Source organism: Cryptomeria japonica, chromosome 7, assembly GCF_030272615.1.
Source record: "Cryptomeria japonica chromosome 7, Sugi_1.0, whole genome shotgun sequence".
NCBI lineage: Eukaryota > Viridiplantae > Streptophyta > Pinopsida > Cupressales > Cupressaceae > Cryptomeria > Cryptomeria japonica.
The window spans coordinates 499,659,376-499,803,554 of NC_081411.1; the positions used below are offsets into that span (position 1 = coordinate 499,659,376).

General features: G+C 35.4%; 1 protein-coding gene across 1 annotated transcript; it reads left to right on the forward strand.

Annotated features, from left to right (window-relative positions):
- Positions 1 to 62,449: 62,449 nt before the first annotated feature.
- Positions 62,450 to 65,698, forward strand: LOC131060179 (cytochrome P450 87A3). Its single transcript, XM_057993320.2, has 9 exons — positions 62,450 to 62,819; positions 63,234 to 63,555; positions 63,658 to 63,804; positions 63,883 to 64,134; positions 64,285 to 64,374; positions 64,675 to 64,753; positions 64,841 to 64,947; positions 65,044 to 65,177; positions 65,265 to 65,698. Exons 1-9 carry the CDS (start codon positions 62,605 to 62,607, stop codon positions 65,371 to 65,373), a joined length of 1,455 nt encoding a protein of 484 aa, XP_057849303.1. The 5' UTR covers positions 62,450 to 62,604; the 3' UTR covers positions 65,374 to 65,698.
- The last annotated feature ends 78,481 nt before the right edge of the window (positions 65,699 to 144,179 follow it).

A 144,179-nucleotide genomic window follows, 5' to 3' on the forward strand; every position in this document is an offset into this window, starting at 1 on the left:
ATTGATCGGTTTCAGTCTATGGTGGGTCATCTGACTTCCCCTCACTATTTGACCTTCTCTGAGGAAGATGACAATTCATTAAATCATCCACATAACTAGTCATTGCATATTGAATCCATGATCCACAAACACAGAGTTAAACATGTGTTGATAGATGGAGGCATAGGGTTGAATATCTATACTTATCATCTGCTCACACAACTAGGATTCTCTAAAAATGTCATTGATCCAGGTAAGAAAATAACAATTAAAGCCTATGATGAAGAAGAGAGGACCTCCAAAGGTTTGGTATCATTACCAATCAGAGTGGGACCGGTAGAGAGAGATGTCCTTTTCCAGGTTCTCAATATTCCATTGTCATACAATATATTACTGGGCAGGCCATGGATTCATGAAATGAAGGTGGTACCTTCAACATATCACCAATGCTTAAAGTCTCCTTATAATGGAGCTGAAGTCAATATTCCTGCTGATACAAATGTCATTTGTAATGCATTGACAAAAGGTGCAGATACTTTTGTGCCTCATAATAGGGCAGCCTCTCCAAATGAAGATCTAGAAACATTGATGAAAGACTTAGAAAAGAGATTGAAGATTACAGATACCGGCATGGATGGCTACAAGATAGAACCGGTACTATCATTAGTTTCTCTCCCTCCATTGCCAAAATAGCTGGGCAAGCCATCAGAGGCTATGAGAACAAAACTTCAGCTCTGAATACTATATATGATGGTCTCTTCATACAATCTTCTACCTCCTTGGCGGATGAAATAGAAGAGGATGTTGTGCTTAACTAGCTCTTTAAGGAAGATAGTCCAAATGAGGAGGTACGACATTGTGAGATTTCCTCAAACCAATATGGTCGTGGTTACAAAATGATTCAGCGCATGGGGTACTCAGGTACTGGTCCTTTGGGCAAACAAAAAGAAGGTATTACTGAACCAATTCAGCTACAAACCAAATCCACACATGATAAGGCTAGATTGGGATACAATCCTAAAAGGACATCAGAACAAAAACATGTTTCTAAGTCTAAAGGCTTGAAAAAGATATCGCCTTTAACATTACATGAAGAAAACACTAAACAAACAAAAGAAGAGTGTAGAAAAGAGAAAGAGGAATCAACAGTCAAGAAAGAAGAAATAGTCAGTGCTCAAGCTTTGACAGTATCAACTATGATAATACAAGAAGTTGAGGTTTATGAGGATATAAGAGATGAAATGGTAAGAATCAGAGAATTGTTTGCACCATTAAAAGTTCCAGTCACATATACTGGCAGGCAACAAGTAGATGATTCAGAGACTGATTCAAACGAGTATGAATGGGGTCCTAACTATCTTTCAGACACATCCGCTATAGAAACTCCAGAAGAATATAGTGGTGTCATAGAGGATACTCAAGAGCTGATGCGCATAAAACTAGAGAAGGAAATGCAAGAAATTAGACAAAAGAGGCAAGCAAATTATGAACAAGCATTGAACGAAGGAACAATACCATAAAGCTTCTCATCTATGTGTCCTTATCCTAAAATAGAACAAATCAGTTATAGCACTACACAGGAAGAGTTAGAAGCTGCAGAACAAGAACCAGTTATCAGTCCACAAGAAGCTGAATGGAGTAGATGACAAAAAATCACAGAAACAATGAGATCATGTCAACAGGTGTGTCAGGTACAAATGAAAAATGGACCACAATATGAAGGAACTTGTAGCATTAAAGATGTTAGTATTTATGCCATACATATGCTTACTAAATCACCTGAAAGAGACTTGGAAACTTCATCCGATAACTCTGATGATTCTGATGACTCTAATGACAGTCTTGTTCATGATGATACCCACTCAGCCTCAAATTCTGAATCATCTGATACAAACAATGAAAAGTTGCCTACTAGTCTTATTGCTGTTAAACCACCATATGACGTCCAGTCTGGCATAGTAAATGACGTTACAAGTATGTCTATTGGATTAGATCGATTAAATATTAACGTGAACTTTAATAATCATGATTTGACTCTTCTTGGTCTTGAGACACTTACACAAGGTATCATTCTGGAACTTGACTTTTCAATCGGCAGTTGTGATAACAATACCGTGAACACTCTTGAACCTATCCAAAATTTGTCCTTAATACATCCCGAATTGATTGACTGTACTTTATAGAATCAACCCATGGATATACCTAATTTTGCCAATGACTATACATTATCCTATTATCTCAATGCAGTTGAACCTATGAACTCTTCCACTAGTGAATGAAGTGAAAATATGACTGAAGAGGATATCAAGTATCTTAGTCGCAAAAACAAGAAAAAAATAAAAAAAAGATCTGATGGCGAAAACCATATTGTGGTGGTGTCAGAATCTAAAAAAGAGAAAATAAAGGACGTACCTAAAGGTGAAAACCTCTCTGAGGTGCCTGAAGGTGAGATACTTGGTATACCGCCTAGTCATTTTTAGGAACGGTCTTCCATATTGATCGAGCCAACTCAACCAGTGAATATCGGGAATCAAGAGACACCACAAATTATTCACGTAGCTCAATCACTATTGGCAAAGGAATTGAAGGATTTCACTCAGCTATTCTTAGAGAAGAAAATAAATTTTGCATGGACGAACTCTGATATGCCAGGCTTGGATCTCGATCTCATTATGCACCATCTCTCAATCACACCAGGAGTAAAACCAGTTAAACAAAAACTCCGTAAGATGCACCCACATGTCGCACTATTGGTCAAAGTTGAACTAGAGAAACTACTCAAAGCTGGATTTATCAGAGCAATAGATTATGCTGAATGGATTTACAACATAGTACCTATGTTGAAGGCAGATAAATCTATCAGAGTTTGTACAGATTTTAGAGATCTCAATAAAGCATGTCCAAAAGATGACTTTCCATTGTCAAATATTGATATGATAGTCGACATGACAGCTGGGTATGAGATGTACTCACTAATGGACAGATTTTTTGGCTACAATCAGATTAAAATCGCTCCTGGAGATCAAGAAAAGATAGCTTTCACTTGTGCATGGGGAACCTTTTGCTGGAATGTTATGCCATTTGGGTTAAAGAACGCATGAGCAACCTATCAGAGAGTAGTTACAACTATCTTTCATGACATGATGCATAAGAATATGGAAGATTATGTTGATGACACCTTAGTGAAGACTATGAAAAGATCAACGCATATTCAAGAGTTTGGTCCTATACTTGACAGAATGGAAAAATTCAAGCTCTGATTAAATCCAAAGAAGTGTGCATTCGGAGTGACATATGGTAATCTACTTGGCTACATCATTTCAAAGAAGGGCATCGAGGTTGATCCTGAGAAGGTCCAAGCTATAATGGAAATGCCACCTCCAAAGAACATCATTCAAATGAGAAGTCTACAGGGACATCTCCAATCCATTAGAAGATTCATTTCTCAACTAGCAGACAAGGCTCAACCTTTTACAAAAGTATTGAGAAAAGGAATAATATACAACTGGGATCAGCAGTGTGAACAACATCTTCAACAGATAAAAGAGTACCTGTCTAATCCACTGATATTGATGCCACCTATTCAGGGTGAGCCACTAATCTTATATATATCAGCAACTGATTCATCACTGGGGGCACTTCTGGTGCAACAGGATGACAACAAAAAGGAAAGAGCTATTTATTACATCACTAGGACATTGGTGTCTTATGAAATGAGTTACAGTATAATAGAAAAAGCATGCTTGGCATTAGTCTTTGCATCACAGAAACTGAGGCACTATATGCTTGCGCATTTAGTCAAGTTGGTGGCCAAAATTGATCCACTTAAGTATCTTCTTAATAAAGAAACACTCACCGGACAATTGGAAAAGTGGGTAATGATCCTTACAGAGTTTGACATTGAATATGTGGAATGCAAAGCCATAAAAGGACAGGTAATTGCTGATCAACTTGCTGAAGCTCCACTTGAGGATACTCAACAACTACATATTGAGTTCCCAGATGAATCAATAATGCATCTTACTCAACAACCCTGGAAGATGTTCTTTGATGGTTCCTTTACTCAAAATGGTTCAGGTGCTGGCATACTATTCATTACTCATCAGAAGTATTCAATTCCAAAGTCTTATAAGATTCTATTCCCTTGCACAAACAACATTGCAGAATATGAAGCTTTGGTGAATGGAATAAAACTAGCCATTGAATGGAAGGTTGTTGAATTATATATTTATGGAGATTCTCAATTGGTCTCAAGAAGTACTTTGCTTTTGTATCATTCCAACAAATTCCTAGATTAGCGAATAGAGAAGCAGATGCTATGGCTACCTTGGCATCTATACCTGAGCTACAGGAGTCCAATTTTCGCTTTGATTTCCTAGTGGAAGAGTTATATTACCCTGCTTATGATTCTCCTGAGACCCAAATAGTCTATTCTATTATTGGACATGATTCATCCTGATACACCCACATCTATTCCTATCTATGTGATCAAATTATCCCTGAAAACCTTACTTGTAACGAGAAAAGAAACCTAACTCGAAACACTTTGTGATATGTTATCATAGCTAACGATTTATTTAGACGAGGTTTGGACGGTACTTTGCTTAGATGTCTAGAAACTGAAGAATCTAAACGTGCATTATCGGAAGTCCATGAAGGTATTTGTGGATCTCATTCGAATGGTTTTACTTTAGCTCAGAAACTATTACGGGCTGGCTACTACTGGCCAGATATGGAAAAAGATGCCATAAAATTTGCTAAGACTTGTGAGAAATGTCAGCTTCATGGAAATCTCATACATGCCCCAGTAAGGGACCTCATACCATTTATAACACACTGGCCTTTTCAGCAATGGGCCTTTGATTTCATTGGTCAGATATATCCGACTTCATCCAATGGACATAAATTCATCATAACTGCCACTGAGTATTTCACCAAGTGGGTAGAGGCAGTTCCGCTCACCAAGGCAACTGGTAAACAAGTCGCCTTATTCATCCTAAACTATATAATTTGCAAGTATGGGATACCTTTGTCCATCGTGACTGATAATGGAGGACAATTCAAAAATAAAGATCTGGACGAGCTTTGTGAGAAATTCAAAATAAAGCAACAGTGGTCATCAGTATATTACCCTCAAGGTAATGGACAAGCTGAGGTGTCTAACAAAAACCTACTAACTATCTTGCACATAACAGTGAACAAGTCCAGGAAGGATTGGCATCTGCAGCTCAATCCTGCACTATGGGCCTATAGAACCAGTATTAGAACACCTACTGGGGCTACATCTTTTTCTTTGGTGTACGGGTCTGAAGCAGTATTACCTATTGCAGTAGAAATACCATCTCTAAGAGTTTCGTTGCAAGGTCTTGTTATTGATGAAGATCGTAGAATATCTAGATTACAAGAACTCGAATTGCTGGATGAGCGTCGGCAATTGGCGTTTGATCATCTCAGAGTGTATCAGGAGAGAATGTCTAGAGGGTATAACAAGAAAGTTCAACAAAGAGAATTTCAAATTGGTGACCTAGTTCTGAGAGAAAATCCAAAAAATCAACAGTTTCGCGACAACAAAGGGAAGTTTGAACCCAACTGGCTGGGTCCCTACATTGTTACTGCAGTATTCGGCTCTGGTGCCTATCAACTCTCAAACTCAAAAGGAGAATAGCTCAGTGAACCAATTAACACCATCCACTTGAAGAAATTCTTCGCTTAGCACTCTCTTCTCCAGCAAACTTGTACAGTTGGAAAAAGTCCTAAAAAAATCCTAAAAATCAGAAAAAGTCTTGAAGAAACCACCAAAAAAAAAAAAAAAAAAAAATTGCCCTAATGAAAACCTAGTAAACAGGCACCTTGGTAAAAAAAAAAAAGAATATCTGCCAAGCAGGTGAAAACCTAGCAAATAGGTGCCTCTTGTACTCAAGTGCTCCATCTATCAACACAACGTTGGCATTTCCCACTTTCAAGTATCTTTTGCTTTCGCTTGTACATATTTTCAGTCACTTTTGTGACATCCTGGTTCATTGGAACCCTCATGACTTGAAACTGATCAATGTCCTAGTCTTAGGTTACTCGACAGAGCACATTACATATCCTAAGCAGTCTCAACCAAGTCATTATTCTGTTAGTGAAACCTGGTCATCCACTCCAAGTCAGTTACCTATCTCCTGACTACTACAGAGTTTTTATCACTGAGTTCACAAGCAAAACAACATAAGGGAAAACAATTACTAAACAGTTTGGGATATGAATGAAAATTTTCTTTGTATGTTGTCCTTTATATTGATTTTCGATTAATGTCCCTCTGAGTAACTTGAGGAAGTCTATTGTGACTAAGAGAAGCAAGGATTGGGGGCATAATATTTTATTTGTTTTCTGCTTGTAGGAATGATCTCGATGATCTAGAAACATATAAATTAGCTAGGTGTCTGTGATAAGAGCCTTCACATTAAGGTGAAATCGCCTCACATACCTCGACTCCGCTTATTTGTATGCTACAGGGAGGTCCATGTCATTTCTTTGTCTGTTTTGAGGGAATTTCTTTATGATGCAATTCGGGTCCCTGTGAAATCTGTCCAAGGATATGAACCAAAAAAAAGGGTCATTGCGGACAAGATAACTAATATTGCACATTGAAAAAGAAAGGAACTCCAACCTGCCTGTTGTGTTCGTTATGCTTAGTGATGAATCTTAAGTATTTTAAATCCAGTGACTAGGTTTAGGTTGCATTTTGCATATCATTTTGCATTTCATTTTGCACTTTTGTGAATCTAGAGTGATTTCGGTATGGTAATAATCTCTTTATCTTCTGAAGGAGAGCTGAAAGCATCATCATTTCTTACGCTAAGTGGTTTATTTATCATTATTTCTCTGATCGAGTACTTGTTTTTTGAGATGTTTAGCTGCATACATAACATTTCATATAGATTCATTCATTTCATTATTATTCATTTACATTGATCTTATTGCATGGAAAAACGAAAAAATTGCATTACTCATTACTCATTACTCATTTTCATTCATTTATTTGCATATAAAAAGAAACCAAAACATAGACATCTATATTCATTTGCATTACATACATTCATGCTGAAATAAATGCATACATATAGAATAAAGCATATACAAACATCTCATAGTCGATTGACACAAGTATAATGAAGTCAAAACGGATCTCGTATATATATAATGTCAAGTATAAGGGTACAAAATGATGTCCAATGACATATACAAACTCCCATTGGAGCAAGTATCATATCAGCTACAAAAAATGGGTGAGTCTACAAAAAATATCCTAGCTACAAAAAGAATCATCTAGCTGGCACCCTCTCCCTCATCGCCTGGTGGAGGAGGAGGAGCCTGATGCCCGGGATCCTAGTGCGGTGCTCATGCTCCCTCTGATCTAGCCATATACTGTGAATAGGGTTGCACCTACTGTGCAACAGGAACTGCGACACTATTTGCCACCACATAATATGCAGCTCTACTACTCTCGAGCAGCACCTCCTATCGGAGAGACTCTATCTCTACTCTTGACTTGGCTCTCAATGCTGTGATCTAGCGATCACGCTCTGCCCTAACCTCGACTAGCTATTGGTCTTGCTCCACCAGCTGAGTCTGAGCCACTGTCAACTGTGACTACAGCTCTTCAAGGCGTGCTCTCATCGACCGACCCGTGTCAACCCCCTGCTCTCTCGCAGGCTCTCCGCTGCCATCTCCACCACCATCTCCACCTGTGGCTCCACCTTGCTCATCCCGCCACTGCCGGACCTACCTCAGAGCTACTCGCTTCTCCTCTTTGCCACCCAACCTCATGCCTACTCTCCCAAGGGATCCACCCTCACCCCTCTGTTGTCCAACATCAGCTCGTACTCTACTACTGCTAGCACCAGGATCACCCCCGGTCCGTCGTGGAGCATCTGGTCTCTGGCCCTATCCCTGCCTATGGCCCTGTCTCTATGCCTGTCCCTGTGCCGGTGCAGGGGCATCATCCTCCACATCCTCAATATGAGGAGCACGCTCTCCAGGATCCGTAAACTGAGGGAATGGATGCTGCTGGAAGTAATCCCTGTACTGGGGCAATACCCCTACATCTGCTATATCCTCCAGGTAATCCCACCTCAACCAGTGTAAACCTATCAGCTCCTGCATCGCTAAAGCATAAGATAGCCTAGGTGACCAACCCTGTCTCTCCTCATCAGCATATCAAGCATACGCCGTATACTCCTAAGAGATCCCCTGTGGCCGACCGTACTGCCTCATCACTTGTGAATTGATGAATCGCTCCACAATAGTCTGTGATCTCCCAATCAGTGGGCATGTAACAAAAAGATCTATCCTCACCGCCCGCCAGTCATCCCATGACTCCACCCCCTGTACGGTCTCCATATAATAGCTATCAGATCATCGAGCTGTCATCACCAGAAGTCTGTCTTGCCCAGATGGGGTTGTGTAATATATCTGACATACCTATAGATAATAGGCTGTTCGGGCTCTCTGCTATCATCGACTATTGGCTGACAAATGAGAAGGTGCTCCCAAGCCCACACCTATAAAATGTAAACCCCTGCAGCCATACTCTGCCCATCTCTGTAGACAATCTCATGCATCTCCCGATACATGTGGGCCAATAAGAAAGAGCCCCAGCCAAGTCTCTGAGTGTCTCTATCAACCTCTCTAGCATATGGCCCCATTCGCTCTAAAAACCCTATTGCCCTCTATCTGGCATCAAGAAGCAACCAATGAAACCTTCTAGGACACATGCCAGTGGATACTCCTCACTATACCTGCCCATCAATATATCCCAACTCATAGAATGAGTCAAGATATCAGGATCCCTGAATACGTTCCTAAGAGCCTGTAGTCCAGGTAACAATGCAGTATCATAATCCACCTTATCCCCAGCAAAAGGGATATGAAGGATCCTGTACACATCCTCGGGAGTGATAGTCAACTCCCCAACTGGCAAATGAAAGGTATTATGCTCTGAATGAAATTGCTCTACCAATGCTGTCAGCATCCCGTGGTTCACACAGATATCAAGTAACCTCATCAGGTGAGTCAAGCCACATAAATCAATATGAGCCTGCTCGACCTTAGACAAATCACGAACCAAAGCCATAGTGGGAGGATATACACATCTGAAGAGCACAGGAGGTAAGCACACTTGTACAAAAACCCAATAATGATCATCAGAAAACATTCCACATGAGCCTACAAGTGAAGTTAAACATCACGCAAATCCAAATAAGTCAAATGCAAAAGCAAAATTTCATGTTTACACTTTCAAAAATGGTCACTATTTTTCAAACGACAAAACACAGTTAAACAGAATCTCGTACGAGTCAAGAATGGCTCTCGTACAAGAAAACAGCCTCAAATGACACTTTATTGGACTCCACACGACAAAATGGTCTCCTAACCGACCTATCGTATGACACAAGGGTTACTTTTGTACGAAAAATCTAATGGTCTTAAATGATAAAAGAAAAATTGCCAGTTTCTCGTATGAGACACGATCCTGTCTCGCACGATAAACCGTGACACCTGACCCAAAACCTGTCAAAAATGTGAAAAATAAATTAAAAAATTCAAAATTGGAAACATAAAGAGGCTAAAGATCGATCACTTACCGCTGGCTCGTAGTTTCGAGGTCGATTGTGATGTCTCTAGTGCTCAAATCGATGCTGATGAGTAGGGACCACCATTTTTCTTCGCAGAAGGCTTTTTGAATTTTCAAACTTGGAGGGTTAAAATGAATTGAAAATGACACTTTCGTCCTATATATAGCCTAAAACCTAAATTTTCAACTTGCTCCGATGGTCACAAAAATTGTACCCTTAGCTAATATGCCTGCTCTGATTCCATTTTCGGGATCAAAATCAAAATTCGAGATCGTTTTACTAGTCAATTTCAAAATTTTGACCACTTAGCACTTTTTTCATCAAATGCTCATTCTTTCTTCAAATTGTGCTCAATTTCAAACACTGAATCTTAATTCAATTTCATTCTACACATTAACATTACAATCAACTCTACACTCAATTTCTTATCAATCATCGCCGAAATTTTCAAAAAAATCCTCATGATAAAATTGTGCTCCAATAAGTTATTTTTTGTCACACAATTGCCTATAATCAATCCCTCGCTATCTTTCGATTTCGCTCCTGAGGGGGCATACTCACGACCTTATGACTTCACATCTCACAAGTCGAGAATTTTTTTCAAAAGTCGAGCAAAATCTTTTCAATTAAAGAAAATCAATCCTTATCGCTAAGGGGCATCTCAGCTTCATCGCTTCACATCAAGTTGAGATCTCTCGATCATCTGAATCAATCAATCGCTAGGGGCATATCAGTTTCATTGCTTCAAATCAAGCTGATATTTGTCTTTCATCTGAATTAATCTCTTAACATTAATCAATTTCATCGCTTCAAATCAAACTGATTATTCGTTTAAACTCAATCAAAAGTTTAAAGAGTTTCTTTGATCACTCTAAATCTAAGTAGGTGTTCAGTATTCATTTCTTGATCAAGTTGGACAGTTTATTCTTTGCTCATCATGTCTTGATCAATCAAGTTCAAGATCGATTCTTATCATCACTCACTGCATCTAAGATCAATCAAGTTCTAGATTAGTAAGATCCGCTTCTTGATCAATCAAGTTCAAGTTTGGTATCTTTGTTTTCTATCATTCCTCAATTCAATCAAGTTCGGGATCGATATCACTTTAATCAGACCTCATTTAACTTTGTCGCTTTGAATCAAGCTAAACACCTTGCTTTTTTTTATCTAGTTCGTGATCAATCAAGTTCAGAACTGGCATCTCCTAGACATCACACATTCTTTGAATCAAAGCGCTGCTCGGACATTAATTCAAAGAGGGGCAAATGTAATACCCTAAAATTGGTCATCTAAACCATGAGCCCCTAATCTCGACAACATCACCAAGGTCCTAACCAAAGGCAATTAAATCAATCTTGAGCACATTATTAATTCTTTAATTACCAAAAATCACATGGCAAATCAACCACTTAACATTAATTAAATATTGATTTAATTAATTGAATCATTTCCCAGAATATCATTTTGATCAATTATCCCATTTTAATTTATTAAATATGCTTGCATATTTAATTAATTAATAAATTTGCCATTCAATCATGCAAAAAGGATTAATTTATTACAAAAGATGAATTAATTTATTACAAAGAGTTGAATTGAAACAAAACAAAAAATCAAAAAAAGAATTGATTTAAGAGAGAAATCGAACTTGAGATATTATTTCTTTTTCTAAATTTAGAACTTGAAATCAGAAAAGCAATTTAATTGAATTATGGAATTATTCTCTAAAATTGGAACTCAAAGCTTTTGAGAAAAAGAAGTTCAGTTGCATTGAAAAGACCTTTTTCTTGAATGAATCAAATATGTGCACGGAATTATCTATTTTTATCAGATGTGCATGGAATTAATTTATTATTATTTTCCAATGCAACTTGGACTTCTAATTTGAATGCATTTCAATTAAACTATAATTGGAATCTATCTCAAGGTTAACTCAACACGATTTCTCAATTATTTTCAATTAATCCTAAATTGAGCTTTTTGTGAATCTCTATAAATTCAGTCTTCAACTCTCATTCCAATTCACCCCAGAGATTTTTGAGAACACGCTTGGAGATTATTATCACACTAATTTTGCTCTGGAGTCAATGAAATCATTATGCTTTTTTTAGATTACTTGCATCCATTTTACATTCATTATTGCTTGCATCCATTGTTGCTTGAATTGATTATTATTGCTTGAAATTATTCATCCATCTTGCATCCATATAGTTTAATATCATATAGATTAAATCCTTTGTCTTGGTGTAGTCTAGTAACTGGTATTGCTTATAAAAAATCTGAGAGCAATCTTATACTCGCATCTTTTAGAAGGCAATTAGTTGCTTTGCTATGGTTTAGTTTTTATTGATTATTGATTACTAACCATGCATATAATGACTTAATTGAAGTGTTGTGCTTGCAGCTACAGGCTCACTTTTTCACACACACAACCATTTTTTTGGATTTTTGCAATGTAACTAAGGGATGGAAATGCAACCCTATTTTTTGGATTTTGAGAATTTTGAAAATGGACAAATGCAACTAAGGATGACTAATACAACCTAAATTGTTTTGAAATTTTTAAACAATTGGATTAAGGAATGACAAGATGCAATCGTAAAGAATGACAATGCAACCTCTGTTTTTGTTGTTTTTGAAGATTATGAAAAACCTTAGGAGTGAAAGTCTAAAGAGATACCCTAGGGGATTGAAATAGACACAAGGACAAATTGATAAAAGGATAAATTGACAAAGTCTCACCTATGGCTTGGATACTAAGCTAGGTTTGACGAGGTATTACTATTGATAAAAGGACAAGGTTTGATCAAGGTCAAGACTCCCTAACAATGACTTTGGATATGATCTAAAGATTTGATTCTTCAAGTTTGACAAATCTAATTTTGGAGACTAAATGGAAATGTGAAGATTGATACTAAGGAAATGATATGATTTAAAATAAGAATAGCAATGATATGTGCTAAGGCAAAATGCAAATGGACTAGTATGACAACTTTGGACTTGAACTAGGGAATACCCTAATTTTGAAGATAATGCAAAATGAAGATAATGATTTGACCCTATGAATTATGAGGATAAAGACTATGTAAAATATTGTCCTAAAATGATGTAGGATTGATATAAACAATGATTTCTGAACAATGCTAGGATAAACCTAGAGACTAGGGAGGATAAAGATCACTAAAAGATTATACTAAAATGATATGGATTAATGAAAAGGTGACTCTAAGACTTAAGATAATGGATAATGACAATGATATGCGAATGAATCCAACAAAGGATAATGACAATGATGTGGAAATGAATCTGACTAAGGATAATGACAATGATATGGAAATGAATCCTAGGCTAAAGGATAATGATAATGATATGCAAAAATCTAAGATGAAACCTATGTTTGGTTGAATATTTTTTTATTCCCCACGTGATGTTTGACACAGTTTGAATTTGTTGGACAATTTTTTTCATTTGATTGTTTCAAATGTTTGAAGTGTCTTGGACAAGTGTTTAGATTTTGATTACTTGGAATATTTGAAGTTTTTGAAAAAGTGTTTGGTTTTTGGAAAATATTTGTCTTTGTTTCGAAGTAGTCAACAAACATAGCATACATAATGGCTTCTTGATTTTGACTATGAAATGAACACATTCAAGTACAAAACTAGGTTAGGCAAAGACAATACTTGTTGAATCCCCTTGCTCAGAATACCACATTTAGTTGGATAGATAGAAGCTTCGTAGCACTGGCTCCCCTCCATGGCACACACTTCTTGGGCATTACCAAGTTTTGAATTTCTAAAGGCCCAAAGATCTCGAGAAATTTTATATCTCAAGTTGAAGTATATATGAGGGGTTTATCTAGCATACACGTATCACGACGCTTGAGTCAACAAGTAGAAGGTTTTTGGTAGTCTAAAACATTTGGTTCGTAGTAATTTTTTGACAGGTCCAGTCCAACAATGGATTCTCAAAGCAAGCCACTTAAGGCTTTAATTGAGCTTATTAGTGCAGAGAAGGCCACCACATACGCGAAATTAACTCAATGCTTTAGCCGCCTAACTAGGTTTTTTATATAGAATCTTGAAAAATACCACTCGAGTTTCCGCTAGGAGAGACGATATCCCCAACATATCTCAATTTGAAATACCCTTGTGAGGTGATGAAATCCCTAATCAAAGATATCCCTCTACTACAAAAAAAACATGGGCATCGTCATCACCTTTCCCTCTCTCCCAAGACCCCGAAGGCACGTGGAAAGGTACTCAACGCAATAATGGGCCCACCCTATAGAATGAGAAAACACTCAAGAGACAACAAAGAAGAGTTTATTTCCTTTAAAGATAGCAATTGCGAGCTAGTCTAATCAAAAGGCATGTCCATGTCCATTTTAAACCAAAGTGAAAATATAGCAATGGTGAGTTATGCTACTAAAACATCATTCACGTAAGTTTGTTTGATTTTCAATCTTTGACAATCGTCCTGCATTAAACAGATTAGTAGTTTTGTGAATCTCAATCTTCATCTCACAAATGCCACAATGCTGCAAAGAACTTATTAGTAACCCAAAAAACTAAAATGAAACCCTAATTTAGTGAATTGCCAAAAAAAAAAAAATCCAAATGTTTTTGCCAACTACCCAAAAAATGACCAACTACTCAACAAACTCAACCAACTGTGCAACAAATTGAGCCAACTGCACAACAAATTGAACCAACTACACAACAAATTGAACCAACTGCAAACAACAAATTAGATTAATTGTGCAATAAATTAGACCACTTTCATAATAGATTAGACTACCTGTGCAACAAATTGATAAAGATTCAGTTTTAGGAATTTTGCAAAATAAAACCCTAATTCAAGCATAAAGAGACAAAAGGAGAGTGAAAGAAGGTTTAATCTCACCATCAGGATGCAAGATTGGTCTAATTTTGACATTGTTTGTGTTGTTGATCAAGTCTCCTATACTCTTGTTCGTGTTCTCTTTGTCGATCTTGTTTTTTTCTTGAAGCTTGAAGAGATAGTAACTTGAAATTGAATGTTTAATTAACCTCCTAATTAGAACTATATGAAGATTGTAGCTAGAAATTTATAATAGATTAAGCCCCTAATTAAGATCTAGATGAGATTTGTTGCAAGTAATTAAAACATGTTAAGCCCCTAATTAGGATCTAGATGAGATTTGTAACATGAATTGAAAAAAATCAAGCCCCTAATTAGGATCTAGATGAGATTTGTAACATGAATTGAAAGATTCATCAAATGCCTAATTAGAATCTATGTGAGATCTGTTGCAGGAAATTGAAACAAAATAAGCTCCTAATTAGGATCCAAGTGCCATTTGTTGTTCAATTTAAAACTTTTTGATTCATTAAAACCCTGCAATATGCATGTTAGATCCTCTGAAACTTGCAAATCAAACCATTGGAGAAATGTAAACCCTACACAACACATTTAGTTTGCAAAACCCTGCATGCAACAAGAAACTAACTGATGACCAACACTCATTACCAACTGCACAGAAAAGCTAGCTAATTGCGCAGAACAGACAACCAAATGCGCATAAAAGAAGCCAAATGCGTTGAAAACTAAGCCAACTGTGTAGAAAACTGAGCCAATTGTGCAGAAATAGAAAATGAAATATATATATATATATATATATATAACCAACTGCATAGGTCTGGGTGCCAACTATGCAATTCTGAGGCCCAATTGCGCATAAACAACAACCAAGTGTACAGGACTAGGAACCAAGCACGGGGGAACAATGGTAGGTACAAAAATCAATAAATTTTGTCTTCTAGCACCTATATTTGATCAAAAAAATCATAGAAAGTGAAAAAATGAAGCATGATTCATGTCGAGTTGACCAGATGTACACAAGGAAAAAGGGCATTAGTCTGAAAACCAAAACATGTATACAATCTATTCAAGCTAATCACATAAACTCAGATTGCAAGCTAACTTTCCTAATCCTACCAACAAAGTAATTGAAATAAAACACAACATTAATGCAAACCATCCATTGCACTTCTTCAATTAGACCTTGCTACTCTTCCTTTCAGCTCTAATGGAGATATGCCGCTCTTGAGAGGCCAGGTGCTCAAAATAATGAAAGCAAAGGAGATGGTGTGCGAGACTTATTAGGAATATGTGATTAAAAGTGATTGCTTTGTAGTAGCTACTAAGGATTATCTAGGTAGAATAACATTATTTGGTCTAAATGATTACTTGAAAATACAATAGAATAAGGATACATAAAAATTAGATGACTTGATTGAAGGAGAGGTCCCAATTTATAGAAAACCAGAGACTCGATGGACAGACAAGATCAAAAGGATTTTTGATCTAGTGGATGGACGAGATCAAATGCACAATAGAGCTGCCACTCAATGAAGGATGAAGGAGATGAAGGAAAAAGTGATGAAAAAGAAAAAAAAACATATTTTTAGTGATGCATACCTCATTTTCGAATTAAAAATTGAAATATAATGAGATATTAAGATTTTTGAAAACCAAAGAAGAATCTTGAGATAAAGTTGCCATTTTTGAAAACAAGGAGGATATTTTCAATTAAAAATTGAAAACACAGACATTATCCTCATGCAAGAAGATAATTAGGAAAATTAAATAAATAAAGATATTTATTTAATTTGGATGACACAATTTAATAATTGAATAATTTAATGAACTATTCAACTATAGGTTAAAATGAATGAACCTTTAATTAATCAATTAATATTGTTTAATTAAAGGGGATAAATCAAAATTAATCAAATAATGCAATCTTATTTAATTAATTTTAACAGGGGAAAAGGTTTGATGAAACGATGAAAAATTAGGGTGGTATAATTAGTAAAAAGGGCTTAATTAATTAATAAATTAATTAAACCTAAATGGGCAAATTAGTCAAACTAACTTCTGAGGAACTTAAATGTGTTAAATTAAGTCAATTTGGGTCGAAATAGATGAAATTGTAAAGAATGGGAAGGCAGGGGAATGATCTGGTTAGGAAATGGATGGGTCAAGATCGTGCAAATAATGAAGATCATACGCATGATTCGGTTAAAAATGGAGAACGTGAGTTATGCATAAGTGTCTACAATATTGTAAATGCAACATCTCTATTTGAATACAATTCAATAATTCAAGATCCATCTCAAATATGAGGTTAACATAGTAACTTCATTATGATTTCCAACACACTTCAAAGAAGATTCCAAAATACTAATACACATACAAGATCACATTAAAGCACGAAGGAGCACATAAGAGTACTTAGTGCATATATCCATCTTTATCCTTACATGTATATGAACTCTATTATGAATCTAATGCATGAATCTCCTACTATAATAACATTATCAATGATATTATGCAAGATGATAAACACACTATCATACATGTGACAAAGTGTAAATTAACTTCTAGTACGTATATTCATAAATCATTTTTTTCTAAAGCATTGATGACCAATTCATGTCTCAATAAACATACACACTCGATGAATGAAGGTTTGAATGGTTGAACTTATAATAGAAATAATGGCGATTTCATCTTATAAAGAATGTGCAATAATTTATTAAAAGAAGGTATATCACATGTATGCATAAATATACATATATACACATTCTATTATTTAATGATAACTTAAACATGAAAACTTAAACATAATTGATAGGATCATATTACACACACAACCTAACTCATTTCATAGATACTAAGAAGCTATACAATATTAAATATTTTAAATCTAGGGGAAAATATTCCAATTTCATGATCCTAATTGCATTAACTTTTCTTTAATGATAAGCATGATATCTATGTCCAAGAAGTTATGTTATGTGACTCTCCTTAGTTTTCAACTTCAACTACTAAAATATCCTTGCTTTGATATCTTAGTAGTAGTAGCTCGATCCTTTATGATACCAAAGTATGTATTACTCATTACTTTAACTAGTAATGATCAACTGCTCAAATAAAGAAATCATGTTATAGATCATGATAAGTGACTAGCATAGATAACTAGATCCCTAGATAATATGTGTAGTGTCGTAAATTGTACACCCTTGCTAGGGTGGTACAATTTCACACTTAGGTTAGCACCCGCCTTAGTGTGCCTTGCTTCTTGCATTTCTTATTTCCCTTTAAACATTTAATTAATTAAATTAATTAAATCTAAAGTTATATTTCATCACTCCCCACATCATAAAATTGGGCCCTTTACCCTAAGCGCGCCCCTTTTTATTTTATTCCTCCAATAAATCATTTAATCATAAACCCTAATTATGTCCTATTTCAACCTTTAAGACCCAATTTTGCATATCAAAACACCTCGTAATCAGCTGTAAATTTGGGATTCGCTCTAATATCATCATATCTAATTGCCTTGAAAATTTTGTGAAAATTTGGTTCGACCATATGCGTTCCCGCCACGGTCCTCGACTTTTTTCTTGAAATTTTGGGAGCACAATTCTATGATATTATAATGTTTAACCCCAAGATATTGGCCATAAATTCAATTCCTAGGTTGGCGTAAAGGTGGAATTAAGTCAAAATTAAGATCTAGGGTTTCATACATAAGAGCTCTCTTTCTTCATTTGAAGGGAACTAAGAACTATCTATGGGATCTTTCTAAGAATATAAGAGCAGGTTTTTGGAGGATAAGAAGCCTTCTATGTAGTGAAAGAGAAGCCTATGTGGAGTCTTAAAAAACATTCAACAAAATTTCATCAAGAATTTGTCAAGCATTCATCATCAATTAGGATCCTTGAAGACATTGAAGAGTAATAGGAGATCTTGTGGCAATATCTCTCCCTTGGGGATTGGTATGATTTCATGTTATTTTCATGTCTTTGTATGAGATTATTTACATCAATTTACATATTTAAATTCATGCTTTAGATAAATTTAAATCATTTATTTACAGAATTTTACTTTGTCAATTACAAACAATTAGGGTTTACTCTTTAGGGTTGCTCTAGATTGTTTACTTTCATTTTAGGATCTTGCATACAAACAAGGTTCTAGTACACACATTTTCAGTACATTAACGGCTATTTGTGTAGGTGGAAATCACCAACACAGGGGTTTGACTAAGGTAAAACCCCTATAGCCACCCAAACCTTCCCTTTTCAGTTGTAGGTGTAGAAACAGGTTCTCGGAGGCACTTTCAGCTCAGTAAAAGGCACAAGAACCACCTAGAATCATCAGATCTGCCCTAATTTGCCTGGGACAAGGGCATGGTAACCTAGTCCTTCCCAGGATAGTAAAATAGTTCCATGGTCCCTCTTCTTTTTTAGTGATTTTTAGTAGGTTGCAGCTTCAGGACCTCTAGTTTGCAGTGTCTCAATTGCAGCCTCCTGTCTGCAGAAATAGGACAGTGGCATGGCACCCTGGTCCAGGTCATTTTGGCTCAATTTGTAGCATTGGGTACACATCTAGAATCCTCCCCCTTTCATTCTTTCATTATCTTAGTTTCAGATCTGCAAGTTTGTTCAATTCTGAGTTCATTTATGCTTCATTCTTCATCTACTAGTCTAGTTGATCAATCAAACCCTAGTTTTTCTCATCATTTGCAACAAGAGGAATAGAAACCCTAAGAGGTAATCCTTGGCTCTCTCTTTCTCACAATAAGTATCCAAAGTGATCTATCTCCCTAGGCTCTTTTGTATTCCCAATGTGCTGGCAAAAGTGGGATTAGGTCCTAGTCACCCAATCACGCTTTTCCCGCCACCACAATATTGTAGAGACCTAAAATTGTTCTGTGATTAAATAAATATTCATTAATTTTTTAATTATTTTATCCCAATGTCTTCTATTAATTAAATACATATTTTATTTAGTTAAATAATTCATCGGCTTTTTTTACTATTAATTAAAAAAAAAATTATTTATTTAATTAATTCATTAAGCCTCTTATTTCTATTTTAAATAAATATTTATTATTTATCTAATGGCATTCCTTTTTTCCCAAATTAAATAAATATTCTATTTATTTAATTTATGTGGCCCCTTTGTTTTATTGATTCAATAAATAGTTTTATTTATTTAATTAATTCATTTACCTTTTTCTTCTTATCCACATGACAACACGTTTTTCTAAATACCTACTCCTCAAACTTAGCCCTCCATTTTAATTTAACCTCTTAATCCTATTCAACCTTATCTTTTACCTTTCCACCTCTTAATCTCCTCCCTTCATCTTTACCTACCCTTCAATTCCATTGAGTCTCTTTCACCTATGTGTTCTTGGCCATTCCTTTCACCTCTTAATCTCAACCTTTCACTTTGAGGATGTTCTCTATAAAAGAGACTTCCTCCTCTCATTTTCTATAATACAGTGTACTTGGATCATAGGTACAATCTATTGAAATCATTTTAGAATGCATCATCACATAATCTTTGCATCATAGATTTACATCATCACAATCACACCCATTCTTCCTTGAGCTCTTGTGCAAGTTCAACACAAATTTGAGAGAAACAACATCAAATACAAGATCATGGAGGATAGGAGAAAAATGGAAAAAAGCCTACTTTGTGTGTGAATGGTATGATATTTGTTATTTCATGGTTATTTGCATGCATGGTAGATCTCTATTGATGTTTTATTGAATTTTATTGTAGATATAGGGTTTTGTGGATGAAACTAGGGTTTGCAATAAGGGTTCAAATTTAGCATATACAATTATATTCTTCAAGAGGATTTATATGCTTTGGAAGAGGAAATAAGATTATTTTATTTACATATTAAGAAATTTTAGATAATTGTTCTTCATATTTATGACTTTAGGGTCTATTATTATGTAATCTATATATTTTCATTGTAACCTGATAATAAACTTATTATTTTAGTCATCAATGGATATTCCTATTGTTTCAATATTATTAGATTCATTCAAAAAATTACTTAAATTACTTATCATAAGTAATTCCTAAATACATATATAAAGTAATATTCTTAAATTAGTCATAACTTATTATCTCTTAAGAAAGAGTAATTGCTTATTTAATATATAATATTTCTTATTCTTCATTATTGTCATATCTAACTCCACTATGAAGACTAAATAAATAAAACAAAATAGAACTCCAAATTCTTAATAATATTAGACTATATTAATACAGTCGACTACCTCAACAACTAAGAGAGATATTTAAACTTGAAAAGAAGGAAGTATTTTACTCGGTCGTAGGTTTTAAGCTTAACCCTACTGTATTGACAAGAAAAACTGAAATGATAATATTTTACCTAATTTTGATCTCAATATAAGTTGTAAGGCTTAGTCGGCTCTTTGTTACTCTATTCATAGAATATTCTTTCAAACAAAGAATTCCTAGATTCTTATAAGAACATAGACTGCTATCTACATCTAAGTGGGTGACTTAAGGATGAACTTTACATACTTTGACACCCAAATGAGAATTTGAACAAGGAAATTAAACCCACATAATACAAATGTCTACCAAATAAGACCAAATGGATCTATGAGAAAGTTATCATTAGATAGACACATCATATTTCTATAGAGATAGAACCATCACATTGGTTCTAAAACTCAATATTTAATTGTGAATCACATGAATGGTTTGATAGGGTGCTACAAGTGATATTGAATCGCCATGATATTATCCCTATCAAAGTGTTCATTTACAAATAATCAAAGAACACAAAATCTACAACAAAGAAATGGAAACAAAACAAAATAAAGAAATAACAAGAGACAAGACACTATTTACTGTGGTTCAACAATCGCCTAGGTCCACTCTCAAGCAGGGAAATATAATCTATTAAACGATATCTTCAGACACAATACATAGACTACACCCAGTCATTTATACACTTATACATTTATATAGGCATGAAACGAAGACTCTGGGGAAGGCAAACAATCATGTGACCATTAGGCTTCATACCCAACAACATTGGTTCTAAAACTCAATATTTAATTGCAAATCACATGAATGGTTTGATAGGGTGGTACAAGTGATATTGAATCACCATGATATTATCCATATCAAAGTGTTCATTTATACATAATCAAAGAACACCAAATCTACATGTATGCAAAATAATGGGAACCCTCTTAGTTATACAAACCATACGATTGAACAGAGGCTCCCCATTCCTAATCTTCATTGTATGTGATAGAATAATAATAATTTTTTAAAAGGTAACTTTGGCATTTATTCGATTGAATAAAAACCCATTTTAAATATTCTAAAGAAAAAGGAAGGAAAGAGTTAGTCATACCAATTTTCATTGTCATAGACCAATTTCATTTCATTTAATTAATTAATTTATTTTAGTGTTCATGTATTTAGAATTTGTTATTTCATCTTTCATTAATGTTTAGTTGGTTAATGATAATTGACAAGTTTTTGTGATTGAAGAAGTTTCAGGATTTGGTTAAGATTAATTCAACACCCCCACCCCACCCCCCCCCCCCCCCGGCTTCCCCTCTCAGTCTTGTGGTGTGTTCAAAACTATAGAGAGGAATAATCCAAACCATATCACATTATTTTGACAATACCACCAAGTTTTCTAGTTGTGGTAGATAGATCTCCTTCCAAATCCAATACACAAATATAGTATAACATCTAATCATTCAACTTTAAGGTCAAATACAAAAACAAGGTTGAAATGATGCAAGCCTTTTGAATAAAGGAACACGAAACTAATACCCATATCATAAATAGGGAATATTCCCAAAACCACTAATCATCCCTTGTATTCCTTAAAAAATGCATTAAATCTCTCATTTAGATAAGGAGATAAAGGAAAATGACACCATGCATGTTCTTCTCAAACTAGTACTTATAAATAAAATGCATAGCTCAATACTTGTTCACATCATACAACATAAAAATACAATGCAATTAAAAATATAGGTAGACAATACATATCATATCATTATCTATTAATTGGATATTTTAGAGTGGGGTTAAGTGTTATGCCCCTAACACTATAATGTGTATTGTGTTTTGAGTAGTTAGCTTGTGGATACCTTAACTCTTAAATAAGGTACATAATATTTATTTTAATCATTAATATTAATTTAGGTCATCCTAGAAGTTATATTTAAGTATATAAGTTTGCATGGGTTGTATAAAAGGTATGAGTATGGTATATATAGGAGGTATTGGTTAGTTATTATGATCATGTGGAGTATTGAGTTATTATTGAAGACTATTGGAGGTATCCCCCTCAAAGTGGATTAGGAGGTTGCAATTATTATCAATTATTTGTAGCATATTTCCTATTATATTCATCTTGTGCAAGCTATTTCATTACAAGTGGTATGAGAGAATTGATCTTGGCACCATGAAGGCAAGGCTTTTTCATCAATTTTGGAGGTTATTTGGAAACTTCATATCTTCAAATTGGAGCTATTTTTTTTATGATTTTTAAAGGGCTTTTGAAGACCATATTGGAGCACCTTAAGTCCTACTTTTAGAGTAGTTGGAGTAGAATTCAGCAAGTTATTTTAGAATTATGGTTTCTTCTCTAAATTTTTGTAAAACATATATCATACATATCTATGCAAATTTATACACAATTTTTAAAGGATTTTTGAGGAGGCTATTTGAGAGCCTACAATAAAAATTTATGAAACATTAGAGCAGAAATGAATGACATTGCAAAATTATTTTGTAGGAAATTTTCACAACAAGAAGTAGAAGAGAAAGAAAAAAAGGAAGTAGAAGAACAAGAGTAAGAGCAAGAGAAGGAGAAGAAGTAAGAGAAAGAAAAAAAGAGAACATAAGAGAAATAGAAAGAGTAAGACTAAGAGAAAAATGAAGAGCGAGAGAAAGCATACAAGAAAGAGAAAGAGCAAGAGAAAGAGAAAGAACAATAATAACAAGAAACAAAAAAGTAGGAGAAGGAGTAGAAGAAAAAATGAGATGAAGAATAAAAAAAAAAGTTAGCATTGAGGACAATTCTTTTGTAAAGAGGGGGGCAATGTTATGCCCCTAACCCTATAGTGTGTATTGAATTATGATTACTCATCTTGCGGCTTCCTTAACTTTTAAATAAGCTATAGAATAATTATTATTGTCATCAATATGTATTTAGATCATCCTAGGATATATATTTAAGTATCTAAGTCAGCCTAGGTGGTATCCAATGCATAAGTATGGTATAAATAGGAGGTATAGGTTAGTTATTATGATCATGTGGAATATTGAGTTATTATTGAAGACTATTGGAGGTATCCCCCTCGAAGTGTATTAGGAGGTTTCCCCCACAAAGTGGCATATTATTATCAATTATTTGCAACATGTTTCCTATTATATTCATCATGTGCAAGTTATTTCATTACATTAAGAGATTGGTCCACCTATAGAGGTCCAAGTCACCAATTTTGTATATGAAAAATATCCTCATTAGGTATATATTGAAATCATTTCTAAATCCAAGTGAAGCCTCCTTAGTATTTCTATTAAAGCCTCATAAAGTTTCACTATTCAAATACATGATCTCTAAAAACTATAGATCTCTAGCCTCACCCAAGTTTGTCTAACACCAACTAGACTCTAACTACAACATTAAAATATCTAAAATATTACCAAGGTGTATGGTCATATATAACTAATTATATAAATCAAAATGATCATGCACTTTTATTTAAATAATTTTTTTTATCTCATATTAAGAAACCATCAACTATAGCAGGATACATTAGATTGTCAACTAGGGATGTACAATTGAGATGAGCCTATAATGTATGTACACTAGAAGGTTTCTGGGTTTTCAAATATGCTTTAGAGAAAACACCAAATATAAATAAAATCATTACCAAACTAACAAATAACTAAAAGGATAATTAATACTACTAATATTCATCTTATAAATCATATCTACAAGTAAATGATAAATTCAACTGAAAGTCCTATATAGAATGCTAATTAGCAATTTTTATAGGAACTTTTAGCTATATTTAACAAATAATTATATTTAAAAATATTATAGAATTAAAGTATAGAGTAGCATGTGTGTCGACTTGAATTTCATCATCAGAATACTACCTACAACATGTTAGTTTCACAAAATACAAAGGAAATGCTACAACAAATCCAAACTCAACCAATGAAACTACATGAAATACATATAAAATAAAAACACTATTATTACCTTCATGATTTATGTCTCATTGTGTCCTAACTCCACTGTTCCTGGTTGCAGATGGTGTGCTCTCAAACAAGCACTAATAGCTTCCAAGATGGCATATGAAGAATGGACTAATAACTAATAGTTAACAGATACTATGATATGCAATGCTAAATGATTATGCTATTTGCTTCAAGATTAGAACTCACAGATGCATAAGTTTTCACAAATGATTAGCTTGAAAACTCACTTGAAGACTAACTCTTTCTCAACTCAAACTCCTAATTTTATAGACTTTGAGAGGACAAGATGATGTGGTCTGGATCAACAGTCATGATCAGATCTACATATTTGGATGGCTGTGAGCAAAGGTGAAGGTTGGGAGAAAGGGGGAAGAAAAAGACAAGTGTCACTAATCTCACCTTGACTAAGTTGCTGACTGAGGGAATCTAGGGATGGTTGGAGAAGATTTAGGCATGAGAGGACAAGTGGACTCAAGTCCTTCCTAAGATGTAGGGATGTTGGAGGGAATATAGAAGAAGGTTAGGAAATATGTGTACGTACACAATATTTCATTAAATTTGGAGGTTGAAGATAAATCATGAATTAATATTTAAGAAATATTAATATCTTTAGCAGCATGATTGATGAGTTGGGAAAGGAAAGATGAAGTGGAGATGGAAGGTGAGCTGGATAAGGGATTAAATAATTTAGAAATTATTTAATATTTGAGACTATAGGATAGAAGAATAATCATTAGATATTAGATATTTAAATGATTGAAGGAAATAATTAAATACTTACATATTCAATTAATTGATCAGAAGAATAATTAAATATTAGATATTTAATTAATTAGAGGAATAGGATAGATGAATTAATTAATAAAATATTTCAATTAAATTAATTAATAGAAAGACACGTAATGAATTAAATAAATTAATCTTTTCAAATTAACTATTTAATATAAGAATAAATATTAAATAAATATAAAATATTTATTTAATCGCTCATGGCCATTTTTATGTGTATACATTTTGCCTCTCTTTGAAATGATGTCAAGACAACATTGTTTCAAAGATTAAATCAAGTCTTGATAATGTGCCTGATAGAGATAAAAATCCTGATTGTGTGCCCCCTCGGGAGATTGATCGTGAATTTGTTGAAAAATTTGGATAAGCGATTGATCTCACGATAATTGAAAAGGTCTGTCAATTAAATTTATTTATGAAAAAATAAATATAATTGCCCCATTGAAAAAACATTAATTACCCTTCCAAATAGTAAATATAAAATTAAGCAAAGTTAATTTTAATTTCATTTGCATCCTTGTCAGCTTTGTGAAGAAATTGTCATGGTGAGGTGGCAAAATGGTGATCTCATTGGAGAACCATCGATTTGAGTGCGTTTGACGATATCAGTGACCTCCTGAGTATGGGTATCCGGTATGTATCTTATCCCGAGCTTTTCGCAACTTGTCATACGATTTTTCATATTTGTTTAGTGCGTTTTTGGTTTTTTTAATTTTTTTTATTTTCGGCAATTATGTTTAGCATTTTTGTTTTCTTTGTTAGCACTTTTGCATGTAAAGTTAGCACATTTGATTAGTTTAGCACATGTGCTCATTCTATTAGCACTTTTGCTTATTTTGTTAGCGCTTTTGCTTGGTCAGGGCTTTCGTGTTTGATGTTTAAGACAACACTTTTGATTGTTTCACGCATATGCTCAAAGGTTTAGTGCTTTTATTAAAATGGTTCACGCATATGTGTGGTTTAGCACCTACGTTCAATAAAATAGCATTTTTGTTAAAAAGATTAGCGCGTTTGTTTCTGATGAATGCGTTTTATGTTTTTCATAGTAAAAATTCACTTTGATGATTAGATTTAGGCATTTTGATGCGCAATTGTGATGAATAGGTACTTGATTATTTGATTTGATAATGTTGATTGATAGGATAAACGATTGATCGATTTGATTTGATTGGATAGATTAGCTCTAAGAAACCGATTTAGTTTCTAAAGAAGAGCATAGCAAAGTTTGATTGAACTTAGTGATTGATAGAAAACCATGATTGATAGGTTTAGATTGATTTGATAGCCTGATTTGCTTCATTTGAAAAGATTTACCAATTGTTGATGTGAGAGATTAGCGATCTCTTTGATTTGATAGATGGATGAGTGATGATTGATCGAATTCTCTTGGTAAACAGGAGAAACTTGATGTTCTCCAGTGTCGGGAGAAATTCTCAGTGATGCGACACTTAGTGTCAGAGCTTACACAAGCAGAGGTGACACATATGAATGCATGCAGATTATGCCACTTGTTATACATGCCTGATATTACCCATAATAGAGGATTGTTGACAACGTTAGCTGAGAGATGGCATAGTGAGCATAACACTTTCCACTTTCCCATGGGTGAGATTAGTGTGACACTTGAGGATGTCTACAGGATTCTCCATATCCTAATGACCGGTGAGTTAGTTCAGTATGATTTTCAGGACCGTGGAGGAACAAAGGAATGCAGAGCCGTATTTGGTGATGAGAGCATTTAGAGAGGAGAGATCCGATGGGAGGATATGATTATGTATTATGAGACTCTCCCTATGATTCTTGTAGGTTTGATTGGGGGATTCATCTATCTAGACATGAGATCTCAAGGTTTTTCTATTGGGTGGGTTGAGATTCTTCAGAGCATGATACAGTGTCGGACTCGATATGCGTGGGGTGCTTGCATGCTTTCTCATTTGTATCATGATCTTCATTAGGTTTTTTTCGATGAGAGTGCTAGTCTGTCAACAGGATGCACACTTTTGCAGATCTAGTGCTGGGAGCACATTGCTATTACTCAGCCTATTCATCATAGAGTTTGTGGTGAGAGGTAGCCATATGTTTATCTATATGCAAGTATCCTTACTCAGCATAACCTAGGTAAGATGGAGTATTGGCATTGGGTTCTTGATTCACTGGATAGTGTTATTTGGAGACCTTATGTCGATTATGAGCCATGGATGGATGATGCATAGACATTACCATTTATTATGAAGAGTAGATATCTCATTGGTTAGACTCCATACATTATTGAGAGACAGTTGATTAGTTGCATTCTGAGACAGTTTGGTATTATTCAGCCGATGCTTATTAGTGTCATGAAATATGCACAATGGTATAGAGATGGATGAGATTGGGGACCTTCTTGGTCATTTGAGATAGCACGTGCAGAGTTTTTGGCTACTCCTAGGGTGGCTTATTATATGAGATTGCACATTCTAGATCCTAGGGTTACTGTATATTATGCTTAGTACATATTGGCACACCCATTTCCTCGTATTACCGATCTAGCAGATCCTTCTCCCAACTCAGGAGATGAGGATGACGATTCAAATGATCCGGTTATTAGGAGATGAAGACAAAGATGAGATCTTAGAGCTACTCAAGAGGTTGAAGGGGATGGAGATGAGGGTGGAGATGGAGGTGGTGGCAATAGGAGACCCATTCGGAGAGGAGGTCGATTGAGAGTCTATGGAGGACCATTTGGACCCATTGGCAGGATTGGGAGACCATTTCCTATGGGTGGGAGAGAGGTTGGACAGATTGGGAGGGATTCTAGCAGGGCAAGGATGAGATCACCAAGAGGGTTTCCCTCTATAGGAGGAGGCAGGATGACTGGACTAGATGGGGGTTGTGAGAGAGGCTTTGATTTTGGTTAGATTCAGCTAGATACTAGGGTTATTGTAGCTCATGGTGGAGAGGATGAGGATTCAGAGGATCATGTTCCACTCATTAGATGATGGGTTCTGAGAGCTACTCAGACTGAGATTCTAGTAGGTGAACAGGGAGGTGTAGATGAGGGGATTGGGGTCCATGTGCTAGAGCAGGAGACCATGGATAGTTTGAGAGCATAGGTAGATTAGCTTAGAGCCCAGGTACAAACACTCATGATAGAGGGAGACAACTATTAGGAGACAACAAGATACTCAGAGCCTCCTTGATCACATTCAGTAGGTTGGATCGAGCACTCTCTCAGCTGATACTATTAGAGTACTAGTTAGGGTGAGAAGGAGACTTCCCATTGGCAATGAATATATGAGGATTTAGTCACAGAGAGCCAGAGAGAAGGTAGTTATCATACCACTACGAGGATGGATACTAGCAGTGGTGGAGTCATGGGATCTCCTTAGAGGAGTGGTGATCATGGGAGACAGGCATTTGGAGGATCTTATCACCCACAACCACAGAGATAGATAGAGTCGGGTGGTAGTGGTACAGGACAGTCATGACTTGACTTTGTATTGATGAGGCACTTGTACTTTTGATCTGATATCATTGTATACTTGGAATTTTATTGTTTTTATGATGATCTATATGCAGACATGGACTCTATATGATGATATTTATTATGCATGTTACTCTATATGATGATGATCTTTATGCATTGATTATATGGATGATGTTATGATCTTTTCTCTTCATTATGATGATGCTTTATATGATGATGCAATGATAAATGTTTTTTTATTTTTGATTTTGATGACCTTGGATGCAAATGAAAATGATTACTAACTTAAATGATGCAAATGCAATGATCTATATGGGAATGCAAATGAATGATTATGTAATATGTTATTCAATTTTTTTTGATTTTTTATATGTAATGCTTATAATGATTAGGAATCTAAGTGCAAATATGTAACTCAATGATCTTTAATGAAATGATAATGAAAATAATAATAATGATGATACACTACATGATTAATGAAATGCACTTAATTGAATGCAAACTAATGCAATGATTAAAATGCAACTAAATGAAATGGATGATGATTAAAATGATTCTAAAAATTAATGCACCTAAAATGATCAAATGCAAATTGTTTTTGTTTGTCGAAGTATACTCAATCTATATTCATGACTGTTGATCTGTGAATGAAATGAGATTCTTATAATGAAATAGACAATGATTTCTTATAATACAGATGAATAATGAGCTAATATAAAAATGATCTAACCAAAAATGATACTACCATTCTTCATATGCTTGTCTTGTAACAGTGCTTGATTTCATCGTTGAGCTTTTAAATGTTGTAAGAAAATACAAGCAACTTGACATAATGATCCAAGATGACCTAAGTATTTATTACATGGATTTTGATATAGAAAGTTAATACAAGCAAATTGATATAATGAATCAAGTTGACCTGAGTATTGCTTGCAGAATAGACAAGGATTATCTCCTTTCATGCATGACTCGGAACATCCTCCTTGCTCTTTTGCCAATTATATCCTTAAACAAGTGCATACTTTAGTAAGAGATAAACCACAGACAACAATAAAAGAAAATAATCATGCCTCATCATAGCTTCTCTAGTCATGGACATCCTTGAGTCGCATAGAGTACATGATTAGAAATAAAATCAAGAAATAAATACTGAATCTTGCATGTCATTCACATGTACTCATGGTCATTAACTGATATAATTATCTTGATGAATAATCTTTGATAATCCTTTATTACTTGCTAGTCGATTCTTCATTTTCTGAGTTTCACGATTCAGTTGTCATAAGATTATCTTTGTTGCTTTGTTGCTCATTATCTGTTTCAAAACCCTAGGTGTTTTTGATTTTATAAGTTTTCTGAATGTTTTGGATTTTCAAAGATTCAAAAGATCACCTTAGCAAAAGGAAATAGGATTTTGCCCCCAAAAGAAAACAAAAATTTATTATGGATGTACAAATTGATCAAGATCCAAACCATGGCAGGATACGAATGTAGATTGCTTGATTCTGGGAAAATCTAAGACAATGACTATGGCAAGTATATCAAAGATGGATAACTGTTGGTGAGCTACATATTTTCTACTAATGGTTCAGAGAAATGGATGTGAAAGATGGAATGGATAAGCTAGGAAGCGATAAATTGGATATGATGGAGTGGATAGGTGTGCAAAGCGATCTCATAGATGGAAGGACTCACTTTTTAGATAGCGCATGTTTACCAGGTTTTCACCATCTAAATTTATTGCATTTTTTTCTTTTCATATTTTGATTTTTTTTTCTTTTTGTTTTCACTGTTTTATGCTTTTTAGGGATTTTTTGCTTTTCTGATTTTTACTGATTTCTTCAAGATTTTATATCTCAACCATAGAACTTCTTGAGATGAATAGAATTGATAGGTTCATCAAACCAATCACCTTTAGGGGTAGATAACTTGTATGCTCCTAAGCCATATGTTGCTACTATGACAAAAGGTCCTAGCCAGTTTGGTTCAAATTTACCCTTCTTTTCTCAGTCTTGCTGATTTATTGGATTTTACCTTAGAACTATATCTCCAATCCGAAAAATGTGTGGCTTGACTCTATGATTATAAATTCTTGCCATTATCTGTTGATATACTTTCAAATGATCTATTGCATTTTGGCGACGTTCCTGGATCAGTTCAATTTCTTGGAGTTTAGAGACTCGTTGTTCTTCCTCTGGTATAAGACCTTTCAAGGAAACCCGTAGAGAAGGTATCTCTACTTCTATGGGTAATATGGCTTCTGATCCATATACTAAGCAATATGGAGTTGCCCCCGTTGGTGTATGAATGCTGGTTTGGTATGCCCAAAGAGCAGGATTTAGTTGAATGTGCCAGTCTTTTCCAATTTCATTGACTGTTTTCTTCAAGATTTTCAAGATAGTCTTGTTTGATGCCTCAACTTGACCATTTCCTTGTGGATAATATGGAGTATAAAAACTATGTTGGATATGAAATTTCTCACATAGTTCCTTCAAGTCTTGATTCTTAAATGGTCGTCCATTGTCAGTGATAATGGTCATAGGAACTCCATAGCGATAGATTATATAATTCAAGATGAATGATGATATTTGTTTTCCTGTCACTTTTGTCAAAGGTACTGCTTCAATCCATTTAGTGAAATATTTAGTAGTAGTCAGAGTGAACTTATGTCCATTAGAGGATGAAGGATTTATCTTTCCTACCAAATCAAGGCCCCATTGAGAAAATGGCCATGATCCGGCCATAGGATACAATTCTTGTGTTGGTGCATGAATGAGATTCCCATGGATCTGACATTGTTTGCATTTCCTGGCATATGTGAATGAATCTCTCTCCATAGTAGGCCAATAGTAACCCATACAAAGAAGTTTCTTAGCCAGTGTTAATCCACTTGAGTGTGTGCCACAAATACCTGTGTGAACTTCGTTAAGAACTTTCTCAGATTCTTCTTGTTCAAGACATCTCAATAAAGTACTATCTAGAACTTGCCTATATAAGGTATCAAAAATAATAGTAGAGTGGGATGACTGATGGATAAAATTTCTTCTTTGATTGCAGGATAGGAGATGAGGATAATAGGCCCTTGCAAAATCTTGGCTAAGTATGGGTCTAATGCTTACAAAGTTGATTTGCCTACTGATATTTCTTTGTCTCCCATTTTTAATGTTGTAGATTTGATTGCTTTCAAGGGGCAGCCACCTAAGGAGATTCAAAGAGTTTCAAATGTTACACAGTCCCTTTCTGATCTTTCTTTACCTCCTCTCTCTATTCCTCAAGCAGAATAGGTTCTAGACTCCAAAGTTCTCAAGAAGACAAGGAATCACACCTATATGGAGCACCTAGTCAAATGGAAGGATAAGCCTATCTCAGAGACCACATGGATACCTGAATCTAACTTTCAGAAGGTTTCCCTTCTTCTTTTCTTCCTCAAGGAGTCACATGACTTCTTTGTCTTTGGGGGAGTATGGTGCAGGAGCACCTAGTTGAGTAAAAACTCTCCTTTTTGAGTATTTCATGATTTCATGTTTGTAATGTCTTTGTGTTAGGTTTATGATGTTGTTTTATGTTTTTGTGTTTCTTTTCAAGTGGTTTTGATCTCATTTTATGCTCAAGAGGTCAAGTTTTGCCTTTCAGGATGTGAGTTGACAATTTTGGGTTTTTTAGGCCAAAAAAGGCAAAAATGTGTAAAATTGCGTAAAAGGTATAGAAATGATTTCCAAAGAATTGAAAAATGTTTTCTAAGTGTTTTTAAGCATGTCTTAGGTGTTTGGATAAGTTGACAAGGTTGAGTTGTCAAAAATGCCTCTTGGAGCAACAAATGTTGTCATTTGGGCTTGAAAAGTTGTCATTTTTGGACATTTCTAGTGTAATGAAGTTGTGGAAGCCTCATGTCCATACTGGGCTTGATAAATAACTTGAAGGACTATAAAAAGTCCTCCCTTCTCCTTTAAAAAGGTTGGTGATTGTATTGACTAAGTTTTCAATAAATGAAAAAGATGAAATTTTGGCTTTTAATGTGTTTTTCTCTCTTTTAGAGTAGTAGTCCGTGCTCTAGCACATCTGATCCATACTGTACCTTTTGGGAAGTTTTCATATTTTTTTCCCAATTCTATTCAAGTGATCATTGTATTGGTTTTCCATTTGCAAGTTGGTTAAGCAAAATTCTTTCAGTTTTGTGTGATCACTGCCCTGTCAAGGGTTTGGGGTTTCAGAATGCAACAACTTGATTAATCCAGGCCTGGGCTCCCAAAAAATGGATTTGGTTAGGTTTGTATGCATTTATATAATGTATATAAGTTCCTTTTATGCCAGGGTTGTGATGGAAAAGGTGAATTTGAGCACTTATTAGGCAAGTTGTCTAACATGGCTAATATTCTTCCTTAACGCTCAAAAATTGGGTTCTGAGCATCAAATGTTGACACAAAGCAGGGATAGAGGTCTGCACCTGTCCTAGAAGCAATTTGAAGGAATTTGGAACTCCAAACTTTACTCTTTTTGCATTTTAAGAAGTCATTATTTGTGAAGGGCAACAAACTCCTTGTTTTGGGAAATATAATGGTTTTTGACATCAAGATCGTCTTTGAAACTTTTCATGCATGGAGACTTAGCCTTATTTTTTAAATGCAAGGTTAACTTGTTGTTTGAAGGTTTTTTCATGCTATGGTGTAGGCATTTGGGAAGTCTTAACCCTCTGTTGTGTAGCAAAAACAGTGAAAATGACTATTTTTTGTCACTTCTACAGCTAGTATGCTAAGTGTTTGGCAAAATGACAAGTGGTAAGTGTTTGGACAATGCTCTCCAAGGTGTGGTAGGGTCTATCAGTCAGTATAGAGCCTTGGTTTGTGAAGGAGTTGTGTTTTTAACATTGCAAGCTTGAAAACCCTCTTGAAACCCTACAAAAGTGCCATAAATGGTGGACAATCCTCATTTTGCATTGACAGTGGCCTAAACCATGAAAATCTATTAGTTTGGAGGTCATTTGAATGTATCAAGTCAAATTCCGTGGTGGGGTAAAGCATCATTGCCTTCTACAAGCAAATTTCATCCAATTAGCCCTCCACGGGCTAGTAGCCTTTTTAGGCCTCACACACACAAAACAAGGAACCCGATTACCTTGAGCTCGTTGGGTTTGGAGAGATCTTTGAAGGACAACTCAAAACATTGGAGAAACTATATGAAACCTCTATGACATCCTTGTGAAGCAATCTTGGGTCTTGAGACCTAGTAAGTTGGGTTTGAGTAGGTGAAACAAGGAAGCCAAAATGACAATATAAAGCAAGTTCTTAAACAAACCTTTCCTAGCTTCCTAAACCTTTTTGGAGGAGTTTATATGTCAGAGAAAATTTAGAGTAATGCTCAAAGGTCAAAGGAAAGTGTGTGAGAGAGTGTAGTGGTTGAACATAATGAATGGTGTTTAGAGTAAGGGTATGAGCTCACTCAAAAAGGGAGCTTGTTTGGAAAGTTATGCAAGAGAAGCTGAAAATTATAACCTCAATTTGATTTTGCAAACACATATAACAATCACAAACAAGTCTTTTGGTAACCCATTGAACCATTAAACCTAATTAACCTTGTTGAGCACTTTTCTAGCAATCTCCCCATCAATAGGTCAGGAGGAAGGATATACTCTTTTAAGTACTGATAGGTTTGGCCGTATAGGGATTGGCTGATCCCCGATATATGGAAAATCATGTAGTTATGTTGGGATTTAATGGTAGGGGTTAAGATATCTTCCACGAGGAATTTGTTATGTTGTTGATTCTCTTGATTCTACAAGAGAGATGCTATTGTAGCCATTGCATCTGTTGCTTTGTTCTCATTTTTTGGGATTTGAGTAAATGATACTTCTACAAAGTGTTCTTTAAACTCTTCTACCATTTGTTTGTAGGGAATGAGCTTGTCATCCTTAGTTTGATAATCATCATTTATTTGGTTGATGATAAGCTATGAATCACCATAGACATGTAATTCCTTGATATTCCATTCAATAGCCATTTTGAGCCCAATAGTCAATGCTTCATATTCTGCAGTATTGTTTGTGCATGGAAACTGTAGTCTATATGATTTTGGAATTGTGTGTCCCTGAGGTGTGATGAATAAATTTCTTGCGCCTGATCCATATTGTGTATAAGAACCATCAAAGTACAATTCTCAAAATTTTGTACTTACTGTCAGAATGTCTACATCAGGAAATTCAATGTGCAATGGAATGCCATTTTGTAAAGGTGCTTCAGCTAATTGATCAGCAATGACCTGTTGTTTGATAGCTTTTCGATCAAAAAAATCTATATCAAATTCACTTAGTATCATAACCCATTTGCCTAGTCTGCCTGTCAAAGTTGACTTGTTCAGCAAATACTTTAGTGGATCTATCTTTACTATTAGTTTCACAGAATGAGTTAGCATATAATCAACTTCTGAGTTGCAAATACAACTGCTAGACATGTCTTCTCTATTGATGTGTAATTGAGTTCATAGCCGACAAGTGTTCTACTGATGTAATACACTGCTCTTTCTTTTTCATCTTCATCATTTTGAGCTAGGAGAGCACCTAATGATACGTTTGTCGTCAAGATATAGAGCAACAATGGTTTCCCTTTGATTGGTCATACCAGTAGTGGAGGATTCATGAGATATTTTTTGATTTGCATAAAAGCCTCTTCACATTTCTGATGCCATTTGAATGGAACATTCTTATGTAAAAGATGAGTGAATGGATGACATCTATCTGCTAATTGAGAGACAAATCTTCTGATTGATTGAAATATTCCTTGTAAAGATCACAATTGACTTATGTTCCTAGGTGATGCCATCTCCATGATGGCTTTGACCTTTTTAGGATCTACTTCAATTCCACGGGCTGATATAATGTACCCAAGAAGTTTTCCAAAGGTTACTCCAAATGCACATTTCTTTAGATTTAATCTCAACTGATATCTTTCTAGCCTATCAAAGATCTTGCTTAAGATGTTCAAATGTTCTTGTCTTGTATGAGATTTTGCAAGTATATCATCTACATAATCTTCTATAAATGTATGCATCATATCATGGAAAATTGTTGTCAAAGCCCTATGATAAGTTGCTCCTGCATTCTTAAGCCCAAATGGCATAACATTCCAGCAATAAGTATCCCATGCATAGGTGAATGCTATCTTTTCTTGATCTTTAGGGGTGATTCTTATTTGATTGTATCCTGAGAAGCCATCCATTAATGAAAACATCTCATGCCTTGCTAATAAGTCCACAATTATATCAATGTTGGGTAGTGGGAAAACATCTTTGGGACATGCTTTGTTCAAATCTCTAAAATCGGTGCACTCTTATGCTTTTATCCAGCTTTGACATTGGTATAATGCTTGAAACCCATTCTGGATAGGCAACAAGTCTTATGAAACCCACATCTAATAGTTTCTTTAGCTCAACTTTTACAAGAAGAATGATGTGTGGATGCATCTTCCTTAGCTTTTGCTTAACTGGTTTTTCTTTTAAATCCACATTGAGATGATGCATTATAAGATCTGATGAAGTCTTGGCATGTCTGCATAGGACCAAGCAAAATTTATTTGTCTTTATCTGAAGAATTCTATGTATTCTTTCCTCTCTTTATCTGATAATGAAGCAACAAAATGAAGTAGCTTGGGATCCTTTGATGTGCCAATGTTTATTACTTATGTTGGTTCTATTAGAATAGTAGACCTCTCCTAAAAATATGTAGGGAGAATGTCAAACTTTCCATCTTCTGGCACCTCCAAGAGGTTTTTACCATCAGATATGTCCTTTATTTTCCCTTTTGATTGATCTAGTGTTGCCATGAAATGGTTTTCAACAGTAGGTCTCTTTCCTTGTTTTATTTCAATTTTGTGACTAGAAAGTTTGGCATTCTCTTGGCTGTAAGAAATGTTACTTGATTCCGCAATGGAAGATATCTTAGGTGTTATGGGTTTGACAACATTAAGATATACAGCTAAGTCACGATCATTGGAAAAGACATCTAATTCAAGTTTTTCTAGATTATCCCAATCAATTAGTTCAGGATGAAGAATGGGTAAGTCATAATCATTATCATTGTTAGGTTCTTCAAAGTTCATGACATAATGGTCATAACTTGGCATAGAGTAGGTAATGTCATAGATAGAATGATCTTGAGGATAGTCTCTCCCAAGTGTTCTCCAATTAGTTCTAACAAAATCAGTATTAGTATTTTGTAGTTCACACTCAAATGGTTCTTCATCTGACATTTGTCCCTTAAACAAAAGGATTATATCAACACACACATCTTTAGTACTGCAAGTTCCTTCTTGATTATTTTCAATAAATTCATTTGCATTTTGAAGTTGACATACTTGTGTACATATAGAGAATTATTTTGCTAGCTTTTGTCTTCTTTCAAACTCAACTTCTTTTGAACTAATAGTCAATCTTACTTGACTATCTGTTAGTTCTTTTATGGTTCTGCCATACCTTGGTACATTTTGCTCTTTATTTGATAGAAACATGATATTTCCAGATGCTTGATCCATATCTATTTGTACTTCTTGTGGCATTACTTCTTTGCCTTTGTCATCCCCTTTCTTTTGTTGTCTTGTATATGCCTCTTTTCTTTGGATTCTGGGTTCTTCTTGTCTTCTTTCTAACTCCATCTTTTGTTTTGTAATAGATAAGTCTTCCTTTGTGATAGCTTCTTGCTCTTCATTTTTTCTTCACTTGATATACTAGATGAGACATCTGGACCCCATTCATATTCATTTGAATCTGTCTCTGAACCATTGTCTAGGACTATACCTCTATACCACACAAGAATGTTGTATGGTGCAAAAAGTTCCCTGATTTCTGCCATCTCGATTTTCACTGCTTCTGGAATATCTTGTTCAGATTTTGCACTTGCTTGTATTCCTTGAACCTGTTGACAAGATTCTTCTTTTCTTTTGATTGCAATCTCCTCTTCTTGTTTCTCATGTTCTTCTTGTTTTTGTTTATTGACTACTATTTTTGCTGCTTGATGTAGTTTTTCTTGCCATTTTTCTTCTTTAGAGACTGATTTCTTTCTCCAGTTTGGCTGTTGATGATTATGTTGCTTTTGATTTGATTTTAGATATCCAAGTCTTGATTTATCTTCTTTAGATTGCGAGTGAGGACAAATAGGTTCTAAAATACCTTGATGTCACTTACCAATTGGTCCTTTTCCTTCATATCCCATTTTTTGCATGATTTTATAACCCTTGCCATATTGTTCTATGGGAATATTGATTTCTGCAGCTATTGCTATAGTTTCATTTTCATCTTTGTACAACCAACCAAGAATGTCCTTGTCTTCGGTTTCTTCTTCAAGTGTTTAAGCTCTAACAAATGCTCCATCAAACATGTCTTTTGATTTCTCTAAGGTCTTTGATTGGATATTTGTAGGCTTTCCATATGACTTAGGTGAAAGTGGAAAATTATGCAAAGAATATTTTCCCAGTCCTTCATCATTTAATTTGAGCTTTTTCTCAAAGGTTTCCCATAACTTTTCTTGAATCTCTTTGGTAGGATATATTGATTCTCTATTATGTGGAACTCTTGTATCTTGTATTGGCTTCATATTATTGCAATATTGGCTAGAGTCAGCAATTATAGTGACCTCTTGTCCCTCATGAGGAAATTTTACACATTGATGATATGTAGAAGGAACTACTTGCATGGTGTGAATCCATGGCCTTCCGAGAAGAATGTTGTAAAAGAGGTTCAAATCTAAAACTTGACATAATGTATTCTTTTCCACAAGTCCTATTTTAATTGGTAACACCATAGTTCCTTTAGAAGAACGCTCTGCTTTATCATAAGACTTAATAGTTATTTTCTTCTTTGGATCTACTGCATTTTTTGAATATCCCAAAGCTTTTATCAAACTTAATGCACAAATGTTTAAGCCTGCTCCACCATCTATGAGTACACGTTTGACACAAGTTTTATTAATGGTGACTTCAACATGTAAAGGAGCATTGTGAGGATGTTTCAAGGACGCATCATCATTTTCTAAAAATGATAAGCAATGAGGGGCTATAAGGTGTCCCACCATGTTTTGGAATTGATCCACATCCAAGTCTTTTAAAACTGTCATTTCTACTAAATATTTTTCCAAGATTTCCTTATGCATAGGTGAAACTTTGAGAAGTTCCAAAATTGATATTTGAGCGGGTATTCTCTGTAATTTCTCTACTAAATTGTATTGTTGTGAAGTGGATGTTGAGTCTTTTGTTATACCCAGAAAGGTGACCTTCGCTTTGCTTCTCGTAATGACATTGATTGGTTTTGAAGGTGGATTATCTTTAACAATGATGACATTTACCACATCATTATATTTATAAGTGTGGTTCACTTTGGCTTTTCATTTGTCATCTTTTAATTGGGATTGTTCACCTTTGTCATAATTTAGAAGTGGAGTTTTGAAAGCTAGGTGTGATTCGTTTGTCTTATGGCTATCCACTGTGATAGTTCCATTATCGATTAGATCTTGGATAAGGTGTTTCGACCTCTGACAATCATTTGTTTGGTGTCCTTTATTCCGATGGTAATTACAAAAATGATTGCCATTACACCAATTAGGCTTGACTCGTGGTTCATAACTTCTTGCTTCTGGTAAAACAATCAGATTGTTTGCAAGAAGAGTTTTTAAAGCTAATTCCAATGGTTCTCCAATCTTTGTGAATTTCCTACGAGGATTGGAGAAGAAAGACTTGGTTTTATTGCTTTCTTGATTGTTATTGTTTGGGATTTGACTTGATAGATTAAAAATTGGTTGTTGTTTTCTAGCACTATTGTCATCATTTCCTCCATTGATGACATTCCTATTCTTTGACCAGAACTTGGGTTTGTCATTGTTGCCATTGTTTTTGTTGTTGTAAGAATTATTGTAAGTTTTAGCTCTCCTTTCTTTACCATTGTGTTTTCTATTTTTCAAACGATTCTCAATCATCATGGCGAAGGAGGGAGGACATTGCATTTTTAGTCGATAACTCATTTTACTAATAATATTATCAATGAATATGTCCATATTTTCTTGATCAGGTACATCTTTTGGATACCTATTAAACACCCATTTCCATCGCTGCAAGAAGATCATAAAAAGATTCACCATTCTTTTGTTTAACATTGCATAAATCCAGTATTGTTATCTCATTCCTTACATTGTAGGAGTATTGTGAAATAAATCTATTCACGAGTTCTTCAAAGGATTTGATTCTGGATGGTAATCTTGAAAACCATTCCATTGATTGTCCATTTAAACTCCTAGGGAAAAGATGCATCAGGTAAGTTTCATCATGTGCAAATTCCATTCATAGTACAAAACTCCCTAATGTGATCCTGAGGATCAGATTTTCCATCGTATTTGTCATATTTAGGGATCTCGCAATGCTGTGGAAATGGTACCATATTCATTTTTTTATCGAAAGGATATGGGAAGATATCTTCCAATGAATACTTCTTGGAGCTTGTTCCATTTTGCATATCTTGTCTCTGTTGTTGTAGAGTTTTCATTTGTTGAGTAAGGTTTAACAACGGATTATCCATATAGTTTCTCCTTATTTCTTTGTAAGTTCTTTTATCACTATGCTCTCTTCTTGTGTCATCATGTTCTTTTCTTATCTCTTCATGAATTTCTTTGTTTACATCTTTGTTGTTTGGATCATATGTGTTTTGGGTGTTACTTGCCTCTACATCTTGTTTCAAGCTTCCTATGTTAAAGTCTTGTGGCAATTTAGCTCCTGATTTTGCCAACATCAAAAGATATTTCTCTTTTTGTTTTGCCAATAATTTTTCCATTAGTCTATCAAATTTGAAATCTTGCTCAAGGTCTCTAATGGTGTTATTGACCGCTTCTTCATCAATAGCGGTTTACCTAAAATTTTGGAATATCGGATTATCTTCTTCCTCCATTTGTTTTTGTTGTTTTCTAAGTTGTTCGTATTGAGCTCTAGTCCAAACTGGCATGCGATTGTTTCAAAAATTTGAAGTTTCCAAAGGACAACTCAATATGTGAATATTGGTTTAGGAAGATATGCTTTGTTGATTTTACCACTATTGTTTGTTCATTGTGATGAAGCGTCTCTTTGTTGAAAAACACGTCCTTGCAAAATTTCTCCGTCAAACTCTATCCCACAACCATGTAAATAGTGATGAAAATGGTGTAGGAATGTCCTATGTTTTAATAAGATCTTGCGATTGATATACAAGAATCTTATTCTTTTCTGAGTAGCTTTATAACTGGGTTTTCTTTTCTTAAGATGATACTTAAAAGTCATATAAGCATCTGATAGTCTACAAGTTTGTTTGATTCCAAATTTGGTGCAATTCTGATTTTGGCATGACCTAGGTTCAAAATAGGAAAGATATATCCAAGATAATGAACACAAGATGAATTGATCAAGCTTCGTGATAGAGGATTTGATATATCTTGATGAGAAACTTGACAATGATATTGATTTTTGCACTTAAAATGTTTAAATCAATAGCTTGTTGAATGTTTATTCTTATGGAAACCTTTCAGAAATAGCCTATTGGATTAGTGACCCAATTATTGAACTAGTTTGAAAATGTGTGATAGTTTAGACAAATCTACTCAAGAAGTGTTTTGATACTGATGTTGAAATTTTGGTTTGATATGCTTTTTAGATGTGAAAAAGCTTTTGTGCTAACTCTTGTGGCAAAGAGTGTTAACTTATGAGATAAAAGCATCATTTTGTTGCTTGAAAGTGCTATTCTGATTATGTTTCAAGGATTTTCCTCAAATTCTTCAGCAAGTTGTTGGATTTTTGCTCATTTTTAGATGATGATTTTCTTCAATTTTTGATTGTTTTGAACATGTCATAGACATAGAAGACACTGTTTTTGAGAAACAAAATACATAAGAAAGTACAAATCCTATGGCAGGCTGAGACAATAATTGTTGAATCTCACATGGGGTTTCCCCCGAGGCTATGCTATTCAAAGTGAATATTTAGATGCTTGACCCCATTGGCTCCACCCTCGGCACTCACTTCTCTGGGGCAGCCAAGCACCAATTTCCATGAAAAATCCCCATGGAAAACTTTATATCTCTACTAAGAACCGTATGTGTGTGAACCGCTTCAGAGGTTCGACCTGCTGCGCCAACAATTAGAAGGATTTTGGCAACTAGTACAAGTGGTTTTTAGTAAAGGCTTCTGATCATGTGGCCATACATGCAACACTTTCAACTCTATAAATACAGAAGGTTCCCAGCCTATAAAGGTTACACTCCATAGGGTTTATGGGGAAACATAGTGTCGGTATGAACTTATCAGCACATGTTGCTTGTGACTTTCATCACAAACATGATTTATTTAGAGTGGATTGGAAGGACTTGGTATTAGCACATTTCCACTTTGGGTCGTTCCCCTCTCACTGGCCCCCTCAAGGCAGCTCGAGAAGGCAGACCCTCTAAAGGTTATGCATAAAAGAATGTAGGTTGGGTTTTCTGATCACCGCATGATGGTGAGAGCATACTTACCTACTACTTCATCAAGCATGGAATACACAAGTTCATTTTAGCCTTCTAAAATCTATGTGCAACTATTTTAAAGAAGTCACTCAAAATACAAGTTGCATGTTGTTAATTTATCCCCCTTAGTTAAGCTAAATGAGCATGACATGATGTGTTACTTTCCAAAATGGAACTCTTAATTAACTAGGTGAGGAAATGTATGAAATTTTCTTTAAAAACAATCATGCAAATGCATGTCAGTAGTTTGAAAAATTTAAGTTCTTGGACATTCGGACCTACAAGAAAATTATGTCAGTTGCAAATAAAAGTGCTATCCTAACAAATGCACCGTCTTTCACCTCTAAAGCACTAACCTAAAGGGAAAAAGCGCTAACCTAAAACACAAAAATGCTACTTTGCGAACTAAGAAGCGAGAATTCTTTGACAAAAGTGTTAACCAAACTAACAAATGCGCTAACGTGAAGGACAAAAACGCTGCTCTGCGGATTAAATGCATTGATTTACAAACAAAAGTGCTAACCTACATGACAAATGCGCTAACTTGTAGGAAAAAATGCTAACCTATCAAATAAAGGTGCTCTCAGAACTCACACAGGCGTGAATCTGTATTACAAATGCGTTAAATTTGCCTTTTGCGAGAATTAGACAAGATATTAGAAAGAATATGTGAGGCTCTGAGCCTCACAGTGGGTGCCAAAATGTGTTGACTTGAATTTCATCATCAAAATACTACCTGCAACATGTTAGTTTCACAAAATACAAAGGAAATGCTATAGGAAATCCAAACTCAACCAATGAAACTACATGAAATACATATAAAATAAAAACACTATTATTATCTTCATGATTTATGTCTCATTGTTTCCTAACTCCACTGTTCTTGGTTGCAGATGGTGTGCTCTCAGACAAGCACTGATAGTTTCCAAGATGGCATATGAAGAATGGACTAATAACTGATAGTTAATGGATACTATGATATGCAATGCTAAATGACTATGCTAAATGATTATGCTATTTGCTTCAAGATTAAAACTCACAGATGCATAAGTTTTCATAAATGATTAGCTTGAAAACTCACTTGAAGAATAACTCTTTCTCAACTCAAACTTCCGATTTTATAGACTTTGAGAGGATAAGATGATTTGGCCTGGATCAATGGTCATGATCAGATCTACAGATTTGGATGACTATGAGAAAAGGTGAAGGTTGAGAGAAAGGGGGAAGAAGAATACAAGTGTCACTCATCTCACCTTGACTGGGTTGCTGACTGAGGGAGTCTAGGGATGGTTGGAGAAGATTTAGGCATGAGAGGACAAGTGGACTCAAGTCCTTCCTAAGATGTAGGGATGTTGGAGGGAATAAAGAAGAAGGTTAGGAAATATGTGTACATACATAATATTTCATTAAATTTGGAGGTTGAAGATAAATGATGAATTAATATTTAAGAAATATTAATATCTTTAGCCACATGATTGTTGAGTTGGCAAAGGAAAGATGAAGTGGAGATGGAAGGTGATTTGGATAAGGGATTAAATAATTTAGAAATTATTTAATATTTAAGACTATATGTTAGAAGAATAATCATTAGATATTAGATATTTAAATGATTGAAGGAGATAATTAAATATTTAGATATTCAATTAATTGATCAGAAGAATAATTCAATATTAGATATTTAATTAATTAGAGGAATAGGATAGATGAATTAATTAATAAAATATTTCAATTAAAATAATTAATAGAAAGACACGTAATGAATTAAATAAATTAATCTTTTCAAATTAACTATTTAATAGAAGAATAAATATTAAATATTTATTTAATCGCTCATAGCCATTTTTATGTGTATACAACATGATACCTCAAGTTTTCCCTTACTTAGTGTGTATGCACTTGTCTATAGACAATTATATATCAGAAATCAATACTTTATGTAAACCATTTTGCATAAATCGATATAGAATTTGCTAAATTTGATCAACTTTACTTTAAAAAATAAAAATAAAGAATGCTTTATCCTTGATCCATGGTTCTGATCAATATATGTCACTCATCCCTATTAAGAAGGGAGGGAGTTATTATTTTAGAACTTGACTTAGAGATTGAGAAATAAAGTCCTATCATAACTTTACTAATAATAAAGAGAATATTTGATCATAAAGGTATGTGTCTATAGGTAATATAATCATGCAACAAAAAATAATTGGCATTAACCACAATATAAAAGTCTTTGGCTCAGTAATCATTTGTTGGCTTTGGAAATCCGATGCAGTTGCCCAATCTTCCTTAGTTGTTTCTCACTCAACACTAGTCTCCCTATGTTGGTGCTATAGACCTATACCTTCTCTCAGTTTTGGGAACTTATTATTTCAGTTGTAGGAACTCATTCTCTCATTATTGTTGTAGATCCCTTAGTTGTAGGGACTCTTGTGCCACCTATCGATGACCATCACATTCCCTTCTTCTTTGTTGCATAATAAGTTAGTATTTCTACAAAAATATGTATTTATCAAGATTAATAATACTATTCTATCACATTTCTATCAACAACCATACATATATGTAAATATTTGATCAAAACATTAACAACTATATTTAGTGCATCACATTAACACAAATGTAGGAAAGTGTAATGAGAATGTATGATAGTTTAACAATTCTTGGGAAATAATAAGGTAAAAAGTAGAAATTTAAAAGATAATTATAGAACCCATCACTCCCCCCATTTAAGTTTTATATTTTCCCTCTTTAAGAGGTGGGGGAATCTTATTCTATATCAAATCCACTCCCTAAAGTTTCTGATGTAAGTGATACCAACATGTTTATTATGTGGATTCTAGTAAAACCCTTTCATCTTCTCTAATATGCTCCATTTGTCTTCTTTAGCTCTTTCACCATGAGAAAGCCTCCTTTGATAATGTGGAAAATTCCACCACAATAATGGTAGCTGAAATAGTAGAGGTACCCAGATTATTTCATACTCTCCTATTTTGATGTATTTTTGTGCTCTCTAAATCATTGTGCATGATAATTATATGAAGAATGTGGCTCATTCCTTTTAAGTTCATTAGTTAGTTCATGTCACCTTCTCACAAAAAATCTAAGAGCTTCCCTACCTGTAGTATTTTTTATTTTCCTAAATATGATGTGATTTGAATTCTTTAGTGCGATAATACTGCCTATAGTATTTTCTACTTTCCCAAATATGATGTGATTTAAATTCTTTTGTTCAATAATAGGGTCCTGAATATCTAGCCTTTCAATAATATTAAAATAATCATCTAACATCTTATTTAGTTTTTATGACTTCAGTCAGGAGGCTTAAAGAAATTGATTTCTCCAATTTCATGTACAATCAAATCATTTTTCCTTCTTTAATTTTATTATAAATCAATGAAGCCAATTTTGGTAGTTGTAAGTCCCCTAGATAGAGCAGTGAATTCTATTTGGTATCACATACTTGTAAGTAAAACTCACAAAGGGTACTTTACAATTTAGTAGTACACCCTTGAAAGATATTAAACAACTTCCTAAGGGTTAACATGGATAATGAAAATCATATTATAACTACATAAATTGGAAACTCATAAATCACTGAGCCCTAAAAAATAATGTATAAACTCTTGCAGGTGACCTTCAAGAGACAATTTGTGGTTTAATGAGATCCATGTGTTCAACTTTTCCTTATAATTTTATTTTTTCCTCATCCTTATGTTTTCTAAATTGAACTTTAATTGCAATTCCTCCTTCTCTTTCTTCCATCTCTCTTTTTTCAACTTCAATCGTTGCACTTTCTTCCATAGATATAGATAAATATTTGTTTATGAAAAACTAGTAGTATTCAACTGTACAAGTCTTGGTTGACCCATTCTATTATTTTCCTTTGTTGCAATGGTAACCATTTAAGCCAACTTCTCAAGACTAGACTACTATAGATACCATCATGGAGACATTTTATTAAAAATATCATTTAGAATATTAATCTTCCTTAATTCCATAAGTTTTTATTTGACCCAAAAAGAATTGGACTACCATCTATGACTTCCCAACAAAACACTAGTGAATCCCTAACATCTAAATAACCACATCCAAACTAACCTATCCAATATTAATAAAAAAATACCCTTTAACACTTGTAGAGAATCAAACCCTAATTTTTTGGACTACAACACCCACAAAATCTATAGTTGAGGATGAATCTTGCTAAAAATAGATTCCTTGGACTGATGGAGGACATATGCATTACTTTTGGTAGTTGGGTGATTCATCACCATTAATGTGATTTGATAGAAAAAATGGAGGAGAGGTGTTCCATCTAGACATTAAAATAATTTATTTATACTTTATCAGACCTTTAGATGATTAGCCATTAAAATTCTTGAACTCCCAATAAAGTAAAATAGAACCATCAAAGTATCAACACATCAGCCACCCATCAAACTATTAGACTTAGGAGGTAAGCATTAATACCTTTGATGTTATAACACACACTTTCAACACTCGTTCTTTTTTAGACAATCAATCCATTAGGTTCCCATTGGATTATATACCTATCAGACAAAAGATGTGGGCATGCTCATCTCTAATATCTTGAGAAAACACCCTATTATTAGACATCGATCCTATAGGCTACCTTTGAAATACATACCATGGGAGAAGGGATGAGATACTCTAATAGTTTAACAAGTCATCAAAGGAAAGACCTAGACCCTCACGATATTAATATTAGAAGGGAAATGGGGAAGGACGAGAAGCAATGAAAATTTGAAAGACTTGAGAGTAATTTTGAAGAGGAACATGGAAAATTTTAGGTTATTAGACATTTGAGGAATGACATACTACTTGATGATAATTCTGAAAAGGAATGATGGGATGAAGAACTCCAAAATACCAAAAGATAAAGAGCCAAATTTTAAGGAATTAGGGAAGGAAGGGATGTGGATGGGTGGAGGAAGTCCACAACTCCAATGGATACAAATTACTTAGGATTCTAATAGACTTTTAGACTTTGAGGATTATCAATGCTAAGTGCTAGGAAAATGGTGTTTCAACCTTACATTTACACAAGGTTACTTTTTATACTAAGTTTACATTTGAGCAAGGATTGGTTTTAATTTTTTTCCAAAGCTATGGATTGGCTAAATAAGCATGTCAATACATTTCCATTGCAAGATCAATTCTAGATTCGAGGACATGAAACATTTTATTTTTGAAAGTTTAAAGTAAATTTTGAAGGCCTTAGAGGCATTTTTAGGCTCGAAAGCGGTCTTAGCTAGCTATAGCCTGATAGAGAACTTCAAGATCTTTCTAATGCTTCAAATAGTTTATCAACCAAACACCCAAACAAAAGTTATAGCCTTTAAAAGTCATTCATTTGAAATGAGAAACATAAAAAATATGTTGGACACATAAACAAGTTGTAAAAGGGATTTACACACGTTGGTGGGTGTTTTAAAACATCATAGGGCATCTTGGATTGGAGATAAGTTGGGTGCCATTTTTTGGGTGATTATAGCTCATGGTTTTGTAATACCATTTTATAGTTTCATGTATTGTATCTCCTATATATTATGTGCATGAGGTGGAAGTTGTGTGTGTCATATAGTTGTTGAGTAACCTTTGGATCTCTAGATAGTGATACTCTTGTGAGAAGCTTGCTCTGCAAGTATAATATATTATATTATGTTGTTGATTTCTGGATAATATTGTGGGTGGCTTTTGGAGTATGAGGGTTTCTTCTCAAAAGGGTTTTGCCCACGTAGATCATTGTATTGTGCTATTCATGTTATTTATGTGTATTTTTGTTAAGTTTTTGTAACTATTGTAAAGATCTGAATTTTTTTACATAACCCTCCCCTCAAGGTTAGTGTAGGAAGTTGTTTTGCTACCTTAACTTTCTTTCATGAAGGAATGGTAATGGAGGATGCAAAACTTCAAAAATTCTTTGAAATAACATAGAGGAAAGATTTAATATTTAGAATTTGACGGTCAAGAATTCTTAAAAGAGGTATGAGTGTAAGGGAAACTCCCACAACCTAAAAGTTTGACAATTTCAACATTTAGCCAATTTCACAGGGGTTCAAGGTGGATTTTTCAGAGTGAAAGGGAAGGTGTGCAAGGATGCACAACCCCAAAAATATAACAAGGTGACAAACAACACTTAGCTAATTTTATTTTTTCAATTGGATAATTTAACTAAAACATAAAAGGGAGATTAGGACAACATCAAAAGGAATAATCAAGAAAGATGACCCATTTAGTATTTCTCGTATTAGTTATTAACAAATGGGTCACAAATGACCAAGATGACACATAAAAATAAATGAACTTAAGAAAAAAGAGGTAAAATCATATTTGAGTCGCAACACCTTCTAAATATTATATATATTGGGTTAGCTTAGACAGGAAAATAAGGGAAGTTGAAATTCAAAGTATGCAAAAGAATTATTTTTGTTTTGGTATGAATGATAGATATATAATATAAACCAAATAAACCAACTAACTTCTTTCATTAAGCATTGTGTAAGTCCTTTGCAATTATCTAATGTTTCTATTGTTACCTTAGTCACAATATCTCAATATGTGGCTTCATTTTTTGAAGAAATGAAGTATTTTTAAAATGTCACTAAGAAATAGATGAATGCAATACTTTTGTGCGGTTTCATTTAAGTAATTTATGAAATCATGGATTTAATTGATAGAGTCAAATTTTATGTTGAATTGATCAAGGGTTTGTTAGAGGGATTCCAACATGAATTCTAAATTCATTCTAAAAACCTACCACAAATTAAAATAATGGCAAACATAAATTTTATGCATCATTTAATGAAGGCATACTTCATAATCTAGATACTTATTTTCTTATGGAATGGTAAAAATATTAAATTAAGAGTTGAATTTTAGAAGATAGTGTAAATAAGATAGTAATAGTCCATGGTGAAGTTGTAGGCATTATGATAGATGTCTATGATTTGATTGAGAATACCACTAACCACTTATACAATGGATACTAAACCATCAATTTTGTAGTTGTTCTTAAGGGGCATTTAGCTTATATGATTAGTTAAAGTGTGGATTAGTCAATTAGCTTTGATTCTTAGATAAATTGGTGAAAGTGAAATTCACAAATTTAAATGAGAAGAAAATATTCATATGTCGATAAAATATCAACAAAACTTAGATGTTTATATTTCATATAATTTCCACATAATGTACATCAAATTTCCATATATAAATGCAATAAGCGAAACTTTAATAACTTTTGGAGATGACTAGATAAGAGAAAAAGGTTTGGATGACATCTATTATTGAAAGAATTAATGCTAAAATAAATAAATAAATAAAGACATAATAGCACGAATACATGTGAAGATCATTTGGTTTTAAAATTGAAGATTATAAATAACATGATCAAGTGTTATTTATTTTAAACTTTACACTTTAATATATTTTAAATTAAGTGAACTTAAGTTCATGCATTATTTTTGAGATATAATATTTTCAATAACTAATTATAGTTATAAGGAAATTGTTATAAATATATATGACTGACATGCTTGTTTAGGTATACAACTAGAGATAGAGTTGGCAAAGTTATAATTTATTAATAAAGTACTTTAAGCTTTTCGGATTTCTATGAAGTAAATAATTTATTCTAGCACTTTGGGTCTTAATGTGAAATTATTATTGTCTTTCCTTATTTCAAATACAATTGCAATGATGTCTTTTATTATGCCAAATATTATCGATATTTTTCTTTGATTTTGTTTATCTATCTAATTTTTCTAAAGATATTTAGTATGCATGTACATATGTATAATATGCCTAAACAAGTCACTTTGTCACATCTATACAACTCATATATAAGTTTAAAGCTTTAGACTGAGGGTGTTTTCAAATTTAATTCACTTTAACAATTTTTTTAGGTCAATTTTATTCTATATCCAAATAAATTTCTATTATATTCTATTATATAACATAGCGTTATTAGTGAAGGATCAATCTTTGCAAAATTAACATTTTAATTTTTTGTATTGTAAGGTACATGTAACCTATTTCTAAAATACAATCCTTCCATTTTACTTCTATTCTATAAATGCAATTTTCTCTCTTATCTTTGATGTTGTGGCATTTTCATTTCAATGGTTAGTTTTTTAAAATTATTTAAAAAAATTAAGAATACAATTTTTTTCCATCTTTATGATTAAATAATATTATTTTTTATTTTTACTTCTATCTATCTTAACTCTTTTTTATCCATGTGCTTTAAAGTATGTAAATTATTATTATTATTTTGGCCTCCTAATTTTTCTTTTTAGCCATTAAATTCTCCTAAAGATATGACACTTTGTTTTACTTATAATGACACATTGACAATGCTACATATTAGTAGAATGTATGGTATTGTTTTTTTTATTTGTTATAGTTTCAATTTTTTATTCCATTGAAATAGTGGCTACATTTTTCAAGAATTTGTGTAATTATTATTTTTATTTAATACCTATGAAAATTATTTAATTATTTTTGCATGATATAAAGTACTTATATTTAACCAAAATATTCAACTAGTCAAACATGTCTCAGCACAATCAACTTTCAGATAATTACAATTTCATTCTTTATGTATCCTTACTAATACCTTTTACATCTTTGGTTCCCATTAAGCCACATAACAAAATTCAAACCACAACCAATCCATTTAGCAATACCAAAGATTAATCGAGTACACCATCCTAGTAAGGAACAAGGATAATGACATAAAAGTGGCTACAAATAATTATACTAATACGATCACCCAACCCCGCATTTAATTAAAATATTTAAAAAGAAAATGGTACTTAGATTATAAAGGTAAGATAGTACCTAGGAGAAAAGAAATAAAATTCAAATATTTGGTAGAGCTTAGCCATACAATATTGCAACTCTTTTTTTTGGAATGACTAGTAGCATAAATTTGAATTTTGAGGAAAGGGAAAAGTTAAAAAAAAAAGAAAAACCTTCAACAACCTATGAAATAAAAACATGGAGGTAAAATATACCTTTCAAAAAGAGAAAAAAATCATAAACCTATTTAAAAATATAATAAAATAAATAACTATGAAACCTCCAGTTTAAAATAACAATTTGTCTATGAATGTAAAAAAATATTAAAGTGTTCTCAATTATGCATATATGAAGATTGGATATTTTTTGTAGAGCTTGGTATCAGTACACCTATGATAATGAGGACAAAATCCTAACTACACTACTACTTAACACCCACTCAACCCTAATGTTCAACCCCTAAAAAAATTTCTCATTTTTTTATAGTCCTCAACATTTAATGTGAATAGAACAAAGAGCCATTAAAAACACACCAAAAAAATAATTTACAATAATTATATGAGAAGAATAACTATATAAACCGAAAATAAATCTTCAACTCCTCACTGTGCAAAAACCCAAACTTTCCCTTTCCCTTCAAGCCAATCATAATCACTGCATCATAAGAAAAATGTAATTTGCACTTCAAATCAATTATACTCCCCTCATAAAATACATTTCATTTATCTTTGTTAGGATCCTAGTTGTGTTATTGCTTAACACCTAACAAATCCATATGCTCAACCCTAAGAAAAATCCTCTAATTTTCTTGGATTCTTCAACACTAAAAACAAAAAGAATAGAATCATTGAAAAATAAACACATACTTTAAAAATTATTTACAAGAGAATGAAAATAATAACTATATAAAATGATAGTAATGTATCAAACCCTCACCATGCAAAACCACAACCATTGCATCATAAGAAAAAGAAAATTTGTTTTCCAAATCGACCACACCTTGCACAAAACAAAAAAAAAAAGGCTTATGGTCCAGATCAACCACACACCTTGCACCAAAAAGAAAATTCAATAAAACCTCAGTCGCATAGAGTTGAAAAGAAAATTTAAAAACACAAATACCTAAAGGTTCATTGTTAAAGCTTGAATAAAATACATCGTATGTTCCCAACCTCAGCCCTTTCAGCCTCCTAGATGCCTCCACATCTTTAATTCTTGTTTAAATGGATCTAGTATGAACTATGAAACATACAATAAGAAGAAAAAATTAAACAAAAAGATTAATTTCATGCACTGAGCTAACCAGCAAGCAAGTTACACGAATCAAAAAATAAAGTAATCTTTGCTTGTATAGAAACATTAGAAATAAAGTCAATTTTTTATTACATGACATTTAATTGGTTGATTATCAAGTAGTTTTTTTAAATTAGAAAATAAATTATTTTTTGGTTTGTCCACAATATGTATTGGTAGAAATATTAGAAAACAATTTATTTTTTGGTGGATGCCATTTGATTGGTGGTTGTTATATAAGTTGTGAGTAATATATGTATATAAAAATATTAAGAAAATATAAATATTTTTTGTCATATAATATTGATTGGTTGTATTTTGTTTTCTTTTTTTCTAAAAAAACAAAAAAACAAATCCTACTACCTAAATTTGACAAAAGCTAAACTTCATACAATTCAAACCTATGTCCATCAATTATATATGTATATGGTCATCATAGATGCATTCATATCATGCATGATTAGTTAAAAAATCTGATTGTTTCAAATAATAGCGAGTTACTACATTTGGAAGCACTAATTCCCATGGAACATAATTGTTTCAAATAAATGTGAGTCATTACATTTGGAAGCATCAATTCCCATGGAACATAATTGTTTCAAATAAATGAGAGTCACTACATTTGGAAGCATCGATTTCCATGGAACTCAATTCTTTCAAATAAATGTGAGTCACTACATTTGGAGGCACCAATTCCCATGGAACATATTTGTTTCAGATAAATGTGAGTCATTACATTTGGAAGCAATGATTCTCATGGAACATAATTGTTTCAAATAAATGCGAGTTAGTACGTTTGAAAGCATCAATTTCCATTGAACATAATTGTCTAAAATAAATGTGAGTCGCCACATTTGACAACATCAATTCCCATGGAACATAATTGTTTCAAATAAATGTGAGTCACTACATTTAAAAACATCAATTTCCATGGAACATAGTTGTTTCAGAGAAATTTGAATCACTACATATAGATGAATCAATTTTCATGGAACATAATTGTTTCAAATAAATGTCAATCACTACATTTAGAAGCATCGACTCCCATGGAACATAATTGTTTCAGATAAATGTGAATCACTATATTTGTGAACATCAATTTCCATTGAACATAACTATCACAGATAAATGCAAATCACTACATTTGAAAACATCAATTTTTTGTTGGTTTTGTTGTTGGGACCCCATGGTTTGTGGGTCATACGGAAGAAACCGCCAAGTTTGACACTCCTTTCTCCCCGCTAGTTTTGACTGACTCTGGCCTTGGAGATGGAGGGAAGAATATACCCCCCCCCCCCGGGCTGGAAACTACTGCTGGACAAGGGAATGCAGAAATTGGTAAGAAGGACTCCAAGTCTAGCTCGAAGAACGCCCTTCTCAGGTCCACTAATACGACCTTAGAAGTGGCTTTGGCCAACTTTACCCAAACTGACGAGGGACAGAAGATCAAGTTCCCGGATAGTCTCATGGACAAAATCGCCTCATCCCTTCACCTAGCGATTGTTGGTCGTTTCTTCTCCTTCTAACCATCTATTGACATGATCAAGAGATGGGCGAAATCTCGATGGAAACTAAAAGGTAGTGTTGACATCTCAGCAATGCCTGGGAGTCTCTTCTTGTTTAAGTTCAATGCTAAGGAAGACCTGATCTTTGTCCTATCAGGGTCCTGGGCTTATGGGAAGCATTTCCTAACTCTGGCTAAATGGAAGCCTGGCTTTGACCCCTCAACTGAACTCAACCACATGGCCCCTATCTAGGTTAGACTACCCGGCCTTCCACTGGAGTTTTGGGTTGAACAAATTTTCCGCTGGATCGGGAACTCGTTCGGTAGCTATGTTGCAGTAGATTCGGTCACTCTTACTAAATCCAGGTTGGTTTATGCACGCTTTTGTGTCAATGTTGTGATTAATAAGGCTCTCCCCAACTTTGTTTCTCTAAAGTTGAAGTGGGGAAAATGGTCCCAGGCTATTGTTCATGAAAATGCTACCCTCTTTTGTCAGAAATGTAATAAACAAGGTCATACTTACACTTAGTGTAAGACCCCAGTGTTTGTAGAACCCAAGCTTAAAGAAAAGGCCATCTTGGTTGATCCCATCAGCCCAAGTGCTCCCTTGTCATTTGCTCCCTTGGGACTGCCCAATGTGAATGAAATCCCTAATGATTACCCCCACATAGACAAGATCCTTGAAATCTTAAAATCCTCGACGGTTTCTGAGAAGATTGTTACCCCAGCTATTCCCCTGGAAGAAGGTGAAATACCACCATTGAAGAATCTCTGACTTTCCCCTGGTCCCTTGCCACCCCCTGGCATGCCTTTAGAGAACAAGTCCCCCAGGCCCTTTGTTATTCCTATCCCCTCAACCCATCAAGCTTCCATCTCTGATGAAGCTATGTCCCCCGCTATTGTGAATAAGTTGTTAATCACAACCCCCCCTTTTTCCCCTAGTAAGGAGGAGAGGTTTGTTCCAACAGAAAACTCCCTGACAACGTCTCCTCCTTTGAAGTTATCACCACCCTGATCTCCTCAGGCGAATAATGAAGAATGGATGATCCAGAAGAAGAAACCCAAGGCCAAGAAATCAGATGTGGGGGGTATTGAAAATAAAGTCAGAAGACCCTCGGAAAGGGTGCTGAGACATAAAGTTATGGCTAGGGACATAGTAAGGGGTAGACAACTGACCCTTGATGGAATCAACAGAAATAAGAAATGAAGTTCCTCTCCTAGAACATAAGGGGTCTCAATAGTCCCCAGAAGCAATTTTCTATAAAATAATACATTTTGGAAATGAAAATTGATATTTGTCTTCTTCAGGAAGTTAAAATGTCCTACCAAACTTTTGCTACTATTGCTGGGAAACTTTGGTCAGGGGCAGGTTTTCTGTATGTGGATGCTTTGGGGGCTTCTGGGGGCATTGCTACCCTCTGGGACCCCCTCAATGTTCAAGGTAAGATCTATGCTAGCACCCAGAACTTCTTAGCGGTTACTTTTCAACAAGGCGAACATTACTAGCAGCTATTTAACATATATGCCACCAACTCCAAGGTGGGAAGACGGTTGGTGTGGGAGGAAATTTCTGAACTCATCTTGGCAAACCAGAAGGCTCAGTACATGCTGGCAGAAGATTTTAATACTCCCCTCTACCCCTCTGAGAAGTGTGGTGGCCTTGTCAATTTTACTGATAGCATGGGAGATCTCGCCAACCTCCTTAATTTTTCTAGCCTTGTTGATATTAACCTCCAGGGTTCCCCCTACACCTGGTCGAATAATAGGAAAGGCAAGCACCTAATTCAAGTTAGACAGGATAGATTCTTTGTCTCCACCAACTGGGACATTGGCCATAATTCCTTCCTTAAAACTCTCCCAAGGATTGCTTCTGATCATAACCCCCTTCTGCTCCATTGGAAGGATAGACCCTACCAAGGTCCCCCCCCCCATTTTGCTATGAGATTGTGTGGGCCTCTCACCCAGATTTTAGAGACTTGGTTAGGAGTTGGTGGGCTACTCCTGTTCAAGGGACTGGTATGTTCAGAATTGTGGAAGAGGAGTTCTTGGCTCCAGACTGGAACAACTCCAGAGCATTATGGCTACTGGTAACCCCCCCAACCCTATTTTGGTGGAGGAAGAGGAGTGCCACAAGAGTTGGAAGGATATCCTCTCTAAGGAGGAAATATACTAGAAGCAAAGATCCAGAATTCAGTGGCTGAAAGAGGGGGACAAAAATTCAGCCTTCTTCCACCGATCAACATGCATCCACAGGAGAAAGAACTTCATCAAAAGTCTAAGGGATGACTCTGGTCAGGAGATCGCCGGTGACTCCTTAATCGGACAAAGTGCCACTGACTTTTTCATAGGATTATACATGGAGTTCAGAAGGAACGATGCATCTCTTCAAGATAGCCTTTTGAGCAAGCTTTCGAATGCCATTGAGGAGGAAGATAACTATCAACTGCTTGCTCCTATCTCCTCAGAGGAGGTCCGTTTGGCTGTCTTTGCAATGGGTGCTTACAAGACCCCGGGCCCGGACAGATTCCCCCTAGCATTATTTTAGGAGTATTGGGACATTGTTAAATATGATGTTACAAAAGTTGTAAAAGATTTCTTCAAGACTGACAAATTACTGAATAACACTTACATTCTACTTGTCCCTAAGGCAGCAAACCCCAATTGTATGAAGGACTTCCGACCCATAAGCCTATGCAATACCATATACAAGATAATTTTAAGGTCCTTGTGAATAGAATCAAACCCCTCCTGGTGAAGTTTATCATCCCTTCCTAGAAAGGTTTTGTCCCGGGTCGTAAAATTTTGGATGCTGCCATTGCCACTCATGAAATAATTCACTCCATGGATAGGAGAAGAATCCCAAGTATGGCTTTCAAACTGGATATTTCAAAAGTGTATGATACAGTTAACTGGTGTTTTTTGTTCTCAACTCTCTTAAAACTTGGTTTCAACTAGAAGGTTGTTGATATGATACGGGAGTGTGTTACTACGGTTTAGTTCTCGGTCTTGATCAATGGGACTCCTAGGGGATGTTTTAAAGGTGAAAAAGGTATCTAGCAAGGCAATCCTTTGTCACCTTATCTTTTTATCACGATTGCTGAAGTCTTGAGTAGAAATGTGGTCGATTTGGTGACCAATGGCAGACTTCAGGGATTTAAAGCTGCTTCTATGCTCCCCCCCTCTAATATCCAACAATTTGTCGATGACACCTTTCTATTTGGTATGTCATCCATCATGGAGGCTAAACAATGGAAGAATTTACTGGTAGATTACACCAAGGCTTTGGGGAAATGTATCAATTATGAGAAGAGTACTCTCTTCTTTTTCAACACCCCTAATGACCTCCAACTCAGAATTCTCTCGATTCTAAGGTGCAAGACTGTTGCTCTTCTGGGGACTTACCTTGTTCTCCCCCTCATGGTCAAAGAGGTTACTCCCACTTTCTGGAACACTATCCTTGAGCGGATGCAAAAGAAACTTGCTAGTTGGAAATGAAAATTCCTTAGTAGCGCAGGAAAGCTTCAACTCCTTGCGGCTTCCCTCCAGGGAATCCCGGTGTACATCCTGTCCATATTCAAAATATCTGGGGCCATGGGGGAAAAACTTGAGAAAATCCAAAGAACCTTCCTATGGATGGGATTGGAGGAGAAAAAACACCTTGCTCTGGTTAGTTGGGACAATGTGTGCTTACCCAAGTCCATGGGTGGACTGGATATAAGAAAGATAAATACCCTAGATAAGGTGTTAATGGCAAAAATTGGCTGGACCCTGGCTAAAGGTGAGGCAGACTGGTGTAACATTATCATAGAAAAGTACCTGGATTGGGAGCAATTCTATTATAACTTGAGTACGAGAGACCTTCCCTAGGGATCTAAGCTATGGAATAACATCTTGAGAAGTAGACTGGTAATAAGAGAAGGACTGAAATGGAAAATTGGAAATGGTAGGAAGGTTAGGTTCTGGGAAGACTTTTGGGTGGAGGACGAGCCCTTGGCTAACATTTGCTTCCGCCAAATTATGTACCACCTAAAGGAACACCTAGGGGATTATATTGCTGATTATATGGAACCGGGAAGAAGAGGATGGAAGAACATTGTCCAGTTCTTTCTTAATAGGCCCAACCTGTTACCCATGGCTCAGAATCTACAAAATATTATGTTGGATACTATAATCCCCCTGGCCCCTCTGAAGACAAATTCATTTGGAAAGAGACCAATCGGGCACCTTTTCGGTCAAATCTGCTTATAGACAGCTCCTGAGACCCCCTGCTGATGTCGAGTGCTAGAAGAAGATATGGAACTCTCAACTGATCCCCCAAATCAACTTCTTTTGGTGGTCCCTAATGCATGGAAAAACCCTAACCCAGGACAACCTAAAAAGGAGGGGCTTCCAACTCCCCAATAAATGCATTCTCTGTAAAGCTGATGAGGAAACTATTGACCACCTGTTCATCCTCTGCCCCTTTGCTGAACATCTGTGGAATAAAACCCTTGAGAAATGTGGTCTACAATGGGTCTTTCAGAATGACATTAAGAAGTTTGTTTATGGATGGAAACCCCCCTCCCACCACTCCCTCATCCTCCAATTATGGAGGCAAATACCGTTGCACATCTGTTGGGCATTATGGAAAGAAAGAAACAACAGAATCTTCAGAGATACTGAAGCCCCCCCTGATAGTGTCTTCCATAATTGCTTCAAGATGATTTCAGAGAATATATCGATGACGAAGTGGAAAACCCCCCCCAATCCTCCTAGTTTGATGGAGAAAAAAATTGCTGAAAGTTGGAATCTCCCCCCAAAGTTTGAAGTCTTCAATAATAGTGCTAAAAACAAAAGGAGATTGACCAAATGGTTAACCCCAAAACTCCATTGGTTTAAACTAAACTTTGATGGATCCACCCAAAACGCCTGTCAGGCGGGTGGTGGAATCATCTGTGACCACTTGGGGAACATTGTGGCAGCCTATGCTAGTAACCTAAAGAACAATACTGTCACGAAAGCGAAGGGAATGGCCCTCCTATGGGGTCTGAAATTTGCCAATTCCATGGGAATTAAACAATTGGAAATTGAAGGTGACTCACAGATTATTGTGGAAACGGTGAGGGGGAGCTCTACTGCTAGGTGGAGAGTTGATTCCATTTTGAGGGATGTTAGGATCCTTCTGGCTAATCTTGATGGCTTCACCATCCGACATGTCTTTAGAGAAGGGAATGCGGCTACGGACTCCATGGTGGTGGTGGGAAGGCTGCAGAACAACTTACGATGTTGGAGGGACCCCAGTCTACTGCCAGTAACCACCAAGGTGATCTTGGAGATGGAAAAAACCCAAGTCTAATGAGGAACTCGTATAACCATTATCATATGAAGAGAGCCAATTTTCAAATTTTCAAATTGAAAGGAAATCTTGCCCATCATGGGCCCAGTCTGCCACGTAGCTATGGAGGGCCTTGTCACCACCCTCAAAAGGGATGTGTTTATGATGATAGTACTGACATCAGGAATGATTATTTCCTAATTATTATCCAGACGGAGCTAACTGGCGGCGATAAAGGCGATAGATGGGATAGGTCAAATCATACTGGTTGGATTGAAGGTTCGCACGTTTCTAGTAGATTTCCTAAATTTGATATCTACTCGGACATAAGAGATAATAATCACATCATTTATTGCGTGCTTTTATCTCAAGTTCGGTGCAGTTTTTATTACAACCTTGCTTTGGCCCTATTTTGGCTCTGTGATTTTGCTAGCAGGTCTCACATTTGCTCTGTTAACCTGGAGGAAACGAAAATGGGGGGGGGACAGGCTCAGACTGGAACCCGATAAAATTGATGATTTTAAAGTTAAGCCAACGGTGTGGTTCGTCTATTCAAAAGGGGACATAGATAAATTCATGGAAAGCATGAAGGGGAACAATGAGAGACTATCCAAGCAATTTGTGACTTCTTGGGAGGACAAAAGAGTTACCATGGGAGGTATCTCTTTTGAAATTAATGAAGAAGTTATTGCACAAGTGACGAGGCTATCTATGGAGGGGAGAAAATGGAAAAAGCAGAGTCGCATTGCAGATACCACCAGCCTGAACCAGTTCTTCTGTGAAGGCAAAAACCCGGTGAAGAGGGTAGGCGACTTCAACCGAGAGGAGCTCCCATCTCAATGGGATGAGATCTGTTACATTGTGATGAAATAGTTCACGCTGGAGGGAAGGTATGGAATCTTTTATTACTACCATCTCCCTTTCCTTAACCACCTGAGAAATAAGGACTACATTTCCATTCCATTTTTCTTGCTGCATTCTCTGGATTCTAATGTGAAGGATATTGCTGAGGCTAAGAAAAAGGGTAAAGATTTCCCCATCCTTCACCAAGGCCTCATCCTACGCCCTTACAACTTCCACCTCACCCTCTGCCCACCTCGATCTATCTCTGTCTAGAATGTGACTAATACCAGTCCTCGGCCTACCCTACTGCTAAACATAATGCTAGCCCCCCTCGGCTTCCGGAAATAGGCTCTTATAGAAAGAAAAATAAAAAGCACTCCCCTGAAGAGGTTAGAACCCCCAAGAAAGTCAAAATCCAGGAGATTGATTCTGACATGGAAATCACTGACGAGGCTAACACCCCCTGCCGCTCAAGCAGACTGGCCTCTAAACCCTCGAAAAAACCTCTGAGAGACCCCTCCTCCTTGCATGACACTGGGAACTCAAGCCCAACTGATAATGTGGTTATTTTCTACCCTACCCTGACCCCCCACTATATTAGTACCACCCATGCCTCCGAAAGTCCCACAAATTCTAGGAGTCCAGAGACTGGCCCCAAGTCCCAAACAAATTCTCCCTCCCTGACTCTCAGGTTTGAGAAATTGATGGTTGTGGAGGAGGCGAGTAGCATAAAGGAGGAGGATGACAACAACCTGGCGGAGCTGGGGAAAAAACTGGAGGCCATGTCTGATAATGTGCAAGATTTCACCAACAAGTTGGAGGTTGTGGAAACCAAAATGCATGATGTTTCTAAATTTGCGTTGAATGTGATGTGCTGTTCGATAACCACCCTGTGCCTTCTATAGAAAAGTTCTTCCAAAGGCAAGGACGACGAGGACTACAAGGTCCTGTTCAAATTCCTGACAAAGGAATGGGCAAGAAAGCTCCTCCCCAAGAGGAGCCATGGGAAAAAGAAATGAAATGTCTCTATGCTGTGGAAGTCTGGTTTTTTGTCTACTCCTAGCAGCCTGCGAGCGGATAGCTTTAGTTTATGTTTTTATTTGAACATTTATGCTTATTGCCCTGCGTGGCAAATGTCTAATACTTTTTTATATCTGCTAACTTACATAGAATGACGATAGTTTTTGATAGAGGTAAAGGGCAGTAACTTTACTGTTAATATGCTGGCAGTGGTTTTGCCACTGTTTTCTTTGTTGTTCCAATGGGTCAGCCCCCTTGTTTTTTGGCTGCTTTTAATATCAAAAACATCAATTTTCATAGAACATAATTGTTTCAGATAAATGTGAGTCACTACATTTAAAAACATCAATTTCCATGAAACATAATTGTTTCAGATAAATATGAATCACTACATTTAGAAGCACCAATTTCCAGGGAACAAAATTGTCTCAAATAAATGCAAATCACTACATTTAGAAGCATCAATTCCTACGAAACATAATTATTTCAGATAAATGCAAATCATTACATTTGAAAACATCAATAATTTTCACGGAACATAATTGTTTCAGATAAATGCAAATCTTTACATTTGAAAACATCAATTTTCATGAAACATAATTGTTTCAGATAAATGTAAATCACTACATTTAAAAAACATCAATTTCCATATAATATAGTTTTCAACCCACTTCAACAAAAATCGAAATGACAGGTAGACATACATGTAAGGCCACAGATAGAATAAGTTGGAGCTTAGCGTTCGGCCCTAGATTCCAATAGAGATTGAGATAACAGTATGCAGTTTTCAATAATATAAGTACCGAATCTGTACTCATACCACTGTTTTCTTGTTTCCCTGTTTCTTTTTAGCGTTGCATGCATGTTGTTAGTGTTTAAGAGTGGCTCATTGGGAGAAGAGAGGTTTTTGGGGATCATCTGGAAGTATATATGTAGGTGAGAGCATTAGCCCATAGATATCGGGCAAGCATTAAGTTAAATAATATAAAAAGAAGTATTGCCAGCCAGCCAGCCAGCCAACCAATAACACAATATGGTGGAGATGGAAGCATCTTGGGTGGTGCGTCGTGGTGCAATTGCTTTAAAAACTCAAAGATGCTCTTACCTCCTACTAAACAAAAGGATCAGTTTGTCCGCTATTCCTCGTTCAGAACCCCATTCTCATCTTTTTATTCCCTCAAAAAGCTTTTTTCCATTATCACGCGGTCATGCCCGCACCTACTTATACCTGCTCACTCAACTTGTAACTCGTGACGGGAGAAGAAGACATGTGAAGAAGAAAGAAAGAATCGGAAGTAGCATTGTGTTGAGAAAGGAGAGATGTGGGATAATATGTTGGTGTCTCTGGTTTTAGGTTTGGTTATAGGCTACATTGCTTGGGTACTCAAGTGGAAGGTGAACAAGGGAGAGAAGGGTCTTCCATATCGTCTTCCACCTGGGAGCATGGGCTATCCCATAGTGGGGGAAACTTTTCACTTCTTTAAGCCCAACAATTCCTTTGGTGTGCCTCCCTTCATCCATGAAAGGAAACAGAGGTACGCATCTGGCACCTCATACTCATACTCCTTTGCTTGTTATTTATTATGATCTTTTAGGATTTTGGTTAAGATTCGTAATAGAAGAGTCGTCATCAAAAAATAATTTGAAAATATGTTATGGATGTGATTCTTGATTTTTTAGACTGTTTGGTCTGATAGACATCACTTAAATTCTTTCATTCAATCAGTCACTGATATGGCTCTGTGTTGGAGACAAATATAGTGTTTTTTATTTACTATGGTCATTTAAGATTCTGATCAAGATTCGTAATAAAAGAGTTGATATTGAAAAGAACCTGAGAAAATATGTGAAAATATGTTAAAATGTAATTTTTGATTTCTTAGACTGCTTGATTTTGTAAACATTAAATTCTTTAATTCAATCACTGATTAGTGATATGGGTGTGACAGATATGGGTCTGTGTTCAAGACAAGCATAGTGGGAAGAACAGTGGTGGTGTGCACAGAAGCTGAAGATAATAACTTCATATTTCAGCAGGAGGGAAGACTGTTCAGGAGTTGGTACCCAGAGAGTTTCACCCAAGTCTTTGGGGAACAGAACGTTGGGTCTTTGCATGGGTACATGTATAAATACCTTCGCAACATGGTTCTCACACTTGTTGGCCCAGAGCCCCTCAAACAGAATTTTCTCCCTCAGATACACCAAAACATTCTCTCCGAAACAGCCCACTGGAACCACAGTGTTCTCGACATTAAAGAAGCATCTGCCTCGGTAGCTTACTTTGCTTTTTTCCCTGTTATCTTTGCTTGCTAACTCTCTCCTACTCTTTGTCTTTCCTTGCTAACTCCCCTGCTTTGTTTTTTCCTTGTGTAGATCATTTTTGATTTCACTGCCAAGAAGCTGATCAGCTATGATCCTTCAACAGACGGGGGGCTTAGAAGGAACTTTGAAGCATTCATTCAAGGCTTGATATCATTTCCACTTGACATACCTGGAACTGCTTATCATCGATGCTTAAAGGTTGGTTTGTTGCTTTTGTTTTCCCTTGTATTTCCCATTGCCTATCAATAAGCTAAGCTTAAATAATATTCTCAACAGGGCCGCAGCAGGGCGATGGATAAATTGAAGAAAATGCTTGCAAAGAGAAGAGAAAACCCGCATCTTGAAAATGCCGATTTTTTCGATCACTTGATTAGTGAGCTCAACAAGCAGGGAACGCTGTTGACCGAAGACATTGCCTTGGATTTGATTTTCGTTCTTCTGTTTGCCAGCTTTGAGACTACCTCCCTCGCTGTCACTTTAGCCCTTAAATTTGTAACAGAAAACCCAAAAGCATTAAAGGAGCTGCAGGTACAGAAGCAAGTCAATGTTTAAAGGGTGGTGTTTAAACCAAATCATATACATCTTATATGATACACATTTCTTTATGCAGTCAATGTTTAGATTGTGTTGATTAAATCATATCAATTCATACTAGATGATACATGTTCCTTTATGCAGGAAGAACACGAAGCAATTCTAGCACGGAAGGAAGACAAAGAATCCGAACTCACTTGGACAGAATACAAATCCATGAGATTCACTTCCAATGTATGTCATGCCCAATCTTTGCTTCCTCACTCTCATGCTATCAATCAAAATGTACTGTTTAAACCTGACCACCATACTATTCTAAACCTTGGGTTTTTTCAAAGAAGCTTTTTCTCAGTGACCCACTTACTTACCTTGTTAAATTGTATGACCATGTTTATTTCTCAGTGACCCACATGGACTGTGAAACCAACCTTACCTTGTTAAATTGTATGACCATGTTTATTTCTCAATGACCCACATGGACTGTGAAAGTTTACTTACCTCGTTTATTTGTATGACCATGTTTGTTTAACATAGGTGATAAACGAGACAATAAGACTGGCTAACATTGTCCCGGGGATGTTCAGAAAAGCAATGAAGGATGTTCAGATTGGAGGTAAGCCCACATGCAGATATGCATATCTATATACATGTATGTATGTGGGAATGGAAATGTAATGCGTTTTGTGATGTGGGTGTGCAGGATATAGTATTCCAGCAGGATGGACGGTGATGGTCTGCCCCACAGCTATGCACCTGGACCCTTTTGTCTTCCCAGATCCGGTCTCTTTCAATCCATGGAGATGGCAGGTGAGTAGACACTCCAATTAATTGCCAAACCTTTGTCTTTCATTCCATACTTGAAGTTGAGATCCAAGTTCCAACATGACAAGCCAAACTCCACAGGATGCAGAAGATTCCAACTCAATAATTGCCAAGCACTATTCACCCTTTGGAGGCGGAATAAGGTTCTGCGTTGGGACGGACTTCACCAAGTTATACTTATCTGTGTTTCTCCATTGCCTTGTTACTCGATACACGTAAGCCCAGTTAACCAAATGTATTACTACTATGACTGTTCATCGTAAGCTGCCCTTTACTAATAATTATTGATTCAATCTGCGCAGGTGGAAGGCTGTGAAAGGAGGAGAGATTTTGAGAACGCCAGGCCTTTCCTTCCCAAATGGATATCACGTTCATTTCCACTCAAAACCAGGCCACCCAAATCTTTCTTAGGCAACAACCATTGCTTTCTAGTGTAAATAAGCACAGCGATTGCAAAGCTTCGCTCAAGACCACAAAAGACTCGTGGCATCCAAATATTCAGCTGATCAATAATCTAAGAGAAATAGCGATTACCAACGAACTACGTGGTGTACGAAATGCTGGACAAACAACCTTTTGTAGATATTTAATTCCACAATAGATATAAGCGTTTGTATGGTTGGAATTCGTTTTATGCCCTAATTTGGTAAAATTTGTATATCTTTATTAAGTTTTATACTATTTTTGAGTGGAATGTCTTGATATATGAAATATATGGACAAAAAGTTTGTTGTTATTGCTACCTATCTATTTCAATATACATTTTTAATATATCTATCATTTATTTCTTTTCATAAGTTTACACTCTTTTGAACATTCACCCTGTTCACTATTTCTATGCTTACGTGTTCTTATGGACATGATATTCATGGTGATCTAACTCCTTTTTTTTTCCTTTTTTTCTTTTTTTCTTTTTTTGTCATGAAGCTACTTTATAGTTTTGAGGTTCTCTTTGAAATTGTTGAGATTTCATATCATAATTTAACTTTTAAAATGTATATGTGATTGACTACGAACCTTTACCTTTCCACAATAGCTCTAAGCCTTTGTATGGTTGAAATTTATTTTATTCTTAAAATTGGTAAAATTTTCATGTCATCCTTATTTTGATGGGAATGTCTTAATATATAAGATTTATTGATAAATATGTTGTTATTGCTATCTACCAATTTCAATATTCTTTTTTTATGTACCAACCACTTATCTCTTTTCATATGTTTACACACTTTCAAACATTCACCTTATTCGCTTGTTTACCACTTCTATGCTCACATGAGTTTCTATCGACATGTTATCCATTATGACCTAACCCCTTTTTTAGGCATGAGACTACTTTATAGTTTTGAGATTGATTTTAAAATTACTAAGTTGTCTTGCCCCCCCTTTTTTTTAAATTTATATGTGATTGACTTCCCACCTAAGGTTGACTAAAGACAAGTTTGCATGATATTTTTTTTATGTCTTAGCATTTAAAATCATTCAATGCATTTGTTATAATCATTTGATCATAATAGATTAATCAGTTTCTTTACACATTTTAATTGGTAGTCTAAAAAGAATCTAACTTTGCATAAATAAATAATGTTATCCTTGATTTTTTTTACTCTTAAGGTGATCTAATTCTTAGGTGGATTGATGGGAAAACCTTTAAAATAGATGATAATCTATAGGTTTATAGAATATGCAAATGAAATCATAGGTTAGAATCTCAAGACACATTTGAAAGATGCATAAGAATTTGTAAAGGACATGTATTGCATTAAATAAGATATATCCAATGACATGTATTGCATTAAATAAGATATATCTAATGACATGTATGTAGTGTGAATGTTGGTTGGATATTCATTTCATATACTTTGTACAATGCAAGTATTTATATAAGTAGGCTGTCAACTAGGCCCTCATAATATAAATTAACAAGTGTCACATGCATATGGTTTTCTCTATTATATGGCCAAGGTGATGACAAGGGTCAAATTTACACAATGTCAATTCATATATATGACCATGTGGTATGGATGTAGCCATGTGTCCAATGTGTATTGGTAACATTTAACTTGCATGTTAATTCCCTAGTGTCACATCATATCATCATGCAAAATATTGGCATGTGTAGCCATGTCAAAGATTATAAATGTGCACAAGTAGTGCTACACAATGGTGCACATGGAAATTATACATGGATTCACTAGGAGAATGTTGCACATAGGTTTAAAGGTACTATAGTATGCATTGATTGAAGTTGAGCATCTAGGTGATGCTATTAAAGGAAATAGAAGGAGATTATTTTTGTGAGCTTATATTATTTACCCTTCTTTGAATTAATGGTCCCCATTGCATTATTTTTAACCTGAGGAAACCATGTTTGGAGTATTTGTAGGTTACACTACTTGACTTAGTGCAAGTATACATAAACATGGTGTTGATGATCTCTTAATTCACAACTACATTGACATGAGAAAGATCTAAAATTATAGGATATTGAGATTGTTCTTTCTCTATAAGTGGAGGAAATTGTGTTTTTAGTAGTTCCACATTCAAGATGGGATGCAAGCTTGAGTCTTATGGGAGACAAGGATAAAGGTATTCTCTTCAAGTATGTGCAAGATGGTGTAAGGATCATATAGTAGTGGCTTGATTGTTTAGCAAGGACTCTTGGACCTTTATTTTTAGAGATGAAACCAAAACTTGTCACCAACTTAAAAATTGTGTGGTGTATGTTGGGTTTCATGACACTTTTTGAAATTCTAATATTAGTGTAGAAGTATCTAAATTATAATTGTTTTAATTAGATGTCCTAAATTTTTTGAATGAAGTATTACAATTTATCCATTTCTCATTCTTATGCATGTTTCTTGTTGATTTTGGTAGTGCGGGGTAGGAGACGTCCAAGGGAACCACAATTTGGATTCCCTACCCTATCTAGAATGAGCTATGCCTCTAGAAATATGAAGAGTTCTATTATAGGCATGTTGGATGTATGTAGATCTATAATCTCAAGTGCATAGATGTGCACTCTTGTGAATCCGTAGCCATTAAGGTGTACCAATGTGTTATTGTCCATCTTTGTTTGAACATAAATATAATTCAGAAGGCTATAGAGAAGTTTGATTATTGTTCAACATGGTCTATAGAGTTTACCAAAAAACACTAACAAATCTTAGGTCACACTTATAGACAAAGGAAATTGAGAGCGAGAAGTGAATCCACTTAAACAAGAAATAGACGATGTTCAATAAAATATTGTCTTCTTGCAAGAAACCACGATGGTTATCTTAGAGAACCTATCAACCACTTCAAACACAATCATTCTTGTGTGTGATGGTTGATAATCTAGTAAGGAATTGCATATCAATTAACTATCATGGGTATTACAATATCCCTAAAGGGTCCATGTAGGACTTGATGTTCCAAATAATTTTGATGTGCATGTGAAGCCAATATTTTTTGTATTAAATCACAATGTTTGTTTGGTTGGTGCTAAAGTGACCTATTATCTTAAATTAGTATTCCTTCCAAATCAAACATTGTCACAATATGTTTATGAGAATACAAAGATTTTCAATATCGTAAAGAATATTGTCAAATAAATAGAATTCACCATCTATGTACCTTATCTAAGCATATTGTAGATTTACACAAAATATGTTTCTATAAAGTGGCACCCAAGCAAAAAATTAATGACCATACAATTCTAGCATGGTGATGAGAACATGGGTTAGTTCCCAACTTAGGAAATATGAAACCTTCTTGTCATGTCTCTTCTTATTCTTGATCATCGGGTATAAATTCTTAATGAAATTCATCCACTTCATATGTCTTGTATTAGATTTAAATTTCTTTTTGTGCATAGGAATTTTTGAGTGGCAAATAATTGGAATGAATGGTAGTCACTTTTTCAAGAATGTAATGGTGCCACTGATAAATGGATTATATAATAGAACATGGTTAATTTTCATAACTGAGGTATCTTTACAATTTATCATTGAATCTCCCTAAATTTTAGGCTATGGGATGTCCATGCTAGAGAATAATTGTATTGAATTCATAGTCTATCAAATGTTAACTGAATCTCAAAGAAGTGTGCAATATTTTGTAAGACTCACATGGGCATAGAATAAAGGTGTTACTTTAGCTCTTTCAAGGCATCTGTTGTATAGCTTGGATCCAATAAAATATTAATTTAGTTCACACATAATATAATTTAGGTGTAAATCAACATGTGGAAAACCCAAGGATGAACTTGCAAAAAAATTAGTAAGTCTGAGAAAGCTACACAATTTGGTGAGCTTGTGTAGTATTGGCTATTATAAAACAATTTATTTTTTTAGATTGACAGAGATGTCAAAATGGTTTTTGATTAAGGCAAAAACAGTTTTTGAAGGGACCCAAAACCCTTTAACAAAAACAAAGAGTAGTCTAGACTTAACAAGGCATTAAGCCAACAAAGACCACTAGAACTTAATAGCCCCATATAAAACATTATCCACATTACAACAAAGGGACAAAGACAGAACAAAGCATAAAAATGAAAACAAGTAGATGTCAAAATGGTTGATGATGTATTTAAGGTATTGAACTATGCGATACTAAAAGGGGCACGTGTTAGTATTTCCTAGTAGCTTATGAAAGCATAGGGCTTACAACACTTATGAAATGTGTTACATGTGCTCATCCCAAGTTGTGTATAAGACTAGTACGCTATCCAAGTATATGATGATGAGAGAGTTGGTGAAATCACATAGGAATTAATTCATCAGGTACATGAAAGTTGTAGTAGTGGTCAATACAAAGGGCACAACTATCTACTTGTAGAGTCATTCCTATCATTTGAATGTAGTCATCTAGATATATTTGGATTATACTAAAAAATTATGATATCTAGATTTAAGGTTAATTTTATGATTTGAATTTATTCTTCTAGATATATTTGAATTTCAAAGTATAGTCATTCCTATCATTTGAATGTACTCCTCTAGATATACTTGGATTATACTAAAAATTTATGATATCTAGAATTAAGTTAAATAAATTAATGATTCTAATGTAGTCTTCTATATATATTTGAATTGTAATAAAAGTAGAGTCATTGATATCATTTGAATGCAATCCTCTAAATGTATTTGGATTATACTAAAACTTTATGATATAGATAGATTTAACATTAATTTTATGATTAAAATTAGTATTCTAGATCTTTAATTGAATTTCACTAAAACTACACTAAAATCTAGGAACCTTAGCCCCCACCCATTGAGAAGGAGGGCCCTTACTATTCTATATGATGCCCTATAAATTTGATCCAAGGGGTAACTAATTTTTGATGGGGGATAAGGCGATACCTATTTTTCACCATATTTTTTTGAGTATGTGATATAAAATGCTAATATATAATTCACTATTCTTCCTTGGATGAGTATAGTTATGTTATATTGTAAGATGATGAACTTGGTATGATCTTTCCTTCATCATCTAACTCTTTAATTTGACACCAAATATACTTATAATACAAGTAACAATTTGAAAGAGGGATCCCAAGAACCAAGCTAATCCTGGGTGAACCCACAATAGTGGGTTACACTTTTTTGGATGAAGAAATTGGACCTGTTTGTCCAAAACATAATTTTTACCACTTTCGATCGAATTCCATGTTCCATCGGACCGAATAAATAATTTGATCGAACGTATTATTTTAAATATGTTCAATCGAATATAAAATTATTAAAAAAGGGGTTCGTTATGCTTAGAGGGGTTCAATAGAACATGGGTTCGATTGAACCCCAACCCCTTTCGATAGATTATATGTTCTATTGAACCCGCCTGCTAGAGGTCTCCCCCCCAGACTCTCTTGGTTTCTATAGATTTTAGGCCTTCAAAGCTCAATTTGGAGGCTCAAATGGATGAATTTTGACAAACCCAAATGCATGATAGTATTACTCAAAGCAAGCTTTCCAATGATTATTATTTTAATATATATTGAGTTTTTAAGATTTTTTTTTAGGTTAACTTAACATAGGTTTCACACCAAACATCAACTTCTAAGTTCAATGCTTATGGAAAAATAGTCAAAAAGTGAAAAAAAAATTCTAAAAATATCTACACACTAGGTATTGAAGTCCTCTTTCCAAAAAAAAAAAAAAAGAATTTTGTTACATACACAACAAGTTATGAACGACCTAATGGACATATGTCAAAATTAAAGTTAACTCGACTTCAAAACTTAATAAAATATGAAAAACTAAAGATAATGTTATCAAACCAATTACAAAAATTAGATATGGATGTTACAAAACTAAATTAGAAAGAATCACATTCATATCTATTTTAGAAAAAAAGTTATGCCTGACCAAGTGAGTATCACTCTTTAAAAATGTTGTTTTTTGTAAAAGACTAGTTTTCAAGGGAGATAGAAAAATGGAAGCAAATTGATTCCAATTTTTTAGAATCTACACACAAAATGACACAAATCACTAGTTCACATCATCTACAAATCCCTTATGGTTTAGCAGTAATAGGTGTCTGGATGTGAAGTTTTTTTCTTAAAATGAATATTGCAATGTCAAAGTTGGCAAAAAAGTGTAATCCACTATTGTGGGTTCACCCTCCTATGTTTTACTATGTAGTGTGTTGGAAGACCTATGTGATCAGAAAATACCTGATCATACTATTTAATACTACGTCAAGTTGTTATTGCTAAAATAGATTGTGCATGATGCTCTATATTTGTTATGAGTGTGTACTTTGTTGATTATATGGATGTTTCTACATATATCATAATAAGAAAAAAATTATAATCTTACAAAGTTATCTTGAGAAATTATTTTTATAGAACTAGAGTGCTTCCTAATTGTGATGACATTTCATTTAGGGAGAAGTATTTTTTATTGAACATATGGTCTCACTTGTGAACCCTACGTGTACCAAGTCCCATTAATCCCTATAACTTGTTGAAGGACCTCAAGAAGATATTTGCAAAGATTCTTCATTCTTTTGAGGAACTCTTTATCACATCATTTATCACTCTTGAATGATATCAAATTAAAATACTTAAATCATATAAACCCACCTCTAAAGGAATAAATCAATCAAATTGACCTTGATTTAGGTCCCCTAAGAAAAAAAGCTACATGATTTGGGATTTTATTCAATCCTAAGTAGGTGTCGAGTTAAGCTATCCAAGAGATAACCTTGTATTATAAGTGTGTATCTATAATAATTGTATTAAAATAACTCTCATTAATAATTGGCTTGCAATTAACATAGTCCATTTTTTCCTTTTAGAAAGGATTAACTACAATTACATGAACATCATAACTATACCTATAGAGATAATTTGTGAGGCTAAGATAATCTTAAAGTAACAAATTTATGAAAAATCACACTTTAAATTTTACTAGAACCTAAAATAATCCAAAATGTTTTATATAATAGAAAAAGATAAACTATAACATGTTATTAGTAAGAGATCCATAATGGGAAGGCAATCTCTTCCACCATATTTCAAAAGATTTTATTTCTCCATGTAGAAAAAATCTATGTTGTATATTTGGTTGTATAATAGAAATTCTAGATGGTATATTTGGTTGTCTTATGAATTTTCTGGAACTTTGGAGGTATATTTGATGGTCTGTAGTTGAAGTTGGCTAAAGGTGACTATCCTAGTGAACAATCTGTCAAACTGGGTATATAGTTTTATGATCTGCATAGTGGTGCATGGCTTCATCATTGCTTGCACTTGTAGTATGATTTTAGTAGATAAAAATTATTGATATGGCCCAATTTGTATGTTCTCATTTGATTTGAAATTAAAGTTGTGATGGTTTGAGTATTGGCTTGTACAGTGACAGTATGACAGTTTGTAAGGATGTGTTGCATACCTCTGCCTTTAGTAGTTTTGATGGTATGGCTCAATGATTATCTATGTTGGTGTTAGGTGATGCTATGTTGTGCATACACAAGAGTCTTGGTGGTCCACGCCATTTTTTGAGTAAGTTTGGTTGGTATGCTTTAATGTTTCTATCCATTAGAGCTGACTTGTGTAGTTTTGGTTTGTGCGGTAGCATGCAAAGTTGTAGGTATTAATTTATAATGGATAGGAAGGTGTGCTAACATGGTGTGATACTTCACATGTTTCATTTTTCCTTTTTCATCTCTTTGGAGATTTTTTAGGCTTATTGTTTATATCTTACATGTTACATCTAATTAGGCCAACATAATTGATGTTTCTTTGGTTGTGAATGGTATATAAAGATGAAATCTATTTGGAGGATGTTATGTGTTGTATGTGTGATATGGGAAGTTGTGTATGGTATATGTTGTAAGTGTAGTTGAGTAGTAATGAATTTAATTTTTGATGTGTAACAATAGTGAACTGTAATCAATATTTCAAAGGATGTGCATACCTACTATTCAACAATATCAATTCACTATATTTAAATCTATTATATCTTTCCTGTAAGAAGTGATATTAAAAATTTTCAAGTCCATTGTATCTTTCTCTAAGGTTGTGCACCTTAGTCTTGCAATTCAAAATCAAGAGAAGTGAGTTTCCTTGACCTTGATCCTAAAACTTTGTAAATTGTTTTCATATAGTGTGAAAGTTCTCACCACGGGTTTTTCATTTATAATCTTGGTGTTCATGTGTGATTTCTCTTTTTTTGTCTAGTTATTCTCTTCTACACATGTGGTAATTGGAATGAATGGTTAAATTGGTTAAGTTTTAAAATATGTTTATTAACCCACCCCCCCCCCCCTCCCCCCCCTCCCTTCCCAGCATCTAGAAGTGTTCAACAATTAATATCAAAGAAAGGTTCCTAAATAAATAGTCTAACAACTAAGGTAGATACAAGATTTGAACACAATGTTTGAATCTAAATATTTGGATTCTATGGAACAAAATTAATAGGATATTGATGTAGTTGTAGGTCTTGAAGGATAATTAGGAGTAGCTCTATATGATTTGGAAGTTTATTAGAAAAGGTCTAAGAAAGCAGAAGAACAAGTTATCCATTTGAAAATGACAAATTGATGAAGAGAAAAAGGCCATTGATGATCTTCAAATGAAACTACATAACAAATTTGAAGAATGAACCAAGCTTGAAGAAGTGGTTATGTTGAAGAAAAAATTGGAAGAGGCAAAAGAACAAATTGATAAGAACCTAAAGCTCGAAGGTGAAAGTAATATGCTTAATGAGATGCTAAGTGGTTAGAAACCATCTAAAGAAAAATAGACCTGGATTTGACAAAGGAGAATGTTCTAAAACATCCTCCAAAGATGAAAAAGGAAAGGAAAAGGTCAAGGATGAATCTAAGAAGACAAATGAAGATCAAAAGGGTTTCACTTAGGTCGAAAACAAGAAAAACTTCAAGAAGCCTCCTCTTGCTCAAATCGGGTACTCTCCATCTTTCAATGGTAAATGTTTTACATGTAATAAACTGGGAAATAGAGCTAGTGAATGCAAAAGTCAAATCATATCTCAATCATTTAATGGTCAGTGCTACACTTGCAATAAGTTTGTACACAAGGCAAATGAATGCAAAAGTAGAATAATGTATGAATATGTGAATATAAAATATGGTAGAAATGTATAGTCTTTCAATGGGTATTGTTATGCATACAACAAATATGGGCACAAGGTTATTGAGAGAAGATCTAATTTTAGAAGGAATGGAAGTGATCCAAAACGAGGTCCTACTTATTATAATTGCTAAAAATTTGGACACATTGCTAGGTTTTGCAGAGGAAAGAATGAGAAGACCTCTACTCCAAAAAAGAATATTGATATCAGTGATATAAAGGAGAAGATCCAAAAGACATAGGTGAAGAAATATGATGAGAATGTAGATAGCAAGACTGTGGATGGTTATGTACCTACTATAGGTACAAATGCTTTCTCTAAAAACTAGATAAAATACATTACTTAAGGGGGAGAACTCATTGAAGACCTGCATATGTCAGGAAGGTATTTTTGGAACATTTGTAATGTTTGTGGTGATCTGCAAAGGTATTTGTGATCACTGTTATAATAGAGTATCAACTTTTTGTATGTAATAGTTAAATGCATTTAAAGAAAAAAAAACCTAAGTTGGTGGAGTTAACAAATAAATTGTTATTTTGAATTCATTTTTATCACTTGTGATCTTGAAAATTCAAGTGCTATGGTGTGTGAAAGACATTTTTGGTGCTAATCCTAGCGAAAGGGTGTTTTGAGGTATTCAACAAATTTGTATTTTTAGTTATGTTTTTGTGATCAAGATGGCTACACCAACAGTTGTTGACATGCCTTTGAAGCCACAGTTGCAATTCAAATCCTATCCTTTTGTGGTGATGGAGAGAGGTAAGGAAGGAGCCTTCTTGAAGGTACCACTGGACATTGTATACATGGAGGAAGTTAGGGCTTATATCCATGTGACCTTAATAGAGGTTAGTCATGTAAAGTTTAATGATTTGTGGAAGCAGCTAGTGGAAGATGATGACAACATTCAAGCAACAATATAAGCATATTTTGGAGTTAGGGTTGAGAATTTGGAAGAAGCTCCCTAATTTTATCTATGAGAACTCATAGATTCATATCATCTTTTTCCAAATCAATGGAGATGTTATGTTTTTGAGTCACTCATATAAGATCATGAAGGATGCTATTAGGGCTTTGGCAGAATGTGAATCGCCAACACATTTCATGTTCTAAAATTGGTGAAGAATGATATTGTGCTTGAGCTTACCAATGTAAAATATGATGAAAGGGCTATGATTATTGAGGACATCACTGATCTGGGTGTCCTCTATGTAACCAAGAGTTTGGCGTATAAGATTTACTATCATAATTGTGAGGCTTCTTGCATGTTGACCACAATGCACTCCACTTATCAAATGGTGGTTGAAAGTGAAAAGTTTGATCTTTGTGAGCTTATGAAACAACAACGTTTAGATAATCTAGAAAAGACAAAGAAAAGAAAGTATCCATTTAGGTATGGGTCCCTGATGATTTTCTTAGCTTTTATGTTTATCAATGAGCTCTTGAGTGTTAAAAGTAAATTGTAAAATAAGTTCACTCTTATAGAAGTGAAAATAAAACATCAAATTAGAAATTTTAATAATGATATAGAAGCATACAATATTGCATATTCTGGTTGGATTTCTGTTAGTTTGGTCTCAAAATATAAAAATGAAATAATTTTTCTAGTAAGGACAATTGCTACATTAAAGAGGTTGATCCAAGGACTGCTTGGCTATCTGATTTACCTTATAGAATATCAGAGGAGTATGTGGAGAAGAACATTGATACTTTGTTGTAGCTGCCAATGGATCCACAAGCAAAAATATTTGGGATTGTATTAAAAAAATTGAACAAGATGATGCAGAAGAAGGATGAGATAGAACATGCAAAGAGGATGGAGAGCTTATACAAACAGATAAATCTACCCACAGTAGAAGAAGCCTTTAGAAATAAATTGTAGAAGAGAACTAGGTCAATTTATACTTCTCTCATCAAGATCGGTTCCTCAAGATCCCTAGTGAAAGCAATATCAAGTGAGAAGAAAGGTTAAAGACCTAAAAAGAAGGCAACAAGAGAGAAATTTGATCTAGATCTTGACATTGAGGAAGTAGAAAACAACACAAATGAAGAGGTTGAAAAGGAGAAAAAATATATTAGAAACATGTACGCAATGATAGTAGTTAAGGAATAGTATGTTGAAGAGGAAGAGGATATTGTGCCTCTCAGTCAGAACAAGAGAACCAAGATCTCTCCAACAAAGAACCTTGCAAAGAAAAGGAAGTGAAGAAGAAAGAACTAGAGAAGACAAAGGGAAAGAAAAAGAGGATCGGTTCCCCTTTGACTGGTGTTGATTATCAACCACTTGATCTTGACAATTTGCTGAATACAATTTGGTAACATGATTCCTTCGAGGTGTCTACATGATTATATAAGGATGCCCCTCTGACAAACAAATAAAAGATAGAAAAGGCTATTATCTGATATCTGATTACCTTTGATAATAATTTGAATGATATTGTAGATAAGTTACCTATAGAATTGTTAAAAGCCTTAATGAGAAGAAGGAAGGATGCACTAATGAAAAAATTCAATGTGAGGACACAGGCTTTAGATATGGTGTGCAATCCTTTATCCAAAGAATATATAACCAATATTGTACATGATCTTAGTATAAGGTTAGAACAAAAGAAAGAGTGAATATTATAATGGGATGAGATCTAGATGACTATCAAAGGATAGCCAAGCAAACCAAGGATACAATAGTTGAGGTTGTATAAGAGGTAAAGAAGACTTTTTCTTCTTCTAGGGAGAAAAAAAAACCCAAAAATTGGCTCAGAAGGGAGTACACATGGTGTTGACAGTAGTGCATTTGATTAGGAGAAGAAAGTTGATGAACAATTAGGTGGTGATGGTGATCCAAAAACTAGTTTGGATGAGCACGTGGAGTTTAATAAGAATATTGAAATAGTTTCAAAAAAGATTCTAGAGAAATTACAAGAAGAGGAGTAGAAGGGTGCAAAGAAAGAACAAGAACATGAGAAGAAGACAAGAAGAAAGGAGTACTATGTCTAGTGGAGAAAATTTTGGTCCTTTCAAAGACTTTGTATTAGAATTGTTGAAGTTAAATTTATAATTTGAATTGGTAATTACCACTGAGGTTCTTCATGTACCTATGACACAAGGTCATATGGACCTTGACTAATTGTCCCCCTACACATATTACATTTGGGTGATATACTTCACCACTTTGCTACAAAAATTACATCAAATCACAGATGCAAAGTACATAGCTGATCAATGATACAATAAAGTTTCTCAATGAGAAACTTCTAGAAGTTGTGTTGGATGAGACATTAACTGACATGAAGTAGCTAGAAGTACTACTTAATGGCTTGAGGGATCATGCTTCTAACTTGGAAGAAACAATTTTTAAAGATATTGAAAAGAGAGTAGAAGAATTAGTAAATAAATGTGTAGTTGCACATAGACAATTACAGGAAGAAATAAGGGTTCTTGAAAATAGTTTGAAGGATGTAGTGGCAACATATTAATTTAGTCACCAGTGGTCTATATCCACCAAAGACATTAAGGGTCAAATAAACATTTTGGAAGGACAAATTGTATAGTTATGTAGATTTGTAGACTTGAAGAAGGATGTAGATGCTAATCATAGATTGCAGATTGAAAATTTGTATATGTAGTTAAATCTGCTAATTGATCCAAAAGACAAGATTAAGGCACAATTTGGTCATATTAGAGATATTGCAAACTTGTAGCTCACCGGCATGGAGAGACTCTTTGAAGACTCTCAAAAGTTGGATCAGACAATTAAGGTTTTGAGTAGCTATAGTGAGGTAGAGGATAATCTTTTGAAGATGAAAATTTAGCACAATATTTTGACCTCTGTAAATAATTATTGGAATACCACTTGGTCCCATCTCAAGTTTGTTTGTAAGGGAATTATGCCCCTAGCTATGCATATTCCTTAATTTTTGCCAATAAGATAATTTTTTTCTTGTACATACATATGTGGATAGGTAGAAGGTTGGTGAAATACAATTTTGGTTTCAATTTTTTTCATACCCTAAGGGGGAGTTGATGTTGGTAAGGAGTGTTGTATATAGTCATTGAGTTTGTGTTGTGTTATGGAGATTCCCTTTGTCCTTGATGTCAAAGGGGGAGAGAATTCATTATGGAAAGATAAGTGTTTTAGTGGAGTGATATGATAATAGTTTGGAATTGGCACAAGTGTTGCCACCAATAACAAAGGGAGAGATTTTTGTAAATATGAGTTTGTGTTGTCATTGATGATAACTTTGGTCCAAGAGGTTGATTAGTTGTGTTCTAGGGTAATGCAATATAAAAGGATTGGCTATGATCTCATGTAGATGAGTGGAGATTGATTTTGGTTGCTTTAGATGGTATATCTAATTGTCTTATGATTTTTTTGGAACTTTGGAGGTGTATTATGTGGTTCACAGTTTAAGCTAAAAGGTGATTGTCCCGATGAATAGTTTGTTAGATTGGGTATAGTTTTAGGATACACATTATGGTGCATGGATTCATCATTGCATGTGGTTGTAGTATGATGTAGATGGATGAAAATTCTTGATATATCCCATATTTTATGTTCTCATTTGATCTATAGTCGAATTTGTGATGGTCTAACTATCAACTTTTATAGTTTGCAAGAATATGTTATATTCCCCTGCCTTCAATACTTTTGGTAGTAAAACTCAATTATTTAGCTATGTTTATGTCAGGTAATTCTATCTTGTACATACGCAAGATTTTTGGTTCTTGGAATGATGTTTTGAATAATTTTGGTTGGTGCATTTTAATGGTTCTATCCTTTGGAGATGACCTATGCAGTTTTGATCTGTGTGGTAGCGTGCAAAGTTGTCTAGACATTGATCTGGGATAAATAGGAAGGTGTGTTGACATGGTGTGATACTTCAAATGTTTTATTTTTTCATCTACCTTTCTTTAGAATTATTTTTTGGGATGACTATATATATCCTACACGTTACATCTAATTAGGTCGACCTAATTGATGTTTTTTTGGTTGCAAATGGTATAGAAAGATGAAATATGTTTGGAAGATGATATATGTTGTATGTGTGAGATGAAAAGTTGTGTATGGTATATCATGTAAGTGTGAAGGTTTACAAGTGCATTAGAGTAGTAATGAATTTATTCTTAGATGTGTAACAACATTGAACTATAATCAAAATTTCAGAGGATGCATTTCTTTGCGGTTCAACAATATTGATTCATTGTTGTAGACACCTAAAATTGTTGTAGCCTAATTAAATAAATATTTTTTATTTATTTAATTATCCCATTTTCTTCTATTAATTAAATAAATATTTACTTAACTAATTAACTCATTAACCTCTTCTAGCCCTTTTCTATCCTAATTTAAATAGATATTTTTATTTAATTTATGTTGTCTTCCTTCTATTAATTAAATAAGCTATTTAATTTATCTAATTAATTCAATTAAAATTTTCCCCTCATTTATCTTAATTGCTCCCTTTATTTTATTATTTCCTCTACCTACCCTTCAATCTTAGTCGACCATCTTTTATCCCACCTCTTAATCATATCCCTCTATTTTTAGGATGCTCTCTATAAGAGAGGCTTCCTCCCCTCTCTTTTCATCAATCAACCTTGGATCATACTCACATTCTAGCGAATTGACTTTAGCCTACATCAAGCTACATCATCACAACTACATTCATTTCCCATTGAGCTCTTGTGCAAGCATAAAAATTTGAGAGCAACCAAATCAAAACAAGATCAATGGATATAGGAGAACAATGAATATAAAACCCATGTTAATGTGTGAAGGTATCATTTGATTTATTTTATGATTTTTCATGTTTGATGGTTCTTCATTGATGTGTTGTTGAATTTCATTGTAGATCTAGGGTTTTGTGGCTGGAACTAGGGTTTGCAATATCTAGGATTCAAATTTGAAATATACATTTTGGCAGATCTAGTGGGACTCTTGTATCTTGTTTCTAACATTTTGTTTGAGTTTTTTAGTGTTTTTAGATTTGCAAGTCATCTTTTACATCATTTTCCATATGATTTTGTGTTTCTAGCAGTTTTTGTTGTGTTTCTATTTCTTATGTTAGATCTTGATTCTTATTGCATTTTGGGTCATTATTGATGCATATGCAGTCATTATTAACACATTTACAACCTATATCCCCGCATTTTTGGTTTTATGGAATTATGTTCTCACACATTTTTCTTATTTTTTGTTGCATCTATGACAGGTTTAGGCATGTTTGTGATTTATTTTGACACATTTCTGGTTTTATAGAGTTTTAGATAATTTTTATGCTTTTCCTATTTTTGTTGCATTTTTGGTAGCTAGTGGCATGTATACTGTTCTTTTTTATAGGTATTTAGCTCTATTTTGATGTGTATATACTAATTCTTGATACATTTTTGGTTTGTTTTGTTACATCTATGGTTTTGTAAGTTCATTTCTCCTTTGGGAGTTATTTACTCATTTGTTGAAGGCCCCTTTGTCATTACTGGTTATTATCTTGTCCTAATCTTCGTGTTTGCAAGTTGAGTTTATCATTTGAAAGTACTAATCCATTTTAATTGTAGGGTTAATTAGGTGTGTGTTTGTGATTTCATAGATTAGCTCACATTTCAATTTGGCTCATTAAAAAGAACTCTTGTTTGATGTCTCTTGTGCCTTCAATGTTTTTTGTTGTAGAACCCTAAGGTGTTTGTGAAAGTATCCTCCCCGTTCACCTTTATGAATCTTGGGTGTAAGATAAATCATCAAACATCTTGTTTTTTATTTTTTAGAGAGATTTCCTTTGCAGAAGTGATCACTCCAAGGGAAATGACTCAAATCAGTTTGTCATTTGACCCACTATATAAATGGTAAAGGTTAAAATTGGATCCTAACTTGGGGGTGTAGGTTGTTGGTGTTAATTTGGGAGTCAGATAAATTTTGTTAGAGTCACACAAGGTTGAGTAAAGCTTTAAGTGTCTTACCAACAAGTGACCCACACACAAGTCTCCCGAACAATGACAAGAAACCTTATTCTAGAGGCTCACCCTATCGATTGAGTTGTTGGTGTCTCTCACTGCAAGGGTGTAGCATCACACCCTAAAGTTCTGATTAATAAGAAAATAGGTTTTCAGGACCAGAAACCTTTAACAAAGGAGAATAATAAGTATCATCATAGAGTATCCAGACCAAAAAAACTGCTTACAAAATGATAGGCAAAAAGGCCAATAAACAGAAAGGACAACAAAAGATAGAAACAACAAAACAACAGAAACCAAGAAAGCACTGCACAGTTAAAGAGTCTTTAGGAGGTCCTTCGCCTTAATCACCAACTGGTCATAGGTGGCCGCAATAGTTTTAAGTTCATCCAGGTCTTTATTAGGCTTCTTCTCCTTCTTTTTACCTCTAGTTCTTGTTCTGGGTCCTTGAACATCTCCTGTACCTTCAGTGTCAGGGTCAATTTCTAGGATGTCCTTCTCCTCATCCAATTTGCTTATGAGAGTTTTGGTATTACCAGCAGAGACCTTCAAAATGTTTAAGCTTTTCTTTGCAATACTTTTGAGACATTCCTCAATTTTACTGACTTTACTGACAGTTCCCGACATAGTTTGATCCATAGAATTAGCATTCGCTTTCCTCTCCAGCAAGTCTTTCTCGATTTTCTCGAATCTGGGGTTGAAGGAGTCTCTTATATTTTCAGCTTTAGCAACTGTATTTGTCAAATCCTCGATATAATCTGCCATAGCTTTCCCTTCACCAGTGTTGATAGTTTCCAGAATCTGGATTCTGTGGCTGAGATTCTTGTTGTCATCCACAACTTTCTTGTAACTGGTGATTAACCATTCCATGGTGTCCATAAAACCTTTCAAACCCTCAAGAGGAGGGTTTGAGGGGGGATCTATCTTACTGGAGTTGTCTTGTTCCTTATTTGGAGTGTCACCAACAATAGCTTTATCTTCATCACACCCTAAAGTTACCCACCATAAGGCTCTTGTGTTTTGAGGAAAAAATCCTTGACTTTGCATAAGCTATACATAAATTTTCAGGGAGAGGGTAATTAGATCATTCTTCTAGTCCTAGAGGCCCCTACCTACCCCTTTCACATAAAGACAAGAGTGACCAAACCTCCTTAAGGGGATTGATTACTTGAGTCGACAAAGTATCCAATTTGTGGGCTTGAGTATAGCTTCCATTAGACATTGACCTTAGGCATAAGTGCTTGGTGTGTTTTCAATTGTGATAAGACTCGTGGATATTAGGTTGAATTCGGCCTATGAAGTTACAGATTCGCATAAAATTTTTGAAAATCACACAACAATCATTGTGTCTTCTTTTTTGTAGTATTTTATTACCACATCTATCATAAAAAAATCATATTTGGTCGCTTTTATTCCTAAAAACAACATTCAAATTTGGACAAGCATTAGGCAGAACATATTTTTCACCAAAAACACATATTTGGACATTATTGCCACGTCGGTGGCATTTTCTAGCACATATCTGAGACTTTTTGGTGCATATCTAAGAAATATTTTCACATCTATGGTTCTACAATACTATGTATCTAAACATTTCAATGCATATTTGGAAATTATTATCGTGTATCTAGATTTTTATAACACATTTGTGGCATATATCATCACTTATCTAGTATCTTTGTACATATTTGGTCATAGATTTTGAAAGAGCTTCACGACTGATTCCTTAGGATTCCCAATAAGTCAACCATTATATCACCATTGTTGCCTTTCCATTTTCAGTCCATTCAGATCTTCATTTATTCAAAAACATCAACATTGCCAAATTCAAAAAGGTTGTCTTGTTGTCCTCACTATCTTGCAATCAAACTTTTGTTATCAATTGGTGGTTTCCCTCTTAGATCTATCATCTAGAATGCTATTATAGTCTCTTGAGTTAGGATAGCTTATCTTTGGAATTTTTCATCTCCTAGGAAGTTATATCTTGCTTGAGCTATCAATTTGTGTCTATATATCATATTCCTAATCCTATCATCATTTGAAACCTCATTTCAGGACCTTTGAAAGAAAAACTCCCAACCTTTGGTCATTGTTACATCTTTCTTACACCATTATTCTTGGTCATATTTCCATTCACCCATCTCAAGCTTTTTCCTTTTATGGTTGAAACCAGAGCCCAAAGACTTAGAAGATAATTCAAGGAAGCTCTAAGATCTTAAGACATGGATACTTATGTATATGATGAAGAAGAATTGTACAATACCAAGTCTTCTAAAAGCTAAAATAGTGTACAAGATTCAAATAATGAGTCATTTAACTTTGTATAACTTCAAGATTATTTATCCAACTCAAAGTTTAAAAATTTGCTTCAGACAATTTTACATAAGAACCCACAATGTTATTCCATGATGCTTGCTTAAGAGGGAGTTAAATTCCCCCCTAATTTTGATATATATCAACTTATGGAAGAAAATCACAATAAAGATGATGTGGGTACTAGAAAAGGTACACATAGAGATATCCAGATGTTTGAGTCACCTTCATCCCTTTTGCAAAAACCAAATATTTATATTTGCATACACTCAAAAAATGCATGAGAAAACTCATACCAGTGACCTTCACAACCGAAGAACTACCAATAAAAATACTAATGACCAACATCAAGATACAAATCAAGGTCATAATTATGGTGGTGAATCTATTAAAAAACCTTGCACTACCTTTGATGAGCACCACCAAGATCACACTCAGGGTCAATGTCAAGATACCCACCAAGACCATAATTGTGGCCATCATTATGCTAGCTAACCTTGTGTTAAATTTCAAGATCAACACCAAATTCATGCTTTCAATACCAACCATACTCGTGGTCATGATTCTCACACTCGTCCAAGGCCTTATGACCAATACCACAATTATAGTCCACATGGTTACATTCCTCCACTCAGTGACTCAGGTATAGGGATAGATCAAAGGAATACAACACCTCCTAAGGATTATTTGAAACAATAAGTGAATAATTTACAACAAAAAATGGCCAATATACACACACGAATCAAGAATTGCACTTCAGGACATTTGTCCTTATGCTTTCGACAAGACTATACCCATGTCACCCTTTCCTCTTAATTTTCATGTGCCTAAATTTGACAAGAACAAAGGAAACGGTGATCTCAAGGAACACATTAGAGAATTTTTTAGTACTTTTATAGAGGTTTCTCATGAGGATTCTTACTTAATGTGCCCCTTCCCTCGCAATATAGGTGGTTTTCACGATTACCACCTGAGATTAATTATTGATGTGAATTGGCTAAGAAATTTATTCATAATTTCTCTTACAATATTGAGCATGAAGTTTCAATGACAACTTTATGTACCAGAAAAAAGAACAATGGAGAATCCTTTTTGTCATTTTTACAAAGATGGAGAATTCTAACCTCATGGACAACTTTATGTACCAACAAAAAGAACAATGGAGAATCCTTTTTGTCATTTTTATAAAGATGGAGAATTATAGCTAGTTGTTTCTCTTGTTATGTTCCACAAAAATAATTAGTTGAGATGTTCACATAGAACCTAAATCAGGAAATTGGATATGAACTTTGCAAATTATGCTTGACCACATTTCAAGAAGGTGTTGAAAAAGGTTTGTCCATTGAGAAGGTCCTTCATGAGCAAGGTCTTATCAATTTTTTTAAAGAGAATAAAGATGATCTAAATACAAAGGAAAAGCCCCACTTTTGGAACAAGAACAAGAATATCATTTATGGGGTTGAGGATGCCAACTTGGCAAAACCTTTAAGTTTTTCTAGAACTAGTTTATTAAGAATTCAAGTGAATACCCAAAGGGTGAAAAGGCCTATGACACAAAGGAAATTCACATCTTTGGGAGAACCAATTGAATTAGTATTTGAAAAAATGGTTGCTAATAAGCTCATCACTTTACCAAAAAATCAACCTTTTTCATGGAATGATGATGAATTTTGTGAATATCATAGAAAAAAAGGGCATGAGACTAGCAATTGTCATAAGCTTAAGAATATTATTGAATACCTCATTGGGAATGGTGTGATAAAAGTTGAGGGACATTTATCCAATGAAGAACATTTGATGCTTAAGGATCATTTCCCAAAACATGGTAGAGGAAAACCTACTAAGACCAATTTTGATGCTAATAGCAATTATGCCAATGTCTCTTATGAGTATATAGTTAACCATATTTTTTAGATGGCCCATCATGTTTCTACCATAACTATCAAGGAAAAAAAACCCGAGTGTAATGTAACAACCCATTAGGTTAAAGTCACATTGCAAGGTGGCACGTCCAAACCCTCTTCATCTTGCAACCAATATGACCTTGTTGAGTAACTTGGAAAAACACCAGACCACATATCCATTCTTGAACTTCTGCACATATTCCTTTCACATAAGGTTGTCTTGGATAAAACCTTGCAAGAAATATTTATAATTACCAACCTAAATGTGGATCAATTTCAAGCCATGGTGGGACATTTATCATCACCTCATCATCTTACATTCACAGAGCATGGTGATACATCTCCCCGACAACTTCATAGCACACCTTTTCATATCAAATATTTTGTCCATAAACATTGAATAAAGCAAGTCTTGGTAGATGGAAGAGTAGGTCTAAAAATTTGCACTTTAAAATTTGTTCTAGCATTGGGAGTCTCTAAAGGGGTTGTATATTCCAAGAGAAAGATAACAATAAAAGCCTATGATGATGTAGAATGATCATCCAAAGGAACAATTACCTTACCAATAAGAGTTGGACCAATAGTACAAGAAATGGTCTACCAAGTTTTGGACCTGGATCTCACCTATAATATCATTTTGGGTTATCCTTGGATCCATGCTATGAGAGAAGTTCCTTCTATATACCATCAATGTATCAAATTCCCACACAATGGAATAGAAGTTACCATTCCCATGGATCCTAATCCATATATGTATTGCAATAACATATGTCCAAAGCCAAAATCTATAATACCTATCAATCGAGAAGCCAGTTCATCTTCATCATATGTGTTATCCTTGTTTTCATTTTTTGTAAAAACATGATAACCCCTATGAATTTTTCTTAAAATTCATCATAATTTTTCGAAGTTGTGAGTTTTGAAGCATTTTTGTTGCATCGTTTGTCATTGAACACTTTTTGTTCAATATTGAAAATCTTGTCTTCTTAGTTAAAATTCAAATGTTAACTAAAGTGAATTTTTCTAGTTTTGGTGAAAAGTTAGGGTTTAGGTCCGACTCTACACCATTTTTATCATTTGGGTGTAAAATCGGGTTCTAAACCCGAAAATGCACTTATAAGACCTTTTTTTATGTAAATCAAACTTTCAAGCCCGATTTACACCTCTTAAGGTATGATGATACAAATCAGACTTGAAGTCCAATTTACATCATTATGATGCATGTATTGGTATAATTTCTCATTTATTGTTTTGAGAGTTTGATTCATATCAGGTTTCTTCCTTTCTATATGATCAATTTGTGCTCTTATTTGTTTTCATTATTGCAAGAAGATTTGTAAGGTGCTGGATTTCCCATGTTGGATTTTCTCAACCCATGGTATGTTATATTTTGCCCTATCTTCATATTTTAGTGCAAGCTTTATCTCTGTCAGCATTTTGACATGAACAATATACATTGAAGTTTTACTTCAACGAATATTGTTAATATCAAAACTTGCAATATCTTTTTTTGTCAATTGTATTAAACCCTAGTTTTGGTGTGAGATCGGTTTTATGACCCAACATGCACCAAAGCCTTAGATTTGATGTGTGTCGAGCTTGCAAACCTGAACCACATCATATTTGCCATCTCTTATTTTGTCGTATCTTTGTATGGTGTGAAGTCTGACTTTGAACCCGACACACACCGTAGCAAATAGATACGATGTGTGTCAGATTCAAACCTGACCCACATCATTTTAATACTTAACCACTGCGCATTCTATGGTGGGTAGCGAGAGTGTGTCCCCGTCATACACTAGATCCTTTCTCAATGGTGTGTGGTGGAGTTACAAACTCGCCAATCACCATTTAACTTTGTTCTTCACTTTGGTTTTGATCGAGTTTACAACCCCGCTCGACACCACCTTGGATTTTGATAGTTTTGCTTAAGTGCCTTTCATTGGGTGTTGGTTGGGGTTGTATCCCCGACTTACACCAAAGTGGTCCCTTATGGTGTAATCGGGGATATGATCCTGATCCACACCATATTTAGATTTACTCCTTGTGTGGTGCAATTCAAACATACAAGTCCAATATGCACAACCAATATTTTTATTTTTATTAATGTAGTGTATATCGGACTTGAAACTCTAATATGCACCTTCGTTTGGTGTTCTTCCCAAATGCATATCGGGGTTACAAGTCTGCTATGCACCCTTTGGTATGATTTTCCCAAGTGTATATCTGAGATACAAACCCGATATACACCTAGTTTTATTCTTTTCTCTCTTAGCTGCAAATAGGACTTGTAAGTCCGATATGCACTTGTTGATTTTTCACTTATGTTAGATGCAAATCAGACTTGTAAGTACAATTTGTACCCAATTGACACACTTGCAAATTGGTGATTTTTAACCAATTTGTGATTGATCGATTCTTTTTATTCTATCAAATGAAATTCCTATGGAGGCTAATTATCTCTATATGGTGATAATCTTTCATGTTGTAGTGTATTTATTGCAAATGACAGAGCCTTTGCCTAGTAAGAGATCAATGAAGTTCAAAAAGAAAGATATTCATCCAGTCTTTCCTCCTTTTCTATCATCCAACATTGATAGTATCAGGGATACAGAGATTGGTCATGTGGATCTTGAGGAATTCTTGAAGAGAGTTAGAGAGCCGCCAATGTCTTACAAAATGGAGCCCACCATCAACAGTGGAATTAATTTGGTGGCGGCTTTTCCTATGTCAATACAAAATCCAAAATTTGTGTTAGCCCTAGCTAATAGGTATGACCCTACAACTAGATTAGTAAAGGATGCAGATGGGAAGAAGACGCTCATCAAGCTTGATGAGGACTTCTTTGACATAATTTTCAAGTGTCCACCTATAGAGAAATATTCCAATATTGATATGTGTCATGCTCTATGAAGTGTACCTATACCTGCAACCACAATGCACTTAATAAATCATTACAAGCATGGTTAGTAAATTGAAACAATGAAAGACAAAACCATAGCTAATCGACTTATTGCCTCCTAATAAATGCGAGTATGAAAAATGCTCTCAGATCTTATTATGCATAATCCAGTGACTTGACTACACTTAGATGGAGGATTTGAATGCTGAAAATGTATGATCTAGCAAGAGTAGCATGATTAAAATACATGAATGATTGATATAGCATGATTAAGCTAAGATTTAAGCTAAAATTGAGCATGATAACATTGCTAAAACTGATAAGCTATAAGCTAGATGCCTATAGTAACAATGCATAAGATGAAAATGAGATGGGATCAGATGATATGAATTGGGACCCATATTGCTCTGAAATGAGGTCTATTTATAGGACTTTCCAAGGCTAAGGGTGATGTGGCAAGAATCAATGGTCAAGATTGATCTGAAGATATCAATGGTTAAATTGGAGGAGGATGGCAAAGGGGGTTGGATTAAAGGGAACATCTATCATCTTTATGGTGACAAGTGTCAAGAGGCTTCTAGAAGAGGTTAGATGAAAGGGAACATTTAGTGACAAGTGTCACAAGGTTCTAGAAGATGTTGGATGAAAGGGGACATGGTGGTAGGTAGAATGGGTTAGGTTTAGGAGTGGTAGAAGTTAGGATAATTTGAATTTAAAAATTCAAATAATATGAAAATGGCTAATTGATCTCAACAACTCATGGTTGATTTGTTTTAATTAATTAGGATTTAGAAGAAATGAATTTGGATGGAGGAAATTAATTAATTTGAATTAATTAATTAAAGGGATGAAATGAAACTATTTAATAAATCCTTAGATTTATTAATAAGTAGATGAAAAGGTAAATTTAATCAAATTTCTTAGTGAATTTAATTAAATTGGGGAGGAGAGATTAATTAAATAATTGCTTATTCAATTAATTATCTTCAGACCATTTTTAGGTGTATACAATATACAATCAACTGTTACTTACTTTTATGATAACTCAGATAAATACGGAAATAATATCAATGAAAATTGGTTAAATAATCCTAGGCCTACAATTGCAAGGTGGCCAGAGACTCTTCCTTGTAGTGATTTCATTGATGAGGTCAATGATCTCACTACTCTTCTCACTAGAGTAAAGGGTCTCCCAACTTCTAACACTTATTACAAGTGGATGTATCAGTACATTCACATAATCGAGAAAAATAAAAAGAAGATTTCTAGGGCAAGCAGATTGCAGATGCTTTGTTTTGAGCAATTGACTAAGGTACCCACCACCTTGAAATTTTATATGATTTCCTATCTTGTCTTTGCAGCCACCTCGATGAGGCATTTTTCAGGTTTATCCACCACGAGTGATAGGAGCCAAGTTTTTATTTATAAGTAATTCACTCAATTAACTCTCAAGGAGAGTTTACATTATTTTGGGATGGTCAATGATACTTTCTTCGCCCACTACATGTTTTTATTTGACAAGAATATTTAAAACAGAAGGGTGTCAGATGAAGCCTAGAAAGTAGTAATGAATATGGTTGTATTTTCTTACAGTTTCCCACGTTCACATATATCAGGATTAGATGATTTGATGGAGAACCATTCAAGCTCTTAAGGTATCTAGTAGATAAGATCATCCTTATGGAGATGGCTCGCAAGATGATATCAATCCTTTAGCATCAATCTGGGGCTCATAAGATAGGTCTCAAGTTATCCATCATCATAGGGAGATACTCCATCAACTCTATCTAGAAGGCATGTGCCATGGGGGAGGAGATGAGGAGACTGACCATGAAATTCTTCAAGGCCAGGAAGTATTTTGACTATAGAGGCATGAAGAATAAAAAAAAAAAAAACTTTACCCATATTCATCGGATTGAAGACATATAGATTGATTGTAGGATTGAAGAGGATATCCAGAGACTTGACTACTATTGTTTGACAGTAGAACAAATTGAGAATTTTGATCTTGTTGGTGTTCTTGAGGTTCTTGAGGAGGATGAAGACATCCTAGATCCTATGTATGAGAAAAAAAAGTTGCTAAATCACCTGTGCCTCATTATCCAATGTTCCAAAAAGGAGAATACTTCAATAAGAGCCATATTCCAGAATATTCTTGATAATACCAGTGTTTGGTTAAATCTACATGGTGTCCAACTGAAGCCTTTCTAGATTGAGTCATTCAAGGATGATACTCTTGGGCCTAAAGGAAAGACTTTTGAATCAAGGACCAAAAATAGATAGGATCCTCTAGCTCTTAAAGGTCCAAAGTTCAAGTTCATGGTTGGGAAAGGTAAGAATCAAGGTGATTCTTATGTTCAAGAGACTCGAGATCATGAAGAAGATAACAAAGGAGAAGAAGAAGAACCTAAAAATGAACAAGAACAAGAGGAAGGAGAATTTTCTGAGGGATTACCTAAAATTCCAATTAATTCCTAGTCTCAAGAGACATAAGAAGGTATTCCTCTTGCATCATGTGATGTCACAAGTACTACTTCAGTCTTAGATACTGATACTATTCCTTTAGGTTCCACTATTTTATATTCATCACAAGCTCCCAAAATTCTTATCATTCCTTGCGCTTACACTAGTGATTCTACCCTTGATACACTTCATGACAATCTTGATACTATATAATTTATCTAAGGTTACTTCTTCCATGTTGGAATATTTTGATAAATTTACATGAGAAGCCCCAGTTCCTCCTAGGATTTGTAATGCTCCATATCTATTTGCCATTGTTACTTCTACCCCATCAATTATTACTAGTAGTATTCAGTCTTAGGAGTTACCATCGCAAGTGTTGACTAATAGAGTAGATGATGATACACCTTTGTTGCCTTGGTTAGTGTCTAATGCTCCCAAAATTAAGAAGCAAGCCATCTACCCAAATGAATTTAATTTCAGTCAATTGGTTCTTGTTAAGCCCAAGGGAACAAAGAAGGCCAAAACATTATCCAGGATATAGGTAGACAAATCAAAGAATAAATATGTGAAAATGGCAATTCCTCCTCTAGACACTGATTTGGTTAAAGTGCATCCCTCTAATTATGTTATCAAAAGGATTGATCTAGGAAAGAAAACACATGAAGGTACAATGGAGGATTCTCAAACTTCTTTTCACCATCTTGTGGAAGTGTACAATAAAAAAAAGGTCAAGAAGGACAAGTTGAAGAAACAGGTTGATTAGCTCATCGAGGTCTTGATCAAGATCACCAAATCATTAGAGATAGTTGAGCCTGTCACATCATCTATAGATGAACAACTCATCAAACAAGTTGAACATGTCAATTCTCATGAGAGATCAATTGGTGAGTGGATGGATAGACTTATAATTCAAGGAACTCATTTGATAAGTTATGTTTTTTCTTTGATAAATAGTTTAGAATATGTTAGGTCTAAAGTTGATAAAACATTAGATCTTTTCTTAGAAGAATTGGACACATATGAAAAGGACTTTGATTCTTGGTTGAAGTTAGAATATTTACAATTGGATTTTCTGGTTGATAATGGAGTACTCCCTTCAAGGGATATGTATGTTGAACAAAAGGAGGTACTGAAACATCAAATGAACATACTAGAGGTGATTATCAAAGATATGAGGAAAGCATAGAAGGAATGTAATGATAAAGGAAAAAACATCATCGAGAAGTGTAAAGCGGAAAAATCGAACCCTAGTCGTTCTCCCCTCCCCAACTCCAAGGAGAGAGAAGGGAGAGTCACTAGGGTTGATGGTTTTCACTTAGGAGAGACTTTACATTCAAAAGAGGGGTTGAAACCCACAAGATCCAATCCCACGTAATGCAAGATTGGATTCTAAATGAGTTTCAAGGATTAAGACATCAAGGATACCCTCTTTTGTAAAGAAATGTAGATAGAATGATTGAACTAGGAATGCATGTAAAGTAGGAAAGATTCGCTTATAAACAGAGATAGGGATATGGGATGAAGCTGCAGACCTAGAATTAGCAGTAAAATGTCGAGACGGTGCTGTTCTGCAAATTTGAGCGAAAGTTGTCGGGACGATGGCGCCCGGCGTGCACACGGTCCTCCGAAAAATCCGCGAAACGAAGGGGGATCTGTTCGTCTCTGCACAAGGATTCTAGATCTTCAATTATAGCCGCGTAACTGCAACCTACACACAGAAAAGAGAGGATGATTGGGGGGTTAGGGATGAGGGGTTTTCCTTTAGGTCAAACCCCGGTTTTGGAATTAACCAAGAAATGAGAATGTTGTAAATGTAAATGTTTGTAATGTAAACAAGTACTGATACCTTGTTGTAAGAATGTTTGTATTCTTACATGTGAAGGTGTAATGTATGTAGTATGTTGTATGTTGTATGTGATCTCCTCTTCAATGGTTGAATCCTTGTCTTGAATGCAACACCTAGCCTTGAATGGAGACTTAGAATGCTCAATTGCTTGAAGGAATGCTTGAATGCTTGAATGTTTGAATATCGCTTTCGCATCTTTTCACACATATATCCTCCTCCCTTTTTGAGAAAGGAAATGTAGTTTATATACTTGTCAATTAGGGCTAATAGACTGATTTTCCTGACCTTAGGCCGACTAGGAAACATTATTTCCCAAATTGCAAACTTAGAGACCCGATGCCCCAAAAGAGACCGGGCCCAAAATAGGGCCAGGGACCAGGGCGCTGGGCGCCATGGTCCTGGGGGACCAGGGTGCTGGGTGCCCTAGTCCTGAAGGACCAGGGCACTGGGCGCCATGGTCCCACCTCCAGGGACAGCGGGGTGCAGGGAGGATCAGGCCAGGGTGCTGAAAAATGCAGTTTTTGATGTCATGAACAAGTTTCGGGGTCTCCATTCAGGTTCCGTGTTGCATCACCATTGTGAAGACCCAAATGCAGTCGAAATTGCAAGTGTCACAAATTTAGGATGTTACATTTAGCCCCCACTTTAGCGGGAGTATAAGCGTACGCTCATGCTTCTAATAAAGTACAAGGAAACAACATTGAAAAACTTTCATCACGTCAAGGAGGCAAGATACACCAAGCCCCCAGTGGACTAAGGATCTTATGACTTCGATTGACAAAGTAAAAGGGAAGATCACAAGGGAGAACCATGACTGTCAGTAGTAAGGTTCCCTCACTATGAGTCATGCAAGAAAGATATCAAAAATTTTCAAGGCAAAGTTAAATTTGTCAAGAAATTTTCAAGTATCTTGAAAAGATATGAACGGGATGTATGCCCCCCTACGTTAAAGTGATCGCACACGCCTCACCGGGGGTGATTACTTTAAGGTAGTGATACATATAAGAAATGTGAAAGGAAAAGAGCACGTTATCACAAGGATTTAGCCCCCAAGTGTGAGGTAAGCCCAAGGATAATAGACACAAAACACAAAGCACAAGGTGACTTCGCTTTCCTCGGGGTCAGTATGCTGTATGATAATTCATGTATATCATATGTATGTATGCATAATTGTTCTTCATTCCCTAATCAAGGAAGGTCACCTAGAAGAAGGGAACACATGTGTCTTTTGAGTCAACATGAGAGAGACCAAAAGAGATCTCAATGCTTTGCATCATCCTCAAGTAGACAACACTAAGGACAACAAATAGAAGAATGAGAATAACACATAGAAGAAGTAACAAAAGATCAAGAGAGGAGGAGAGAATCTGCTATGCTAATGAACTAGTCTAGCACGTCATCTACCCCCTGATCTTGCTGATCAATATTTCGGGAAGGTAGGAAACACGCTAGAGGAGGAACATCCAACTCAGCAGATGGAGCTATCACAAGATCCAAACAAGGTCTATGTTCATGTTCCGAGCCACGTTGTTCTTGTCTAGGAGCTAGGATAAGTGCTTTAGAAAATTCGTTAGATAAATGGTTATCAACATCAACATATTCATATTCACTATCAGAATAAACAGGAGTAACATTTTCATCTATGTCATCATCAAGATTTATAAAAATAGGATCTTTAACTCGCACAGGATCAAGACCATCATGCATCTTATGTTTAGGAGATTTTGGCTCAATTTTCGGCTGAGGAGAAAATGGAATAATACTGGCTGAAGGTGTTTTTAGGGATTGCAAAGTTTGAGAAGCAGCTGCCTGAGCTCTAAGACGATGCTTTCGTTGGCGTTCACGTGCAGAACGATTTCGTCTAGTCTTAGTAGGAAGCTGAGAAGATTGAGGAGGAGGAATGTTCTCATCCTTATCACTTGGGTGTTTAGGTTGTAGTCTCTTAGGTTGGACAATAGGAGAAGAGCAAGGTCTCTTCTCTCCATAAGAGGAAGGAGGAGGAACTGCTCCATACAAAGGAGGAATATTTGGTTTAGGAAGGAGACCAAGCCCATCATGACCAGGAGGTATAGGTCTACTTTTAGGAAGTTTATTAGATATAGGCATAGTCACATTCATGGGAATGGGTTGGGAATCTTCTTGAGGAAAGACATTAGTTTTATCTTTCAAAGGAAGAACTTCCTTCTCAAGAACGATAGGAATGTCAAGTTTGGGTGTTCTAGGTTCACTTAGAGATAGGATCATATCTTTTTTCCACTTTTGATAAGATTTGAAAAGATGATCACTTCACAGTGGAAGAGATTGGAATTGTTTAGGCCAAAAGTAATCAATAGGAACGCTAGAAGTTCTTTCAGCTGGTTTAAAGAGGCTATGATTGACAGTAACAACCTCACCATTATGGGGAAATTTCAGACACTTGTGAATAGGAGAAGCAATAGCTGTCATGGAAGATAGCCAAGGATAGCCTAGCTTCACACGAAATTGTTCGGATGATGGAATAATAAAAAAGTCCACCTCAAGGGATTTGTTATGGACCTCAATAGGTAACGTAATAGAACCAATTGCAGGAGAAGAAAATGCATCAAATAATTTCACAACCACATTTGTTTTGTCATAGATCACTTGATTCAATTGCAAAGTAAAAAGAAATTCTTCAGTAATGACATTAACCATACAAGAAGGATCAATAAGCACTCCACGGCAAGGTGTATTCTTGACTCTTGCAACTATATATAAAGGACCATTAGGTGCCCTGATAGTTTCACTGGAATCAAATGTGATGGAAGGTTCTTTAGGGATTTTCTGCTGCTCTACAAAGTTAATCACATTCGGAGTCATAGACACGAGATCATTAGGTGAGATAGAGGAATCAGTAGTATCAATCACATTAGAGGTATGAGAAGGCAATGGATCAATAAAAATCTGAAGATTTTGGTTAGGAGGAGCTACAGATGTGTTGCCTTTATCATTCATACCAGAAACAGAGATAGTATTATTATCAATCAAATCTTGAATTTTACCCTTTAAAGCAAAACATTTTTCAGTATCATGCCCAGGATGACGATGAAATTGACAAAAAGATTTGTTATCAAAATAGGGTGAGTTAATCTTTGCAGGATCTATTTGCCTTATAGGAGGAAGAGTAAGCACATTTTGTTCCAATAACTTATTCATAATACTATGCAATGATTCATTCAAAGGAGTAAACTTTCTTTCTTTCTTGAAAAACTTAGAAATAGGAGGCACACCTAATGCCGCGTTCACATTGTTGTTGATGATGTTTTCATTGAATTTAATTGACTCTCTGTTCGGTTTAAACTTCCCAAATGGTTGTTGACTACTATCACCCTTATCACTCGGAGCCATAGGATTTGCTTGTTCCATTTGATTCACAGTCAGTTGATAATTGTGAAGAGTTGTGCACAACTGTTAGAAAGAAGTAAACTCAGAAAATAGAAGTTTTTCTCTAATATCTTTTTGTAAATTAGAAATAAAGATTCTTTGAATATCATTGTCAGGTACTGGAAAAGAAATTTGAGCATACAAATGCTTATATCTACCAATGAAATCAGTCACTTTTTCTTTAACACCTTGTTTACAATCCATTAAATCAATCAAAGTAAATTTAGGACTTATATTGTTTTGAAATTGTTGAATAAAAGCATTTGCAAGTTGTTCGAAAGAAGAAATAGAATAAGAAGGCAACGAGCAATACCATTGTAGGGCTTTATCTCTTAATGTTCTAGTAAACAGTTTTGCAAGCAATCTTTGGTCATAAGCAAAATCGGTTCATATTGTTTGAAAGGTCTTAACATGTGTTAGAGGATCACCCTTACCATTATAAAGCTCCAAATGCGGGATTTCAACATGTTTAGGGGGGATAGCTTGAACAATGTCAAGAGAAAGTGGGCTCGCAACATCAAATGTGGGCACACTAGTCTTAGATTGATTCATAGAGGCAATTTGTTGCTGTAAAGAAGAGACAGTTTGTGCAAGATTGTTAATGGTCACTTCAGTCGAAGAGTTCATATTAGACGTGTTAGATTGTGATGGAGGTGTTATGTTATTGAAAGAAGGTAGAGAGTAAGGTGGTGGGACACTATGATAGTTAGTCATAGGAGATGATTGGAAAGGAGGAACACTACAAGGAGGAATGGAATGGTTAAATGAATTGCCCCCTTGCATCGTGTTTATTTGTGGAGATATAATAGGAACACTTATTGAAGGAAGAGGGTTAATTGAAGAAGAGGGATTGCCCCCATGACCGGTGATCATAGGTGGAATGTCTTGTGTTGAAGTAGTCATTATGTTTGATGTAAAAGTAGGTATACTAGCAATAGGAGTTGTCAAAGGAATAGAATGATTAACTTGAGTAGGAGGTTGTGTATAACCTAAAGTTTTGGCACAACTCTTCATAGGCATCACATTCGAATCCACAATGTGTGCAATACCACGCAAAATATCAATTCCATTCTTATCACTTTGAACCATACATTTTAGACCCTCAATTAAGGAAAGAGCTTGACTATCGGGGTATTCTTGAGACATCCATTGTCGAAAATCATCAAATTGGTTATCCAATTTCAAAAGTTGTTCTACAGAAACCTCATGGAGAGCTTCTTCATCATTAAGAGGATTAGAGGAATTACCCATGTCCTCGTTAAAAAGGCCATTCAAATTAGGTTCCATCTCCTCAGTAATTAAACCTTGGAAGGACTTAATTCTAAGGCCTCGTCTAACGGGAATAGTGTAAGTAGGACTTACTGTTGTAAAACTCATGCACTAAAGAAAGAGAGAAGATTTTTGAATTTTAGAGGTAGCAAATTTCAATAAAATCAGCCAATCTCCTAGAGTTAAGCTGTAAAATGCAATCAAGACAATCTCCCGAAATTTCAGAAAAAATGTCCGGGACCGTGGCGAACGGAGTGCACACGGTCCTGGCAACTTTTTTCGAAATTTTCAGGGATGAAAGTTATGATGATTTTAAAGCTAATCTGAAAAAATTGAGTGATTTTACGATCTGTAGATAGGCCAAATTAAAGTTGTAATCTCAAAATTGAACCCTACCAAGATTGTTGAAAAATGTAAAATTTGAATTTTGAAAAAGAGGGGGAAACTGAAATTTTGAATTTTATGATTTTAGAGGGAATACTAAAAGCAATGCAGGCTTTGAAATTTGAAAGTTGACTCAATTTCACACAAAATTCAATTCTGAAAGTGGAAATCAAGGTTGTTGCAATTAAACATTTAATTTCAAAGGTCACAAACTGCAAAAATTTGAATAAAACACTGAAATTTTGAATGAATGCCAACACACTTTTCAGATTTAGGACTGTAAGAAACAAAATTTTGATATGAATTTTAATTTTAACAATTTTTGAATGATTATAAGCCTTTATCCAAGCAATCACTAGACCAACTTTGACTTTAATTTTGAAAGTGTTAGAATTGATAAAATCAGCCAAAATTCTGGATTTTAGCAGAAAAATACAGTAAGATCTAGCTCCCGAAATTTCGAAAAAAATGTCAGGGACGATGGCGCTCGGGGTGCACACGGTCCTCGCAACTTTTTTCCAAATTTTCAGGGATGAGAGATATTGTGATTTTATTGCGGAATCCAAAGTTACAGCCGATTTGGAGGTGTTTTGATCAGTGAAATTATCAGTCAAAGGTTGAATCAAGAGGGTTTTAAAAATTAGGGTTTTGACATTTAACCACTTAATTTTTAGAATTAAAGCACAAATATGAATTGACAATTTGCAATAGAAGGGTAGATCTGAAACAAGCATTGACAATTAAACATTCCACAAGTTTAATTACTAAAAAGAAAATTTTAGGGTTTTTATGCAATTAGCCTCTAAAATTTGCAAAAGATCAAACATGGAAATGTAATTAAGGAAGCAAATTTTTCAGATCTAACCATGAATAATCAGAATGAGGATGTTCACGTCGGGTTCACCAAAATGTAAAGCGAAAAAATCGAACCCTAGTCGTTCTCCCCTCCCCAACTCCAAGGAGAGAGAAGGGAGAGTCACTAGGGTTGATGGTTTTCACTTAGGAGAGACTTTACATTCAAAAGAGGGGTTGAAACCCACAAGATCCAATCCCACACAATGCAAGATTGGATTCTAAATGAGTTTCAAGGATTAAGACATCAAGGATACCCTCTTTTGTAAAGAAATGTAGATAGAATGATTGAACTAGGAATGCATGTAAAGTAGGAAAGATTCGCTTATAAACAGAGATAGGGATATGGGATGAAGCTAGGGACCTGGAATTAGCAGTAAAATGTCGAGATGGTGCTTTTCTGCAAATTTGAGCGAAATTTGTCAGGACGATGGGGCCCGGCGTGCACACGGTCCTTCGAAAAATCCGTGAAATGAAGGGGGATCTGTTCGTCTCTGCACAAGGATTCCAAATCTTCAATTACAGCCGTGTACCTACAACCTACACACAGAAAAGAGAGGATGATTGGGGGGTTAGGGATGAGGGGTTTGCCTTTAGGTCAAACCCCGGTTTTGGAATTAACCAAGAAATGAGAATGCTGTAAATGTAAATGTTTGTAATGTAAACAAGTACTGATACCTTGTTGTAAGAATGTTTGTATTCTTACATGCGAAGGTGTAATGTATGTAGTATGATGTATGTTGTATGTGATCTCCTCTTCAATGGTTGAATCCTTGTCTTGAATGCAACACCTAGCCTTGAATGGAGACTTAGAATGCTCAATTGCTTGAAGGAATGCTTGAATGCTTGAATGTTTGAATATCGCTCTCGCGTCTTTTCACACATATATCCTCCTCCCTTTTTGAGAGAGGAAATGTAGTTTATATACTTGTCAATTAGGGATAATTGACTGATTTTCCCAACCTTAGGCTGACCAAGAAACATTATTTCCCAAATTGCAAACTTAGAGACCCGATGCCCCAAAAGAGACCGGGCCCAAAATAGGGCCAGGGACCAGGGCGCTGGGCGCCATGGTCTTGGGGGACCAGGGCATTGGGTGCCCTAGTCCTGAAGGACCAGGGCGCTAGGCGCCATGGTCCCACCTCCAGGGACAGCGGGGTGCAGGGAGGATCAGGCCAGGGTGCTGAAAAAATGCAGTTTTTGATGTCATGAACAAGTTTCGGGGTCTCCATTCAGGTTCCGTGTTGCATTGCCATCGTGAAGACCCAAATGCAGTCAAAATTGCAAGTGTCACAATTTTAGGACACTACAAGAAGGTATTAACCCTTCCTTGCACTTTCCTCAATGAGAACCAGAAGCCCCTTCCCGAGGATATTGTCATCAAAGAATTCAACCTACTAATTATTAAAGAGGTCGATAAACAAGTTTTCTCATTGACCTCAATTGATAAGTTGATAGATATCCAAGTAAATCTAGACGATCTAACTTATATTTTGAAAAATAATAAAAAATGTTTCACAAGCCTTAAAGATTCCATCACCCAAGTGAAGGTCGTCACAAGTCATACTAAAGGACTTGATCAGGAATAGATGAAAGTAGTTCTACAAAAGTTTGAGGAGTTCATGAAGCAAGATCAAAATAGAGTGTTTGGATCAAAATAGAGTCTGTAGTTTAGAAGTTTTCATAGTTTAGAATTTGTAGATGCATTTTTTAATTAGACTTTGACACCTCAAGTGTCATTTTGTATTTAGTTTTTGCACCTAGGCAATGCATGAGTTAGAATTCAATTAGGAATCTTCTTTGAATTAGTCATATTTTTTCCTATATTTTCTCAGTGCACCTCTCCTATATATATGAGGTTTCTTATTGTAATTTGTATCTAGAATCTTTAATATATATACCAAGACTCTACCGAAGTGAAGAGAAAAAGTGAAACTTGGTGTTCCTATTGTGATTTTAAAAACTTGATCAAATAGGAAGAAAGCTTTGGCATCCAGACTTTGTGTTGGATTCATTCATGGTCTATGGTGAGAGTGTTCTTATGTCATTTTCATTATAAATTATTGTTTTTCTCAAGTAAAGGTGTTGTTGAGAGAATATTGTTAAAGAGTAGAGGCAATTGTTAATTTATGAACTTTGTGTCATATTTTGACTCTTTGTTAATAGAATTAGGAATTGGTGGTTGTGATATCATTTTGAAGAATTTGTGCTTCATATTGGTGTTTTTCAAGCAAAAAGTTAGCTTAAATATATTAAAGTAACACTTTGAAGACATTGTGCTTTATTGTGTCATCTTGGAAAAGGAAATCACAACTTGAAGACTTTGAGCTTCATATTATCATTTCAAAAAGATATAATTGAAAGTTGTAATTAGGAATCAGATTAAAGACTTTGTGTTTTTCTTTGATTTTCTTAATTAACAAATTGGGTTAAATAAGTATTTGTAGAAAGGTTGATAGGATAGCAGTGAATTTTAATAATTTGAGCTTAAGCACTCTTTCCCATCCCAAAGAAGCAATGGAGGACTTTGTGCCTTTATAGAAACTTTGCTTCTTTCCTTATCCATATTGTATCATTTTTGCATTCTAAGTTAATTTGTAATAGTGAATTTGTAAGAATTATTGCTGCTATATATTGTAAATTCTTTCCTTAAAAAAAGGAAAAGAATAACATCTATCTTGAAAAAAGAGGATAGGATGACACACCACCCAAGTTAGATTAGAAGTTGAAACTTGTATCTTATTTTAGAAAGGTAGAGTAATGAATTACAGGGAAAGCCTTCCCTTATAAATTGGGAGATATTTAATCTCATTCGCTGAGGTTGAAACTATTAGGTCCTGGAGACAACTAAGAGGGGGGGGGGGGTGAATCAGTTGTGAAATAAATTCAAACCAAAAACAACTTAACCAACTTACTTCTTAATACCGATAAACCAGTTTAATATGTCGGTAGATAGTTGTAATAGTTAATTGCTATACCGGTAAGGATTAGTGCATGAAACATAAAGAAAAAGTCATCCACAACACATAACACCAATATTTGTACGTGGAAACCCTGTAAGGGGAAAAACCATGGTGGGAAACCTTACCCACAATCAAATGATACTACTGCAGATAGTAAGTGTACATAAATGGGGTCTACACATGCAAAAAGGCCAAGCGCCTAGAGCTCACTGCTCAATCACAAAATGGGAGTCACACTGACTACGGTTGAATGGTTAAATCCAATAAGAATGTACTCCACAAAATAGCATCTTCATATGCTAGATTCATTACCGGTGTAGTTCTGATTGTCTTCACAAAAACCCTCCTTCAATCTTCAAATGATGTCTACATGTATAGCTCTGCTTATTCTTGCATATACCTTCACACAATCCTTTTTCGCATTCCACATTTGATCTTACATTTATACCATAACCTAAGACCAATTTTAGTAGGTCGGCTCTACAAGATATTACAATAAAAGCATTTAACAAATAATACAATATCTGATGAAATAACCGATTCAACATGTCGGCTTAATGCATTTACAACAATAATTAATCATCTCCATGGTATGCCATGTTGATCTGGAAAAGATAAACCTGCCGGTGTAACCCTGGACCTATTTGTCGGTAACAACAAATATGCAAATATGAATATACCAATAAACAAAACTCCAGGACAAGATGTCCAAATGATGTCTTCGACATTACCAAGTGTTTTCCATATCATTCCACATTCTGGTGATCATTATATCTTGCCAGTGTACCAGATACTAGTGACTGTGCATGAGTCATTTGCTTGTCGGTGAATGTTGTTGATTCTCCAAAGTGCCAGAGTTGATAAGTGTTTAATAGGTGTTGACATCAATGACAAAACCATACCAAAATACCAACAATCTCCCCCTTTGGCATTGATGGCAACACAAGATGGAAAAACCATCAAAGTGCCAAAACAGAAATGCCAAATACCAAAAACCAACAATCTCCAAAAAGAGATCATAACCAAAAATCAAAATACATATATAGAGAGTAATAATCTCTCCCAAACAACAATCTATCCCCCTGGGAGCAACATGTGTTTTCCTTGTGTTTTTCCATACCAATCTCTCCCCCTTTGACATCAAATGCCAAAGTTACAACAAAACCAAGTTCATATATAAAATACCAATCAATTTAGTATACCAACTACTCCCCCTGAGAAGTAGCTTCCCATCAAAGCCAGAATAAAAGATTTCTCTGTTAATTCTGTCGGTTGATGACAATCATCAACTTCCTAAGTCTATACCAGTGGGGGTATGACCCCAAGCTGATCTCTGAGATATTCAAAAGTCTCCTTAGGCAGAGGCTTAGTAAAGATATCTGCAATCTGCTCTTTAGTATTCACATAAACCAGTTTTATTTCCTTTGCTTCAACATTTTCCCTTAGAAAATTCAGTTTGATAGAAACATGCTTGGTTTTAGAATGTAATACCGGATTCTTGGATATATCAATTACTGCAGTGTTATCACAATAGATAGTAATAGGTTCCTTGCATTTTACCTTTATGTCTTTCAACATTTGCTTAAGCCATAGTACCCGTGTACAGTTAGTTGTTGATGCAACATATTCTGATTCTGTTGTTGATAAAGATGTACAACTTTGTTTCTTACTCAACCAAGAAACTAGTCTGTTTCCAAGAAAGAATGCTCCATCGGTGGTGCTTTTTCTATCATCCACATCTCCTGCCCAATTTGCATCTGTTTATGCACATAATTCAAAGTTTTCATCTCTAGGATACCATAATCCAAGATTTATAGTGCCTTGTAAGTACTGGAAAATCCTTTTTACTGCTGATTCATGATTTTCTCTAGGATTACTTTGAAATCTTGAAACAATACATACTGCATTCATAATATCAGTTCTAGTTTGTGTCAAATATAGTAAACCTCCTATCATAGATTTGTATCTAGTTGGATTAATAGGTGTAGATTCATCCCTTTGTGATAATTTGTCATTTGTTGTCATAGGTGTGCTTACCGGTTTAGAGTTCTCCATCCCAAATTTCTTTAGTAACTCTTTTAAGTACTTGGATTGACTCAAAAATATACCTTTATCAGTCTGTGAAATCTGCAATCCTAAAAAGAATTTTATTTATCCAATCATAGACATTTTAAATTCTTGTTGCATCTTAATAGAAAATTCTTTACATAGTCCATCTTCTCCTCCAAAGATTATATCATCAACAAATACTTCTATAATCAAGATGTCATCATTAGTTACTTTATAATATAAATTGCTATTTGCATTTCCTTTAGTAAAACCAATCTTCAAAAGATACTTATCCAATCTTGCATACCAAGCTCTTGGAGCTTGCTTCAATCCATACAAAGTTTTTCTTAACCTGCAAACCATATCATTGTCATCTGTCAAAGAAAATCCATCAGGTTGTTCAATGTAGACTTCCTCTTCAAGATCTCCATTCAAAAATGCACATTTAATATCCATTTGATATACTTTGTAGTTCTTGTGTGCTACAAAAGCCAAAAATAATCTGACTACCTCAATTCTAGCTACTGGTGCAAAGGTTTCATTGTAATCAACTCCTTCCTTCTGAGAATATCCCTTACACACTAGTCTTGCTTTATTTCTGACAACTTTACCATCTTCATTGAGTTTGTTTTTGAATACCCATTTGGTTCCAATTACATTTTTATCTTTAGGCCGGGGAACTAATGTCCAAGTGTTATTTTTCTCAATTTGTTCTAATTCTTCTTCCATAGCTTTAATCCAAAATTTATCTTCACATGCCTCATTAACAGATGATGGTTCAATTTGAGAAATAAGACATACCTCTTCATTTGCCAATCTTCCTCTTGTCATAACTCCTTTAAACTTGTTTCCAATTATCTGATCTTCAGAATGATTCAGTCTTACATACTGGGGTGTCTTTGTTTGATGTTGTTCCTCAGTTATGTGGAATCCTCAGATGATATCAGGGTAACTGGATCTTCATTTTGTACCAGTGGATTTAGAGTAGGTTCATTTGCCAAAAATTTTGTTGCTAGTTCAGAGTCTATATACCTTGAAGTTCCTCTGAATTGTTCATCAATCTTTACATTTGTACTTTCAACAATTTTCTGCAATCTTTTGTTAAAACATCTATATTCCTTGCTCTTAGATGAATAACCAAGAAATATTCCTTCATCACTTCTAGGATCAAATTTGCCAATATACTCATCTCTTCTAATGCAACATTTGCTTCCAAAAATTCTGAAATATTTAAGAGTAGGAGTATTACCAAACCATAGTTCATGAGGGGTCTTACCAGTTTTACCTTTGATGTGAACTTTGTTGAATGTATAGACCATTGTACTGACTACCTCTCTCCAATATACATGTGGTAGATTTGCTTCTGATAACATACTTCTTGCTGTATCCAAGATAGTTCTATTTTTCCTTTCAACAACTCCGTTTTGCTGTGGTGTCCGAGGTGCTGATAGCTATCTTCTGATTCCATTCACTTCACAGAATGTATTAAATTATCTATATGTAAATTCTCCTCCTTGATCCGATCTTAAACATTTGATTTTCTTACCGGTTTCATTTTCAACCATTGCTTTAAATAGTTTGAACTTTCCTAGTGCTTTTGAATTTTCTCTAAGAAAGGTAACCCAGCACATTCTAGAGTAGTCATCAATGATTAGCATGAAATATCTATCACCTTGTAAGATTTTAGTTCTAGTTGGACCACATAAATCAGTGTGAATTAAATCAAGAGCATTATTGGATTTTTCTGGAATACTTTTGAAACTAGCTCTAACTTGTTTTCCAAATTGACATTCCTTACATACTGTATTATGAGGTTTGACAATTTTAGGTAAATCTCTAATTGCCTTAGTAGTACTGATTTTCACCATGCAATCAAAGTTTACATGACAGAGTCTCTTATGCCATAACCAACTTTCATCTATATGTGCAATCAAGCATGTCTTTTCACTGTTATTCAAATGAAAGATATTATCTCTAGTCTGATTACCGGTTGCAATTTCCAAACTAGTTCTGTTCATAATTTTACATTTTCCATTTTTAAATTTTAACTGAAATCCTTTCTCAACTAATTGACCAACACTCAAAATATTATGCTTTAATCCTTCAACATAGTAGACATCGTCAGTGTTATGCTTACCATCAAGAGATATTGTATCCTTACCTTTGATTGAGCAAGCTTTGTCATCTCCAAATCTTAATAAGCCTCCATTGTATTCTTGAAAGTTCAAGAATTTAACTTTGTCTCCTGTCATATGATGTGAGCATCCTGAATCAATGATCCATTCATCCTTTACTTCAACTTTAGCTGCCAAGGCCTATTCTACCGGTTGAGCAGTAGGTGCTGGTTGATCTTCTGTTATAGCAACAAAAACCCATCCATTGTCTATTGGATCCTCATCAAAATCATCAGTCACACCTTCATTGTTGGCATTATGTGAACTGGTATGAGGACATAATGACATTGTATGTTGTCATTGATGTCAATATGTTGAAGAGGTGAGAATTGGCATATGAGAAAACTGGTATAACACTGTGAACCGACATGTGTGCCAAAGTGAAGCGGTGTGCTTGTTCAAAGGTGAACCAGCATATGGTTATGGGAACTGGCACATGGAAGCATTGTATGACTACCAGTTGGTAGTCTCAACTTTAGGGTTTTCGGTTGAAGTGCTTCAAGCCTGTGTGGCTCAACCGGTGACTTTGTATGATGAGTTAGCATGATAACAAAGAACAGATCATGTTGCCACGTAAGCCTTGTGTGCATGAAGGATCTTGCATGAAGAAGATTGTTCCTATCTACCTTGGGAATGTGTGAAGTCTGTAAAACGGTGATAATGTGTGATGGGTTATCAGCCACCATGAAATCGGTGAAAAAAAAATGATGGAGATTAATGCAGTGTGCTCAACGGTCAGGATTGAACCGTTTGAATTCCTTAACATAATAGGGTAAGGGTTTAGGGTTTATGCTACCGACCTAACTATTTTCCTATAAGGTTGATTTTGTGACTCTTTCTAGGGTTGTTGGTAAAAGTTGTGTGTGAGTATCCAAGAGAAGGGATACGTGATTCTTGCCAAACCAAAAGGAGAGAAGTGATACCTGTAGAGTGTAAGTGCAGAAGGTGAAGAGGAGCTTAAGTGGATCTGCATTGGCATTGAGTGTTGTTACCAGATCATTGTAATACCTGTTGATCTCTAACCACCTCAATAGTTGGAAAATCCCTTAACAGGGTAGCCTTAACCGGCTTGCTGTAAATCCTTTAACAGGGTAATTCAAAGCTATTGAGTTTGAAATCCTTTTGCTATTGAGTTCTTGAAATCATCTAACAAGGTAACCTTTAACAGGGTTTAACCCTTAACCGGGTATTGTAGCCATCCCTTAACTAGGTGATCTCTAATAGGATTGGTTCCTAGCAGAACCTATTGTAATGTCTCTAACCGGACAAGGCTCCTAACAGAGCAGAATTCTAAAGAGTTCAAAAATAGCTTGTGGGTATTCATCCCCACCGTGGTTTTTCCCAGTTGGGTTTCCACATGAAAAATATGTGTGTCATGTGTGATGCTTTGCTATTGTCTGTCAAGCATATGATGGTTCTATGTTTTATGCCTGTCAATAAAACATGTTGAACTAGCAATTATTATGATCTGATGATAGATTACCTATTTATGCATAAGGGAGAAATAGTAGGGTAGTCTTGAGTTGAGTGAAAAGCTAAGTGAGTAACCAGTTAATGCTTGTCTCAGTCATTCTTAGCTTTATCGATTGCAAATCTGTTTCAAACCAGTGTCACTGTTTGCCAGTCATTTGAAGTGTCTGTTGTCAGACCGGTTTAGGACTATATTTTTGTCTGTACTGATTCACCCCCCCTCTTAGTACTAGGTTAGTACTATCAGTTCATCATTGAGTTATCAATTGGTATCAGAGCATCCTCCAGGTCCTCTGTGCTATAAGCTTAACCACTTGAGGTAAAGATCTTAGTCTAATGATGAAGAGGGAAGGTCCAAAGTTTAAGAGAGAAAACTTCAGTATATGGAAAGACAGAATGAAGATATACATCAAAAGCATGGGTGCTCAACACTGGAGCTATGTTGCTCCTACCGGTACTCTCACCAATGACCAAAAGAGAGGAATATAGGAGAATAGGCAAGTCATGGAAGCCCTAATTAGTAGTTTATTTGACATTGAGTTTATTGATGTCCAAGATAAAGAAAATCCCAAAGAGGTATGGGATACTCTTGAAAATATCTATGGCGGTGATGAGCATGTAAAACAGGCTAAGGAAGAAAGCCTTAGAGGGAGGTTTGAAGATATGCGGATGGTTGAAGGTGAGACCATTCAACAGTATGGAATAAGAATCAAAACCATTGTTGGAGATATCAAGAGTGCAGGTGGTAAAATAGAAGATTCCACTGTGGTAAGCAAAGTCCTGAGATCCCTATTGCCGGTCTATGCAATAAGGGTTGCTGCTATTCAAGAGCTGAGATCAATAGACAAGACTAAGGTATCCCTAGACTCCATCATAGCAAAGTTGATAGCCTATGAGCTAAATAGCTTTGATGGTAGTGTTCAAAAGACTGAATCAGCTTTTAAAGCTTCTATTGTACCATCCAGAAAAGGAAAAGAAGCTAGCACTAGTGGTGAACCAAGACAAAGCAGAGAAACGGTTGATGAGGAGATTTTGATGGCATTTGAAGCTCTCCTTGCTAGGAAACTTCCTAAAGGAACCAGAAAATACAAAGGTAATCTACCTTTGAAATGCTTTTCTTGTAACCGGATAGGACATATTGCTGTAAATTGTCCTAATGGTGACAACAAGGACAAACCAGAAAGGTTCAAGAAGTTCAAAGGAGGAAACCGGAGAAATTGTTTTGTGGCAGTTGATGAAGGTGTTACAGATGAGGAATAAGAGGATGAAGAAAATGAAGATATTGTTTTTGTTGCTGTCAAAGAAGATGTGTCAGACAAGAAGGCTCTTGTCTCCTGGTTTGATAATTCCAATGAGTGGATCATTGACAGTGGTTGTTCTCACCATATGACTGGTGACTAGAGCAAGTTTCTATCCTTGGAGGAGTATGATGGTGGTGTGGTTCGCTTTGGAAATGATGCACCATGCATGGTCAAGGGTAGAGGGTCCATCTCTCTGAATGGAAAGAGTAGTGCTGACAATGTGTACTGGGTTGATGGTCTCAGACACAACCTTCTGAGTGTTGCCCAGCTGACTGACAACAACCTCACTCTAGAATTCAAGAATGGAGTTTGTAGAATCAAAGGAAAGAATGGTGAATTGGTGGCCACCGGCATGCAGACCAAAGGTAACCTATTTCATCTGAATGCAAATATAAGTACATGACTTATGGCTAAATTTGATGATAGCTGGATATGGCATAGGAGACTCTGCCATGTAAACTTTGATAACATTGTGAAGGCTAGTAAGATCAAGGCAGTTAGAGGGTTGCTGGTGTTAAGCAAACCGGATAATGCCTTGTGCAGAGAGTGTCAATTGGGGAAAATGTCTTCCTCAACCTTTAAAGGTAAATATTTCACTACTGACAATTTGCTTGATCTTGTGCATACTGATTTGTGTGGTCCTATGAAAACTAGAAGTGTGCAGGGTGATAGGTACTTCATGATTCTCACTGATGACTTCTCAAGAATGATGTGGGTCACATTCTTGAAAGACAAGTCTGAAGCCTTTGTAAAGTTCAAAGCTTTCAAAGCATTAGTGGAGAAGGAAAGCAGTAAAAGAATCAAGTGCCTAAGAACTGATCAAGGAGGGGAATTCACTTCCGGTGAATTCAACAAGTACTGTGAAGAACATGGCATCAAGAGGCAATTATTTGCCCCTCGGACTCCATAGAAAAATGGCCTAGCAAAGAGGAATAACAGGACTGTGGTTGATGCAGCTAGAACCATGCTGATTCAAGGAAAGGTAGCTCACACCTTTTGGAAAGAAGCGGTGAGCATTGTAGTCTACACAATGAACTGGGTACTCATCAAGAAAGGTAAGGATAAAACTCCTTATGAGTATTGGACCGATAAGACACCTGTGGTTAGCTACTTTAGAGTGTTTGGTAGAAAATGTTACATCAAGAGGAGTGAACACCAGAGAAAATTTGATGTGAAATGTGATGAGGGAATAGTCCTAGGATATTCCACCAAGAGCAAAGCTCTCAAGTGTTTCAACAATAGGACTCAGAGAATTATGGAAAGCATCAATGTAAGAGTTGATGAAACCTCTGAGAAAACTGAGGAAACCGATAGTGAGCAAGCGGTAAATGAACTAGTTGCAACCTTCTGGGAACCAGTTGTTAGTCAACCAAGTACAAGTAACAGTGTTCCTACACTGGCAGATGTAGATACTAATACTGATGGAGATGAGGATGAAGAAGAAATGCAAGAGGAATCTATCAAGACCATTCCTCGGTATGTCAAGCTAAATCATGATCCTAAGCAGATCATAGGAGATAAGGATGTAGGAATCCTTACAAGAAGAAAAGTCAGAGAAAACTCATGTATGATCTCTGAATTCAAGCCTAAAACATTCAAAGAGGCACATAAAGATGAAGACTGGATCAAGGCAATGGAAGAGGAACTTGACCAGATAGAGAAAAATGGTATATGGTCCTTGGTACCCAGATCGGAGCACAAAAATGTCATTGGTACCAAATGGGTCTTCAGAAATAAGCTGAATGAGGATGGCACAGTGATTAGAAACAAAGCCAGACTGGTGTGCAAAGGATATGCCCAAGAAGAAGGAGAAGAATATGGAGAAACCTTTGCTCCTGTAGCCAGATTGGAAGGAGTTCGCATGCTTCTTGCATATGTAGCTTTTAAAGGCTTCAAACTATATCAAATGGATGTAAAATCTGCATTCCTAAATGGTGTACTTGAAGAGGAGGTGTATATAGAGCAACCAGATGGGTTTTCCCTATCTAAAGACAATGACATGGTGTGTAGGCTACACAAAGCCTTATATGGTCTAAAGCAAGCACCTAGAGCATGGTATGAATGCCTGCATTTCCATCTTATGAAGATTGGATTTGAGAGAACAAGTGAAGATAAAAATATCTACTTGAAGTCTGAAGGAGATCAGATCCTGATCTATGAGGTATTTGTTGATGACATTATCTTTGGTGGAGATGACAAGATGAGTCATGAGTTTGTAGATGAGATGAAGAAAGAGTTTGAGATGTCACTCATAGGGGAGATTAAGCTCTTCATTGGACTGCAGATCCAACAGATGAGAGATGGAATCTTTATCACTCAGTCCAAGTATGTCAAAGAGGTGTTGAAGACCTTTGGCATGGAAGATAGCAAACCAATTGGTACACCGATGGTGACTAGTTGTAAACTATCCAAAGAGGATGACTCAGCATTGGTTGATGAGAAGGAATACCGATCAATGATTGGTAAAATACATTATGTAGTGCATAGTAGACTGGATATTGCACATGTAGTTGGCATTACTGCAAGGTTCCAGAAAAGTCCAAGAGAATCCCACTTGGTTGCAGTCAAGTGGATTCTTAGGTATTTGAAGGGAACTATTGACTATGGATTGTGGTATCCATATAGCAAGGATTTCAACTTGAAAGTGTTCACAGATGCTAATTGGGCTGGTAATGTAGATTATCGAAAGAGCACAACCGGTGGTGCATTCTTCCTCGGTGGTAGACTAATCTCATGGATGAGTAAGAAGCAGAGTTGTATCTCTCAGTCTATAGCGGAAGCAGAGTATGTTGTAGCTTTCATGAACTACACTCAGACAATTTGGATGAAGCATGTATTAAATGGTTTCCAAGTTCCTATTTCTGAACTGGTAAGTATATTTTGTGACAATACTAGTGCAATTAATATCTCCAAGAATCCGGTTTTACATTCTAGAACCAAGCACTTTGAGCTTAAGTATCATTTCTTGAGGGAAAAGGTTTAGAACAAAGAGATTGCACTGGAACATGTTTCCAGTATGGAGTGGTTAGTAGACATATTCACCAAGCCTCTCCCAAAGACTACATTTATGTACTTAAGAGGTGAATTAGGGGTGTTGCCCCTTTAGGAGGTAAACTAAAAGTATATGCTCCACATCAGTCAGGTATTGCATAGTCAAATTTATTTTGGATTGATGTGTTGAAGGATGCTACTCCTCAGGGGGAGCAACATAATGAAACAGGGAAGCTTGTGCCTCCATTTTGGTATTGTTGTCAAAGGGGGAGAAGATGTGAAGCAGAGAAGATATCTGTAGAAATTGGGGGAGAAGATGTGAAGCGGAGAGACATCTTTGTATATTGCCATCAATGCCAAACAGGGAGATTGTCGGCATTATGTGAACTGGTATGAGGACATAATGACATTGTATGTTGTCATTGATGTCAATATGCTGAAGAGGTGAGAACTGACATATGAGAGAACCGATATAACACTGTGAACCGACATGTGTGCCAAAGTGAAGCGGTGTGCTTGTTCAAAGGTGAACCAGCATATGGTTATGGGAACCGACACATGGAAGCATTGTATGACTACCGGTTGGTAGTCTCAACTTTAGGGTTTCCAGTTGAAGTGCTTCAAGTCTATGTGGCTCAACCGGTGACTTTGTGTGATGAGTTAGCATGATAGCAAAGAATAGATTGTGTTGTTGCATAAGCCTTGTGTGCGTGAAGGATCTTTCATGAAGAAGATTGTTCCTATCTACCTCGGGAATGTACGAAGTTTGTAAAATGGTGATAATGTGTGATGGGTTATCAGCCACCATGAAATCAGTGAAAAACGAACGATGGAGATTAATGCAGTGTGCTCAACGGTCAGGATTGAACCATTTGAATTCCTTAACCTAATAGGTTTAGGGTTTAGGGTTTATGCTACTGACCTAACTATTTTCCTATAAGGTCGATGTTGTGACTCTTTCTAGGGTTGTTGGCAAAAGTTGTGTGTGAGTATCCAAGAGAAGGGATACATGATTCTTGCTAGACCAAAAGGAGAGAAGTAATACCTACAAAGTGTAAGTGTAGAAGGTGAAGAGGAGCTTAAGTGGATCTGCATTGGCATTGAGTGCTATTACCAAATCATTGTAATACCTGTTGATCTCTAACCACCTCAACAGTTGGAAAATCCCTTAACAGGGTAGCCTTAACTGGCTTGTTGTAAATCCTTTAACAGAGTAATTCAAAGCTATTGAGTTCGAAATCCTTTAGCTATTGAGTTCTTGAAATCCTCTAACAAGGTAACCTTTAACAGGGTTTAACCCTTAACCGGGTATTGTAGCCATCTTTTAACCGGGTGATCTCTAACAGGATCGGTTCCTAGCAGAACCTATTGTAATGTCTCTAACTGGACAAGGCTCCTAACAGAGCGGACTTCTAAAGAGTTCAAAAATAGCTTGTGGGTATTCATCCCCACCGTGGTTTTCCCCAATTGGGTTTCCACGTGAAAAATATGTGTGTCATGCGTGATGCTTTTATCTTGTGATGCTTTGCTATTGTCTATCAAGCATATGATGGTTCTATGTTTTATGCCTATCAATAAAACATGTTGAACTAGTTGTTATTATGATCCGATGATAGATTACCTATTTATGCATAAGGGAGAAATGGTAGGGTAGTCTTGAGTTGAGTGAAAAGCTAATTGAGTAACTGGTTAATGCTTGTCTCAGTCATTCTTAGCTTTACCGGTTGCACTCTATTTCAAACCGGTGTCACTGTTTGCCAGTCATTTGAAGTGTCTATTGTCAAACCGGTTTAGGATTGTATTTTTGTCTGTACTGGTTCACCCCCCCCTCTCAGTACTAGGTTAGTACTATCAGTTCATCATTGAGTTATCATTCATCAGCGATGTAACAAGATTTGTCTTTATTCTTCTTAAATCTATATCTCTGATATTTAGGGTTAGGCTTGTATGTTCTTCTATCTTCTTCTCTTAGTCTAGCATGTCTATTAGGGCATCTTGAAGCCATATGACCAATCTTATTGTAGTTAAAACATTTAAAGGGTGTTTTACCTTCATACTTACTTCCAACTGGACCTTTAGGCATTTTACTTACAAATAGTACTTCAAGTTCTTCAAGTTCTTCATTCTCTTTTTCTGCTTTCTTCAAGTTCTCTTGCATAAAAGGCTTTCCAATCAGATTTATCAAATGATGGAGTAGATGGTGTTGATGCTTTAGAGGCCAAATCTGTCTTTATAGTAGCAACAGGACCAAATTCTTCAATTTCAAAAGCTGAGAGTTTCCCAATTAATGTATCCCTAGTAACTGATGTATTAGGCATTGTTCTTAACTCATTTATAGCAGTGACTTTCATTTTATATGTCATTGGCAATCCTCTTAAATTTTTTGAAATAATTTCATCTTCACTTAAGGTTCCTCCACAACATTTAATACCCAAAACAATCTCATTTACTCTTTCCATAAAAGCAGAAATCCTTTCATCTTCTTCCATTTTCAGATGTTCATACCTGACCCGGAAGCTTTCAAGTTTTGCAATTTTGACTATAGAATATCCTTCATTCAATGTTTCCAAATGATCCCAAATATCTTTAGCAGTAGACCTATCTAATAGTCCCATGATTTGTTGATTTGATAATTCACTCAAAAGTGCTTCTCTTGCTTTGCAATCATTTTCCTCATCTTTAGTCAAGTTGGGTGGAGTGGGCTGACTTTGAGTAGGAGTAGTATAACCATTCTTTGTAACATCCTAGATGTCCTTTCCAATGCAATTTAGATGTCTCTCCATTCTAATCTTCCATATGTCATAGTTGGTTCCATCAAGTTTAGGATTGTCCTTCCTGAAATAGTTAGTAGACATTGGATCTCCTCAAGCTGTTAAACTTCTGCAAAAGAGGACTCAGCTCTAATACCAATTGTTAAGTCCCAGAGACAATTGAGAGGGGGGGGGGATGAATCAGTTATCAAATAAATTCAAACCAAAAAAAACTTAACCAACTTACTGCTTAATACCAGTAAACCAGTTTAATATGTCAGTAGATAGTTCTAATAGTTAATTGCTATACTGGTAAGGATTAGTGCATGAAACATAAAGACAAAGTCATCCACAACACATAACACCAATATTTGTATGTGGAAACCTATAAGGGGAAAAACCATGGTGGGAAACCTTACCCACAATCAAATGATACTACTGTAGATAGTAAGTGTACATAAATGGGGTCTGCACATGCAGAAAGGCCAAGCACCTAGAGCTCACTACTCAATCACAAAATGGGAGCCACACTGACTACGGTTGGATGGTTAAATCCAATAAGAATGTACTGCACAAAATAGCATCTTCATATGTTGGATTCAATACCGGTGTAGTTCTGATTGTCTTCACAAAAACCCTCATTCAATGTTCAAATGATGTCTAGGTGTATAGCTCTTCTTATTCTTGCATATACCTTCACGCAATCCTTTTTCGTATTCCACATTTGATCTTACAAATAAGATCTTACATTTATACCATAACCTAAGACCAATTTTAGTAGGTCGGCTCTACAAGATATTACAATAAATTTTTTTTACAAACAATACAATATCCGATGCAATAACCAATTCAACATGTCGGCTTAATGCATTTACAACAATAATTAATCAGCTTCATAGCGTGCCATGCTGATCTGGAAAAGATAAACCTGTCGGTGTAACCTTGGACCTATTTGCCGGTAACAACAAATATGCAAAGATGAATATACCAATAAACAAAACTCCAGGACAAGATGTCCAAATGATGTCTTTGACATTACCAAGTGTTTTCCATATCATTCCAAATGTCGGTGATCATTATGTCTTGCCGGTGTACCAGATACTGGTGACTGTGCATGAGTCATTTGCTTGCCGGTGAATGTTGCTGATTGTCCAAAGTGCCTGAGTTGATAAGTGTTTAGTAGGTGTTGACATCAATGACAAAACCATACCAAAATACCAACAGAAACCACAGTTTGGTGAACTCACTAGTTTGGAAAATTTTTAACCAACAATATGTCAATCTTGATTCATTAAAATATCCTACTTACAAACAACTTGAGATCAAGGCTAAGGTAAAAAACAATGGAATGGGATAATATAGTTTGCAACAATCCATGTATCTTACACAGCTTATGGACTCCCCTAATATTTATGGTAGACCATAGTCTTCACAATTCATGACAGTAGTTACTATCAAATGGGACCCCACAATGTTTATTAGATGGGGTGAAATGGAAGATGAATACCTTTTCAAGATGTTATTTAAAGACCTAGACGAACATTTAAATCATGATAACATCAGAATACCAATTGAAAACTATGGAAAAGGCTTCAAGTTTCTACAAAAAATAGGATATGATGGAAAAGGTCCTCTTGTCTTGCAAAAGAAAGGAATTGTGGAACTTATCCAACCCGAACTAGTACCTAAAAAATAATAGACCAAAGGACTGAGATACACACCTTTGGGGTTTCTTGGCTCTAGATCTCAAGCAACATTAAAAATAGGCCTTCAAGTTCCACTAATGATAATGTATCACCTAAAGAACATCATCCGTCATCATATTCCAATGACTAGGAATGAGACTCGGATAAGTCATCTAGTGACTATGATCTAGAGGAAACTTTCAGAGAACCTGGTGAGCCCAATTTTGAAGAAAAGTTTAGAGTTGGATAAACTTTAGCAAGTCATAACAAAGAAATACCCCAAGATAAGAATGCTAGTGGTAAATCATGGATAATTTTTTTTTGGAATCCTAAATCCTCTACATCTCAAAGTTCTAGGTCTAAATCACAAAAAGTGAGAACTCTCATTGCTAAGTGTTCTTCTAGTAGTGTCGATCAAAATTCTTCCATGATCAAAATCGATGAGTACTAGTGATGACCCTGATGACATTATTGACATATATGAAGACTCATGTATCTTTACCTTTACTACTTCCCATCTTGATCAAATCGATGGCCTTCCACTTGTCTACCCTCAACTCATAAAGTAGGACCAACAAGGGCCTCCACAACTTGATACATTCCAAAACAATGAGGCTATCATTGAATGCCTTGTATTGCAAGATGGTCTTCCTATTGGGGACCATAGAGTAGGATTCATCATTGAACTTGATGACACAACTTAATTTGGATGGGGTGTCAAGACTTTTAGTTGAAAAAATATAAAAATAAATTAAAAAAGGTTTTCTAGTGAAAATGGCATTGTGGTGCTTTTAGACCATGAAAAAGTAAAAGGAAAGGACATATCCAGTGGTGAAAACCTCTATGAGGTTCCAGAGGGTGGAAGGATTGAAACTCTCCCCTTGAAATCATATTAGGAGAGGTCACCTATGTGGGTAGAAGTGACAATACAAACTAATTTTGGGATTGAAGAAGATTTGCATATCATCTAATTGGTAGAAGATAGATCAAGAACATCCCAATTTTGTAAAATTCATCATGGAACGTCAAATAAACTTTGCATGGTCATATGTCAATATTCTTGGCTTAGATACTAATATTATCATACATCAACTAATAGTAGAACCAAGTACAAAACTAGTTAAATATAAATTGAGAAAAATGCATCCGCAAGTGGCACTTTTGGTCAAAGTTGAGCTCAAAAAATTTCTAAACATTAGTTTCATCGGGTCTCTTGATTATTCAAAATGGGTTTCCAATATTGTGTCCATGAGAAAACTAGATGGTTGTATTCAAGTATGCATAGAATTTAGAGATATTAGCAAATCTTGTCCTAACGACGATTTTCCACTACCCAACATTGACTTAATTATCGATCTTATAGCTAGGCACACAATGTTGTCACTCATAAATGGATTCTCCAACTATAATCATATTAAGATCAAACCTAAGGACAAAAACAAGACTACTTTCACATGTCCTTGGGGAAATTTTTATTGGAATTGTTGGCATTACAGTAAGAAAGATTGTTGGCATTTCAATATCAGGAGATTGTTGATATTCAGTAAGGATATTGAGAAGGTTGTTGAAGATTATTGATATAACTAAAGAAGGATGATAACTATCTTTATAACATTATTTTGTCATTGATGTCAAGAGATTGATTATCTGATTCAGTATGATGTTGCCATATCTTGAGAAGATTGATTAGAAGAGAATTAAGATGTCGGTAAAAGACACAAAAAGAATGTGATGAATAAGGGGAGAAATATGTTATTCAATGGGCAACTATTACCGAGTTAGACAATGATGAGATCATGATGTTTAGATTATTTTGATATTCTACATATGTTGTTGATTGTAAGGTTAATACTATACTATGTCACCGAGCAAAGAACCTAGGTAAACCCTAAGGAACCTAGTCAATAAACCCTAAGGAACCTAGTTGGTAAACCCTAAGGTTATCGATATCAGTTAATGAAGGCGAAATGTCTACCTAGTAAAGTTTAGTATTTACCGAGTTATGACAGTGCTCATGGGATGGATAAAAGCATTATTTAATGAAAGACAATGATTAGCTGGAGATATATAAATGATTGGTATGCCATGCATGAAGTTTGTTAAGGATCTATGGCAAAGGAAAATTAGTAGGAAGATCTACAACACATATTGAACCGTAATAACCTTGTGCAAGTTCCAAGAAAGGACTGCAAGTCCTGAGGCAAGGTAAAACATTTTCAGATCAAAGGATACATTGAACGTAGTCAAGTTTGAAGATCTGATGGCTAAGATTGATCATGGGAAATGTGATCAAGGAGATTGAGCGGTTAGCAATTGTTTATAAATAAGTAATTGTTGATAAACAATGAATGTGGGCAAGTGTATGCACAAGGATGCTACATACTGATTACCGAGCATAGAAGCTTGAAGACCTGTTTGAATAACAGAGTAGAGAGCCTAGCACAGGGACAAGATAAGTCTTATGACTAGATTGTTTTGAGCAAATAAGAATCTGCTTTAGCATTTTAGATGTGAAGTTGCAGATAGATTTGTATTACTGTTATTTTGTAAGTGACAAAAAATCTCTTAACCAAGTGGACTTAACAGTCTTATATGTAAACCCTCTAGCAAGGTAACATTCTAAATGAGTGTTTGAAATCCTTTGACAAGGTCACTTCTAACAAAGTGAAGATCCTAACAGATCTGAGGGAAATCCCTTAACCGGGTCACATCTAGCAATGTGTTTGTAATCTTTAACAAGATTTTCTTTTAACCGAGCATACTCTAGAAGAGTATATTTCTTAGTGGGTCCAAAATCCCATAGTAGTTTTTCCCTATTTGGGTTTCCATGTTAAATTTGGTGTTATGAGTGTTATGATGATTATATGCTTATGAGTTTGCATGTTTAGCAGTTTTGGTTATATTGTTGTAGTATAAGTTATCAAGGTTGAATCTATTGTTTTTATGGAAGATTAAGTTTGTATGATTCACCCCCCCCTCTCATCTTGTCAGCTATTGGCATCTGTATTTACATTAAGTATCAGAACTATCAATTGGTATTAGAGCTTTGGACTCTGGAAGAAAAAGTTTAAAGGTACTTGAGGCAAAGATCCGAAGATGTATAAAAGGGATGCACCAAAGCTGAACAAGTCAAGTTTCTCCACATGGTAGAAAAGGATGAAGCTACATTTATCAGGAATTGGAGAATATGCAACATATTATCTGGAGAATGATTACATTGCACCGAGAACCAACCCTATGACCTTGGAAGAGATAAAGGCAAAGCAAGAACATATTCAAGCTATGATTGAAATTACATCAGCATTGACTGACTCAGAGTTTAATGATCTAGAAGGTTGTAATGATGCAAAAGCAATGTGGACTAAGCTCATATCTGTGTATGGGGGTGATGAACATGTACAAAGAGAAAAAGTAGATAGTCTAAGAGGACAACTTGAATCCATGAGAATGAATGAAGGTGAGAACATAACCCAATACAGTACAAGACTAAAGGAGATTGTCATTCAAATTAAAGGAGTAGGTGGAACTATTGAAGAAAAGGATATAACAAGTAAGTTGTTGAGAACCCTTCTACCAGCCTATGCTATTCAAGTCTCTGCAATCAATGAATTGAGGTTTGTACCTAACATGCCGGTTTCTTTGGATACTACTATTGGTAAGCCACATGCATTTGAGTTAAGTAATTTTGATAACAGTGGGTCTTCGGTAAATAAAGTTGAATTTGCATTCAGTTCTTTTCATTTTGGTGAATTTGATGATTGCAATGATAGAATGAGTAAGTACTCTGAAGGAGATCACAGTGGAGCAAGTGAAAGATTTTGCAAGAACATGGAAAAAGTGCACAAACTGTATGAGGAAATCAAGAAGCAAGAAGAATTTGAAGCATTATTAGCCAGAAGGTTATCGAGAGGCAAAGGTAAGTATAAAGGGAAGCTACCTTTAAAATGTTTCAATTATGATAAGATAGGACATATGGCTTCTAACTGCCTTGACAAAGAATCTAGTGAAAAGAGAGAATACCGAGATAATAGGTAGAAAGATAACCAATACAGAGGACACCGAGAATTCAGAAGGAGAGATAGAAAAACATTTCTAATAGCAGATGAAGAATCCAATGATGATGAATCTGATGAAACTGATAATGAGGAAGTTGTTTATGTGGCTATTAAGGATGGATCTGATGAATAAAGGTATGAAGAAAAATCCCTAATATCTCACATAAATAATAATGATTCTTGGATCATAGATAGTGGATGCTCACATCATATGACAGGTGATAAACACAAGTTTATTAAATTAGAGGACTATGATGGAGGCTATGTAAGATTTGGCAATGATGCACCATGTCCGGTGAAAGGTAAAGGATCTATAACACTTCTTGACAATGCTAAATGTGATGATGTATACTGGGTTGAAGGTTTGAAATACAATTTGTTGAGTGTAGCACAGCTAAACAATACAGGATACCGAATAGAATTTCAGAAAGGAATTGTCAAAGTTCATGACAAGCATGGAAAGTTAGTTGCTATCGGGACACAAACAAAAGGTAATACATTTCATCTTGACTCAACTAGGAACAAGTGTCTTTATGCAAAGATAGATGATACCTGGTTATGGCATAAAAGGTTTTGTCATGTAAATTTTGATAGTCTGATCAAAATAAGTAAGAAGCACCAAATAAGAGGTCTATCGAGTCTTGAAAAACCTGAGAATGCTATGTGTCGAGGATGCTAGATGGATAAGATGACAAGATCAAGCTTTACAAGTAAGTCTTACACTTCTAAAGGAATTTTAGATCTAGTTCATACTGATCTTTGTGGTCCTATGAAAGTTCAAAGTTATTATGGTGATAAATATTTCATATTATTTGTGGATGATTACTCAAGGATGATGTCAGTCATGTTTTTAAAAGAAAAATCAGAAGCTTTTCAAATGTTTAAATGGTATAAGGCAAGAGTTGAAAATGAAATAGGAAGACAACTAAAATGTCTTAGATCTGATAGAGGAGGAGAATTCACTTCTAATGAATTTAACTTATTCTGCAATGATCATGGTATAAAGAGGCAAGTATCTGCACCGAGAACACCTCAATAAAATGGGATAGTCGAGAGAAGAAACAGATCAATTGTGGATTGTGCAAGAACCCTGATGATAGAAAAGAGGGTACCTCAAACATTTTGGAGAGAAGCAATCAACACTGCCATTTACACCCTGAACCGAGTTCAATTGAAGAAAGGAACTATGAAGACACCTTATGAGATCTGGTATGACAAGAAACCTAATGTAAGTTATTTTAAAATCTTTGGAAGTAGATGCTATGTTCACAAAGATGACAGAAATGGAAAATTTGATCAGAAAAGTGAAGAAGGAACATTTCTTGGTTATTCTTCTAGAAGTAAAGCATTTAAATGTGTGATCAAATCATCTACAAAATAGTAGAAAGTGCAAATGTGAAAATTGATGAATTTGCAGAAAGAAATGATGAAGGAAATTCCAAAGAACAAGAAGATTATGAAGAATTCATTTATGTTCAACCAAGAAGTCCTACCGAGAAAGCTGCTGAAGAAAATGAAGATAATGTCCAGTTACCGAGTGATGAAGAAGATCATATAGAACCTACCGAGCCTATATTAGCCAAATATGTTAGAAGACATCATGCATCAAGTCAAATTATAGGAGATAAGGATGATCTAGTGATGACAAGGAACAAACTAAGACAGAACACATGTTTGATATCTGAATTTGAACCGAGAATAGTGAAAGAGGCATTTAATAGTGAAGATTGGGTAAATGCTATGATAGAAGAGATTGATCAAATCAAGAAGAATGACACATGGACACTGATCCCAAGACCGAAGGACAAAAATGTAATTGGTACTAAGTGGATTTTCAAAAACAAGCTAAATGAGAAAGGTGAAGTCATTCGCAACAAAGCAAGACTAGTTTGCAAAGGTTATGCTCAAGAAGAAGGAATAGATTATGGTGAGACTTTTGCACCTGTGGCTAGACTTGAGGGAGTAAGAACATTATTGGCATATGTTGCTTTCAAAAATTTCAAGGTATATCAAATGGATGTCAAATCTGCATTTTTGAATGGTATACTAGAAGAAGAAGTTTACATTGAACAACCTGAATGATTTGTTGAAGACAGGAGTAAAGATCAGGTATGCAAACTGAACAAAGCTTTATATGGTCTAAAACAAGCACCTAGAGCATGGTATGAAAGACTGCACTCTTATTTAATCAAGATTGGTTTTATAAGGACAAGTGAAAATAGCAATATGTACATGAAGAAAGATGAGGACAATGGAATACTGATCTCAGCCATATTTGTTGATGATATCATATTTTGTGGAAATGACTCCTTATGCAAGAACTTTGGAAATGAAATGTGCAAAGAATTTGAGATGTCACTAATCGGTGAGATAAAGTATTTTATAGGTTTATAGATATTGCAAATGAAAGATGAGATTTTCATTACTCAATCCAAGTACATAAAGGAAATCTTGAAGAAATTTGGAATGGAGGATTCTAAACCAGTAAGTACTCCTATGACTACTAACTATAAATTATTAAAGAATGATGAATCTGCATCTGTTGATGAGACACTTTACCGATCTATGATTGGAAAATTGCAATATGTTGTGCATAGTAGACCGGATATAGCACATGCAGTAGGTATTGTAGCAAGATTCTCTGCAAATCCCAAGGAAACACATATGATAGCAATCAAGAGAATTTTTTAGATACCTGAGAGGCACTGAAGATTATGGCTTAGTATATGAAAAAAAGAATTATTTTGATTTAAAAGTTTATACTGATGCTGATTGAGCAGGCAACATTGATGAGAGGAAAAGCACAAGTGGTGGAGCTTTCTTTTTAGGAGAAAGACTAGTAAGTTGGCTTAGCAAGAAACAAGGATGTATCTCACAGTCAACAATAGAAGCTGAATACGTTGTTGCAGCATTGAACTATACCAATATAGCATGGATTAAACAACTGTTGGAAGGTATAAATGAGAAATTTACCGAGCCAGTAACTATATTCTGTGATAATACTAGTGCCATTAACATTTCAAAGAATCTAGTGATGCACTCTAAGACAAAGCATATATCTATAAAGTATCACTATCTTAGAGAAGAAGTTCAAGAGAAGAAAGTTGTGCTGGAATATATCAGTTCAAAGGAGCAATTAGCAGATATCTTCACAAAGCCATTGCCAAGGGACACTTTTGAGTATCTCAGAAGCAAGTTAGGGGTCCTACCCCTATCTTCTACTCACTGACTGAGTTCGGTGAAAGCGTCAATTCGATGAATCTACATAATATTATGTGTGGATTGATGCTTATTTACACACTTTAGGAGGTCACCTAAAGTTGTGCAGGAAAAAGTGAATAGAACCAATTACTCTGATCGGGACTGAGATGTTACACAACAAGGCAAATCACTTCACAAGAGGAAGAAATCATGATTTAGTTCTTTTACTTTTTGGCATTGTTGTCAAAGGGGGAGAAGACTAAATGGTTGAAAGGCTAAATGGTTGACTGAATGAAAGCCCTGAATGATGGAAATAACAGAAGACTAATGACAGGAGGAGTAGAATGAAAAATGGAGAAGACTAAATGCAAGTCAACAACTCAGAAGCCTAATGAAAAGGAAGAAGACTTAAAAAGATTTTAACAGCTCAAGGATAATAGGAGAAGTCTAACAGTAATCTAAATCTGAATCAATTTAAATATCTTGTTGGTACTACCATTTAATTATTGGTTTTGCCATCAATGCCAAAGGGGGAGATTGTTGGCATTACAGTAAGAAAGATTGTTGGCATTTCAATATCAAGAGATTGTTGATATTCAGTAAGGATATTGAGAAGGTTGTTGAAGATTATTGATATAACTGAAGAAGGATGATAACTATCTTTATAACATTATTTTGTCATTGATGTCAAGAGATTGATTATCTAATTCAATATAATGTTGCCATATCTTGAGAAGATTTGTTAGAAGAGAATTAAGATGTCGGTAAAAGACACAGAAAGAATGTGATGAATAAGGGGAGAAATATGTTATTCAATGGGCAACTACTATCGAGTTAGACAATGATGAGATCATGATGTTTAGATTGTTTTGATATTCTACATATGTTTTTGATTGTAAGGTTAATACTATACTATGTCACCGAGCAAAGAACCTAGTCTGTAAACCCTAAGGTTATCAATATCGGTTAATGAAGGTGAAATGTCTACTAAGTAAAGTTTAGTATTTACTGAGTTGCAACCGAGTTATGACAATGCGCATGTAATGGATAAAAGCATTATTTAATGAAAGACAATGATTAGTTGGAGATGTATAAATGATTAGTATGTCGTGCATGAAGTTTGTTAAGGATCTATGGCAAAGGAAAATTGATAGGAAGATCTACAACACAGATTGAACCGCAATAACCTTGTGCAAGTTCCAAGAAAGGACTGCAAGTCCTGAGGCAAGGTAAAACACTTTCAGATCGAAGGATACATTGAACCTAGTCAAGTTTGAAGATCTGATGGCTAATATTGATCATGGGAAATGTGATCAAGGAGATTGAGCGGTTAGCAATTGTTTATAAATAAGGAATTGTTGATAAACAATGAATGCGGGCAAGTGTATGCACAGGGATTCTACATAGTGATTACCGAGCACAGAAGCTTGAAGACCTATTTGAATAACAGAGTAGAGAGCCCAGCAGAGGGACAAGATAAGTCTTATGACTAGAATGTTTTGAGCAAATAAGAATTTGCTTTAGCATTTTAGATGTGAAGTTGCAGATAGATTTGTATTACTGTTATTTTGTAAGTGATAGAAAATCTCTTAACCGAGTGGACTTAACAGTCTTATATGTAAACCCTCTAGCAAGGTAACATTCTAAATAAGTGTTTGAAATCCTTTGACAAGGTCACTTCTAACAAAGTGAAGATCCTAACAGATCTAAGGGAAATCCCTTAACCGGGTCACATCTAGCAATGTGTTTGTAATCTTTAACAGGATTTGCTTTTAACCAAGCATACTCTAGAAGAGTATATTTCTTAGTGGGTCCAAAATCCCACAGTGGTTTTTCCCTATTTGGGTTTCCACGTTAAATCTGGTTCTATGAGTGTTATGATGATTATATGCTTATGAGCTTGCATGTTTAGCAGTTTTGGTTATATTGTTGTAGTATAAGTTACCGAGGTTGAATCTGTTGTTTTTATGGAAGATTAAGCTTGTATGATTCACCCCCCCCCTCTCATCTTGTCAGCTATTGGCATCTGTACTTACATTAAGTATCAGAACTATTAGGAATGTCATGATATGATACACATTTTGATGGAAGATTATATAGATGAACTCTTAGGAAAATTGTTCAGAAGAGAAAGATTTGGATTTTTTAGACAAAAGTTTCACAAGACAAAAAATAAAAAGTGCAATTAAATCCCAAGAAATGTGTCTTTGGGGTAACCTTTCAGAAGATCATAGGATACATAGTGTCACAACAAGGTATTAAAGTTGATCTAGCAAAATTCAAAGCTATTATAGAGATGCTTCCACCAAATAATATCAGTCGATTTAAGATCATTACAAAGGAATCTACAGTCAATTAGAAGATTCATTGCTCAACTTGCAGATAAGGGCCATCAATTTACACATTTTCTACACAAGAATATTAAGTTCATATGGGATATTCAATGCCAACAATCATTTTATATTCTTAAAGAATATCTCATGAATCCTCATGTTCTCATGCCACCCATTGAAGAGAAGCCCCTACTTCTTTACATATCAGCAATAGCAATAGAACTAAGGACACTTTTAGCACAATAGGACTATAAAGGAAAAGAAAGAACTATTTACTACATCAGTCGTGCATTAGTGGGATATGAGCTAAATTTCAGTCCTATTGAGTGTGCATGCCTTGACATAAATTTTTTCATAGAAATTGTGAAACTAAATGCTCACTCACAAAACAAAGCTCATAGAAAAGATTGATCCCCTAAAATACTTGCTCACCAAACTAACCCTTACAAATAGATTGAAAAAATAGGATATGATCCTTAGTGAATTTGATATTGAATATATTAAGATAAAATCCATCAAAGGAAAAGTGATCACAAATTAGTTAGTTGATGCACCTATGATAGATGACCACCCATTGATTTCAGAATTTTTAAATGAATCCATCTTAGCAATTACAACTTCAAGATTATGGCAACTCTATTTTGATGGATCATTCACACAGTATGGAGCAGGTGCATGAATCCTTCTGTTCACATCACAGAGAGATTGCATTCCAAAATCATATATATTATCATTCCCTTGTATGAAAAATATAGTAGAGTATATGGAACTCACCATAGGTCTATGGATTGCAATTCAATGGAGGATCCAAGAATTTCATGTTTTTGGTGATTCCCAGTTAATTATTTTAGAAACCAACAATTACTATCAGACAAAGGATGAAAAGTTGCTTCCTTACAAGTAGATGGTTGATGAATTCAAGAAATAATTCATAGAGATAACCTTTGAGTAGATTCTTAGAGGCAACAATAGAGTTGTTGATGTGATGGCTACTATTGCTTCTTTGATTGACATGTTATAATATACAACTCACTAAGATTTCATGGTGGATAATCTCTTAGTCCCCATGTATGAGATCCCTCCATCTGAGCTTATAATCATTATTAGTACCGATTCCCCTTAATACAATGACATCTTCACTTACCTCTATAATAACTACTTCTACCAAACCTTTCCAGCAGTCAATGTCATACCTTCATCCACCAAACCTCCTACTACGTCATTATTATTGACACTATTTATCGTAGAGGTCTCGATGGTGTTGGAGATTGGGGAGATTGTTGGATATTGTTGTTGGCATGCTACAAATATGTTCTCTAATGATATCTAAGAAATGTGTTGTCATTGATGGCAACATATTTTCTCTGTCTAGAGCAGTGATGTAGTGAAGCTCAATTAGTTGATTTATGTTGTATATTGATGATCAGTGTTTGCAGATTAAAGGGTTTGTAGAGTGATATCTCTAGTTCATTCAGTGCAAGTGTTAGAGGTCCACATGAATATTTGAGTGAGTTATGAGTATCTATGTTGTGGCCAGTTTTTCTATCATTCACTATTGCCTGTGTTCAATATTTGATCTGCATTACTCTGCATTGTAATATCTTGGTTTATGGATTTGGAACTATATTTGGGACATTTATGTGTGTCCTCAATTCAAGTGGTTCATGGTTTGGAGCTTTGCAAGTTATTTTTCCTGGTTGACAATCAGTTCAATTAATGTTCTTTAAGTTTGGTATGATGACAATGATGATTCTAGTAATTTGAGTTGGTGTGGATGTTTCTAGATTGTGTGCTATTTTTGTTGGTTGTCCGCATTGATGGGTGAACACGTTATTGATGATTTTCCTTGATCCGGTGGTGTTCTTCATGCCCTTGACCGTCTTGATGTGTATAATGTATTGTGGATGTTTGAGGCATAATTCTTGGAGGTGTTTCATGTTTGAGGCATGTGATTTTAGTATGTGCTATGTCTTAGCTGACATCACTTAGTCCAAATTTGATATTGTAGTGTGTATGATTATATTTTTGTAATTAGGTCATATGGGTTGAGCCAACCTTGATGATATTGATCTAAAGGTTGATGTCATGTATAAATAAATGTAATATCTTTGTAATTGAGTGTTCCAAGGTGTGTTGTGTGCGAATAATGTATTAATCATTCAAAAGTAGAGTAGAAGTGTGGAGAAGTGTGAGAGATGTTATATGTTCTTAACCAGAATTGTAACTAGGCATGAGGAGATGCTATTTTATTAGTTCATGATCCTTCGGATGTAATCCAAATTTATTTTTAAGACAGTGAGTCTTCCCAAGGTTTTTTCCCTTTGTTGTTTTTGAGCAGTGAGCTCTAGGCAATGCGCTTGAATGCATGTGCATTCCCCATTGTAATATTTCATATACTTCTAACATGGTATCATAATATTGTAGGTAGGTTCCCAATGTGTTTTTTTTGTTGACCAAGTTTTTGTTGCTATTTACTAAGTTGTCATTATTTTTATGCCCAAAGTCATTCTATATACTCTAGTCGGTTAATACCACCAAAATGTCTAGTCGATAATTACTAAGGTGTCGGTTACAGAGAAAGGCTAGTCGCCGAGATGAGACACACCGAGCTGTCTACTGAGTAAAGTTCTATGTCTACCGAGCAGCAAAGAAGGTATACCGAGTGAAAACGTGTTACCAGATTCAATGAACCTGGACACACATGTGAAACATGTTACAAGATTCAAGAACATGGAACCGTTATTTCATAGGAAATTGCATTTAAAGATTTTGTATGATTTTGAGGGATTTTATCCAATGAAATAATTTCTATGTTTATTCATTTGATAAACATGTTTGTATGATCGATGCATGAATAGATCACCATCTCAGAGATCTATATATATAGAATGATTTGAGTATCTAAACAAGAGGGAAAAATGATGAGTTGAATATGAAAATCTTGAGAGAAGATAAGATGTGAAGATTAACAGAGATATTTAGAGGTCACCGAGAAGGTTTTTCAGAGAACAGTTTAAGTGACAGAGTATACAAAAGTGGTCACTGAGTTGACTTATCAATTACCGAGGTATGCTATGAGCAAGGTAATTTCATATTGAGCACATAGAGTCTGCTATAATATTTCAGATGTAAAGTTGCAGGATATTTTGTAAAGATTTTGATTGAATTATTTTGAGTTGAGTTAGAAACCTTTAACAGGGTAAAAGACTCTAACAAAGTCGATAAATTGTAAAGCCTTTAACTAGGTACAACATTTTGTAAAAGTGTTTGTAAAATCCTTTACCAAGGTAGATGTAAAGATCTTTGCACTCCTAACAAGGTAAGCTATCAGAAATAGCTAAACATGTAGCTCTAACCGAGCAATCTTGATTATTGCAGTAGTGAAGTTGTGGGTGCCATCCCCACCGCAGTTTTTCTCTCTAACCAAGAGTTTCTGCATAACCAAAATCTTTGTGTTATGGAGTGAAATTTGTATGAATGTTATTTCTGTGATTATGTTTCAGCATTATATATTATGAGATCAATAGTATTCAGTTTATGTTTAACAGTAAAATTGTTGTTCAAGAAAAGTTTTGAAGTACTGATTCACCCCTCCCCTCTTAGTACATTAGCTTTCCTAGTTGGGCCTAATAATTGGTATCAGAGCTCTACTCTTGGTAAAGGGTTTAACAACCTAAAGATAAATATCCTATCAATGGAAGGCTACAAACAATCTCGTAGAATTGTGAATCTTCAAGAAGAATTGGATCATGCTAATCAAGTGATTGTAGATATGCAGAGATAAATGCAAAGATCATTGAAATTCAGAAGAAGGTTGTCTGATGATTTAAAAGACTCACAAGAGTTGGTGGAACAAATTGAGACATCATCTGAGAACAGCATATTAGAAGAGTTTGAAGAAATGATTGTAGAACTGAAAGAAAAGAACAAAGCACTGAATGAACAACTAAAAGCAATGAGAAGGGAGCATGAGTATTTTAGCACACAAATGACTGAAAATATTGATGCATTGAGAACAATTGAAGATAATATTCGAAATGTAGAAAGAGAAAAACAACAGCTAGAAGCAATGGTGTCTGAAAAGAATTATGAAATATCAAGGATGACTGGAATTCAACATAATCTGTCTGATCAATTGGGTTATGCACATCATGAAGCAAATCTAAAAGAAAATGAGAACTGAGCATTGAAAATTGAATTATCAAGATTGACTAATGAACTAGAAGAAGAAAAGAAGTCCAAAGAAACACTGAAGAAAAGTTATAAAGCATCACGAATGTTGGATGAGCAACTAAACTTAAGATCACCTAACAAATCTGTCGGGCTCGGTTATAAAAGAAATAACTCTATCGAGAAAGGGATCAACACCACCGAGAAAGGAGAATCATCAAAGAAGGCTGGAAACAAAGATAAGATGAAAGACAAGAAGCCTATTTGCAACTACTGTGGAAAACAAGGACATACTGCCAATGTTTGTCTGATCAGAAAAGGTAAGCAATCGAATGTAACTAGGTTTGATGGTTATTGTTACAATTGCAATAAGTATGGTCACACATCTAAACAATGTAGGACAAAGTCTGTTAACAATTATCAAAAGGCAAAATTCAAAGGGTTTTGCAAAAATTGCAATAGATATGGACACAATACCGAAAAGTGTTGGTTTAAGTAGAAAAACTATATATGGTCTCCACACCGAGCAAATACCAGAAGTTGCCAAACTCACACAGATCTCAATCATCAATATACTGTAGTACCAGGGGATTACAATACAAGGATATGGGGTGAATGTTGTGGAAGATATAGACATATAAGTGCTAACTGTATGATAAGGTTTGGAATGAACAACCGGATATCATGGAGAAATCCTGGAATGGCATGCTTTCATTGTCACAAAGTTGGACACTTGGCTAAAGAATGCACAGATCAACCCAGAAGAGATACTGAGGAGATAACAAGAAAACTATAGAAATTATGGGAAAAGAAGGAAAATGTGTCAACCAATGAAGAAAGCAGCTTACCTACTGAGTTAGGTGCATCTACTTCCAATTAATCAATAAAGGTATGAAGGGACTGCATTCTCACAAGGTTAGATTTTAATAGTTCCTTATTAATCATATACTTAATTCCAAGATCTGCATAGCTAAGATGCAATAGAAAATTTGAAATATTATCTAGTATTTTTGATTTACCAGAGAAGTCAGTAAATACATTAAGCCTATCTAGTCGGTAAAAGGGTATAAGGGAGATAGTCAGTTTAGTGGAACTGAGTGCATTTGATGCAGAGTATACCTAACTGCACGAATCCTAATAAGGTTGAGGATGTATTTAAAGTACTCTGCACGATCATTTTTCACTTACCAATTTTCAAAGAGCAGAGCTAAGCAAATTAAAGGTGATCAAACATCCCCAAAAGTGAATTCAAGGTATTTCACACAATCTAAAATGCATTTTCAAGCAAGTTAACCAATCAAAATCAGTTGTGAATATTTGCATTGTATTTACTAAGTTGGAAGCATTTTCTGGTTATTTGAAACCCTAAGCTATTCTATAAGTAGAATTCCAAGTTTGAATTGGCTCCCAAGGTGCAAAAACCCATTGTAGTTGAGACCATTGAGAAGTCGTCAGTGAAATACACCTTACCTCCCAAAGTGGCATCTAAACTCGATGAGAAAACTGCATTCTCTCTTATTCTGGATAGGGTTCTGTTGATAGAAGATGTCAGATTTTATACTAAGTGTTGTGTTGAAGAGCTAGGCCAAACTGAAATTAAGGATATGTATGATGAATTGTGCACTGATGGAATCCTGGATAGCAAGTTTGAGCACATCAAAGTTAAGGGATTGACCGAAGCCCTAACCTATCCCCGAGTCTTCAAACCCCAATGGGTCAAATTTGTCTTGAGCAGAGTGCATGACGATTTTATGTGGTTAGAAGATCAATCTTTCAAGAGCACCAAGGAGATTATTCACATAATAACCGGATACCCTATATTTGACCATGCCCGAGCACAGAAGATGATTTCATAGAAGGAATTGATAACATTAACTAGAGTTGAGTCTGATTGCAGAGGTCTTAAGTTGAACAATGTAACTGATGCATAACTTAACTTTGCTATTAGAGTTATTGGTTATTGTTTCTTCCAGTCAGCAAGAGAAAACAGTGTACCGTGTGCAGCTATAGATTTGGCCTATAAAATTGTGAAAAAGGGTATGAAAATTGACTTATGTGAAGTGTTGTTGAAGAATCTTTTTGAAAATCTCAACATAATAAGGAAACCGAAGAAGAATAATACTGCTAACACACTAAATTTTGGGTCACTCTTAAAGTGTATGTTCTTCTATTTTTAGAAATTCTTTCCTTTAGTCGATAACATTGTTTGGGAATTACATCGACCAATCACCCATTAGATAAATGATTTCATCAATCAGCTAGGTGATAATTTCAATGTGATAATGGATGATTACTTTAACAATTTTTAGAAAAAGATGCATAGCAAGTACAAGATCCCACCGTAGCTAGTGGAAAAGTATAAGGATACCATTTGTTTTGAGTTGGATACCGACTACTGTTATGTTAATGCAGTAGAGCCCAAGACTCAATCTTTATTGCCTATGGGTTATAAGATTGATTTTGACATTGCTCAACAGCAGATAGATGCCTTCTTTGCACTTCCAAGGCATTCTACCGAGATCAGGTATGGAACCTATGAAGAGGTAAAAGAAAAAGTAAAAATGAGCATTGTAGTACCTAAGGATACCAGAAAAGCCACCAAAATGATAAAGGATTTAACTAAAAAGTTTGGAGAAGGTTCTACCTCCACTCCTACCAAGAGTGATCAACTTTCAATCGAGGAAGAATCTAAAGCTCAAGAACCAACAATTACACTAAGCATCGGGTTGCCAAAAGGCAAAATTTTGAAAAAGAAGAAACAAGATACAACCAAGATATCACTGACCCCGCCAGCAAAGTGACCGATCACTAGATCATCTATTGTGTCACTCGGTAAGAGGCAAAAAAATGTTGAAATGCCTAAGGTTACAAAACTTATAAAAAGATGACCAAAAGACTAATTTTGAATAAAGAGTCAAGTGACACAGAGTCTGAAGATGCAAATAAATTTCAGATTGTGAAAAGCACTAAGGAAGATATACACAGTGTTGATAATTTTTGTGCAAATTTAAAACAATATGGTGGATTTGGGTCATTTAGATATGTAACGTATGACTCCAGAACAGAAGAAGAGAAGAGGCAAATAGAAGAGTCAGTAGTGTGTACACTTCTCAAGTTCCGAGTAGTTGCATTGGAAGTAACTGATTTTCTTCCAAAAGCATTGTACTCTCATATTGACAATAGATGGAAATATGCTATGGACTTGGAGAAGCAGATTAGAGAAAGGGTTTTGGTATATCTCTTTCCAGATATGTCAGTAGATATAAAAGATCATTTGAAAAACTACCAGACAAAATTTCAAGTAAAGCAAAGGGCCTTGAAAATGATGATTGGTCTTTACCTTGAAGTAGAGAATGAAACTAAAGAAAAATGGCAAGAAATATTTAGAATTTAGACTGAAGAACCTCAAGGTGAAGTGGAGATAGTTGACATCACCGAGCAAGATCCTGCTTCAACTATTGAGTTAGATGAGGATGTCATGGATACTGAGGCACAGGAAGAAGCAATGATAGAAGGGAATGCCTATTCCAAACTGGTATCAAGTGAATTAGTTTTGGAACAAGTTAAGTCCTATCCTTCGGTAACCCAACAAGTTTCAACTGAGAAACCACAGAACACAGATCAAGGTAAAGAGGGTCAAAAGGCTACACAAGGTGAATCTACCTCTCAAGCCACTGGCGAGCAAACTTCCCAAGCACCTTCAAACACTGAAACTATTACCACTAAGACCCCAAGAAAGGAAACACCAAAGGATACAATAGAGGCTATAGGAACCAACAAAAGTGTTGCCTCCACCGAGCAACTTACCGAGGAAGGACAAGCCTCCAAAGCCATTGTCCTCATTCAACTGGTGAAGGTATCATCATCAAAGGAGAAGAAAGAAAAGAAGCACAGTTTCAAGATAGATCTATCAAAGCCTATTGTGTTGCCGAATGTTGACATTGCAAAACTAAAAGGGCAAGCACTGATAGAATTTGGTGAGCTTTGTAAAGCCAAAGTAGAGCAAGAAAAACAAATAGCTATACAAAAGAAGAACTGAGTACTTCAGAAGGTTAAAGCATTATTGATTGACATGCTACCTAAAGCTACCGTAAATAAAGATGTTGCTATCCATATGCAATTGGATGAACTACTCACTCAATTGGAAGCATCAGGAGTAGAAGCATCAAAATACCTTAGCAAATTGAAAGAAAAAGAGCTAACTGCCAAGATGATTGAAGAAGTGCAGAAAGAAATTGCTATAGGTAAAACTAAGCTTATTGGATTCATTGCTGAGTTGTCCCCTCAACTCAAGCATATTATTTATTTATTATAGAAGTTATGTACATTCTCATTCTTTATCAAAGATATCAAGAATAAGACCGAAGTCATTGAAAAAGAGATTGCTGATCTCTCAAATAAATTGACTACCAAGCCAAATTCTATTCAGAATTTTTATACAAAGCTACAAACTCTTATGGCTCAATAGTTAGAACTTTGGAATGCAAAGCACAAAATAAGGATGGATATCATGACTCTTCAGACATTATTTATTCCCCATTTATCATCAGTTCAAGAGCAGATCAACCGAGCTACCCAATTGTCCACTCAAGTAGAGGGAAGCACTTTAGACGGTTTGATCTCACTATCCATTGATATTACAGCTCAAAATTCTCTAATGGAAAGTGTCAAGGATGCACTTACCAACGCTCTCAAAGTCTCTCGTACAAAGTATAAATCTATTTTTGACCAGTTGCCCCCACCAAATGGTAACTAGTTTTGATGTTTGTAAAAAAGGGCGAGTGTACCGAGTATCTGAGTGTACAGAGTTAATAATATATATACCGAGTGTACAGTTGAAATTGACAGAGGGAGCATAGAACATCAAGTTATACAGCATATTGATAAGGGGAGTATGCATTTGAGTATGTATTTGAACAAATGTATATACTGCCATTTTAGTTTATTTTGTAAAGTATATAGATTTTGTATTATGACTTTGAAAGGAGTTTTGTCAAACATACCAAACTAATGTCAAAAGGGGAGATTGTTGCTATTTACTAAGTTGTCATTAGTTTTATACCCAAAGTCATTCTATATACTCTAGTCGGTTAATACCACCGAAATGTCCAGTCGGTAATTACTAAGGTGTCAGTTACAGAGAAAGGCTAGTCACCAAGATGAGACACATCGAGCTGTCTACCGAGTAAAGTTATATGTCTACCGAGCAACAAAGAAGGTATACCGAGTCAATCCAAACTGAGTGAAAATGTGTTACTAGATTCAATGAACCTAGACACACATGTGAAACATGTTACAAGATTCGAGAACATGGAACCATTATTACATAGGAAATTGCATTTAAAGATTTTGTATGATTTTGAGGGAGTTTATGCAATGAAATGATTTCTATGTTTATTCATTCGATAAAACATGTTTGTATGATCGATGCATGAATAGATCACCATCTCAGAGATCTATATATACATAATGATTTGAGTATCTAAACAAGAGGGAAAAATGATGAGTTGAATATGAAAATCTTGAGAGAAGATAAGATGTGAATATTAACAAAGATATTCAGAGGTCACCGAGAAGGTTTTTCAGAGAATAGTTTAAGTGATAGAGTATACAGAAGTGGTCACCGAGTTCACTTATCAATTACTGAGGTATTCTATGAGCAAGGTAATTTCATATTGAGCACATAGAGTCTGCTATAACATTTCAGATGTAAAGTTGCAGATATTTTGTAAAAATTTTGATTGAATTATTTTGAGTTGAGTTAGAAACCTTTAACAGGGTAAAAGACTCTAACAAAGTCTATAAATTATAAAGCCTTTAACCAGGTATAACATTTTGTAAAAGTGTTTGTAAAATCCTTTAGCAAGGTAGATCTAAAGATCTTTGTACTCCTAATAGGGTAAGCTATCAGAAATAGCTAAACATGTAGCTCTAATTGAGCAATCTTGATTATTACAGTAGTGAAGTTGTGGGTGCCATCCCCACCGCAGATTTTCTTTCTAACCAAGAGTTTCTGCGTAACCAAAATCTTTGTGTTATGGAGTGAAATTTGTATGAATGTTATTTCTATGATTATGTTTCAGCATTATATATTATGAGATCAGCAGTATTTAGTTTATGTTTAACAGTAAAATTGTTGTTCAAGAAAAGTTTTGAAGTACTGATTCACCCCTCCCCTCTTAGTACATTAGCTTTCCTAGTTGGACCTAATAGTTTTCCATGTCAAAATTCTTGGTGTTATGTGTGTTTATATAGTGCTATTGATTTATGCTTTCACTGTTATTATCAGATATGAGATTAAAGTAAGTTGTTGTAAGTTTTGGTGATAACTGATTCACCCCACCTCTCAGTTGTCTGCCCTATTTATATCAATTGGTATCAGAGCAGGTTCCTCCGAAGAATCTTAACAACTTGAGGTAATTTACGATGGCTACTTACAAGAAAGAGAGTCCGAGATTTGATGGAACAAATTATTCTCTTTGGAAGAATCTATTGGATTGTTACTTGAGATGCATTGGTGAAGATTACTGGAAAGTTACTAGAGACAACTATATTGTTCCCACAAATGGTCCTTCAACTCCGAATGAGGTTAAGTAGAATACAATATCAGGGCTAAGGAATAATTGTTGAGTTCTTTGACTGATTTGAAAATGGAAAATGTGATGGAATTGAAAACTACTCATGAGATCTAGAAGAAATTGGAAACACTATATGAAGGTGACATTTATGTGAAGATTGCTAAGTTGCAGAGCTTGAAAAGAAAGTATGAGATGTTGAACATGGGAAAAGATTATAACTTTACTTATTTTATGTAGAAGGTGAATGAATTGGTGGTCAATATCAGATGTGTTAGTGGAAAGTTGGAAGAGTCGGAGATAGTTTCTAAAGTGCTCAGATCCTTGCCTATATCCTACAAACATAAAGTTACTACTATTGAGGAGGTCTAGATCGTGACTGATGTGACTAGAGATGTTGATTGGTAGGCTATTAGCCTTTGAATTAAGTGAGTTTGGTGATTCTCTTCCTAAGGTAGAATTTGCATTCAAAGCCACTATTTCTGGAAAGGACAAGCAAAGATTTGATCTAAGTGAAAGTTATTCAAGGAGGATATCTAGATATGAGAAAGAGATGAATACAAATGAAGAAGAAGAGCGAGAGCTTGAGGAGATTGAAGCACTAGTTGCTAGGAGATTGCCCAAGGGAGCTGGTAAGTATGAAGGAAAATTGTCTCTTAAATGTTTTTCATGCAATAAGATAGGACATTTTTCTTCAAGGTGTCTGGAAAGAGTTCCTAAGAAAACCTACAAGCCTATATTTTAGAAGAGATGTTATTATGCTGCTAATGAAGGTGTTACAAATGATGAATTTGATAAAGGAAATTCAAGTGATAATGAATGGGTGTTTATTTCTATCAAGGAAGATGATCCAATGCCTACTAATTCTACTAGATGCATTAATGAGGAAAGAGCTTTAGCTACACAAGTTGAAGAAAAGGATGAATGGGTGATTGACAATAGATGCTCTCATCATATGATAGGTGATAAGAAAAAAAAATTGATCTTGGAAAAGTATGATGGTGGTGTTGTTAGGTTTGGTGATGACAAAGTTGGTATAATCTGTGGTAGAGTGAAGTAGTTACCGGCTAGGAGGGACCTCAAAGAGATCAGTCCAGACCAGTCAACAATAGTAAACACAACAAAAAAACAAGGACATGATGGAGGCAATACAAAATAGATTGAAATATATCATGAAAAATGTTTACAACCAACCGGTAACAATTGGGTTACAGAAACTGGCTCACAGGCCTGCTAAAACATGCTCAAAATACAGAACAGGTCACATTTGGGACCTCAAATCTTAAGATCTATCTTCTATGCTCAGTTTAACTTCTTGATTACATTCTAATGCTCAATTAAAATGATTTATATGATCCAAGGGGATCCGATCTGTCCAAAAAAAGGGATCAAAATCCCAAGAACAAGACCTAATGTGTAAAACCAACAAGGTCGCCCTCCACCAAAGAAATTCCTCCAGAAAATACAAAGGATGAAGTGTAGATCACATGAAAAGTTTGGCCACATTCCAAGGAACATCAAAATCAACGCTTATGGCTCTGCAAGATACAGAAGGGGATCTGGTAGATCACCAATGCAAATAGGTCCAGGCAACCGGTAATAAAAATTGTCTCAGAAACCGGTAGCGATAACTTGTCAGAAAATGATCCAAATGCCCCATGGTTTGGAAATAAGGAAGATGATCAAGTATTCAAGTAAAATCTAACTCCATAGGTTTTGGTGAGCCAAATATGTTTTGGCATATGTGCAAGAGTATGATGACATGATGATATTGTATGTTGTCATTGATGTCAATAAGCTGAGAAGTGGACCAGTATATTGAAGTTAAGCAATTGGAAAAGAGAACCGGTATGGTGGTGTCAACCGGTATATGTGCAATAAGTGAAGTGGTATGATGTTGTGAACCGGAACCGGTATGTCAGAACAAGAACCAGTACATGGAATGTGGTAGGACTATTAGTTGGTAGACTTAGCTTCAGGGTTTCCAGTTGAAGTATTCCAAGCTTGATGACATTGTGTGATGAGTTAGCATTCTAATGGAGATCAGATCGTGTTGCCACGTCAGTCTCATGCACATGAAGGATCTTGCATGAAGGATATTGATCCTATCTACCTTGGGAATGTGCAAAGTCTTTGCAAATGGTGGAGAACACGTGATGGGCTATCGCCTCCATGAAGTGGTGAAGAACGAACAATGGAGAATGTCTTGAGATCTGTTCAAGACCATTTTATTCAAATGCAAAGTGCTCAATGGTCAGGATTGAACCAATCAATTTCTTAACCTAAGTGTTTAGGGTTTAGGGTTTATGCTGTCGACCTATCTGTGTTCTATAAGGTCGATGTTATGTTTCATGTTGAGGTTGTTGGAAAATGTTGTGTGTGTATCTAAGTGTAGAGATATGTGATTCTTACCAGACTACATAAGAGGATTGATACCTGCCTAGTGTGTGTGCAGAAGGAAGAAACTAAAGTGGATCTGCATTGGTATTGAGTGCTATTACCAAATCATTGTAATACCTGTTGATCTTTAACTACTTCAACAGTTGGAAAATCCCTTAATCGGGTAGCTTTAACCAGCTTGTTGTAAATCCTTTAATAGGGTGACTCAAAGCCATTGAGTTCATAAAATCCTTTGACAAGGTAACCTCTAATAGGGTTTAACCCTTAACTGGGTATTCTATCCATCCCTTAACTGGGTGATCCCGAATAGGATCGGTTCCTAACAGAACCTATTGTAACAGTCTTTACCTGGACTAGGCTCCTAACAGAGCGGACTTCTAAAGAGTTCAAAAATAGCTTGTGGTTATTCATCCCCACTGTGGTTTTTCCTAGTTGGGTTTCCACATGTGAAATGTGTGTGTCATGTGTGATGCCTCTTTCATGTGATGCTTTGTTATTTTCTGTCAAGTGGTGAATCATGTTATGCTAGTAAATTATTATGTCTCTGATGATAGATTATCTGTTTATGCATAAGGACAAAGTGGAAATGAGGAAGAAGGTTGTGTGGAAAGATAAGAAGATTGACCGGTTCATGTCTTTCACAGTTGCACTGTGTTTAACCGGTAGTAGTTTGGTTTGGACCAGTGTTAGGGATTGCCAGTAGTTTACAGTCTGCAATCAAACCAGCTCAAGAGAAGTTTTTTATTGTTGTGCCTGTACTGATTCACCCCCCCCCCCCTCTCAGTACCAATTTGGTACTCACTTTTCATCATTGAGTTATCAATTGGTATTAGAGCATCCTCCAGGTCCTCAGTGTTGTAAGCTTAACCACTTGACGGAAAGATCATATTGTAATGATGAAGAGGGAAGGCCCAAAGTTCAACAAAAATAACTTTAAAATATGGAAGGACAAAATGAAGATATACATTAGAAGCATGGGTGCTCAACATTGGAGCTATGTTGAGAATGTTTATGTTATCCCTACTAGTACTCTCACCGATGACCAAAAGAGAGAGAGATTCAGGAGAATGGGAAAGTCATGGAAGCCCTAATCAATAGCTTATCTGACATTGAGTTTATTGATGTCTAGGATAAAGACAATCCCAAAGAAGTATGGGATACTCTTGAAAATATATATGGCGGTGATGAGCATGTAAAACAAGCTAAGGAAGAAAGCCTTAGAGGTAAGTTTGAAGACATGTGAATGGTTGAAGGGGAGACCATTCAACAATATGGAATACAAATCAAAACCGTTGTTGGTGATATAAAGAGTGCAGGTGGTAAAATGGAAGATTCCACTATTGTCAGCAAATTTTTGAGATCCTTATTACCGGTCTATGCAATAAGGGTTGCTGCTATTCAGGAGTTGAGATCAATAGACAAGACTAAGGTATCCCTAGACTCCATCATTGCAAAATTCACAGCCTATGAGCTAAATAGTTTTGATGGCAGTGTTCAGAAGACTGAATCAGCTTTTAAGGCATCTGCTGCACCATCTAGAAAAGGAAAAGAAGCAAGCACCAGCGGTGAACCAAGACAGAGTAGAGAAATGGATGATGAGGAGATTCTAATGGAATTTGAAGCTCTTCTTGCCAAGAGACTTCCCAAGGGAACTGGCAAATACAGAGGTAAGCTTCCTTTGAAATGCTTTTCTTGTAACCGGATAGGACACATTGCTATAAACTGTCCTGATGGTGATAGCAAGGACAAACTAGAAAGGTTCAAGAAATTCAAAGGAGGAAAAGGATAAACTATTTTGTAGCAGTTGATGAAGGTGTCACAGATGAAGAAAATGAAGATGTTGTGTTTGTTGTAGTCAAGGAGGATGTGTCAGACAAAAAGTCACTTGTCTCCCGGTTTGATAATTCCAATGAGAGGATTATTGACAGTGGTTGCTCTAACCATATGACTAGTGACCAAAGCAAGTTTATATCCCTGGAAGAGTATGATGGTGGTGTGGTTCATTTTGGTAATGATGCACCATGTATGGTCAAAGGCAGAGGGTCCATCTCTCTAAATGGAAAGAGCAATGTTGATAATGTGTATTGGGTGGAAGGTCTCAGACACAATCTATTGAGTGTTGCCTAGCTGAATGACGGTCGACTCACTCTAGAATTCAAAAATGGACTGTGCAAAATCAAAGGAAAGAATGGTGAATTGATGGCCACCTGTATACAAACCAGAGGTAACTTATTTCAGCTCAATGGAAATATAAGTACATGTCTTATGGCTAAGTTTGATGATAGCTGGATATGGCATAGGAGACTCTACCATGTAAACTTTGATAACATTGTGAAGGCCAGTAAGACCAAGGCAGTTAGAGGATTACCTGTGCTGAGCAAACCGGAAAATCCTTTGTGCAAAGAGTGTCAACTGAGCAAAATGTCTTCCTCAACCTTCAAAGGTAAATCTTTCACTACTGACAATTTACTTGTTCTTGTGCATACTTATTTGTGTGGTCCAATGAAGACTAGGAGTGTGTAGGGAGATAGGTATTTTATGATTCTTATAGATGATTGCTCAAGAATGATGTGGGTCACATTCTTGAAGGACAAAGCTGAATCTTTTGGAAAGTTCAAAGCCTTCAGAGCACTGGTAGAAAAGGAAAGCGGTAGAAGAATCAAATGCCTTAGAGCTGATCAAGGAGGTGAATTCACTTCTAGTGAATTCCAGAAATATTGTGAAGAGAATGACATCAAGAGGCAACTGTCTGCCCCCCAGACTTTATAGCAGAATGGCTTAGCAGAGAGGAACAACCGAACTATGGTTGAAGCGGCTAGAACTATGTTGATCCAAGGAAAGGTCACTCACACCTTTTGGAGAGAAGCGGTGAGCACTGCAACCTACACAATGAATCAGGTACTCATCAAGAAAGGAAAGGATAAGACTCCTTATGAGTACTAGACCGGTAAGACACCAGTGGTAAGCTACTTCAGAGTGTTTGGTAGTAAATGTTATATCAAGAGGAGTGAACATCAGAGCAAGTTTGATGCCAAATGTGATGAGGGAATATTCCTAATGTATTCCACAAGAGCAAAGCTCTCAAATGTTTCAACAATAGGACTCAGAGAATTGTTGAAACCATCAATGTTAGGGTTGATGAAAACTCTGAGAAATCTAAGGAAACCGGGAAAGAGCATGTAGGAGGTGAACCGGTAGTAACCTTCTAGGAATCGATTGCAAATCTGCCCAGTACCAACAACTGTGCTCCTACACCGGTAGATGATGATGAAGATGAGGATGATGAAGAAAAGCAAGAGGAAGTTGTTAAGAATATACCTAGGTATGTCAAACTCAATCATGATCCAAAGCAGATCATAGGAGACAAAGATGCAGGAATTATTAGAAGAAGAAAGGTCAGAGAAAACTCATGTATGATCTCTGAATTTGAGCCTAAATCATTCAAAGAGGCACATAAAGATGAAGATTGGGTCAAGGCAATGGAAGAGGAACTTGATCAGATAGAAAAGAATGGTGCATGGTCCTTGGTACCCAGACCAGAGCATAAAAATGTCATTGGTACCAAATGGGTTTTCAGAAATAAGTTGAATGAAGATGGGACAGTGATAAGAAACAAAGCCAGACTGGTGTGTAAGGGGTATGCTCAAGAAGAAGGAGAAGACTATTGAAAAACCTTTGCTCCAATAGCCAGATTGGAAGGAGTTCATATGCTTCTTGCATATGCAGCTTTTAAATGATTCAAGGTATACCAAATGGATGTAAAATCTACATTCCTAAATGGAATACTTGAAGAGGAGGTGTATATAGAGCAACCAGATGGGCTTTCCCTATTAGAAGACAATAACATGGTGTGTAGGCTACATAAAGCCTTGTATGGACAAAAGCAAGCACCTAGAGCATGGTATGAATGCTTGCACTCCCATCTTGTGAAGATTGGATTTGAAAGAACAAGTGAAGATAGAAATATCTACCTAAAGTTAGACAGAGATCAGATTCTAATCTGTGAAGTATTTATTGATGACATCATCTTTGGAGGAGATGACAAGATGAGTCATGATTTTGTCGATGAGATGAAGAAGGAATTTGAGATGTCACTCATAGGGGAGATTAAGTTCTTAATTGGACTACAAATTCAACAAATGAAAGATGGAATCTTTATTACTCAGTCCAAGTATGTCAAAGAGGTGTTGAAGACCTTTGGCATGGAAGACAGTAAACCGGTTAGTACACCAATGGTGAGCGGTTGTAAACTATGAAAAGAAGATGACTCGGCACTAGTAAATGAGAAGGAATACCAATCAATGATTGGTAAGTTGCATTGTCTAGTGCATAGCAGACCGGACATTGCACATGCAGTGGGTATTACTGCTCAGTTTCAGCAAAGCCCAAGAGAATCCCACTTGGTAGCAGTTAAGCAGATTCTTAGATATCTGAAAGGAACTATTGACTATGGGTTATGGTATCCATACAATAATGAGTTCAACCTGAAAGTGTTCATAGATGTTGATTGGGCTGGTAATGTAGATGACCGGAAGAGCACAACCGGTGGTGCATTCTTTCTCCGTGGTAGATTGGTCTCATGGATGAGTAAAAAGAAGAGTTGTATCTCTCCATCTATAGTAGAAGCAGAGTATGTTGCAACTTTTATGAACTGTACCCAAACTATTTGGATGAAGCATGTATTGAATGGCTTCAAAGTTTCTGTATCTGAACCGGTAAGTATATTCTATGACAATACAAGTGCAATTAATATTTCCAAGAATCTAGTTTTACATGCTAGAACCAAGCACTTTGAACTCAAGTATCATTTCTCGAGGGAAAAGGTTCAAAACAAAGAGGTGGCATTGGAACATGTGTCCAGTAAGGAGCAGTTAGCAGACATATTCACCAAGCCTCTACCGAAGGCTTCATTTACCTATTTGAGAGGTGAATTAGGGGTGCTGCCCCTTTAAGAGGTGAACTAAAAGTAAGTGCTCCACATAAATCATATCTTAGTTTGCTATATCTTCTCAGGATTGATGTGTTGAAGGATGCTACTCCTCAGGGGGAGCAGCGTAGTGGAATAAGGAAGCTTGTGCCTCCACTTTGGCATTGTTGTCAAAGGGGGAGAAGATGTGAAGTGAAAAGATATATGTAGTATGTAGGAGAAGATGTGATGCAGACAGAGTGATATCATTGTATATGTCCATCAATACCAAAGGGGGAGACTGTTGGCATATGTGCAAGAGTATGATGACAT

Coding starts and splice junctions, on each gene's coding strand:
- LOC131060179 (XM_057993320.2), top strand. CDS start 62,605: ATGTGGGATAATATGTTGGTGTCTCTGGTTTTAGGTTTGGTTATAGGC. Junction 64,375..64,674: donor CCATGAGATTCACTTCCAAT/GTATGTCATGCC, acceptor TGTTTAACATAG/GTGATAAACGAGACAATAAG. Junction 64,754..64,840: donor GAAGGATGTTCAGATTGGAG/GTAAGCCCACAT, acceptor GTGGGTGTGCAG/GATATAGTATTCCAGCAGGA.